Source organism: Lates calcarifer, linkage group LG20, assembly GCF_001640805.2.
Source record: "Lates calcarifer isolate ASB-BC8 linkage group LG20, TLL_Latcal_v3, whole genome shotgun sequence".
Classification (NCBI taxonomy): Eukaryota; Metazoa; Chordata; class Actinopteri; family Centropomidae; genus Lates; species Lates calcarifer.
The window spans coordinates 16,227,518-16,371,696 of record NC_066852.1 but is presented as its reverse complement, the minus strand read 5'-3'; the positions used below and the strand labels follow the sequence as shown (position 1 = coordinate 16,371,696).

At 39.6% G+C, this 144,179-nt stretch overlaps 5 protein-coding genes and 1 long non-coding RNA gene across 14 annotated transcripts; 3 read left to right on the top strand and 3 right to left on the bottom strand.

Moving 5' to 3' along the window:
* The first annotated feature begins 25,605 nt into the window (after positions 1-25,605).
* tcf7 (transcription factor 7) lies at positions 25,606-99,798 on the top strand. Of its 8 annotated transcripts, none has more exons than XM_018691900.2 (13): positions 25,606-26,065; positions 26,457-26,526; positions 28,236-28,342; positions 70,746-70,872; positions 81,237-81,324; positions 85,275-85,364; positions 87,428-87,547; positions 88,723-88,885; positions 89,322-89,429; positions 90,472-90,519; positions 93,017-93,065; positions 94,320-94,392; positions 97,278-99,798. In XM_018691900.2, the coding sequence occupies exons 1-13, from the start codon at positions 25,883-25,885 to the stop codon at positions 97,678-97,680; spliced, it is 1,629 nt and encodes a 542-aa protein (XP_018547416.1). In that variant the 5' UTR covers positions 25,606-25,882; the 3' UTR covers positions 97,681-99,798. The 8 variants fall into 8 exon arrangements, with proteins under 8 accessions (XP_018547416.1, XP_018547421.1, XP_018547418.1 ...); XM_018691905.2 differs by having other exon boundaries at positions 97,254-97,388; XM_018691902.2 differs by lacking the exon at positions 85,275-85,364.
* A 105-nt stretch (positions 99,799-99,903) lies between these two features.
* On the bottom strand, positions 99,904-105,018 carry skp1 (S-phase kinase-associated protein 1). Its single transcript, XM_018691909.2, has 6 exons — positions 104,851-105,018; positions 103,995-104,094; positions 103,768-103,841; positions 102,506-102,649; positions 100,856-100,996; positions 99,904-100,642 (listed from the first exon to the last, which is right to left on the bottom strand). Exons 2-6 carry the CDS (start codon positions 104,089-104,091, stop codon positions 100,607-100,609), a joined length of 492 nt encoding a protein of 163 aa, XP_018547425.1. The 5' UTR covers positions 104,092-104,094; positions 104,851-105,018; the 3' UTR covers positions 99,904-100,606.
* A 1,675-nt stretch (positions 105,019-106,693) lies between these two features.
* Positions 106,694-116,797, bottom strand: ppp2cab (protein phosphatase 2 catalytic subunit alpha b). The gene is made up of 7 exons (XM_018692377.2): positions 116,450-116,797; positions 109,166-109,375; positions 108,873-109,046; positions 108,590-108,679; positions 108,162-108,323; positions 107,730-107,848; positions 106,694-107,508 (listed from the first exon to the last, which is right to left on the bottom strand). The coding sequence occupies exons 1-7, from the start codon at positions 116,549-116,551 to the stop codon at positions 107,436-107,438; spliced, it is 930 nt and encodes a 309-aa protein (XP_018547893.1). The 5' UTR covers positions 116,552-116,797; the 3' UTR covers positions 106,694-107,435.
* Positions 116,798-122,596: 5,799 nt separating this feature from the next.
* LOC127143688 (uncharacterized) lies at positions 122,597-123,937 on the top strand. The gene is made up of 2 exons (XR_007815268.1): positions 122,597-122,775; positions 123,013-123,937. It is a non-coding gene; the product is annotated as an uncharacterized LOC127143688 (long non-coding RNA).
* Positions 123,938-129,199: 5,262 nt separating this feature from the next.
* On the top strand, positions 129,200-138,457 carry ube2b (ubiquitin-conjugating enzyme E2B (RAD6 homolog)). The gene is made up of 6 exons (XM_018691337.2): positions 129,200-129,385; positions 132,889-132,969; positions 133,829-133,854; positions 134,814-134,903; positions 135,655-135,743; positions 136,395-138,457. The coding sequence occupies exons 1-6, from the start codon at positions 129,342-129,344 to the stop codon at positions 136,521-136,523; spliced, it is 459 nt and encodes a 152-aa protein (XP_018546853.1). The 5' UTR covers positions 129,200-129,341; the 3' UTR covers positions 136,524-138,457.
* A 580-nt stretch (positions 138,458-139,037) lies between these two features.
* On the bottom strand, positions 139,038-140,579 carry cdkn2aipnl (CDKN2A interacting protein N-terminal like). 2 transcript variants are annotated; one of them, XM_051078472.1, is made up of 4 exons: positions 140,315-140,579; positions 139,541-139,646; positions 139,414-139,448; positions 139,038-139,382 (listed from the first exon to the last, which is right to left on the bottom strand). In XM_051078472.1, exons 1-3 carry the CDS (start codon positions 140,524-140,526, stop codon positions 139,440-139,442), a joined length of 327 nt encoding a protein of 108 aa, XP_050934429.1. In that variant the 5' UTR covers positions 140,527-140,579; the 3' UTR covers positions 139,038-139,382; positions 139,414-139,439. The 2 variants fall into 2 exon arrangements, with proteins under 2 accessions (XP_050934429.1, XP_018546854.1); XM_018691338.2 differs by having other exon boundaries at positions 139,038-139,448; positions 140,315-140,578.
* Between the last annotated feature and the right edge of the window lie 3,600 nt (positions 140,580-144,179).

Here is a 144,179-nt window from a genome sequence, read left to right as displayed (position 1 = left end):
GTGTTGGTCAGGACTCATAAAACATCGCAACAAAATCCCCAACAGTACCATCTTTGTGTGAGCACATTGATGAAAGAGATGTATCAGAATAATTGTTGTAATTTAATTTTTTGAAAATAAGTAAATACATGCTCGCAACTAATTTATTCAAGAATTAGAGTTGGAATAGTGAATGCTGAGTTGCCTATATAGCACGTCTGTCGGTTTATTGTATTCTTATTCATAAAATAAATTATATGGTCAGCCAGTTGACTGTGGCTGATAATAATGTGCTGATCCCTCTTCGCTCAGTCTAAACAACCAACCACAACTTGTTCTGGGACAAACCCAGTGATGTAATGTCTAGAAACACAAACAATGTGAACGTGTTTCGCTGAAGAATAAAGGTCTGTTTGTGTTCACTATTTCTTCTTCCTCACATTGTTGAGAGTGGTAACACTGCAGCTTTATTCTCCTGGGAAAATCTCAAGGCCTTCAGTTGGTGTCACAAGGTGAACTCCTTTGAAAACATGGAGTTGATGGGGGGAAAAGGTGGTTGCTCAATTACAAAAACTCCACCTCAAACTGGAAAACAATGTGGAAACAAGCAGTTTTGTTGTTTTTTTTTATTGTGGATTTCAATTAACACAACTCAAAAAATCTTTTTTTTTATTTTTTGTTGTTTTGATCTGCATCACTGTTTACAAGTGGTTGTCAAGATAGGAAAAGTGAGAGATACATCCTTCCTGTCTGAACTTTGGTAAATAGACTGGAGGCATGAGAAAATGTCAAGGCTCAACTGTGGTCAGAGTGCTGCAGTAGAGCAGTGACTCATTCTCACTTTGCATGTGTACGTGTGTGTGTGTGTGTGTGAGAGAGAGAGAGAGAGAGAGAGAGAGAGTGAGAGAGAGAGAGAAAGAGAAAGATGTAGTGTTTGTGTGTGGCATGTTGTACGCAGCAGATGTAGTGATCTTTATCTCTCATTCATGGCGTCCAAGGAAATGTAGCGTAAGCTGGTTAACAGTCATTTTCTCAGTATCTGCCTGGCAGAGATGTGCTGATAATCACTGCCATGTCGCTCATGCAGCCACCTGCTGCCTTGTTCTGTGGAAACTGAGGTGATGCTGTCGCATTGCCCAATAGCGCTCGTCTTGCCCACATGCTGCTCACTTCATTGATTGCCTTTTAAATGTTGCATAGTTGCTCTGTGCGAACATGTATTACTCAATAGGAATGCAATAGTGCAGCTTCATGTTTGGTGAAATAAGTTGCATTCACTTCAAATTATAGTTGGAATGAAAGGTACAAGCAATTACAATACAAATTGGTCTGTTTTAGAACACAGTGTAACACTATTATCAATCAAAATAAACTTTATATAAACTTTATTTCTTTTGTTTAGTATTTAATCTTCCTTTCCTGAAATGCAAACAAATGTTGATTTTAAAATGTGCACAGTCACCTAATTTAGTTCTTTTAAAACTAAATGTGGATTTAACATTTAACCGCTGTTTTAGAGCGAACTGTGACACTCTCAGATTAATTGTCAGCTTTGCTTTGCCTTTAAAGATGGCACCTTTAAAGGCATACCTCCAGTGATGACAGAGCTCTAGTGTAATGGGAGAGAGGGAGCTGGGCCACCACTGGTGGTAGTTTAGGACACTTTGAATAAAAGCGTTCACCAACTGACATACAATACTCCACATCAGTCCAAGTAAAGTCTATATTGTAGGCCACACTGATCAGGAAGAGCTCATATTCTGATTCACATCTGCCATTGGTAATCTCAATATGAAACCACAGGCTTGGCAGAGACAGAGGAGAGCTGTGGCCCCTGCCAGCACGTTTACCGCAAACTATCAAACTGCCACGCCGAGCCTCCCGCTATACACCGCACCCCTGCACCAATGTGTGTGTACTGAATGCAGGATCCTGTAATCAACAAATTCTCCATATTCTCCCCCTCAGGTGCCTTCGCCAACATCAAAGGAGGTAAAGGATGGTGTGGTATCTCTGTGTGCCTGTGCCTTCTACTGTATGAAACAGCCCCGAGACACAGGCGGGGAGCAGCCGAGGAAATTTAATTTCATGACTACCACGTTGCTACCTGGCAGGTAGGGCTGTGGTTCATGTGTTTTGTAGGGTTTGCCTGCAAGCTGATAGCACCAAATACCTCTTTAAAACTGCAGGATCAGATATGAAAATGCCTGTGCCAAAGATCCAAGTTTTTATGATTTTGTGCAGAGCAGAGGTGGTGGGGTGGGGAGTACCAAAAAGTCACTCAGCTTTACTGTTGTTTTGTGAAAATTTCAGAAATTAAGAGTGTAAATTACCTTTATCATGAAAAAGCTAAATTTAATGAAAGCAAAAATGACTGATTGTCCCTTTAAAAATCAAGCAGTACATCAACACAACCCCTAATTTAAGCAATACTATACTGATTATATGTTGAAGTGAATGAAATGAAACATTTACAGTCTTTCAAGTTCTTATGAACAAATTTAGAAAATTTCCCTTTGGTCAAACATACTTTGTTTAAAACAAAAACTGAGCTGTACAAGCACACAAAAACTTCTTATTTAGACATTCTTGAGTTTATGACTTATTGATTACTGCATGTTATTTCTCCTGAAATAGAAGTAATATGTGGTTTTTATATAGCTTTGGTTTCTCCCATTCTAGATACAAAAGTGTGACAATTGAAACAACTTTTCATTCATTCATACCAAAAAATATGTTGTCAGCAGCTGAGAATAAGTAGACCAAAATATAAAGATAATGATTTGGCACTTTACTAATTTGACTATTAACATCAAATAATTACATTTAAATTTTTTGAGATTTGTGTGAATTGCTTTGTTTCTCACCAGTGTGGTTTGCTGAATGACTTTGGCTGCTCTTTGACACTTTGGCCAAACATTAAAGTTACCAAGGTTAATTATGGGATCGAAGGCCCAGAGAGTGAGAGAGAGAGAGAGGGAGAAGCTGTGCACCCACTGACAATCCCTGGCACTGAACACCAAGCCCCAAAGCTACTAACCTCAGTGTGCTTTTTGATCCTGACTTGAATTTCACATCAGAAAAATCACCAAAACTGGCTTTTATCTTCTCCGAAGTACAGCCAGATAGTGAAAGGCAGATGAATGCTTTTATCACTGGCAGACTTGACCACTGTAATGCTTTCTCTTTTTTTTTTTTTTTTTTGGAAAACTCGAGATAAATTTCAAATGCAGGAGCAGATGTTTCAGTGGTTGCCCATTAGTTGCAGATTTTAAGGTTCTGTAATTGGTTTTCAAATCACTAAATTAATTAATGCCTACACTTGACCTGCTTTTAACAAATGTTCTCCCTAGATCCATTCCACTGATCTGATTCAAATTTTATTCAATTGTTTGTATTAGCAATCTAGTCTCTTTTATTCACTGCATTCATTTATTTTAATTTTACAGTATTATGACATCTCCACTGAGCTTTTGCAATGTTGCCCAAAAAGCACACTTGATTTGATTTGATGTAATTACATTAATAAATCAACAAGTCTTACAAGTGCATAAAAAAACACATGAATCAAAATTTAAAAACTGCCAAGAATAACAAATTTTCATTTCCAGGAGTCACATCCTTTGATTTTATGTCAATAATCATTCCACCTGAAACAGCAATGGATCCACAGCTTCCTTTTTGTTTCCTTGTTTTTTTAAGGATTATTTGACATTTGTAGTCTTTTTGCCTGACAACATGCACACACAGTACATGTTGCCTGCCTTGTCTAGATTTGGTGTCAATGTGAGTTTAAGCTTTATGTGATGATGTAAAGTCAATGAAAAGGAGGAGTTTAAGATTTTTTTTTGTTTCTGTGCATCTGTACAAGAAAATAAATGTATTCTGCTTTAAATGTTGCATTGTTCTTACAGTAACGCCTTGATGTTGCTGGGTTTTAGCATCAACATAAGATGCTTAGGCAGAATTATTTTTAAATCACTTGTGCAACTCGGAATGTTGAAAATTCACCTTAAACCTCAATCAGTTCCGTTCACAGAACACAGCCAACTGTGAAGGCGTCAAAGTGGTAAAAAGACATTTTCCATTGGGGTGTCTGATCAGCCCTGAGATCTTCCAGTGGTTGTGTAATTCTTTGTGTCCTTGAGAAACACGCTTCAGTGTCTTCAAAAAAAAAAAAGCATCTACTGTAGTTGTGTTTCAACTGAAAGAGATGTGAAGAAATCAAACAAAACTGTTGTCTGGGCGTAAACATGCTGTTTGTTGAGATGCTAACGGTTAAATCTAAATGCCAGGCCCACCTCAAGCTAACGTACAGACAACCACACACACACACACACACACACACCCACAGAGGCACGGACACATATAGACACAGATACCTATACACATATGCCTGCAAATGCACACTCTACATCTACAGTCACGCACACACACAAAGACAGACACAGAGTACTGTTTCTCTGACTGGGGATGAACTCTGTTAACCTCTTTCCATACCAGAAAGTTCTCCAGAAAGTAACACAAACATATTTTTTACAGATATCAGTCACTAAATAAATGATGAGAACACAGAATCCAAAATCATTCATCATGTCTACAGAGTGAGACAACACTGTAGATGTAGGAAATATCAAACAGTATTTCAGTAATTCCTGTGTTGCTCCCCTGAAGAGTCAAATTACTATTTGATGCTCACAAACCTGTCTGACAAAATAATCATAAATGATGCTCAGTGATGACACGTGTTGTGTGATCCACCAGATTATGGTAACATTCGAGGTGAGTGAGCACAGAGAAAGCTAGAGGCAACAAAAAGTTGCCCTCTTTTTATTTACCCACAGACACTACAGTGAGAACAAATACTCCTTTGCAGGAGCTGTTCACACACTCAAAACAGTTACACACATTCACACCTGGAAGCTGCCCAGTGCAACCACACTCTGGTCTGTCTGATGTGTCAGACACTGAGCCTTTACTGTCTTGGAAAGTCAGTTTTTGAGTGTAAAAATGTCATCACTCGCTGCAGTCAGAGGCCAAAACGAGAGAAAAAGATATGTTTTCGGATGTAGTCGATGTAATGTGGATGTGGTCTAGCAATCAATCAAATTTTTATTTGTCTAGCCCCTTTCATACATGTTTGTGTAATTCAAAGAGTTTTACAGATGACTGACAAGTTGAGAATAAGACAGTACAAAGACAAACAGCAAAACCACTGCAATATGCATGAAAAATAGGAATGATAAAAGTGAAATAATAAAAGCCAAAAAAATGGATAAAAGACAATGAAAAAAAATAAAGTAGAAAAATAAAGATAATAAGTATGTTTAAAACCAAGGGATGACAATTCAATATTAGCCAGTATAAAAATGGTATGCTCACTCACGAAAAGTTTTTGTCCTGCACTTTGGAGCTCTGTGCCAGATGACTGGAGGGCCTGTCCTGATTCATACATTTCCAAGCCTGTCACACAAAATAGGCTGATGCAAGACCAAGACCAAGCATTTTAAAAACAATACAAACGCTGACAGCTAAGGCCAATGTAAAGAATAAGTGTATTGTTATGTGAGTGTTTTGTAATGTGAACTTCTTGTCTTTAAACTGGCACGTAGAGGTTTCCTGTTTTTACACTTTTGGAGTTGTTTTCCTTAAAAAAAAAAAAAAAAAGACATGCAGATGCAGAATATAAAGATGATATTCCCAGTTCTGTTAAGACTCCATCATGTTTTGACAGTGCACCTGTGTCAAAGACTTGGGAGCTATAGTTGCTGAATGACAGGAGCCATCACCATGAGAGACATTTAAGTGGGAAACTCTGTACATGAATGCACAGTGCATATACAACACTGTTTTTACAATACTCACCATAGTTTACAGCAAGTGTTGGAGCCAACAGTCTGTCTGGGACTCATTAATGTTTTTGGTGTCTATATGTTCTTATCATTTCACAAGTAATTGGACCTACAAACCAAATCTAACCAAATAATTTAAGAAGTCTGGGCTTTGGGGCCTGTCTAAACTTTTCCATCCTATTTATCTTTGCTCACAAACATCCTAACTCCATCCAGAACCAGTCCTCTATATGGCAAATTTTAATTTGAAAAGGGGAAAAAAAAAAAAAAACTTCATTTAAAACGCATGTTGTTCAAAGAAGCTTTCTAAATGTCTCAAAAACAGCAAAATTAAATAAATGATAAAAAGAGTTTATAAAATGCAAACAGAGTTATATAAGAATATATTACTCCTTCTGATGTTTTCCCAGAGTAAAAACAAACCAGTTATTTATCTTTTTTTAATCATTATGGTTTCATATATCACAGTGAAATGTTACTTTAATTACATGTTATGACTGATGTAATTCATACGGTCAAAGTCACATCTCCATTGAGTCAGGCTTCGTTTAGCTGTGATGTAATACATTATTATCTTTCGGCTCACTCAGTGAGAAAAGGCCAGCTCCGCTTTTCCTTGATCCCACCCGACTTTATGTCTGATGATGCAACCTCAAACCTCAGTTACTCTTCCCAGACAAATACATTTTGTCAATCACAAAACCCCAAATAAAGGTTTTACACAAAAGTCTTAAAACCCTCAACAGCTATACATCACAACAACATTCAAATTAGTGCCATATCAGCCGAATCTCACCAGAAGCCACACATCAAGAAATGTTTCAGATTGTTTTCTCTATGTGTTTATAACAACCAAGAGACACAGCCAATATGGAGGTATGTGTGGTGACACATTTGTCGCCATTGAAGCAAGGACCCTATAATCTTCCCAATCAGGAAAACCAGAACAAATTAGGTTGTGCAGCGCTTCCAGTGTGCCATCACCATAAATCATCATCATGACCCTGAACATGTACAGAGTACATTATACAACAACAGGGCATGGGAGAATAATGTTTGTTCCCAAGATTGGTCCACAAGTATTACATGATATACTGTGAGAAGAGTGCCATTCACATGTACTTCTCATTGTATGGTAGACTGAAACTACAGTTTACAGGAACTGTAGGGTTTGGGCTTGGCCCTCATCCTTTTTCATTACAGGGTTTGTTGGCTGTGAACAAGCATCGGGCAAGTCAGTGTGATTGTTCAGTGTCACTGTGAGAAAGTGGAGAGTTACACAAAAAACAACAGTCCCAACAATGAAAATCATTTTTACAGCAAGTAATGATAGGCTTTTTTTGTCTATGAAACTATCTCAGAGACTAGCCAAGTCTAGAGCCATGCTAGCTAGCTAGCTGTGGCCTACTTAGGCACAGCACTGCTTTGAGCGTTCTATTGGCAGCACGGCAACATGCTTGCAATGACAATGCTAACATTCAAGTGTTTAGCAGGAATAATGTTTACCCTGTTCACCAATTTAGCCTGGCGTGTTAGCATGCTAACATTTGCTAATTAGCAAAGTCATTAGTTAACATGTTGTGTTTAAATAGCATATCACTGTCAAGAACATTTCACATGACACGTCTACGCATTTTAGGTTTCCTTGTATCATTTAATGCCGTACACTCCTGTGTTTTGGTTATGGTTAGGGGTTAGACAGTACAGAAATATGCCGTGAAATGTCACGTGAAAAGCTTAAATTGCATAGTCATAACACGCAAAAAGACTTAAGGAAATTGTCATGTTACTCATATGCCATTTGGTGAGACCAGTCTGCAGTAGTTTTACTGCTAGAGCAGGTAAACCAAAGTATTGGACAAACTGAATATTTGACCAAATGATGGCGCCACAGGAAAAGTTAAAGGAATTCCAGTGTTGTCATAATTAATCTTGAGGGGGACATTAATGTGTGTACCAAATGTTGCGGCAATCTATTAAATAGCTGTCAAGACATCTCGCTCAGAACTATAAAAGTGAACCTGCTGGTGGCGCTAAAGGGAAAGCAATAGGATCACTAACATCATTAGGATTAATCTTCTTGGCACTATGAATGTATGCACCCAACTACATGGCTGTTGAGATGTTAAACTCTGGTATCACAGTGATGTGCTGCTAAACAGACTGACACTGACGTTCACAGAACCAACTTCTCTTGTTGCCTCTTGCATGGCTTCTTTCGCAACAACTTTTGTTGTTATTAAGAACAGTTGTTTTAAAGTTGCAAATAAACAGACTAAAAAGCAAAAAGAATATGGGAAGCAATGGGGTTTAGGAAAATTTTCTGGGTAGTTTAGAACAAAGTTGTATTAATATACACCACTGTTAAGGGAAGATTTCAGAGATTAAGGAATTTCTTCTAAAATAAGAAGTCATCCTAGTATCAAGTCTGTTTTATATAAGTCAAATTGGAAAGTGCATTTTATTAAGGAACTGAATAGCAATGGAAAGAGAAATCAATTTCACTTAATAGATGCTGTATTCATTTGTATCTTCTACATGTTTTAAAAAGTAAAACTTTGAAAGAGAAACGTCAAAGAGAGAGGAAACAAGTGAGATAGACCTGAGAGAGAGGGAGAGAGAGAGAGATGAAAAGTGAAAGAGAAAAAGTCAAAAGGAAGTAGTAAACCAAAAAGAGAGAAAGCAAGGCACTGAGGAAGAGAGGAAAGAAAAATACTGCGAGGAAGACAGAGTCAGAGAGAGGGAGAGCCAGAAAGGACCAGTTCAGTTCCAGTTGGATATCCAATCTGTGTTCTCAGTCTCTGAGTCAAGTAAAAACCATCAAAGCTTGAGGTTTGGGGACTCAAAAGTCGGTTCAATCTCCAACCATTTCCCGCAGCCTTTCAAGGGCTGCCAAACGTTTATTTGTTTTGGATTAATGTAATTAACCCCCCCCTTTCCTGGTGTCACACACAAGAAGCGAGTCACAGTGAAAAGATTACAAGGCCTCCGCTTCTCATACATCCAGCCCGGCCCAGTGGCTCATAGATTTCATATCAGTGGATTATATTTTGCTTTAGTTTGACATGTAAATCGGCCTTTAACAGTTCTCACGAGCACATCAGCAGTCTGTGCGGTAAAAAGATAAAGTGCAGTATAGGAATGAGGAATGCTTCTGCAACATATGTGCTTCTGAGCCATTCTAGAGTTACTTAGACATGTACACAGTTACTTCCAGCGTTTTGTGTGTGATATTTTGTAGTCATATTTACTGGAGTATTATTCGTCCTGTCTTACAACTCACATGGCTTTATGGCAGCTGTTAAAGAAATAAAATTGAAGGGGAACTGTTTTTGTGCTTTCCCTTTAGTGCAAATAAAGTTTCAATAATAAAATAATAATGAAATGCTTTGATTGTTGTTTGATTTATCATCAGAGGTATTTTCTCCAGAGAGAAATTTCTTAAAAGACACACAACATGCAGTACCTGTGTACAATTATGTTGTGTTGAGCTTGCTATTTGCTACTTCATTTAACTACAATAAGCAAAGACTTGTGTGTGGCCTCTACATATCTCTCTCTGAGGGATTCATGTTGAGATAAAATCCCCCTGTAATTTAATGAAAACAAAAAAAAAGTTTCTCACTTGCAAATAAGATTTCCAGTCCTGTATTGCACCACAAACCAGTTCATCATGCAGTGTTGAGTCATATTAAACTCTTAAATCTCTAAATATTAGACTTCTCAAAAGCTGAGAAACCCCTGCTGACTTTTGTCATTGACCCTAATGCAAATCCTAAAATCATGCAGTGTGTTTTAAGTGGGTTTTAAAGGTCCTCGACTTTGGATCCTAAAACTTTCTCTATTATACTTCATTCAAAGTATAAACCAGGTTTTCACAAACCGACTCGTCTGCCTTTCCAAGCAGCCCGGAGCCATAACTCTTCTGGCGTCAATAATTTTTCATGTGACAGAAGTCACAGTAAAAATGATGTGTGAGTATGTAATACATTAGTGTTCCAGCCATACTAAAACGTCCCATAAATCCTGAGGGTTTTCTGTTTCATACGCTACGTCTCCCTTCATTCCAGAGGAAAGAAAAAAAAAAGAGAATTGAAAAGTATTGTGAAGATTTGGCAATCAATCCCAGATGGGACCAAATCATTTTTCAAAGTCTGGTACAATGAATAATGTGCTTTCTGATTTTGCATAAGTTGGAATAATGAGAGGTTTTCCTTCAGGCCGGGAGATGCAAGTTATGGTTTGACCATTTCAGCGATAATTCGCATGAGGGCAGTCCGAAAGAAAAAAAAATCTTCTGAAATTATAATTCAGTCTCATAAAAACTATCTCTGGATAAAACATACTTTACTAACTCATGAGTTGACAGCGAGTCACAGTCAGCGTATCAGCTTCTACAGTTTGATGTTGCTCTCATCTGTTTTATACATTTTAAAGAGTGGAGAGCTTTGCCAGCACAGACGATAAATAAAGTATTTTATTTTCCATATGGTACACTCCAGTGACAAAGCAACTTTAAACTAAACCGAGAATAAAATCTGAGCTGCTGCTGCTGCTTTTTCTTAAACCCAAACTACATAAACCTCCCTTCTTCCTTCTGCTGTAATGATGTGGTGGAGCTCACACCTTTTTACCAAGGGCCTTCACGCAGATTAATTCCCATTTTGTACCTCAAGAGGTCAGTCTAGCTCCCTGTGCCAGCACTGGCTGACCACCAGAGCTGAAGGCCAACAATGAACCTTACGAAAGAGGGTGTTTGTGTTTATCTGTCATTCAAACACTGTGCCTCTTCTTCACTAAATAATACAATATAATATGAGACTACTTACTGATCTCTTTTCCCTTGATTGCTGGGTCAGCTGCTGCTTTAGGACATATCAGCAGGTAAATTTCCATCCAAACAGGGGCCTGAACCATCATCCTTTAACAACTGCCAGATTTTTATCACTGGGATACCCTGGCACCAAAAACTGTTCATTAGGTCCAAACTCTTGCGCCCCAAAAGAATTAAGAATTAAAGTAAAAATCCTTAAATACTGTGACACAGATAAAAATACATATATATTTTTGGACCTCACATTGTTTAAGCAATTGTTGTGGTATCTGTACTCAGGCATTGTGCAATTTTGAGCTACTTTAGAATGCTTCTACTGGCTAAAAATACTGTATTTTTACTTGAGTAAGATTCTGTATCAATGCAGGACTTTACTTGTAATGAAGTATTTTTACACGGTTGTATTGGTACTTTTACTCTATATTTTATATTTACCAGGAGGCTTTAATTCGGTTTCATACCACAGTATTTTTCAACAGTTCAACATCAATGGTAGAAACAGATTTTGGAATCAACTCAGCATAATGAAAAAAGCATTTTTTTTATTTATTTTTTTTTCTCTCTGATGTCCAACAAATGTACGGGGAGAAATGCATCAAAGAGGAGACAAATAAGTTTCCACCCACAGCATCTCTGAAATACCTGAAAGCAATGCAGCCAAAAGACATCTGACAGTGCAGTTTGGGATAAAGCTGTTTTCTTGCTTTCTTTTCAAATCTAGAAATCTGCCATTCTTTTGCTCTAATTATGCTTTATTTCAACTTCAGGACCATTCCATACAGGCATTCTGGGAAATGTAGGAGATCATGAGTGTTAGCTGATCTGAGGGTGCAATTTTCCTTTCATTTAGTGACTTTCACCATTTCTAACCGCCTGCTACTGCTACCTCCATTACACCAATATGTGCTTAAACTTTTTAGAATGGAATGAGATAATTAAATGTGATTTACTACACTTAATGGAAATTCTTTGGCATGTTAGTGGTGATTGAAATTACTGCGGTCCTTTACTTAAGGATTTAAGTAAAAGCAACTCACAAGCTTGCTCACTTAAAAAGTCATTTTTAAAATGAGCCTTGAATTAAAAGAGACTCAGGAAATGAACTCTGCAGGCTTTAAGTGGTGTTTTTAAGGCAACCCTGTGCAGAAGTCCTCTGTTTCAGTCCTTTCCCTCCTGTTTCCATGGCTGCTGCCAGTTTGCTGGAGAAAAAAATTGCCAGGATGTTTTCTTTGTCCTGCACGACACTCCCTACATTTGACCTTGGCTTCTGATGAGGCTGTTTGGGCTCTCTGTGATGCTTAGGAAATTTAACAACATCACAAAGAGCCAGTGAATGAACTGTTCTTTTAACTATAATTATTCCCTGTGTACTATGACTTTTAGTGCTGTAACTCCTCTCTGATTTATTCTTACTCTCACAATTCCTATATTTATTTTCTTTATAACTTTTTTTTTTTTTAAATCAACATAGAGACATAATGTAGAAGGTTCTACTTAATCAGAAAACACACAGTATTTTGAAGCTTCATATAAACCTGAGTAGAAACAGCTTAAACAGTGGCAGCTCCAGCTCCTGGCTCTGATTGACGTAAGCAACATATTTTCCTTATTTCACTTTGGGCTTTCTCGTATTGCACGTTTTACAGGAGCAAGAGTGTCTTTCTGATCAGCGTGATCAACACTGTGATTGGTTTCTTTGTTCATATACACACCACACAGACCGTGTTCACTCTCTGGACAAAGCTTAGAATCATCACAGTCCTGCAGAATCCTTTGCAACTCCAAATGTCAGTTTCTCTGGGACAGGGACAAACATGTTGTTGTTCTCTTTTGAAACTCTCAGATTTTGACATTTTGCAATACTTCATTGATAGTCTGACTCATTAAATCTTTTCTGCATGTTGGAGACAGTGTGAGGTGTCAATCAACATAAAGAAAGATGCATTTTACGAGCCACCAGTTGTGTCTATGGAATGAACATTAAACCTAGCTTTTTTTGTTAGTGTTAGCCTGATCCACTTTTTCAGGAGAACAGCTTTTGAATGACTTTGAATAATATTGTGTGCTAATGATGTAACTGAATACAGCACATCAGTCAAACATGAACAGATAATACACATCTGAACTTTTACTGTAGTATTTGCTGTTTTCCCCTGTCATCTAACTGACACAGTTTGCCACATTACATCCCATCCTCTCTCAGTCATATTTATCCTCAATATTTATCCTTAATATTAAACATCCATAAATCCACTTAGAACCCATGTTAACAGGTGTGCTTATACCTTTAAGTTTGTCTCATAATCATCAGAATTAGACTTTTTTTAGTCAGTGTCAATTTCCACCAGATTTGTTTTGTACTGATGTGCTATGATCCAATTCTGAAGTCTGGCATCTTATGCAACGTGACAGTGGGTGGAAGATGAGAGGCTGAAGTTAGGATCTGTCTTTATGTGCATGCAAACAGACCAACAGAGCTTTTCAGACTTTTGTCGGTGGCTCTTTAAAAAATTATAAATAAAAATTACTCTTAAAACCAAATTTATTTTCATCTGGACCTCCCCCCATATCATGCACAACCTTTGTTTTTGTTTTTTATTGCTATTATTGTTATCATCTTTGCAACATGGCCTAGTGAGCCATTATGGCACAATTTTTGTCAACTGTGTTCTCATTTACTGTCATGGACACTTAAGATGATAAAAGTTAAATGAAAAGCATGGCTGCCCAAAATACCAGCTTCATGACATAAGAAAAACAGCCTTGTTTTGTTTTTGAGAAACTGTATTTTGTGCATGATTCAAGGGGTTTTCATGTGTTTATCAGCCTGCCTTAGATGCAGTAAATTTTTTTCTAAATCCATAAAGGAACATTTAATCTTTCAGTCTGTCTGTAAACTAAAAAAATAACAGATACAAGTCTATGTGGCTTTAACTGAATAGGACATAATGTCTGTTCTGTATAAATGAGTGCTTTGTGTTAAAACATAACAGCTTATACAAGGTGGTGTTTGGACTGAGGATTATACTTTTTCCACATTTTTTCCCACTAATTATCACTACATCTATGTATCTAAGTATGTGTGTGTGTGTGTGTGTGTGTGTGTGTGTGTGTGTGTGTAGTGTGCACACTAGTACATATGTTTGCTGCTTCCATGCAGATGTCTGTCTGCACACATGTATGCACGACACGCACTGTGGGGCCGACTCCGAATCCTTCATCTCTAACTGCATGGACTGGCATGGAAACACTCATGCATACAAACACACACACACACACACACACACACACTCACAGGCTCACACACCCACTCCCCAAACCTAAACAATGATCCATCATACGAATCCACATCCTCCTCTGGGCCACATCAATCCCTTTGCTGCGGAAAAACTGATCCCAGAATCGGCTGCTAACTGTCAACTGCAGGACTCTGAGCCGCCCACTCACCACTAGAAAGAGACCACTGTGGACGCACGCATTTAATAGGCCTGCCATCATAGTAAATGGAGGCTTAGTTTGTGAGCACTCTGATCTCTCTCTGGATTTGTGACGCTCCCCTTTTTCTAAAAACCCCAAGGGGAGCCAACACAATGGCGGATTTGTCGAGGCTGTAATTGTGATTTTAGTTTTAGTTTTGTTCCTTGTCATTGAAGGTGAATTGTCTGGCATGTCGTAGCTGTCATCTGGGTTTGTGTGCGGTGTGTGTGTGTTTGCAAGTGTGTGTGTGTGTGCTTGCATACATGTAGTAGGTCTCTGCTCTTTCTGCTGAATGAATGAAACATGCAGCAATTAGAACTGGCTGTTGGCAAACATCCAGTGACTTTTGATCCAAATGGAGATGCCACCATTTTAAAAATAAACCATCGCTGCTGGTTGACTGCACAAAATAAAAACATGTTAATGTTCAGTTTAAGTGATGAGAAAAAGCTCAAGACTTGATTTTATGAGATGATGGTGAATGTTCAAATGTTTTATTATTGTAAAATATTCCAATGTCATTTTGGAGGATCAGTCATGTTTATATGATGGATCCAGTGTGTGTGTGTGTGTGTGTGTATGTGTGTGTGTGGTCATCATCAGCCACCGTTATTACACCCTCAAGCTTGCCCACTGCTTCAGTATGGACGTGGCCACCCACACTTTGCCCTGCTCTACCATTTATATCAAAGTCCACATAATGGACCATCTGGGGACTCTGTATGGCTAACTCATTAGCATCACCACAAGTTCCTCTTTGTGCCAGTTGCAAAGTGATTTTTTATTTTTTTCATTTTCCAGCCTCTTGGCTGCTGAGTAGACCAATATGTAAAGGTGGACGCAGCTTAGATAAATGTTGAGATTTGGTTCAGTGACAATTTTAAACAACATGGTTTTCATGGGAGGCTGCGAACAGGAAAGGGTGAAGCCTGCTTGTGGGTTTATTCTAAAGGATTACAGATCTGTTCTAACAGCTCCTCTTAGGTGGTGAACTGTAAAAATATATAAATAAACTTATAAAAAGGATAAATATATGAAAGGAAATCAGCTGTTCTTGAAGGCTACTGCAGCTAAAAGTTACTGATTTTTACTGTAAAAATATGAATTTATTAAGCAAAGCAGGCAAATGTTTCCTTTTCAGTAAAGAAAGTTAAGCAAACAGTTGCTTTATATAACAGCTAAAGAGGATGAGCGAGTCAGAATCATATTCTAAACTATGCCATTGCCATCAAATGTTTTTAAAATTTTAATGTGGTCTTACCATTGAAAGCAGATGAGTGGGTGTTCTATTTCCTTTTTTCCTAAATTCATTAGAGTCCAAAGCAACAGGCCAAAATGCTGCAGAAGCAATGCAAGATACAACAAATAAATAGAAGAAAATAAAAAATGTCAAAAAAAAAAAAAAAAAAAAGAGCAGAGAAGAGAAGAACAAGACTTTGATTATTAACGTCCTGTTTCATGCAGTGTGTTGTGTCCTGCGACATGAAGCTCTGGGCAGAACCTTCATCAGAGACACAGTCAGGCCTCTCTGGCTGTGGTGAACACTCTAACCACTAATATCAGGTTGGTTCAGCAGAGGAGAACAACAGCACGGCCACACTAACCAGACAGCTGCAGCTTCCTGCATCACAATATGCTGGAGGAGGGATTAGCCACTCAGCTAGCATAATAACAACAGCAGCAACAATACTGATGACAATAGTACAAATAATTATCATAATTACACTAGCATAATGCTCCAACCACTATTAAAAAGAAAAGTATATAGACATACATCCTGTTCTATACTATATAGACATAGTCTTAAGTAGTTAACCACATTAGCAACAGAAATTTCAGTTTCACAGAGACACAATTAATACAAGTGGACAATGATAATGATTTATTTCTAATTTTTTTTTTTTTTTTTTCTTTAACGGGTCTTCCAGGTGAACTGGAAAAAAGTAGAGGAGAGTCTACAGCCATGGTGACATCAGCTTGCTAACACATTTACACTGACAATGCTAATGTGTTGTCTAGCTGTAAGAGACCACTGAGGTTTATGGGAATTCCAATGGGTTTGCCCATAAAGTATTTGACAAATTGAAATTTTGACCTGATGGTGGCGCTAGACACAAAATCAGGGCATCACTAAAGTCATAAAGTCTAGTCAGAATTTCAAGGAACCTTGAATATCTGTGGCAAATTTCACTGTAATTCATCCAAAAGTTGTCAAGATCCTTTACTCAAAATCAAAAATGTCAGTGTCAAAAGGATTCATCCTCTGAAGACCATGAATGTCCTCCAGCTTATAGTTGTTGAGTTATTTCAGTCTGGATAAAAGTGATAGATCAACCAATCAGCAGGCTAACACTGCCATTCCTAAAGCCACACCACTGGATACAATAAATGCATGATACAACAAAAATACGGGTGAAGACAAAATGCTGATCCTACTGTCACAACAGTTCCTGTTACTACTACAACTGGTTTCAGCACTATTTTTATGAGCACAGATACCAGTAATAGTGCATCTCTGTTATTGTTTCCCACAAACTAGCCTTTATTATAGGGAGGCATGTTTCTCATCACAGGGCTCACCTGGAATCACATCAACTCTATGATTTCCTTCTTATAATTTTAAATACCTAAAGCCCTACTGCTTTGAAACTGAATCAGTAGCCTAATGTATTAAATCACATAGAAACTAAACCACTGAAAGAAAACTGTATACATTTTTCTGGTCAGAAAATTGAATTTGAATAATGAAGAGTTTATTTTAGTAAGGTTTCGGATTAAAGATGAGTAAAACTGTTTTATGAATAAATCTGCTGTATAGGCTAGCGTGCATCTTGTGTGGCTCTTTCATATTTAGCAGTCATTTTTATGCTGAAGGAAATAAAATCAATCAAATGAAGTTAGTGGAGACAATTTGAAGTGGTGAGGATAATGTGAACATTTCTGAAGAATGATACACTGTATTTTCTTGAGAATTCTTTTTTGATTAATGTCTTTTGAACTTTGTGGAGGCCACTGGATCTCAAGGCCCACTGAATACTTACTTGTGGCTAATTTAGTGCCTTATGGGTTCCCTTTATTATGATGGATGGATGACGCTCAATGCACAGTACATCAGCTGTGTAATCACCAGTCCTTCATCAAACTCTTTTTTTCCTGAGTGACACTGAGTCTGATCTTAAGTTTAGTCATTTCCACACTGTGGACACAGGACAAAAGTTATTACTCCTGGTTACTCAATACCTACCATAATAACTGCCATAACTACACCTAATGTTACTAGCACTACTTATTCTAGTACTACAACTGCAACTAATATGATGTCTACTATACTACTGCCACCACTATTACAAACACAACTCTAAAAACTGCATCTGTTTACTGAAAGATAATGGCTACCACTGAACTATGAAATCCATGTAGTGGTGCATATTTCTGTTTACATGCATTATTTGTGTAAATATTTCATGTACTATACCTGGTAAATCATCTCTTTCTGATTAGTATTAGTAACCTACTGCTTCCATAGCTACTGCAGCTACAGCATTACAAACCATTCCATGACTTCTTGATTTTACGAGCTGGAATCACTTTAGCATTTTTATTCCTGAGCTAAAATGGCAACGGTGGGAACTGATATCACCACACAAGGGTGAAAATGTGCAATGAAAAAAAAGTTTGTTTCCATTGAGCCAAGCTGCAGCTTTGTGGTTCATCAGTGTGTGAGCGTGTTTAGTGTTGACTGATTCAAATCTAATGTATCAAGCCTTAAATAGCAGGCACGCTGCCTCAACTCAGGGAGATTACAGTCTTTTCAGCATTTTCTTTTTTTTTTTTTTTTTGCAACAGTGTGTGTTTGAGATGTTCTGTGGTAAAAGGCTGCATGTGCACATTTGTGTCTGTGTGCACATGTGCATGTTTCTCTCTTTCGGTGTGTGTGTGTGTGTGTGTGTGTGTGTGAGGAGTGAGGAGTGAATGGCTTGGCTCCACATCAAAGGCCCCTGCGAGTCTCTGCATTAACGAGGCCCTTTGTTTCCTGCCTCCCAGATTACAGCACGTCTCTCCCTGTGCTGAGTGTGAGTGCGTGTGTGCGTGTGTTTGTGCATGTGTCTATGTATGTGTCTGAATGTGTGGAGGGCACAGTAACCTGTAAACGAAAAGCCAAGGTCTGAACCTCCTCCTCCTCATCATCTTCATCTAATGTAACCAAAGCCAAGCTGATCCAAGGTCAGTTTCTCAGTCAACTTGATGAATTAGATTCATTTCTGTAGTTAAAGACTTAAATTGAAAACTGCTGTCTAGTCATGTTTTCATATATACTATACTGTATTATGCAATTCCCCCTAATTTATTCATGCTGGTTATTTGTGAATCATTGTTCATCTCCTAATTTTAGCTATATACACAAAGCTATGCAGTGTATAAGTAATGGTACATTAATTGTCTGTATCTGCTTCCATATCACAATAAAAAATGTGTGGTGGTGTGTGGTTCTTATACATGGAAAGTGAACTCAACTTTTACAGCATGAAAAGGTTTCTTTAAAAGAAGTAGTAGTAGATGCATGAAATAAAAACAGCAGGAAACAAACAGTGGTTACACATTTGTAAATGATCAACTTGGATGTTGTAGAAGACAGAGGATAAACAGGCAACAGTGTTTCACTGGGTTTGTTTTAGTCAAGAGATATTGCATTCAGTAACTGAAAACAATAGCTGCCATAGCTGGAGTGATCATCAGGCATATTGGGACAAATCCTGGTCACACCAGCAGGCCTGCAGACAGGTAAAAAAAAAATCTGTAACGTTTTTATCAGCCCTATCAGTCTCTTTATCAGCCCTCTCTGTGTGCTTGGCATTCGGGGTGTGAAAGACAGCCCACCCCCATGGGTTGGTCCTGCTGGATGAGTCCAGGGCTGAATTTCTTTACCAGTCCACCCCCAATAGCTGAAATCTGTTTGTAGATACATGTAAAAAAACAGGATTTATTTTATGTTTTCCGGATTACTAAGAGACATTTTGGAGAGGATGTACAAGTATCATCTTACATGCCCTAAAAATGGGAAATCTTTACGACTTAAAAGCAGCCTTCCTCTCTTGGCAACCGTTATTTCATTTTGGTCTTATATGATCATTCTATGGTTACGTGAATATTTTCAAGATAATCACTGGTTCGTCAGTGTCAACAAAGTCTCATACAGTGTATTTGTGAGTCTGTGAGGCAAACTTGAAACAGTCAACACATTTTAAGCAAGTTACCAGCAACCTGCTGTGGAATACATTTCAAAAATAATCTTCCAACCTCCAGACCTGCCTTCAAACCTGACGCTTCAACCTGCAAATCACCTTACCTCACCTCAATCAACTCGCACCGAGACAAACCTTTGTGGTGTGTGTGTGTGTGTGTGCATGTGTGTGCCTGGTGACAGTGCGTGATGCAGAAGCTTGTTTGCTGCTATTTCCAGTCACTATCAGACCTGCTTTTCATAAGCTGGGGCATGATTTGTTAATGCACGTCTTTAAAAAGTTCATGAACTGAAGCGGGCCTGAGCGAGGATGGAACTGTTCCAACCACAGTTCGCTTGTTCTTTCCCCTGAGCACACAAGGAGAAGAAGAGAAAAGGGCTGCGTGCAAGCATTTGAAGGTTTGTTGTTCCACGCAGAGATATAGACGATTCAAAATAAAATAAAAAAGGGGGGTATCTCCTCTTACACGGTGACAGATAGCAGAGAATGAAAAAAAAAACGACGGCACTTTAAAAGACGATCCTTGGAACAGACTCAGTGAAGCACAGCAATCAAGTCCTCAGTTGCCCAAAGAAAACAACTTTTATAGCTTGGATCCTTGGTATTTCATTTATTTATTTTCAATCTATGCTTTGAATTTGGAAAAATCTGCCATCAATTTAGATGAGCATGGCTCCTTAAAAAGATACTGTGGTATTTCTTCGTATGAAATGTATTGGAAACTGATCTTAAGCTTTCTATTTTTGTTATGTGATATAGATTAGTAACATTACCTTATCAAACTACTTCATTTATGTATTATTAAGTATAGTTGCAATGTTTCTGATGTAGCTGCTGAACTTATTGCAGCACATGTTGTAAGTTGCTCAGGATATGATAAAACGTACGTTAATTACATTTCAGATCTTGTGCTCGACTCAAAGTCACAAATAAAGTGCTTGCAACTTCGTCCACTGATCCTCCACTGAAGAAGACCAGCAAAGTGTTTTCAAAGCTCTTTTCCTCCACTGTTTATGTTTGTTGATTTCACCCCCAAAGCCCTCCACAGATCTGTGATATCAACTCATAAATGTTTGATAAGGAGCTAACGAAGAGGTAAAGGGACTGCATTCTGCTAAATCAAAGGAGACAGACACATTCAAATCAGCAAACACTCAGCAAACTAGAACTTGAACAAGCCTCATTATCTGGCACAAGATATCAAGTTCTCGCCCTTTTCTTGGGGGGCTTATTTTGCTGAGCCAGTATTTTCCTCTCTCACATTCACACAGCTACGTGAGAGGCTGAAACCAGTCTCGTGTCGTCGGACGGTGAGAGGTGCAGGTGCAAGTCGGGTGTCTTGCTCAGGGAAAGGACTAGACTTTTTTCTCCTCGTTCTCTCCTTCACTTTCAAACTGATCGGCTCCTAGTCTCAAGATGGTTTCTGTAACCTTTATTCTTGGTGGTAAAACTGTGTTACTGGTGCAACTCATGTTTTCCCCCCTTTGTGTACTACTTCTTAAATAAGTGTTTGAAATACTGAAATGATTCAAAGGTTTTTCAACCTCCTACAGATATCAAACCCACTCTCACAGGTGCAAGGTGGCATCCAAGTCAAATGGTTCCTAGAATGGTTCCTACATTTCAAATACAGACTGCCCCTAAAGACACATCATAGATAATAACTGATGAAAGACTTTAAGACAACCCATATTTTAACGCACACAACCTAAACACCATTGTCTTTAACCTATTAGTGTTTCCTGCCTGCAGATTGGTCCACTTAATATTCAGAAACAATCAGTCATACTTTTTAATCTCACTGAAACCACACTTTTGTTAATTATTTCATGTTTTAGATTTTTGCTCAATTAGTTCACTGTTTCAGAGCAGAACCTTATACACAAAATAAAACTGCTGAAAAGATTTGTTGAGATTCCACATTGCCGGCTGGATGCTGCCTTGAAGGACATGGTTTTGATTGTAGGAAAACTACCAATAAAAAGCACACAAGTGGTTCCAGTTAAGAGCTGTTCGCTTGGATGTGGCTTAACCCCAATGAAAGGACATGATTTAATTACTCTGCAGCTTTAATGCGTCTGATGTTTCTTTAGAAAGCACAGTATATAATCTTTTTTTGGACCGACTTATTCATCTTTGTAGGGAAAAAAAACATGTTTAAGAAAAAACGTTTCCCCCACTAATGATTAAGCAATGGAAAGGGACTCACTGAGATTATCTACACATATTAAGTGAGTTCTTTACTCACTAGGAGCAGAGTTAAACTGAGTTTGTGCTGAATCGCATTATTCTTTTTCACAGTTACTTTTTCTTTAAAAACATAGTTGGGTTCATGCAGGAGCACAAGATGTGATCCTGTTTACTTTTTTATTTTCTATTACCACTGTGTGTTGTCTAATACAGACCTCCCCAACTTTTTTTGGCTTGTGACCCCTAAAACTGAAGCAAAACCTACCTGGGACTCAACACATATGTCTACCAGTTGTGACCAGTTCAGCCAAAGAGTGTGCTATGCCCTGTTTTATCTCTCTTTAGAGGCTTGAAGAGGAAGAAATATGTGCAGTAGAAATTCATTTTTCTGTTGTCCTCTCCTATCTCGTGGACCCTTATGGGATCCTGACCCCAAGGTTGGTAACTGGTCTAATAGAATTCAACATCAGTATACCATTAATACTTTTCTAATTGAGATTTTATGCTTGCAATATGTGTAGTATGTTGTAGTATGTAGCATGTAAAATATCTTTAACTGGACAAGTATAAATACCAACAATACCTAATTTGTTTTCTGACATAAATACATCTTAAAATTTAGTATACTGCATATAGTCAGGTGTGTTGTGCTCTTCTAGTTTTCTATAAGCTTTTAATAACTACAAACGTAACATCTTTTCATCAAACGCGTTTCCGTTATCAGAGCAACCACAGCCTTTGTCATATTCAGATATAGAACTCGTGTCTGTGTGTGTGAATGTGAAAAGCTCGCCTCCTGGGGTCACAGCAGCGATGCATCTTTTTGTTTTCTGTGTGGGCTGCTTATCTCTTCTATCTGCTTCATGTTTCCTTATTTGGCCTTTCCTGCCAACAGATGATGTCTAATGTCATGACAGTCGTTAGAGCACAAGATAAAAAAGTTGATGAGAAAGGATGCACGAGGTTTGCGAGACTCACAAAAACTCTGGACTGGTGAGGCAGGGTGGTGTGAACTTAAAATGCAACTCTGATCTGACAAGAATAATCAAACCGCTCAGAGCAAGGAGAGAGAGACAGACAGAGAGAGAGAGAGAGAGATAAAGAGAGAGAGAGTGTTTGTAGGTCAGGGCGGCTCAAAGTATTTCAAGAAGAAAAAGCATGTATAAAGAGAGAGTTTGTTCATTTCTGGATTTGAGTTGTCTATATGTCTGTGAGAGAGACAGACAAGGCTGAATGCAGCATATAGCCTTAGGTGAACCTGTGAACCCATGTGATGAATGTGTGTAACTATCAGCACAGATCATGGGATCATGGGAAACTGTTAAGATCAGTGTGAGGCGAGCTCATGGAGCAGTGGCCTGCATAGGAGAGGTACTGTCTCTCTGGAAAAACAGCTGTCTATATTTAATCAAGGCGAATAAACAAGGAGTTTAAACAACTCATTTATAATTTAGATTTGCATACATTAAAACTGCTCATTTTAATCTTTTTATTAATATGCATCGACGATATTGTATAAATATGCAGTTTTATGCAAATACCAAGCCCATTTTCTGTTTGTATTTAATTCTGTTCCCCAGCTGTGGATCATCATTTTCATTCAAGGCAACCGACTCAGATTAAGTCAAATATTAAGTCACAGCATGGGAGTGTATAAATATTTCTCAATTAAAAACTCTGAAGAAAAGCTATGTTACTGTATCAGCATTAAAAATGCATTGGCATTGGGAGGAAAATAGGGGAAGGCGAGTTACGAGTTTGATAAGACATCAGAACTTTAAGTCTACATCTTTGAACTATGTTTTTTTTCCTTCTTCCCCTCCTCCAATCAAGTAGTTGCAATAGCTAGCACTTTTTGCTGTTTTGGAGACTGTTACAAAATCTGGGGGATGTAAGGACCAGCCAAAAACATGCTGTGCCTCCGTTATTGATGAGCATGCCATGCCTTCTGATGTTTTTCACAGAATGTCCTACATTTTGCTGTTTCTTGCCTGAGCTGCCACTTTTCTGTCGATGCAAATGAGGAGTTTTGTTCCAAAATGTGAAAACTACCAACTGAACAGTGTGAAAACAGGCACTACAAAAGGACTGCTGGGATAGAAGTAGACCCTACAATGCATAATTACCAAACTTATCAACTGACTTGATGATAATACATGACATTTTGAACAATAAAAATATGGCTACATTTTTCTTATTAGAGCTAAATGATTGTCAGGAATCCCTAAAAGTATGGACCCTAATGAGGATCAACCTTTAAGATGAGTAAGTCATGACGAGGTACATGTCTTATGTAAACCAGTCAGAAGAAAGAGAGGGCTGGGTTTCAGGTAAAAGAGGCAGCTGATAGGAAGTACACAAAAGTGAAAGTATAGTTTTTTTTATGTGTGTGTGTGTGTGTGTGTTTTGTGTCGTGAGTTCATTTCCATCCATTTTAATGAGAGCTCCAACTATTTCATTGTCAGTTCTTTTTTTGAATAAACTTCAAACTTTTGGTCTATAAAATATCATAAAACAGTTTTAAAAAATACAATTACCCATCGTTTGAGAAGGTGGAACCATTGAGTTTGGTTGATTAATGGATGATCAAAATAGCTGCAGATAGCTGTCTATATTTGATATTCAGTGTATGTGTATAGATAATATTCCACACCCAAAGTTTAAAAACTTTAGGATGAAGGATGTGAGGGTCAAACTAACTTTTCCTTTTTTGTTTTTTTATTTAAGCCAAAAGCTTATTTAATAAGGATAATCATAGACTGCATACAACAATATTTATGCATATTTTGCAATGTCTGTTGCTAGATGAGCTTCATCATGGAGCTGCATCTGATAAAAGCCTAATATTATTTGTGAATTTCATGATTCCACTCTTGATAATCTTGTGACTCTTAGTCTTATCATTTTTTTAGGAAAATACAGGGAAACCTTAAATAGACTGCCTTTGGAGAAACACGATAAAGAGCAACACGGAAAATAATGAACTGGCTCCAAAGAGAGAAAATAGACATGAAAATCCTTTTCCCTACATTTGAATGTTAAAATGAGTTTTAGCTCCTCAACATGGATCATAATCATTTGGAGAGAATTTGGTTTTAAATCAGTTGATGACAAGTAAAACAAAAAAATGTGCAGATTCTGTGCAAACTTTGATTTAGGATTATGGCTGAGCTCTAAACTAATGAGGTAGTGATTATCAATTCAATATTGTAAATAGAAAATAAAATGTGAATAAAATGAAATGAATGAAAAAATAACTTGAGCTGCAGCTACTTTGAGAAATAATCTGTATCATTTCCTTTAAGTAAAAGTACCAATATGACACTGTAAAATACTCAATTTTTCATTTTAAATGTTACTTAAAAGTATATAAGTATCATCAACACAATGTAGTTAAGTGTTAAATGTAGTGATACAATAATATATATATATTAACTATTACTGATGCTTTAATGTATGCATGGCATTTTACTGCTATTTTTAATTATTTTATATGTTGGGTAGTTTTAATCATTAATAATGCATCATATTTTACTATTTTAATTGAAACTCTTACTTTGTAAAGTAAATGTACCTGTAAAGTAAGTGTAGTGGAGTAGTAATGTAGCATAAAACAGAAATAGTCACGTAAAGTACCAGTGCCTCAAATGTTCAGTACTTAAGTAAATGTGCTGGAAATAATGAAGAAAAGGGTGCAGAAGCACGGCAAAAATGATCGTGTTTCCTGAAACCAGAGCACATAATCATCAATCTGACCACAATACTGAACAAAAGCATCATTTTGCCTACAGCCACATCAGTACTGCTGCCCGCAGAAGATATTTTGTTTGACTTCAGTGAAGTTTTGGTGGAAACATGCAGCAGCAGACACTTGCAGCCAGGGGACCGTGGATGGTGTGAACACGCCCCTGGAAGTCATGAATAATGCCCGTGCAGCTGAGCTCAGGGAGGTGATGTCTCTTTAAGAGGCTCAGCCCTCTGCCGAAACAATTGTACAACCCCCCAACAAGTCATCGGACCTGTCAATCATCCGGTCGGCGCCCTTTGATGTCGGGACTCTCGCCATGTCTTGGGCTCAAATGAGCTGTTTGCTGTTGTAGGGAAACATTAGTCCTCTACCAACCAACCAGCCGGGGGACGCCACATCTCAACTTTTTTTCTGTATGTGGTGGGGGTTTCTGCACTTTGGAGGCGCCCCAGACTGAGGAGATTTAACTGAAAAAGTACATTGGTTCTTTTTCTTTATTTATACTATCTTGTTATTATTTTTTAAAAGTGTGAAATATCCACGAAGGGGGGAAGTAGACATGCCTCAGCTCAGCAGCGGCGGCGGGGACGACCTGGGAGCGAATGATGAGATGATAGCGTTCAAAGACGAAGGAGAGCAAGAGGAGAAAATCCAAGAAAACGCGTTCACGGAGAGAGACCTGGCCGACCTCAAGTCCTCTCTGGTGAACGAGTCGGAAATAAATCAAAGTCCGAACGCAGCGGTAGGTGGCACGGAGTGTATGTGTAGTGGATATACACAGAGAGTGTGTGTGTGTGTGTGAGAGAGAGAGAGAGAGAGTTGTGTGTAAGCTTGTTTTATTTTACACGCTGCTGACAAGCGTTGAATGAAACCAAAACGCGCAATGAATTGCCTTCGGGGTTACAGTAGTAAGATTCCCAGGCTGCCAGAGGTTTACAACAAGACAGGGATGCCGTATCAGAGGTGAACAAAAACACACCATAAAGTATGATAAGGTCACTATAAAGTCACTCTTACTCTTTCTGACACTCTACGGCACATGTGTGGTCATGTTTCTTCGAGTTACATCGCCTTTCTCTGCACTCTTTTTGGGATTACCTGACCCCCGGTTATTTGTTGTCGGTCCCTTCCAGGCGGTCAGACGGGGACAGCAGGGCGAGCAGAGGGGCTTCGTGGAGAAACACCGGGAGCATCTCGACGGTGGTAAGAACAAGAAAACTTAAAAACAAAAAAACAACACACATTTACACCCTTCGCTCTCATCCGGTTTGAGTAGCCACCACTACTATCTCAGTAAAAACAGCTGAGAAGCGATGCAACACTCCTCCACCCCCCCTCTTTCTGTGTCTCTCTCACTGTGTCAAAGTAAAGGACTGTTATGGTCACGGGGACACGTGTTGCTGCATTAAAACCAACTTCAAAGAGTTGTTTTCAGGTGTACACTGTAAAAGACGTCCATCATGTCCTCAGCTCTCTTTCTCTCTCACACACTTTATCTCTCAAATCTATCACTTGGTGGTGAGATTTCCTCTTGTTTGTGTTTCAAATTAGCTCGGCTATAGAGAGACTCGAGTAGAAATAACCTGCTTTAAATACCTCATAAGAAGTTATTCATTGAAACATGGACTCTGGAAGCCTCTTGGCCTTAAAAAAAAGGCACTGAGATGAGATGATCACTCACTTCTGCAGTGCATACCAACTTGTATGAAACATTTTAAGATGTTGTCTTTATACTGTTGGTGTGATCATCCATACGCTCATGTATTTAAACACATTTTTAGATTCACAGGCATCTTTAGAGTCAACCTTTGGCCTTTTTTTTTTGCAGTGTAGCTTTCTGCCAGACTTTGCCGAAAGTGTGGGGTCAACCAGGGTCCTTGAGAGGTCTATTTTAACCTCTTCTTTCCTTTTTCTTTATGGTTGCCACCCAATAAGAACAGAGCAATTTCACTTTCTTTCTCTTTTGCAAATGTATACATGGCAGTTTTAATTATAGGTATCACTGTAGGTTGTAGTTCATTTCAGTCATTTCTAAAGGGAAAAAATGTTCTTGCATCATGTCCCTTTGAGCAAAATCCTCATTAAATGTGGGTTTGCGGTTACAAAATGTGCCTATTTGGGGGGTCTTCAAGAAAAAGCGAAACCCACAGAAAAAAAATTACCGCCCTGAATGATGCTGTTGCGTGATTGCGCTATTTCACATTCTGTCACCCTGGTTCCGGCCATGTTAAAAGTTTTTTGGCGCCTTTGGAAAAAGTTCAGCAGTGACAAGTGATTAGACTGCAACAGTAAAAAAAAAAAAAAAAAAAGTTCAGCGTTTCTCTGTGTGTTTTATACAGGTCAGGTATAACCCAGTTATAGCTGACCCACAGAGAGGCCTCTGATGCTTATTATGGGTGGTGGTGAGAGATAAATTAACACATAGGCTACAGGAGTTCACGCCTCTCAGACTAGGTGACGGTTGTAACGCTTTTGTCTCAAGTATTGTAGTCTGTGCTCATGCAAGGATATAACATGTAGTAACTAGAACACTTGTAAATAGTTGGCCTACTTTATATGCATGTTTATTTTGGATGTCAGGTTTTTCTCATTGTTCTGAGGCACACAGCAGAATCTTTTGACAACACTGTGGGAGTAAGTATCAGATTTTATTTGATTTTAATCCTTGTAGAGTACGCACAGTGTCTCATCCGTAGCTTCTGTTGTTCCCTAAGCAAGTTTTACTTTTATGTCAGCTGAAATCAAATTAAAAATGATCACACTGATATCTGCCCTCTCAGAGACCAAACCAAAAGAAATCTGGTTAGAAAAAACAACTTCTACAAACTGGCACTATAAATGGCCCCATTAAAACATTTTTGAGGTTTTTGAGTTTCTAACTCTTGTTTGTTGTTTTTCATGTCTGACCTCAGTGTCGAAGCAGCAAGATGGAGGCATGTACAAGACGCCGGCGTATCCTGGCTATCCATTCCTGATGCTGCCTGACCCCTACCTCCCCAACAGCTCAGTTTCTCCATCTGTAAGTGCGCTTCTGTTTGGATTTCTTCTGCTGGCTACAGTGAACTGGTCACTGTTTTATCTCCAAATGGTTTCTTGTGTTAGTAGCTGTGGGCAGTCTGAGGTCCTTATCTGTCACTGTGCATGTCCTACTTTGGACTCCAGTGCAAGTTTTTTTTTTTTTTTTGCACTTGAGCCACCACTTGTATTCTTTGGTATCAGTTCCAAACACTGAACACATGGTTTTGTGCTTCAGGAGGGAAACAGGTTTTATTTGATGAACTTTTTAATAATATTCAGTGTTGGTGGTGATGCTCTTGCCGCAGTAGCTCACCACAGCAGAGGACGTAAGAAGAAAGAAACATACACACAGGGATGGAAATATCTCAAGCTCGTGTGGCCGCTGGCTAGTATCTTTTTATTTCTGGCTGAAGCAAATACATCCTCTGTCACTGGAATTTACAGCATGAACGTGACAGACGATAAAGTGGTGGTGATTTTTATGGTCTTTTTGGATGAAGGCATAAACATTTCTTCTGGGCATTCCTGCCTTTTCCTCATAATTTATTATATTTTTGTGGATGTGCTGTTGCAAATTAGTAAAACTTGCAGTCACATCAGCCTAAAAATCAGCAAGGTCCTCCGTATTAGATGCATTTGGCGTACTGTGGTCTGTGACTGAAACTTCTCACAAAATAGCAGTTGAATCAATTTACGCAGTTTTTCTGATGGTTATTTTGTTGATAAATAAGATTTTCTGACTGTTGAAATAAAAGTAGATCTGTTACCTAACTAAAAACAGATCTTTTTTCCCAACATTTTAAAAATATTGATAGTAGTTAGGCTTTTTTTGCAGTTACGCTTCTTCTACTATAGTTACGTGATTGGGATCTGTAATGATTACATGACATACACTTCTGTTAAGCTCAAGAAACACCTCCCTCACCCAGCTACAGTCAATTTATATCAGTGCAGAAAATGGACAAGCCTGTAGTTTAAATACAGTGAAGGTTAATTTAGGTTCAAAAGAGGCTCTGTCAGTGTGAGATCACAGTCGCAGCACTCCAAATCAGTCACAAACTTTACATGTGTTCTAATTTGGCTTTGAACTGTGCTGTTTCCCCTCTAACTGCCTTATAAAATAAAGCGGTCTTTAAAACAGAGTGAAATGAAATCAAAGTGCCGCAGCCTCATGAGGGAAGGCAGAAAAAACGCTTGTTTTTGTTTATGCCTTTGCTGAAGTTGGAATATGATTGATGTCGTCATCGCAAACCGTTTCACATGACGTTTTCCATCTGTTTGTTGCCCGGGTGAATGACAAGAGGTTTGTTGCTGCCTAAATAGCTGTTCTAGGTGTTAAACCGCAAAAACAAACATCAGAAAGACTTGTGGAAGGATTTCAAGTATGCAGTATCACTCATCCTGCCAGACAGCCCTAAAAAATGAATCATAAAATCCCTTCAAGTCACCCATAAGAACCAATATCCATGGATAGGCTGACTAATTGCACCAAACATGAGCGGTTGTGCCTAATTCATTTTTCACGTGCTGTGTAATCCTGTTGCCTGAATTAACCCCCCACTCAAGTCGACAAGACATTGCTATACAGCAGAGAAGCCTGTTTGTGAGATCACATGTACTGTAGGCTGATCTAATACGAAGTACAGTGAATTAGGAATCTGTTTTATGGCTGGAAAATGTGATTTTCTAATGACACCTTGAAGTTTCTGAGAGTGCTCTGCATCACCGTCTCATCGTCTGGGTCAAGACCCAGCGGTTAGTCATGGGAGATTCTGAATGGGTCATTGAAGGGTCAAAAAAAAAAAAGCTGACTGTTGTTACAGACAATATCCCAGGAAAAATTATTCCTCTAAAAACACTTCATGCTAACTGCATTTTTTTAAAATATTTTTTTCAAGCTGTTGTCATTGGGAAAATAAACTTTCATTTATGAATTCATTCTTCCAGCACCGTTGAACAGTGAAAAGTTAAGAAATGTTCTGAAATAGAGCTTTAAAGTAAACATAGGGATCTCTGCCTCTTGTTTGTGTAGTTAAATGACATATTTGTACCCCCTCTAGTTTAATGTCAAGCAGCTTTATTTGAACTTAGAAAGGTTAAGTTTCCTTTTTTATGTTTTTTTTTTTTAATTGGAAAGAAAATCTGACACAAGCTCCATTTGTTCGGGCCTCAGTTTTACACCTACAAGAGTGAGAGAGGCACATACATACATCATTAATGTTAGCATCTCCCAGGAAATTACATTCTCCTAAAGTCTGTTATTCACAAACCTACACTGTGACTGAGAATATAATTGAATGAGCTGCTAGTACGAGAGAGTGTACTCGTATTTCCTTAAACATCTTTATACTTGTCGCTGCATAACGCAGTACATCCGGCATTGCGTTAGACAAACACGGTGAGCAAGCGTGATGGCATTTTGTCACTCATCAATTTGTCTCCACCTCTTTCATCTTTGTCTCACAGTCTTCTCTTCTCTTCTCCAACCCTGGAGTGCCAACCGCAAAGCCTCTCAGAGATTGTGTTTGTTGAGGGTGGGATATGGGGGGGTGGGGTGGGTGGGGGTTAGTGGTGGCAAAGATAAAGAGCACTTTCTTTCCCTGTGTTTCTTCGAGACTCCACACAATGCTCACTTGTTGCTGCTTCCCTTGTAATTAGCCTGCTGGATGTGAGGCGGCAGCGAGGCATCAGGCCCCCGTCTACCTGCCACTTGAAAGGGACTGAGAATAGTGGTTTAGGGGACTTTGGTGGGGGGTGGTGATGATTATGGATGGAAGAGATGGATCGGATGGAAACTATAGGTCTGGGAACCTGACAGAAAAAGAAGGGCTGTTTGGTGTTAATATGGGACAAGGTGACGCATGTCACATCTCTGCCTGTGTGTGTCCATGCCTGGCTTCCTGTCCTTCTGTCTTGGCATTATGACTTTGAAAAGTTTCGTTCTTTACTGCTAGTTTCTCATAGTGTTGGCGATTCTAGGAATGGAAGTCGCCTGTCTGTTATATTTTTGAGTAATCATTTAGTTTGTAAAATGTCAGATAATGGTGATAATTTCCCAGAGCCAAACATTTTGTAACCATGGCATAAAAAGCAGCAAATACTGACATTCAAGAAGATGATGCATGTTTATCAGAATTGTTCATGATTTTGCTTCACTTAATTAATTGACTAATTTTTTCCACACAAATAGTTTCAGTGGGCCTTTTCCATCAATTGAAATTGTTTGATGATAAGAACATAGACACTAAATCATCCGCCTGTCCCTGGCCATGATTTCCTCCTGTGCATCATGCTGATATCTTATCAATTAAATGTACTAAATGGGTTTTATTACATGTCCTGTAAGTTTAAAGAATTTAAAACAAGTAAATGTTATTATCTGCTATTTTTGCATCTAGTTTGATGAGAGGCAGTGATGATAATATGATGGTTATATAAGTCTATTGGAGACTGAATGTTGTCAGCATTTACCAGAGAAGTTGAACAAACAACAACAGTTTCTCAAAACCTTTGTGTGTTCCTGTAAACTGCTGTAAACTGAACTCATTGCGAGAACATCAGCTGAATGACTGAAAGCCAGATATTATTTGTAATATTTGCCTGTGTGTGTGTTTCCCACCTCTTTTCCTGGGTAAACCATGTGGGTGTATCTTTCATTGCACAAGTCTTGTCATTTCTTTTATATATATATAATATATATGTGTGTGTGTGTGTGTGTGTGTGTGGTTATTTATGACATTTGAATACATGTTATATAAGTGATGCTCTGGCCTTCCATCAAGAAGGTTTTAATGAGAATCTGTCTGAAGACCACGAATGTCGGAGGTCAGATTGCGTTTCATAGAACGGGAACAAAAAAATTTTTTCCAAGAGCTGTTGTTGTTCTGAAAAGATTAACATGTTATTTTCCTTGTTTACCCAAACCAGATTTACAGAAATGGACAAAACAGATGGATAAATCACACCCTTTATTTTTCTGCCATTATTGTTAACCTCTCATATAAAAAAGCTTCTAATCTCTGCTGAGAAGTAATTTTTACAAAGCGACTGCGCACTAGAGAGGCTCCCCGTCTCATTCAGCGATAGTACTCGTATTACAGCATTTCATGGGGCATTTCACTGTTGTAATATTAATGGAGATATCAGCCGTCCTTTCAGAGGAAGTGGCCAAAGAAGGAGATTTGTGGGATTCAGAGATATGACTAAACTCCCTCCGCTTGTTGTCTTTGGATAAAGCTTTATCCGGGAGTGTGTAAGTGTGCATATTGTGTTTGTGTGTGCGCGCGTGGTTGTTGTTTAAGTTCATTGTATGTATTGTAAGTAATTTGTATGTATCCAAGGTTTTGGCATGCTGTGTGTGTGTGTGTGTGTGTGTGTGTGTGTGTGTGTGTGTGTGTGTCTTCATCTGCATGTTTTCTCCTCAAGTTTGTTGCCTTAGGCTTGTGTTTGTATCCAGGGTTCATGGTGTGTTTTGTGTGCTAATGTTTTGTGTGTGTGTGTGTGTGTGTGTGTGTGTGTGTGTGTGTGTGTGTGTGTGTAGCCAAACTTTGTGGAAATTGCATGTGTGTCAGACCTTCACTGGCTGTGTGTATAATGCTGTGGATTACCAGAAGACAGTGTTTTTGAGGGGATCATCAGTCTTTGTCGTATCAAGGAGTCAAACCCCAGCAGAGGGGAGATTGTCAATAAAAATAACAGATTATTCAGCATCCATCTTTCTCCCAACTCCCTACACTGCTCGCCTTTTCCAACTATCCATCTCTTTTCTCGTCCACGCTGTTTTCATCATTTTTGCCTGATCCAAGCACTGCTTCCCTTCCATTCAGCTTGCTTTCTTCATTTTTTTTTCACTTACACAAAGCTCCAGAATCCGCATTAATCTTGAGTTACAGGAAGGCATAATAAGGATAGAAACTTCACATTTACCTTGAGGACCCGGTTATCGGAAAACATCCACCCTATTAACATGTTTTTTAGCAACTTTCTGAGTCTTTACCAGCTCAGGGAGAGCTGCGGTGTAGCTGAGCAGAAATGTATTTCACAATGCTGATCTGTAAGGTTATGATAGTGTCAGTAGCTGCTGTTGTTTGGTGCTTGATTGTGGTTTGTAAAGGATTTTTCATAGAAAGTGGACTGAGGATAAATAGACAGAAGAAGCAGAGAGGAGCTGGGAAAGGAGGGATGAAGAACAGAGATAACTCTGCATCATACAAGATTTTGGTCATGTGTTGAATTCTTTTTGCATTAATCTCAGTTTATTATTAATCTTATTACCATAGCTTTAAATATAGATGTTTGCTCTTACACAGATGACTAACAGCAGTGTTTCCCCTAAGACTTCTGATATTAGTGGGCAGTATTAGTTATTAATGGGGTGGAGAAAAAACAAATGTTTTTGGTTTATAACCAAACTTCACGCAACAGTGCACCTCCTCATTTATCCAGTCTAATATATTGAACTGATTGGTCTTAAAAAAAGTAGAGAGAAATGTTCACTTCTCACTATACACCGCTGTCAATCACAGTTGTCAGTTCACTTCCATAGCTAATGCTGCACATCCTGCAGCTGCTTCACAATAAAAGCTGATCAATGTTAGGCTAGTGGAGGGTTTTTAATGTGAAGAACCCCATCAATATCAGCTATGCTCCAGTGGGCTTGAGCTCTGATGGAAAAAATGACAGTAAATCAGAAAAACAGCAAGACTCATCTGTGTGAGAACAAAGTAAGAACAGAAATAAATTAGTAGAAGAAGTCTTGTTGCCTGTTGTTGGAGGTTGGTTGGTGTTTGGTTGAAATTAGTGGGTATCCCGCCCACTAAAACAAAAACATAGGCTGTACTTTTTTCTGAAGTGGCCAGTGACTCACACAGGAGTTAATGGTGGTTAGTGGTTATATTTTAATTAGATATTTTGACTAGATTTTAATCAATAACCTTTACTAATCAGCTTTTACATTTGTTGCGTCCATTGTTTTGTTTCAACTTGTTTCAATCAAAGCAGATTTTTGTGTCTGAACACCTAAAAAACAAAATTAACCTTCTAAATATATGATGAGGAATGATGAAGCTCTCAGAGGAGACCTTTCAACAGGTTATTGTCTGAAAATTGAGAAGCTATTAAATGACTGATATTTGACTGCATGCAGTTTTATTCATTGTCAGAGAGGCTGTGAAACTCCCTGTGATGTGGAAGCTGTGGTCACACGAAGACGTCAACAAGCTCAGAGGAAAACACACACACAGCTCAGAAACTCTTTACCGCTCACTGTACCTGGACACTGACTGTAGAAGGCTTACTGTATTAACCGGTTAATTTGGGAATACAGTAAAATGTTTATTTACAATGTTTTTTGACCTCATGTAAACTTAGTCACTGGAATTTACAAGTCAGCTTTTAACAGTTCAGTGTACAAAGAGCAGTATCATTGTCTCGTTTGGGGGAATTTCCTGCTCATTTGACATCTCATTTCACAGACTAAAATTGAAAATTGACAGGAAGACTGCTAAGAGACAGTTTACATGTTTGGGAAAGGTAGGGGTAAGATGTCATTTCTAAGACTCTAAAGGTTCAGCTGCAGTGTGTTTTTGAAAATTTTAAATATCTTAGCTGTCAAAGTGTCCCTTCATTGCTTTAAGTAAGCCAAACCTGTGTTGTCAGAATTTCCAAATCATACAAGGAAATAACATTTTAATTATGTTCTCCCTCTTCAGCTGATAGCTTGTATGCTTTTTCTTTTTTTTCATTACATAGGTGGAATTTAAAGCCTCCTGCTCTTAGTGCATAAACTTTTTCATATGACTTCATCTCTTCCTCTTGCATTCATTCAAAATCAGCTGTTCTCGCTAACAAGCTCCCCTCCCCATCCCCTTTTTCCACCTCCTTGTATCTCCCAAATAATACTAGGTCGATCCTCCAAGATCAAGGGAATGGCATGTGTGTGTGCAAGTCTCTAGGATCTTGCCACTTCCTTGTTTCCCATTGTATTGTGGTGTTGACAGGGGGGTTGTTCAGGCAGCCCCTAGTCCCTTGGTAAACAATGGCAGCAACACAGGCTGAGGCCTCCCTAATCCCCCCTTCATACAGACCTAGGGGCTGGGATGAGCAGCACTGGGGCCTCCCTGCCTCTGACTGGCTACGATAAGGACCCTGCCGCTTGGATTTAAGAGGCCTAAAAGAAAAGCGGCTTTCACTATAAGGCAGAAAAACTTGGGGTCGGATGGAAACCTTGCATCTCTGTGTGTTGTTTTAAGGACTATTCTTTAAAATATATACAGTAGCTGTACTGTATATCGAGGAAAGAAGTTTAACATAGCATCCGTTAGTTCCCATCCATATTATCCAAGTGAAAAAGTTTTTAAAAAGCTACTTATGTTGGAGTTTCCCATGTGTAAGAGAGCTGTGGGATGGAGGAACTGGCAGAGTCTTAACTTGCCATTGTTGCAGTGTATGTAAGTGCGAGATTATGGTTGTATAAAGTCTAAGATTATTGAGTCAAATGAGGTTGACGATTAGGCAGCAAATCTCCATTGTTGCTCACTGGCAAACTCACAAAAATCCATGTTCCTCTTGTTGAGATCATGAGTGCACAGGAGACGTTTCCTCGTTCACATCACATGTAATATGTTGTCTCATTATTTTGTATTTATTATACATGAATAGCAACATATTCAATAAGCCTTTAAACCTTGAAAAGAAGTATGAGCAAGGTTGATGCTGTAACATTATACACTGGTCTCATTATCCTGGAGTACTTTTCAAAAAAAAAAAGACATAAAATGTAATTGTAGTTTGAAAAAACAGGGTTTCTCATGCAGTGAGGAACATCACGGAAAGACGTTTTATTACTAAGTGTGTGTGAACTTGTTTGCCACTGGTTGGCATGTTCTCAGCTAGACTACTTCGAAGAGAGGCCGCAAATATGGGCAAAAGAGCAAAATAAATTTGGATGTAGACAGATAAATAAACTGTAAAGAGAGTTTAAAGGGGGAGGGCTAGATAGGTAAAGAGAGCATTATAGAGGGAGGGAAAAGGGAGGGGGAAAAGATTAAAATACAAATGACCATAGGAGCTTCTTCATCGCCCTGCCGGCTTTGAAGTACAGGGCTGTGAGGGCACCTAAGAAACTGTTCAGAAGATGATTTGAGGAGGCGGAAATGTTTAAAAGAATATCAGAAGAGGAAAAAAACCCTTTGGATGGCCCCGAGGTGTTTATACCTGTAATTATTCATTCCACTTATTTCTTTCCGGCACATAGGGAAGGTGGGACGGGGGAAACGGCAGAGCAGTAAAAGACAGGTGTTGGCAAAGGAAGTGTGGGTTTGTTTGATTGATGTTATTAACTCTTTTTTTCTCTTTTTGTACATTCAGACACGTCGATACAGACAAAATGTTCTGTGTTGACTCTTTCTGTTTACACAAACCATCTCTGGGCAGAACACCAAACTAACTGTAATACCTTGCTGCAGGTAGTATGAAGAAAAATAAAAGCCAGAAGTCGAGACGGTTGGTAACCTCATGTGGTGTTGTTAGTGCTAGTGTTTCTCTAAAGTAAGACCACATTTCCCATAATTCCTCCCACACTTCCTGTCGCTTAGAGGATGCTAGAGGTCAAACGTGTTGGAGGGTTTTTTTTCCATCTGCCTTTCACTTTTGCCACCGTCAGCCACTGAAACAAAATGTGAGAGCTTCAGCTTCATTTCGGTCACCATCTTCTGTTAAGTAATCTGCAGCTGTGCCGTAAAGCAGCATGTCGGACTAACTCTGACCCAGTTGTATAGAGCCTGCAGGTCAGACAAAATTCTGACAGTGAGTTTTAACAATCACTCCATCATTTAAGTCATTTATCAAGCAAAGATGCCACATATTCTCAGATTCCAGCATCTCAAATGTGAGGATTTGCCACTTTATGGCACAACGGGACATGATTAAAAATCCTCCAACATGTTTTGAGGTTGAGCTGTGCAATAGCCTCTGCTCCAGAAAGACTTACAGTTGAGTACACTCTCTTGAGTTCACTGATCCTCCCTCTTGATACTGAAAGGTGTGAGTACAAGTTATTTTCTGCTGGGATTTGAGGAGGGTGCACAGGGGTCAAGTGATGATTTGAGAATTGCGTTTGAGTCACCTTTTGTTTCATAATAAGTCTGTTTATTGTTGGAGAGAGTGCCAGAAGGGCATCGTTTTAAAGTTTCTAGAACACCAAACACTTTTAGTTAAACTGAGAAAGAGTGACCACATTTAAGTCAGACGGGCTTTGTTTACCGAGTGTTTAATAAGAGGAGGAAGTGAGAGATACAGACGGCAACAGAAGAAGACAAAAGGACGAGTTTCGAGAAGGAACTCTTTGTTTGGGCCACAGTATTTGTCAGTGAAGTCTTCAGTAGGTGCATGTGTGCGCACACGTGTGTGAGTTGCACCCAGGTGAGTCATTGGCCGGTGGAGCGAAACCATGCAGAGTTTCCCCTGTGTTGTTGTTTACAGAGTGAGCTGTCCAGGCCTCCCAGATGTGTGTTCTCAGCTTGTAGTTAATCAGTGACAGCATTGTCTCTCTCACACACCAGTAGATATCAAAGTATAGTCACATGTACTTCCTCATTGATGCCTCACACCTAGTTTGTTTGAAGTTTGTTGATAATTTAAAAGAAATTATGAAAACAACAATATCTTTATAATTTATAGCACAGTTAAAACACTCAAAGACCTTTTGGTTCTGGATTGGAATTTGTTTCCAATTCATGAGTCTTAAAAAGTATTGTTAAGATTATTTCATGCAAGTTTGCTAAAATGTGACAAAGCATTTCCTGCAGCATGGTATTAGACCACGATGCTCTTGATGTCCTCAATCATAGTTATGCTTCCCTATAATCTGCTAATGGTAGTTTGATTTCCTGTGTCAGTTCATAATAAATGATGATGAATGTCTGAATCTGCTTAAAAGAGAAGTTTTTTCTCTCAGCACATTTTGGTGTCTTTTATAAACAAAATAACGTGATAAGAATTTGAATCAATAATCAATAGCTGCTGTAAGCAATTAATAGGGATGACCTTGTGTGTAGCCTACTCTGTCATTGTTTTCACATTTGGATGTTCGGCTTCTCACCAGCGTGATCACAGCGCTGCTTTGTTTGGGTGGTCACTTAAAAAAAAGACCTGTGAACACAGACCGATATCACAGAGTTTGTAGGTCAGTGGGCTACACTCACAACCTGTAAAGATGTCGAAACCCTCCTCCCTCCTGTGTCCCTGGTCAGTAGAGAGGTTTCAAAGTACACTATCGAAGAAATCTCTGCCTGCATGTATCATGTAACATTTGAAGTGGAAATACTGGCTTTTGTTATGTGTACATATGTTTGAATAGACAATTAAGAAGCCTTAAGGAAACTAAATTCAGAAACGTGTACTAATATTGTAAAAACAAGGTACCAGTACCACATGAATTGGTCATTTGTCTTTGAACCTGAAGATATATTGATTTGACTTTTTTCTCATGGAAAAACATTGGTATTTAGACAATATCAAGCAGATGTAACTCCATGTATTGATAAATCTGTGATGAGCTTGTGCCTGCATCCACTTTGACTAAATCCATGCATCTTGGAAGATGATGAATAAATTACAAAATTTATATCAATTTAATCAAAATCAAACTCTGAAGCTGTATTTCTATCATTAGAAACTTTGACTGAAGCAAAACTTGGCATATAAAAACTTGCATATAAAACTTGCATATAAAATGTTAAATTTTGATTCAATGGGAAATCAAATTCCTGGCAAGTTTGCAGCTGTTTTTTGGGAAATCAAGTGATATTCAGGTGATTATACTCTGTGGGTTTCTGTGAGATTGAGAGAAGATTTTTTTTTTTTAAGAAATCACATGACCTGTGGGAATTAGAGTCTTGTTTCATTTCCTTTTCATTACTGTCAATAATGAGCCTGTTAAACAGTTTCACAAAGCAGTCACTACCTCTCTAGATTAGTAGAGGTTTACACTCCATATATAGCAACACGCTCACACATACATAATACATAATACTTTTCAAAAAAAGGAAACCATAAAAAACAGATTTTTTTTTCAAAGAAAAGACCAGAATAACCTTCTCCACATATTTATCTGCTAGAACAAAATGAGCACATATGAAATGCAGGTATTAGTCAGTAACCTCCACTCATGCTGACTTTTATATTTATAAACCAGTTAGTTTATAGTTTGCAGTTTTAGTCTGTTTGCCTGTGTGCTGGGGCTTCTACTGTTTGCAAACAGAGTCGGTGTGACGCCCATATTATTGTACATGACAGTTTGCCATGTGATCTGCCTGTTTCATCTATTGCTGTGAGGAAATTTACAACCTGTTTATTATCTCCTACTGAGAGATAGAGGTGTGTGTGTATTCTGTTTGTGTGTATTTTGAGTGTAGACCTGGAATAGTATGGTACTTTTTAATTCTCATAAGTGCCTGTGTGCATGTTTTGTTCACCTGGTGGGTATGTCTTGTTCTTGATTGTTAATTATTACTGTACCAACAGTAATTTCAAGATTGGACCATGTGATGCATTTCTACTCATTTTCTGACTGACAGTGCCTTATCTTTAGCAGTGTTGAGAGGAAATTGTAACTCTCTGTCCTCTTGTCTTTCTCACCGTGTGCTGCTTTTTATATCTAAGAATATAAATGTATCTATCCACTCCTGCTTGAGTTGTGAGTCCCTCAGTGCAAGTATTTTATAAGTACAACAGTAGAAATCCAACAACACAAATACTAAAAAAGAGCCTGTGATCTCTATGAATAAATCAGTTTTTATGAAGGGGCCATGAGAGTGTTTTGTTTATGCAGCAAATAATAATCAATTCATTGTTTGGTCCTTAAAATGTCATGAAATATTAAAAAAAGATGGCCATCGCAGTTTTCCAAAGCCCAAACTGACGCATTCAAATTGCCTGTTTTGTCTGGGAGTCCACAACCCTAAGATATATTTTTTAATGTCAAAGAGGAAAAAGAAACCAGCAAATACTCACATTCATTACAGGTGAATTTTTCGCATTTATACATAAACAATTATTGAATAATTAATTGATTAGCAGTATAATTGCCAATTCATTTTCTTTCAATGGACTACTTGACTGCAAAGCATACAGTGGAGTAGGGTTTGTCAGTCTTTGTGCAGCCTCTGTGCAGCCAGTGTTGTGGGACATTTCTGATGTTTTTATGTTTATTAATATTAAAGTACCCAAAATCACGTGGTAACAGTGAATGATATATTGAAGTTTTTTGAATCTGTGACATTTTATCTGCATTTATTCTTATGACAGCTTTCAACTGGTAAGCAGCTAGCTTGGCTCAGTTTGACATTTACAGCACCCACCTATAAACACTTTAAAGCTCACTTATGAACATGCTACATCTTGTTTGTTTAATCATGCAAAACCAAAGCATGAATACCTCAATGCACTGCTTTACAGAAGAGTATATGCTAAACATTTTCTTAGCCAGCCATTTCCCCCTGTTTCCAGTCTGTTTGAGGTGCTAAGCTAAGCTAACTGGCTGCTGGTGCTAGTCTTATATTTAACAGACAGATGCAAAAGTGGTATTGATCATCTCATCTAACTATCTGCCAGAAGATGAACAAGTTCAAACTATTCCTTTCATCCATACAAGCTATACAACTATAAACTAAACCAGCACCATGTACTGATTTGCTTCATGACATGAATATTAAAATGTAATGTGATTACAGATTTTAGGGTGTATTATCCAGCCCTTCCATGATAGTATATATGGTATACTTAAGGATCTTGTTGATTGATTCTTTAAAGTCTTATCTGACATCCTCCTTAGTCAATCAGGTGAATGCCATGGTAACTGTCTATGTGGTTTATCTGATCACTGACTCAGAAACAGACAAGAGGATTATCTGGCAGATAAATTTTCATCATGTGTTTTCCTGTGTGAAAAAAACATATTTGGTGTGTTGATGTTAGTAATTGATAATGTCCTATAATGACCTTTCCCTCATCCTCCTCCCATCTCACCCTCCAAACCTCAGCCTCCATGCCTGACCTTTATCATCATTTTAATATGCACTTTATTAAAATAGTGCTCATAAAAATAGTCGACTAAATGAAACTCAAACCCCGTCCTCCTCCTCCGCCCCTCTCCACCCCGTGCCCGTGGCTCTGCCCAGACCAGCTGGAGCCTCCACAGCCGCATGAAGCAGCCCAGCACACATGGCTGTGATCTCAAACACACACATGCACATGCACACACAGGAGCGTAAGTCTAATCCTGCCTCATATGATACTCATCTGCTGAGGGAAGGATGCAGTCTCCGCTCTCATGCACTATTCATATGTATGTATGTGTGTGTGTGTGTGTGTGTGTGTGTGTGTGTGTGTGTGTGTGTATATATATATATATATATATATATATATATATATATATATATATATGCAACACACTACTAATATTGAGTTTACACATGTATACTGAAATCACACGCACATTTACCACACAGAGAAAAACACATATGTACAGTCCCTCCTCACACACAAACATAGTAGTGTAAGCAGTACTGTACATCTTTACTTCCTTCCTTCTCTCATGCACCCTGACACACTAACATATATCATGCAGACACACAACAGTTTAACAACAAGACCCCTACCAGTCACTGACAAGAAATAATGTTTTATTCATCTTGTTTCCCTGCTATAGTTAGTAGTAACTGTTTAACTTGTGCACGTAGTGTTGCAAAATCCTTTTTGTCAATCATATTCTTGGTCTGATTTATGCAGGCCAGTGACAAATTAAAGACAAAAAATTCAGAATAAATGAGTGGAGACACAACTACTTACATACAGGCTATCATTGGTCAGTATGAAAATTATGTGAATCATAACACTGATACACATATGACTTCACAGTCACCGGATCAGAAGCATGGTGTTCATCCCTCCAGTAGAGTATGAGTTTATGATGTAACTACACCTACTGCTGCCCACTAAGATACTTCATGTTGCATTTTCCTTAAATGTGTTATCCTTTTGTGATGCAATCTGGAATTTTACAAATAAGGAAACTTATCAGGAAAAGAGATTGTTTACATTATTCAAGCCCACACATCAAATATTGTGTGTTTGATATGTGTGGAGATAGATAGCAATGCACTGTGTTTCGGTGTTTCCTGAACATCAACACCTACCGTAGCCCCACTGATTTCTCTCCTTCCAGCTCTCCAGAAGTCCAGTTTTCAGCTCTGAACAAACCCATCTGATTCCTTAATTTTGGTTAACCAAACAAATCTATCCGGCAAAGCTATCGTTCCTCACTAGGAACTAAGACAACACATGTAAAACGTGTAAATAAGACAACTTAGGTGTTACCAGAAGTTACATTTCTCCTTTTGGTAGAGATATTGGTTTTTTACTTCTCAGGTATGAGTGCCGTAAAAACTTGTCATAATTTAGACAGTTGTATTGAGTGGTGTAAGAAAGCTATTTTGTTGATGAGAGAGTTTTAGCTACACAAGAGCACATAAATGCACCACTCTATGTTGTATTCACATGTGCACTCTCATTGTCATCTTGAGCTGCTTAAACCAGCCTAACTTTTGCTACAGGTATGATCATCCAATCACAGTTTGACCAAAAAGTCATGTGACACATGCAGTTGGAAGACAGTAAAATTGGTGTAATGTGTAATATTAACAAAATTTGTTGTATTGCAGTTTCTGTCTCATTTTCAGAATCACTAAACCCAATGCTAGCTTGTGATATTGTTAGTTCTAGTGGTACCTAAAAATAAGATAAAATTTTCCATAAGCTCTGTGTGTCTTAAAACAAATACTAATACCTGTCCTGTTTCCAGTCATGGGTCTGGCATGGTATCTCTCAGAGCTTTGGCGACAGGACTAGTGCCCTCTTCCTGCTTTGTGCTGTAAAGCCGAAAGTTTGGTGATACTTAGCGTGTCAGCGACCAAGTTTGAAGTAGTTACATTAGCGATGTTAAAAGGACCGTATTGTGCCATTCGAGGACCGCACGGAAGAAGGAAAATGGGCCCCAGGTGAATGTGAAGCAGCCTACTGTTAGAGGTGTGTGTGCAATTTGATGTCTTCAGACTGCGTACGCTCATATGTTTTGGCACTGTAACCATGTGTTAATGTCATTTTTAAGCCAGAAAAGGGAGAGGGAGGAATTCCCTCTTCAACAGGTTTCCTAAAAGGAGCTCGACCATGCGTCAAATAGATTTCCTACCTTTGTTTCTCCCTGTTTTGTAGAGTAGGGAAAGACACCCATCCCCACATTTTGTGGTCATGGGAACATTTTCTGTAGGTCTACAGAGAGAAAACCCTCAGGCTTTCAAGAGATGTAACACTCAGGCACAAACACAGACAGGCACGCGATGAGAGCGTATTTTTCCCATCGGCCTTCATTCTATGATGGAGAGAGAAGACAAAAACATGGAGAAAATGTTGACCGTGCTTCTGATAATTGTGTCAGGAATGGGGTGGCCTTGAGGAAACAAGGAGGGGGTGGTGATGTCTTGAAAGAGGAAGGGAGGAGAACAAAAGGGAGCAGAAAGATGGGTGGAATGCTAAAAGGAAGACAGAAAAAAAGAAAAAAGAAAAAACAAGATGCTTAAGTGACAATGTTTGTTTAGTTTCAGGAAGTAATGGAGCTCATAAAGCATTTTTAATCAGTGTTTTGAGTGTGTGTGTAGGTGTGTGAGAAGGTGCTGTGGTAAATTGGCTTGTGTGAGCATTTTTCAGGGCCAAACAAAAACTAGAGCAACTGTGATGTGCTCTGCACTGTGGTTGCGACTGAGTGTGTGTGTGTGTGTGTGTGCGTGTGTGTGTGACAGTGTGTGGGCGTGCGTGACGGTGTAGGTGTTGCACATAGTACAGGACATGTATGTGGGAAACACTGTATGCACACAAGGACAGATGAAAGGGAAGAGGTGGGTGGGCAGGAAGTGAAGAACAAAAGAAACACATCATCTGATTTATCAGATGGGTACAGATTGGGTTGATCAGATGGAGGAAAAAGATGTTGGAGAAAGAGGAGAAAGTGGTTGCAAAAAGAGTCTTGAGAGAACTTGAAAGAGGCAGAAAGGTTGATAGGTAGAGAGAGAGAGAGAGAGAGAGATAGAGAGAGAGAGAGCGAGAGAACAATGAAGGAAGAGAAGATAACTGCAGTAGCGGAAGGGAGTTAGCAGTAAACAATGAGAAGCTGGTAACCGCGTTGTGCACCTGGTAAAACAAAACCACAGCCCCAGTTGAAACAGACTCTGACACCTTATGAACACCTTTAACCGTTTCACCACTGCACTCAAGGAAAAGGAACACAAATCCAGGGCTAATTCGAATCTCGAAAGTCAGTTTTTACTTTCAGCAATAGGAAGTGGATTTGTTTGAAGAAACCAAAGTGGGCAGCAGAGTTGACACAGCCAAAATGATCGAGGCTGAATTGTTTTCACTTTGTCTTTGATAGATCACGCCCACACACACACACACACACACCCACCCCCCCCCAGGCTGCACTGAGTGACAGGATGCCTCTCTTTTGTAGCTTCTGTTTTCTATTACACATATATAAAGCTTTTATTAAATATCAGATAGCAAACTGGGTCAACCACAGCTCATGAGGAGGATTTTCCCCCTCACGAATGCTGCACAAGAATCAGAGGGACATTTCATAGTCTTACCACATTTAAATCGTTCCAGTTTGAATTCATTCTTCACATGCAGATAGTAGTGAATCTTCACGAATTGAAATTTCTGATAAAATACCTGGCTTTTGCTACAGATACCAAACTTGGCCTCCCACGGCCTTATCACAATGCTGAAGGTCTCACTTGAAAGTAGAACTTTTCAAGCCCAAATTGGTTCTTACAGAGGAATACAATTTGAGCTTGAAACCTTGTAGTTGCAGTGTTTTGGATTTGGACCTGGACAAGAAAGTTGCACATTTTGCACGCTGAAACACGATAATAGCAAACCAAGATAATAGCAAACCAAGGCTAAGTTTGTGTATGTGTGTGTGTGTGTGTGTGTGTGTTTGGAGAGTGGGTTTTTAAGTTATTTTTACCACCATGTTCATGCAGAGGGAAAAATATCCCATTTAGGCAGGTTGGATATTGTCTATCTTGACTAATTTCATTTATATCAGAAATATCAGTAACAGTCATATTGATCAATCCTGTGTTTTGGTTTCTATGTAGAAGAAGAGTTATCTAGTTCACTTCAATGTCCCTCAGGGTTACTAGAAATTTGGGGAAAGTACAGTATGAAAACTAGATTTTTGTAGAGTTGAGCAGCTGCATTATTCTATAACGCCTCATATTACTCAACTGCATGTCACTATAAAGCTATCAGTACATCTCTGCAACATTGCTGAAAAGATTTCCATGTCATGCTCATTGTATTTGGCCAAATGAACTCTGATTCTGATTCTTGAAACCACCAAAAAGTGACAGAAAAGTTATTGATGAAGAAACCAACAATAAATATGATGCACAGATGAGAAGTTGTTTGTTTTGATCAAACTATGCATCCAGGCGCCATTGATTAGGCGACTTTCATTCACAGGGAATGGAAGAAGACGAGGCTCTTTTTCTGACAGACAGACATTCAGTCAGACAGACAGACTCCATCTATGACGTTTTTATGGTCCCCTTGCTGACTCTCCCCCCCCAGACAGAAGCAGATTTACAGCAGGCACAGGCACAGTCAGCCCATTGTCAGGACCCCAGAGGATTCATTCACTCCCCACCACCCCCCACGCCCCTGCTGCGCTGCAGAGCAAGGCGACCGTCACCCCTCCTTTTCGTTCGTTCTGTCTCGCAGTCGTTCTTTTGCCCCTCGTCTCTCTCTTTCACCTCATCTCTCGTTCTAATTTCCTTTCTGCTTTTCTTTAAAAGTGTGCCCGCGGTCTTAATACTGCCAATTAAAGGCAGCCATAACTCTGACACTGTCACAAACAAGCAGCGCAGCGTGAGTGCCATCCAGGCTCCAGTTGATCCCCCCGCAGAGTCACATTAATCCCAGGCCAATAGTGGGAATACTGGTTTCAATTAAGCATCCATTAGCCGAACATTAAGTCAGTGGTATGCTGTTTTGATTAGAGGAAGCTATGAAGAAGACTGTTGATTTATTTTTCTCTTTCTGTTTTTTTTTTGGTGAATTTCACCACAGAGGGAAAGAAAGTCCCCAAATGTCCCTGGAGACACCCTGCTGCCACTTAGTTTGTTTAGAAGAGTCTGATTCCAAGATGAGATGTCCTCATTCAGAAAAGGTAGATCTATAGTAACTAGGGATTATTAGCATGAGAAATACTGATGATTAATGAATAATTACAGTATGATTATTCCAAGTATATTAAAACAAGACTGGAGCATGTACAGGAGGATGGATTGAAATTAAAACTAAAGTTGCTCAAAAAAGACATGATTTTTATTATGATAAATAAGTGAAGCTAAAAAAATGAAAACAATAATGATAAATAACAGATGTGAGCATACATACACATACAACTGCAAACGTGTACATATATATGGTATATTCAACCGTTAAAAAAAAAAAAATTATAACATTGGTCGTATTAAAGTAAAATTTCCATCTTCCTTTTTCCCCACATCCAAAAACGCACTGCCCTCCCCCTCCTCACTCTAATCTTATCTACCAATACCCCCCTCGCTTGTTTGCCTCTAGCATCTAAGAAACACAGTTACACACTTAATCTATCAGATCCATTTAGAAAATAAAGGTTGTCAGCAAAGGTCTCAGGACTAATAAAGACTTCAATACAGGGACCAGTAAATGGTAATGTGCATTCTTTATTATAGTTTTTTCCCCTCAATAAATGCTTCTCTTGTTTTCCAGCATGATCTTTAGCTTTTTGTGACAAAACAGGCCAGATGAATGTGAGATGCTGTTATATGAATATAATCTGGATATTATAAATGTGACTATTGTTTTTGCCTACGGCAAAATACAGATTTTTACCAACTTCAGCAGAGCTAAAAAGAGAGCCTGCCATTTTCATATGCTAAAAAAATTTACTGAGGGTCTTTTCTGAGGTGCAGCTCTCTGTGTGTGTGTGTGTGCAAGTGCATCATGTCTTTGTGTGTGTGCGTGTGTGCCTGTGTTCGTTGTGTACAGTTGAGCGAGGTTAAGCCTGTTGTGGTTTACCATGGAAAATAAAGGCCTCGAGTCTTATTGTCACCTGAACAGCACACACACATACACAAACACACGCACACACACACTGCTCCTCCCTGTGTGCTGCTTTTGTATTGCTGGTGGAAAATTTTAAAGGTTCACTTGCTCAACTGCATCTCCTTTTTTTCCCTTTTGCTGCTTTAAATGAGGAGAGGTTACTGCCTGCAAAAGCATCTGACCTACAACGGAAAATCATTCATGACACCAACAGATGAAAAGAAAATATATATTAAATAAATCTAAAATACCATTGTAGAAAGTGACATTTTAAGATGTATGATGAGAGAAATTACAATTCCAGCTTGAATCTGCATTAAAAAGCTTTTTTTGATGGGAACCTCAAGTCAAAGCATTACTGATAATTACACCTGCAACAGTGTTTTTTAAGATTGTCATACGTGATTGAAATTTTAGTTTTAAGATAATGTTTGTGCATCTTGTGGATGCTTCAGACACTTTTCAGACTTATCAACCAGGCAAAGAGGGTGGAGGAAACCCGAGATGTTCCAAAATTAACACATTCATCGGCTGTCGTCATGGAGAGACGTCACATTTAGGGTCACATTTCCCAGGTGTTAAAGTGTTGCATCAAAAACCAGATAAGCAGAAGAGCAAAGCAGACGTCTTGGAAATTCAGAAACCTTGTTGCACGACATCAAATTATCTTATAACGCGCTGGCAGTGGATGAGGTGCATCGTCATGAACCAGTCATGGAAACATTGCAGAGTTTGATCAGTGAAGTAATGGGTTGAGAGCCTGTTCGTGCTTTACAGCGGCATCACATGCAGTAGCTAGAGGGAGGAAAGGAGGGAAGGAGTCCAGGATGGGAGCAGTGATCTCTGGTTTGGCCTCAGTTGAATTGCTTGGTTTTTTGGTTCCACACCATGTTTCTTTTGGACTGAGATTAAAGGAGTGAGGGAGTGAGGGAGAGAGAGATAGGAGAGGACTTTCAGACCAAGAAACAAATAAATACAGAGACATCATGAGAGTAAAAAAGATGAGATGCAGACAGAGCTTGTTTTTATTGGTCAGTTTGTAATGAATCAATAATGTCCAAAAAATGTGCTGTAGACCTGCTTGCCTAGTGTTACTTATTGCCAACTGATTATAAACAGTTAAGTCTTGCTTACTGCACCTCTGAGGAAACTCAGTGCCTCCATGAATCATCTCAAATGGCACCAAATTATGTCTCTATTGGTTGGCAAGACAATTTCATCTTAAGGTCTGTTTAGCCATAGCTGTTCTGGACCTTCTTGATCATGTCATGTGATTCTCATCTTTTAAATTTTCAGCCAACATTGATGAGGAGTCCTGGAAGAGCTCAGAAAAAACAGTTCCACAACAGATGGGCAAACTTTGTCCACTGATGAAGATCATGTGATATGATCAAAAGCTCCAGGGCTTTAGATGAGATTGTTTTGTCAACTGCTGTTTTTAAGGTCAAGAATGGACTCTGAAACTCGTCTTTGTAAGTTTTACAGCTGCATCACAAACCTAGTGACATTTGCCATCAACAGAAAACTAATCAACAACAATTTTATGATGAATTTATTGTTTTCGCAGTTGTTCAGAAGTAGTAAGCAAACTGAAGATGTCCCTTTGATCTTCAAGAGCTTGCAATGGTCATGTGTCCTTATTTTCTGATTATTTATAGACTAATTGAAAAAAGTTACTAAAAGTCTAATGTCTACAAGCCGTCGGCGAAAAAAAGCCAAAAGCCAAGGGCCTCCAATATGGCTGCTGAAGGCTGAGCTACATCACATGAAAGCTCTCTGGTTCATGAATGATTGAATCATGTAAAAATGGAACATGTATCTTTGTTTTCTAGTGTTGTCCATGCTGCGTGCTGAATGTTGTGCGGAGACTATCGTCTCCATCGTAGGGTGGTTGGAGCCTGGAGGCGAAGCGAGCCATAAGGGCTGCTGATGGTTAGCCGCTTGGCTCGGATGGACCGGTACTGAGAGAGTAGAGGCCCGGGAACAATTATGGCTTAGTAGGAGTAACGGAGCTGAGCCAGGCAGCTGCTGGTTGTCCTCTGAATATGCAATATGTGTGTGTGTGTGTGTGACTAAGTGTGCTTGTGTTTGTGTGTGTTCAGGGGGCGTCCAGAGGGAGCGGTGCTCTCATACGCAGCCACATATTTACATTACAAATCACGACTAAACAATTCAGCCGACCACAGACGCAAACATCAGACGTTTTTATAGACTGGAGGGATGGATAAGAATGATGGAGGGATGTGCAGAAGAATGCAGGGATGAGGGCATGAAAACGAAGAGAGATGGAGTTATGGATGGATGAGTGGCAAGAATAAAGTAGTAGTACCATTCCAAGTTTTTTCTGAAAAGTCTGAATGCAGGCTATATGTTTTTAGTTTGTTTGATGGGCAATTGACTGCCATTCATTGTTGAACAATGTAAAGATCAATTAGCAGACTCTTGAGTTTTTTAATCCATCGTCCTGAATGCACAGTTTGAAATCTTTCAGGGCTTCTTTCTATTTAAAAGAGGCTGTAACCACTGACATTTTATCATTTTTGCTTCATGATGACTTAAACTACTAAACAATTATCATTTATTTTCTGTCCTTCCTTTAACTAACTAATTCTTTTCGCTGTACAATTTTATTTACTTATTGTTGTTTTTCAGAAATGTTTGCACGCCATCAGTCCAAATGATGGATTGATTGATGGATTACATAAAGTTTCAAAAGACAGCTAATTGGTTTTTATGTGTATATGTGTATGGTCCTTTACCTTAAAAGACACAATGTCCCTTTTTTAACACTTAGCCTGCAACACTGAAGGCTTAAATCATCCAGGTTTAAAAAAAGTCTTTTTGACAGTCATAGGTTCCCTCATGCAGAGAAAAATCTTTTCCCACATAACATCATGGTTACTGATAGATTGGGCAGTCTCTGTGGAGACAATCATACGTACCAGTAAATTTTGCACACTTTACCCCACAACTGCTGCTGCTTTTGTTCCCACCACAGTTGTGGAAGGAAGCCTTACAAAAATGTAACCAGGTCCTGAGACGGAAAATTGCAGGAGTGTCTGACACAGAAAATCATCTACGGTCATGTTCCCACATGACGCCCACAGGGAAAATTGTCTGAGGATTTACACGTTAAGGTGCATAGAATGAACTCCTCTATGAGGAGCACAGAAGAACGAAGAACGGAGCAAAGGAGTGAACAGATGACAAAAGCTGATTTAAAACCAGAGGTCCTTCAGTAGAGCTGGCCACTTTATTTTGGGGTGATAATTACACATTGTGGGCAAGTCACCATGTTATTAGTACAGATGATCGATAGCAGAATATCAACCCCCTCTGTTAGCCAACCAAGCAACTTGGCAGTCGCTCTGTAAACCACAGGCCTGCCATGCTCTCTAGGGGACCCTAATCCACACACGCATGCAGACAAAAACACACTCAAACACAAGGCACACACACTGAATTTTCTTCCAGATCATGGATGCACACATTCCTAAATAGACTAAAGAACAGGTTTCACATATAGTCTCATATAACATGCACATACAGTACAAAAACATAAATACATTGTTACACATGTACACACAGTGTGACAGAGAGAACATTGCGCCCCAGAGATGGTGAGTGGTGACAGGCGGTCTCTCTGATGCTGCTGCACAGTGAGGCCCCCTGGGCCCGTGCATGCAGCTCTGCGGTGGAACACACCAGTGCTGGCTCTCGCAAGGTTTTGGACAAGCTCCACATGTGGTCAGCTGGATGGTAGCGCCCTCGCTTCGCTCTCCCAAAGTACACAGATGACTCCCGTGGAATTGTGCCATGCCGAAATCCTCAACACAGTTTATTGCCCCAAACTGAGAGCAAAGTCTTTTTTCTTTCTCCTCACAGTCTTCTCTCTGTTTACACTAGACTCAAATAGACAAATACTATAAGATGTAATTTCTTTATTCCTGCTCTTTTAAAATATATGTTTTTTTTTTCTAATGAACACAACAACCTATCAGACAGTACTTTCCCTGGGAATAGCATGACAGTAATCATGGTGCTGAAACATGTCTGTAGAAGCAATAATGCAAATCTGTGTTGCGTTCAGTCTATGAAAATGTGCAGACAATCATGTTGCTTTGATTTGATTTTGGGGATTTTACACTTGTGTAACATCAGTATCAGGTCATAACATTTGGGAATTTCTCAGATATAATACCATATTTAGACAGGCTGAATGATGCCACGGTGGTTTTGAGACATCATTAAATATAAAAAGAAGTAGAGATCATAGAGAGTGGTGCACTCACAAATGCATGACAGTTTGCATAAGTAAAAGGTAAGGATGGTTAAAAATATACATGAAAATTGCTTTTAATTACATTTCAGATTGCTATGTTTTTTTTCTTTTTTCATTTCGGGGCTGCAGAAAGTGTAAGTGTTCTTCAGACTTTTTAGATTGTTGTCCCATAACAAACAAAATGATGTCAACTTCTGGCCTTAATTTATACTAGATTAACTTTGGCAAATGGTACACTAGTTGTCCTCATAAGTCAATTTTTGCATTGTCACATTGGCTGATACACTAATTGTGACATTTCCAAAGCCAGTTAATCATCTCTTGACCCATCCAGAGGTCTCAGATCACCCTTAGGTTAAGACAGGCTGTCCTAAAGCGCAAAACAGAAGCTGCACGGTTAAAACTGGTGGGGAGTGCATCTCTTCTCTCCAACACCTCTTTGAGTTCCTGGAGATAAAAGCAGCTGGCGCAACATCAAATCGATAGGCCCATCAATGGGAACATCTCCTGAAGATTAAAGAGAAACTCGCTCAGAGACAGAGAGGGAAGGCAGGGTGCTAATATAGTACAAGACCTAGGCCAATGGAAAGGGATTTAATTGATGGGTAGAAGGGAGACGGATGAAAAGGTGAGGGCTGACGACATTGTAATGGGGTGGTGTGTGTTCGTGTGTGGAGGTTCCTTTTGTAATCAGTCAAAACTCTTTTCTTTTTATTTATCCATCAGTAAGAGGTCATTGTCTAAATATTTATCAGCTTTAACATTGCAGTTATTAATCCACATTTTCAAACATGCATTCACTATTATATTTACCTGTGCATGTGTTATCGTCTCCTCTGTCTTTCTAAATCTCAGTCTCCACAGCTTTCTTTTGTAGTTTTTGGTTTACACTCCCTCCACATCCGGTGGCCTCCCGGCTTTCATTAGCCTATTTTATCTGCTTTTCAAATTCAGTGTTTGATCCATTAAAAGGCATCAAGCACAAGACTGCTCAACAACATTACCTCCCTGCCAATGATAAGGAGACACACAAGGACATATGAGTCTGTGAATGCTTAACACAGAGTTATATACTGTGGAAAAGATTAAGATTCACGCCTAATTTTAATGGTTGCAGCTGTGTTTTTCCTGTTTGACAGGACAAAATGTGTTTGTACCAAATGTACTAACACAACATATTTTGTTTCTTTTGTAATGTCAGCTGCAATGAAAGCTCATTATCGAGTAGTCCCTTTTTAAGTGAAAATGGCAAAAACATTATCTGGTTCCAGTTTCTCCAGTCAGAAAATTTGATGCTTTTCTCAATCATTTATTGAGGTAAACTAAATATCCTGGACTGATGGTCAGCTGACCAGCTTGGGCTGAGGGAAAAATTCTAGCAGGTTTTTTCACTATTTTCTTACATTTTGTATTTTATTAGGAACACTATGCAGTTAACCAATCACGTGGCTGAAGTATAGTGTGTAAAATCATGCAGATGCAGGTCAGGAGCTTCAGTTAATGTTCACATCAAACATCATTATGGGGGGAAAAAAATGTGATCTCAGTGACTTTGATCATGTCATGATTGTTTGTGCCAGATGGGATGAGTATTTCTGAAACTGCTTATCTCCTGGGATTTTCATACACAGCAGTTTCTTGAGTTTACTCAGACTGGTGCTAAAAACAAAAAAATATATGTAATATGTATATTATATATGTTAGGGTGCTGCCCTCAGTCTTTTTGATATATGAAATGAAGTTGTCATTTCTTTATATAACCACAAGTTCTTCTTACTAGCTTTTCTCAAGTTTGGTTACTTCTTGAGTTGAGCTAACAGTCTGAAAAGAAAATGACTGCACCAATAACTTTATTCCTACCCTCAGGAAACAAAATTACAATCTGCCCACCACCCTCAGCTCTGACATTGATTAGTTATCCTTGGTTCCTCCCGACTCCTACCAGAACACACCAGAACCTTCTGTCCAAAAGTGAAAACCGATGAAATGCTGTGCGAAGACTTGTCACAACCACCAGCATATATTGCACCCATGCCTCCCCTCCCTCCATTCCCTCCCTCATAAAAAAAAAAAAAAAAAAAAAAACATCTAAATGAGAGCAGCATGTTGGGGGTGGGAGTGGGGGTGGGGAGGGGAATATAGTTAGGGAATGTACAAGGCATTCAAAAATATTCTGTCATAGCGAGGAGACCACAGGACGGGGCCTGCATTGAGCTGGTCTGTGTGGTTATGGGCCGGGGTTTGTATGCTCTCTATCTAAAGCCACATCAGAGCCCTGAGCCCTGTGTAATGTGATCTGGATGGGCAGAGGAGGGTTCCCCCTTGGATTCAGAAGAACCGCCGCTGAGTTGCAGCACAGGGACGGGCGGTCAATGATGTAAGGCAGCACTCGGTAACAAACAATTATGGCTGTGGGTACGGTGACTTTTTAACGGACTGTTTTCTGCCACCATGATGGCGATCACAGCAGCGTGTGTCGTTGTTTTATTTTTTTTCCCCCCTTAATTTTTAATTCTGTTTTCTTTTTTTATCTTTCTTAAGCTTTTCTTCTGTGGAGCTGCATTGGATCATCCTCAAAAACTTTATATTTCTACAGCGCACAAAAACGTAACTTTGATTTTTGTTTTGATCTGTTCAATGTCAAAACATCTCCCCAGTTGAGTCCTAGTACCATGAACATGTTCATGCTGCCCTGGGTGGCCTTGGTAGGATTCAAACTCCCAACCTTAACAGTGTTCCTGAAGATTTGCTTCTTTTCCTTTTTTGTTGCTGTGTTATTCTGCCCATCTTTCCCATTCCTCCTTAATCTGTCTCTGCATCTCCCTTTCTGCCTCTCTTTCTTTTTGTCTCCAGTGCAGTCACTCCCTTCTTCTCTTTCTTTCTTCTTCTTCCCCCTCTCTCTTTTATTCATCCTCCCCTTTGTCTCCCTTTGCACTCTCCATCCCATTCATCTCTCTCTCTCTCTCTCTCCCCTCTTGCGTTCCCTCTGCTTACTCAAAGTCACGAACAAACAAACAAGCAGCGGGGTGGCTCGCGTCGTCTATCTATAATTCAAGCCAGTCAAACTACAGCGAGGATGTTTGCTGAACACATGAAGTGCATCTCTCAGCATTGCACAGAGAGACAGAGAAAGAGAGAAAAAAGGGAATATGTTTCACCATCATGGCTTGGACTCAATTCACAGAGATTATCCCAGCATTGAACTCCGAGATTAAAATTATGTTTATGGCATTTCTGCTCTGTTTTGATTGAAAACACACCAGGGTAAAGCAGGGATGACAGAACAGGAAGGATATTATGTGATCAAATTTGTGAGCGCAAGTCAAAGCCACTGTGCTTTGAGGGTGAAAGGCACTGAAACTCTAAAACTGAACAGGTCTTCTTATAAAACATGAGACCTGCTTCTTTACAAATTGTATTGAATCAGTACAGTAATAGTACATAGTTACCATCTGTCAGTGCTTTACAATCATTTAGAGGACAACCTTAAGAAATTAAATCAAATTTTGTAAGAACTTTTTTTTTTTTTTTTTTTTTTTTTTTTAAAAGGAGGGTTTTTCACTTCAGGGCTTCTGGTTCTTGCTCAAGGACAATGGTGCAGCTGCATAACAGTAACTGACTGCAGGCGTTATCCATCACACAGAAAAGCATCATATTCCCCCTGAGACCAAGCCAAACCACTTGTGGTAACAACAACTTATAACGATAGATGAGAGTCAAGAGGAAAACCAAAGCTGTTTTTCCAGGTGTTTGGACGAAAATCCAGCATATAGTTTTCAAGTCCATTTGAGGTTCTCTGGCTGAAAACGTTCACTTCTAGTGAAAGGATTCCCATAACATTCAATTTATTATTTTTGTTTTTTAAAGGCATTTAAACACACAACCGTACACACTCTCAGAAGCAACAAAGTGTGTGTACTTCAAAATTCTTTGGGTTTAACTGTGTAAGTGGTTTATTTTGGTTGTGTAAACGCAGCGTAACATTCATGGACACGGTTTTGCGATCACAGTAGCACCTGTTTGGACAGGTCACCGTGGTTACAGATGATCAGGTAGTGTGTCAGTGCCCTCTGATCCAGTCACTTAGGATTGGATTGTGTTTGATTTTTTTTATCATTTGAGGTTGGATGCTTGGCTAAAATCTTACTTAAAAACCCCCTGAAGAGACTGGATATTACTGACATTCTGCTAATGCATAAAATGACCAGTGTAGCAGACAAAGGCTGCAACTAATTATTATTTTTATCATTGATTAAACTGTTGATTGTTTAATTTATTGAGACTTTGGTCTATGAAGCATCAGAAACCTTGAAAAATGCATGTGAATGCCAGTGAAAAAAATACTGCCTGAAACAATTCATTGATTGATTACTTTTAGTGCTGACAGATCAAATCCTTGTCACCCAAAACCAAAACTATCTCTATGGATTGAAGTGGAAGTGGAAGTGAAAAATATTTTCTCATAATTAATGGGTGAAGTGACCCTTTAATTCCTGAAATCTGCACCCATGTTGCTTTTTTCATTGTTTGTGTGTTCTATCTGCACAAATGAAATAAGTGGAGCAAAGCACATCTTAGATCAAGAGCTGGGACTTTTTGTGGCCCGCGGTTGTAGCAGTGTTCTGGTTGCCACGGTTACAGCATGCCTGCTCTGTTTCCTCACTGCTGCATGGCATGTAGAGAGGGGACCAGCCCAGCAGGTGGGCTGAGAGAGGTAGAGAGGGGTACGGTAGAAAGACGAAGAGTGAGAGAGAGAGAGAGAGAGAGCAGGGGCTTCTGGGAGGTGGGGCACACCGCACATCCAGAGGAATCACTCCAGCCGCTGGGGTAAAAGGAATTAATCAGACAGAATAAATTAGAACATGAAAGGGGAGAGAAGGAGACAGAGCACCTCTCCCTCTTCTTCTCTCCATCCATCTATCTGTCCATCACTCTGTCCTTTCCTCCACTCATTTATTTCCACATCCATTCATCCATCCATCTCCTCTTCTCTCCTGGTCTTCTCATTGTGTCTCTTTTTGTTCTTCAGTCCAGAGCTGAAATGATTAGTCAATCAATAGAAAATAATCACTTAATCGTTGCATTTCACTGGCTGAAGCTTTCATTCTGGTTTCAAACGTCAAACTATTTGCTGGTTCTCATAGTCTTCTAGGGTAGTAAATTGATTATCTTTTGGGGTTTGGACTGTTGACAAATCAAAACAAGCATTTTCTTTTTTTAAAGAAAGTCACAAAAGAGAAAGCGAAAAAAATAGATGAACTGCAATGTCAAAGCAATTTAAAAAAACTGAATTAAAACCAGAACAACACTGCAGTTGTTATGGAGAATTTTTGATCCTCAGCCAGTTAAAAGCCTGTAGGGGTCAAAGGTCACTTTGGGCTTTTCCTGCTGTGTCGTCCAAAATGAAGAATTGCATCAGCATGCATTAAGACTTCTGAGGGAACTATTAAAGTGTTTTGTGTCAGCCCTCAGTGCGGACACTGGTCATCAGTGCTGATAAATAACCAGTTCTCAGACCTTTTTTGCCGCAACAGCCGTAATCTTTGGTGAACGATGGTTCTTTAAACGGTCAGGAGTCGGACTGCTTGATCTCCTCTGAGAGACGATGAAAGGAATGAGCTGATTGGGCAGCGGCCTCGGGGCTCTGGTTAGTGCCTGATCTCATCTGATGACTCGCCTCTTCCAGACAGTGTGCGCGTCTGTTGGTTTGTGTGTTTTTTTGGCTGAGTCTGAGTTTCCTTGCTTTTTTTCTTCTTCTTTCCTCTATCCTTGTCTCGTAGTGTCTGTCAAATAAAACTGTAACTCAAGTCAAACTATCAGTTTAACTCAGGCGCCTTCATTTGAATGCTCTTTATGTTCTGCCTCTTCAAGTAGTGTCTCTTTGTGATATACAACAGTAAACTGAACATCTTTGGGTTTTGGACGAAGTAAAAAAGTTATCTAAATAGATCACCACTTGCTGTGTAGAATTTTAATGGCCGTTTTTCACTATCTTCTCACATGTTGTAGATACATCAATGAATTGGAAAAAGAATGGGCAGATTCATTAACAATGAACATAATCATTTGTCACTCAGTGGTAAAGAGCTGCCTCAGCCGTGTTACTGACACAAGTGAGGCAGGATAATCTAATGAAGATGATTTTCACAGTCCTTTGATGTCACAACTGTTAACTGCTGCCTCCATGGGTGTAAGTGTTGAGTAAGGAATAGACAGTGGCTTTGTTGTAGTTTCTTGACACAGCTGTATGACACACAGAGTGAGAGTTCAGCGTGCTGCATAAAGTTTACACATCAGCGGCACTTTCAAGTACCCTTGAAAACGGCATGGAAGTCGAGTGACCTTATGACCCACTTTAGTAAAAGGACTTTCAAGGTTTTTTTTTACCATTGTATGATCAACCAAAAAATTCTATTCTTGTGTTTCTTAAGAAGTGAAGAAAGAAAGAAAGAAATGTGAGAGAACAGTTACACTTATAGTTTGTATCAGTGTTTTAGTTATTATTTTTAGTTATTATTATTATTATTATTATTATTTATTTTGGGTTTTTTGTTTGTTTGTTCTTTAAAAGTGGCTTAATCTGTGAACTTAAATGCACATTTGTGCAAAAAACATCCCACTTTTCAAAAAGCATATGGCCTTTAATATTTCTTATAGCACCATAGACCTTATCGGTGTGTGTGTAAATTTAAAAAAAGGCATATCCAAAAAATATTCCTATTTGAATTCGGGGATGTTACGGCCATTCAACGCACTCTGCCCCCACCCCCCCCGGGTATTTCTTTTGCATGGCCTTCAATGCTCCTGTAACACACAAACACCCAGGGATGTGATTATTTTGATACAAACATCAAAGCAGCAGATCAGACAGAAAGCACCGTGCACAGGAGGTGAACCCGTGGCCCAGAGGGCAGAAAGCATGTAAGCTGATTGAGCTGTCTGCTTCCCCAAAAACTTGACTCAACAACAGTTGGCCTACGTGTAGAATCAGCCATGTACGACCACTTCGTCAACGCCCTGATAGTCACAAACACACACACACACAAGACACATCGGAGTCCTGTGCACTGGTAGAGTTACACATACACAGGGTAAAGTATATGTAAGAAGAAAACTGCATATGTACTCTTTAAAAATAAATGCACTGACAGAAAGGTGTCTGGATAGCAAATTGTGAATTTAGCTTTTATTTATAAGCTTTTTATGTTGATAAAGATATACAATCACTTAAAGTTATACACGCAGACATGAAAATAAAGATATAAATCTCTGAGATGTATTTTGGAGGCATGATTTCAATCTTTGAATTGTTGTTGCCTTCTTGCTAGTACACTGAATTTTGGAAATGTAACAAAGAGAAGGCGCAATGTTTTTCCAGCTTTATCTGTCCACTGTTTTTTTTATTAATAGATCAATTGTTAAACCTTAGAAAAGTTCACACAATGATGAAAAATGCCCAAACATGTGTTCAAAGCATCTTCAAGTGTCTCAAGTGTATCTTTGGGTATATAACTAAACCCAAAGATATTTGACATAACAAATAGCTGGAACAAGCAAACATTTGCTTTTTTACTTCCAAATAATATGGTTTAGATAAATGGGTTGACTGAGGGGTTTATTTATTTTAAAACCTGTTAGAGATCAGATTTTGTCATCATGTCATCCCCTAAATAAAACTTTCTTAAAACCTAACGGGAAGAAAAATTCCCATCTGTTGTTTCATTAAGTTATCTATGTATATCTTAATCTAAACAGAAAAAAAAAAACATTTTTGGCGCTTTAACTATGACTTGTCTTATTGTGGTATTTGGTAGCCATATTTTTGTAATAAATAGATACTGGCTCACAGGAAACTCGTCACTGCAGGGGTTTTTTAATGTGTGGCGGCATTTCCCATTTGGGCACATGGTCTGGTATTTAGGCTTAGCTGGTGAGTGAAAGCTGTCCTCTGCAGCCGTAGAGGAAAGGTTTCACAATGAGTGAGCGACAGACGCACTCAGTCATCTCAGCAGGGGGACGGGACCACATAACTTGCGGATGGGATCGCAATCACATTGGGGATCTTTGAGAAGAGAGAGAGAGAGAGAGAAAAAAAAAACCAAAGCTCTGAGGCCTGGTGTTTCCTTCCCTTATACAGTACAGTAGGTAGGAGGAGATTCACCAAAAGGTCACTCTTATTTTTTTTTCTTCATGATGATTGGGTAAAACTTTCATCCCAGACCACAGCCACCAGATAAATCAGGTCAGATAAACACAGTTGTGGAAGTTTGACATTTCACACTGAAAACAAGCCCTGTGAGAATAAATGCAAAACACAGACGCCTCTTCTGCCATGGCGAGCCCTTGGTGCCTTATTCGACAATGCCGTTATCAAACCACTAGATTTTTTGGCCTCTGCTAACTGGCTCCCACAAGACAGACAAATATGGATGTGGCCTGAAGTATCTATTGTTTGAATAAACCAAACCCTGGAGGAAGTGTATCTCAAAGAGGATTTATGTCGTCTGTGGTCGCCTCATTTCCTCTTGACTCCCTGTGTCAATATTTTTGTTGCAGATGATTGCCCAAATGTCACAAACAAGTTGTTAATTGTGGAGCGTCTGATAGAAATAAACAAGTACACCATTAATTAGCTCTCTTTAGGACCAATCATTAGAGGTCATTTTCTGCGGGGCAAAACCGTCACCGCAGCCTAGAGGAGAAAGTTGCCTGCTTGTCTGTCTCCGTCCACTCATTAAGAAAGTGATAACTCATTTCTAAATGCCACTGCACTGGTTGGATTTGATTTTGCACCCAGTCATATCCATGGCCCTGGAGCCAGCTGCAGCAGAGCCGTCTCTCTTAAAGAGCTCAGAGGTTTTCTCACCACATCGAGCCTGAGCTGTGATGTCAGATTAAGTGTGAAAAGTGAATCTCTTTGCACTCTTTCCTGTCTCTTTTCTCTTTTTCTCTCAAGTCTGGTCAGCACTACTGCTTCTATTACAACTACTACTTCTATTATCATCTCTACATCTGCTGCTGCTGCTGCAACTCTACTCATAGTGTTGGTAAATGGATATACATCATATACATACATAATATATATGCATTTAAAAAACAACCTGTGCAGCAGAGATGGGAGACTGCACAAAGATCTGTCTTGAAAAAATTACATGAATCTAACCTGAATGGCCATATTGGTAATTAGTCCCTACCCTCTCATACGATCCATAGGAAAGTTTTCTGAAATATCACCTCTACAGCAACAAGTGTATGGGACCTTTGTCATGGTTACAATAATAAACCTGCGGTTAAGCTTATGGAACAATCACAGTTTGGTTCGGTTTAGTCACAAAAACTACTTGGTTAGGTTTAGGAAAAGATCATGATTTGGATAAACATTTGTTGTCATGGTTACAGTAGTAACCATAGTAGTAGTAGGTTGTGGAACGGTTGTGTTTAAAGCAAACAATGATGACTATCAATCTCAATACTCCCCTGCGCTAATGTTGTGTTTGGTCGACTCATCAACCCCAAAGTCTTCCTGAAGTAGTCTTTGTCGTTCTTTATGCTACCTTATGCTTCTTCCTCTGCTCCCTTCGTAGTTATTACAGCAGTTAGAGGTCACCTAGCAATAAAATGCTACCATGGGTCGTAATAAGCTGCTGGCACAGATGACCTGTGGGCTAATTTTTTACACAAAGACGGTCTCTATTAATCTTACATCAGCAAGGATGAAAAAGTAATTACAGGTGAAAAATGGATGAATACAAAAAGGTTAAAGGTTGTACTCTTAGTGCATTTTGACCAAAAAAAGAGGAGCTCTCTGAGTATTACATTTCTATATGATATGCATAGTAATACATAGACACACACAAGCGTTTCTCTCTGTTGGTTATAAGTAGTGGTTACTGATTCATCATGGCCACGGCCCAGATGTTCCAGTGGTGTGTGGCAGCAGTGGACGATGGTTTGTGTTTGTGTGCATTTGCATGCACACCACTGGGCGTGTCCCCACATACATGAATTCATGCAGGCATATGAGCGTTTGTGTCTGTGTGTGTGTGTCTGTGTGTGTTTGTAATTGGGGAGTGGGCGGGCTTGTTGAGGGTGGGGGGGTGGGGGTGTTTGGCCCTTTTTTAAACATAGCTGCGTTGTTATGGTTGCCTGGGCTTTGATGTTGCCCAAACCTCCAACTAAGAGGCTCTCATTTTGGGCTCCTGACTCTGGAGAAGGCAATGACTTCCAGATTGGGAGACCTACTCACTACTAAAGACCGACTTCTGCGGTGGGACGGGCTGTGGGGGGTCATGACGGTCAAGGCAGGTCAACCTGGTGGTACTGGGGGCAACGCAAAGGGTGCAGCAGTTGTGGACGTACTGAATGCAAGTGTAGATGTACAAAGCACAGGATGTTGACACAAGAGACCTGGGTTTACATGTGATGTTTTTGTTCGGGCTTCTGAAACAGCTGGTTAGGAAAAGAAAATGTTTTTTGTTTAAATATAGAAAATGGCAACGTGCCAAGTCAGCATTGATTTTTCTATATTTTACCAAGACCACAATCTTTTCATGAACTTAACCAAATGCTCTGAGCTGCCTGAGCAGAACCATAAAAACTTTTCCATATGAATGTTTTTTATCGACGGTGAACACTTTGCAGATGCATACGTTTCCTTGGTTTTAAAATATGCTTTTCTTACAAAGCATATTTACTAATGCACGTTAGTTGTTTATGAACATAATGTTTAGAACATAGTGTTGTCCGTACAACTTCTGCTGAGGTTTTAGACAACTGTGACAGCAGAAATTATTGGGAGTCTCTGAGTTATATTGTGCTTTTTAAATTGAGCATTAAAGGAGCAGCAGCAGAGGAGTCTGTTTGAAGAGTTACAGTATGAAACTGATTGGATTTTAATGTGAATGTGCTGAAAGATTTGACAATAACTGAAAGTAAAATTGTGATTTATGAAATATGCTTCATTTTAATGGTATAATGCTGTTCAGACAAAGGCAAAATAGAAGGTTTTCTGTCAAGGGATAAAGGGGTGAATCCAGGTCAAATAAATTACTATCTTCCTCTATGTAGATATTCCTCATGTATATATTATTGTGGTTTCTCTAGACAAAACTGATGAAGTTTTCTAGCAAATAATCAGAATTTTAATCCACAGAAATCAAATGATTTCCTCTCAGCAAAGGCAGGAACCTTTTCTTTTCAGAATCTTATTTATGTTTTCTTAGTCATACAGGACAGTTTCAAAATTGGTGTACACAGTGTCACGCAGTTCAGGTATTTCACACAGCTGTGCCTTTTCTATGCATTAAACACCTTTCTGGGAGTCAATAAAGTAAGATCAGGTCAAATCTCATACCAATCAAATGTAATATCTGTCCGATCTGGGCCAGGAGTTTCCTTGGGTTCAGACGCTCTAAGATTCTCAGGTCTTTTTTGTGAGCCGCTGCCACCTCATACTCCCCTCTTACTCACATGTTTTCTTTCTCTTTCTGTGTTTCTTTATCTTTGTTTCTCTCACTCTCTCTTTTTGCAGTTTTGTCTCCGCATGCAGGTGTGGGGAATTTTACCGCGCTTTTATACTCAGAGGTTTTTTTCCCTCCCATTCACCCACAACACTTATGCATATGCTCTGTATGTATGTGAGTATGTGTGGTTATTCAGTACTCAAGAGGCTGACCGTACCCTCTGACCTCTCAGAGGAAGCGTGATTGTATTTAAAGCAATGTATTTGTGTCTTTTAAAGGACACAGAAGAGGTGCAAAAAAATTTCCATCTCCAGCTACCTTAACATTTGACATGCTCTACTTTGACAAAGAAAAAAACACCCACACTGAGTGAAATAACGATTGATGAAATAGATTTTCAGGACTGAATAGTTCCTGAAATCTATGTTTCACACTTGTCGAGTTATAGCACTCCAGACTGCATAAGTTGTCAGGCTTTGGACACTGCTAGAGCTTTCTGATTAATGTAAAGATACAGATAGCGGGTCCAATTTGTTCTTTCACGCAGAACATGTGACTTGATTATGCTATTAAGGTTTGAAAAGGAAGACTGAAATAAAATATTAGAAACAGCAGGTAAAGAAATTCGTCGAGGATACGCATTTATTTATTTTTCTTCGTGGAAGCTGCTTAATAGAAATCACAGTGGTAACTAACTTGAGGATTTAGAGTGAAAATACATGCAAATACATAATAGAGGTATGTATTTAGACTTTCCTTGAGCATTTGACCTGTCACATTTCACCTGTGATCTGTTAATGATTGATATGACTTGAAGTTTAGCTTTCGTGATCATTTTGAGTTAAGTGCCCAACAGTTGCAGAAAGTAGAAATGGCACTGAGAGCATAATATGAAGAAAGTGAATAACCTTAAATTTAAACAACTCAAAACAAGAGATAATTTCTTTCTCCAAATTGTTAAAATTTTAGATTGACTTATAGACTTATAAATTTCCGATGTTTTTTCTAAGCTGCACCATGGCCAAAGCAATTATTTCCTAAAAGTCGCCACCGGTTTCTCATTTCTCAAATGGCACATTTGTTGTAATAGTTAATTCACAGATCTGGTATGATTTCACAAACTAAAACATGATTTATAAATTGTTTTCATTTGTCTTTGAAGGACGGTTGATTAAGTGTAGTCTTAATTCATTTGATGACTAAACATGACGCCGTCACGCTCAGATCTCTTTGTGAAAAAGCTCTTTCCTGCAAAGCAGTTTGATTGCAGCCACTTAAAAGGATTGCAGAGAGCCAAGGTGAATGCACCATTAATTCCCAGCGACTGTTTGTATTATTTAATTTTTTCTGCCACACCAGGGCAAGGACGACTGAAAGAAAGAGAGTGAATGAGTGTTTTTAATGTGCTACCTCCGTGAAATGTGAGATTAAAGACATTAGACTCAAAAGCACTCGGGGGAGGGAAGGGTGGGGTGGTGTGGAGTGGGGTGGGGGGGCGACAAAAGAGAGGACGCTTTAATTTCCGCTTCAAATATGAAAAGAGACAGATCTACTTAGTGTGTCATCTAAAAACTAAAGAATACATTAGAGGTGTTTTATCGGCATAAGGTCTTCTAAATGAAGGTGTGTGTGTGTGCGCGCTCAAAAGCACGCAACTGCGTTTTTTTGCATGCATGTGTATGTGAAATGCATACATACGAGTGTGTGTGTGTGTCAGGGTCAAGGTGGAGGGCATCATTACAAACAAGTGATGTCTGGGATCCCATTAACTCTTTTATTCAGCAGTAGATTTCTGTTCAAATAGAGTGGAGATAAAAGGCAGCAACAATATGCTGATAAATCAAAGGCCTTTCAAGTGAAATGAGACTACAGAGAGACTGAGGGCTACATTTACGATTTCCTGACGCACTTAAAAAGGTGTTGATATCTAATTGGAATTTTTAAAGTAATCACATCTTTGAAGTAATTATATCTTTGATGTAATCAACAGACAGGAGATTTATTATTCAGTGCTGATGCAGTTGGCATTTGACAGTGGGCTTCTTCGTGTGTATGGCTGCTTAGATGATTAATGTATGTATGGTGATATAGAGTACACCATGAGTACCAACTACCAACACGCAATGATTTTTTTTTTTGGAAGACATTATGTAACTTAAGTTAAAGATGCCTTGTGCAGTTTTCTTGGAAACAAACATAGTTACATTTACATTCAGTGTTCAATGTACTGTGTGTGTCCTTCAGATCTGACAGACATGATGAATGCATTTCTTTTCTCATTAATCTTTTACAAACTTGTGTATTGTTTACATCTCCTTGTTCATTGTCTTTGTTTGCGTATTGTTTGTTTGTGCATTACTGCCACCAACTGTTGATCGCAGGAATAGCGTGAAACCGGTGGCCAGGATGTGTATTTCATGAAATGTGCCAACACAACAGGGTGATATTCCGGTTAATCGATTACACATCATCAAAAGCAGAAGTTACCTAACAAGATGTTATCCTAGTATTGACTTCTGTGATGGATCACTTTGAGCATTGGGCTTTGTGCGCACAATCAACAAAACATTTTGAAGAGAGAATTTAGAAACATTATTCCAGTCCAATACAACACCACCAAAAACTACCTTCAAAATAACCATTAAGTTGTGCGTTAAGGGCAGTAAACATGCATTTAAACACCACCAGCTACATCAAGATGTGTGTTGCTGCACCAAGGTATGTCTCTGTCTTATTTTACATTATCGATGCATATACGTAAGTGCTGCTTTTAGAGTCTCTACATTGTGTTCAGTATATGCTCTATGGGCATCAAATGACGCAGTGCTACACAACATGGCCAGCATGCGTGTGTGTGTTGCCCTTCAGAGTGGCGTTCATTCGTGTCGCAGTAATATCCTTGGTTGATCCAGATTTTCGCTGCGACTCAACCGTGAATACAGACGTGGCAGAAGCAGGATTATGAGGGACTGAAGAGAGAGAGGAATTTGTGGAATTTTCTCTGTCCATTTTCACGCCTGTGTTTACCTGGCCAGTCACTGCAGAGAGTGGGTGTGACTGCCTCATCGTTTGTTTCTGAAACGCACAAAGGTAGGGGTGGCGCAGACCTTCCATCTGAACGTTTTGCACCCTGTTCAGACCATCCTAACAACAGTTCTGAAAGAGCATGTGTTGGCCTTGAGTCAAAACCAGAGTTTCCTATTGGCAGATAGGTCCTCATGCATGTTATTTTCCTATTAAAAATAAATAAATCAAGGTTGAGTTGGTCATAGATAAAAACCCTGTATTTACTATTGATTTTGTACTATGAAGTTATTCCCTGACGATTTATGTCAGCCTCTAAGGGTGGGTAACTCTACTCCAGCAAATTAAAGGGTGAGTGAACACTTTTCCCTCATCTGAGTGTGTGTGTGCATGCGTGCGTGCGTGTGCGGGCACCTGAACATATGTGTAACTCCTCCAGTTTCTTTTGTACCAAGAGCATAGCTGCGTGTTTCCGATTCAAAGATGCCGTAAGTGTTATTCAATCTTTCACAAGTGTGTGTGTGTGTCCCACACGTGCATGTACACACTCGTCTGATCCAGCTAAGGTAATTATGTGTAAGTTTTGTGTGTGTGTGTGTGTGTGTGGTGGAGTGGGGTGGGGTGGGGGGGATTTTTTTTTTTTTTTTAAATACAGAGGGGTTGATAATTATGGGTTAAATGAGTGCTCTCAGTCAGCCTCCCTGAGTGTGTGTAAAAAAAGGAAGGCGCAGCGAAAGCCACTTCAAGGCCGGCTAATTACCCCGAGGAAGAGAGGAAACATAAATGGACGATTTTGCGGCTATAATGTTACAGCAAAATGGCTACATCAACCTCAGCACGTGAAACGGAGCCACAGCTACTTTTGAAGGTTCCTAGCAACACTGCACAGATGTGTGTGCGAGTGTATGTGTTTGCATCCATATGTGCAGAATCTGTCGAGAAGCAGAATAGGTGTGTGTGCATGTGTCTGTACATGCAGTATATGAAGAATGTGCTAAGAGAGTGTGATTTGTGTGCAATAATTCTCACTTGTGTGTATTCTATATGTGCATAGTGTTACATCTGCTCTATCAATACTGATTTTTTTGCAGATACATTCTTTTGTTCTTTTTTTGAATGACGTCAAAAGTAATTTAGATATTTCTTGACATTTGCGGCCATGAACATTCTTTAACTGTGGTTTTGCCTATCAGATTTTAATCTCACGTAACCTCTACACGCGTGCATTCTGATTCCACTCATTGCCGGTGCCAACTACCCAGTTTTGGGATTTTCCCAGCAAAATGTCATTGCTACAACTGAAAATGCAAAATCACACGATTTCTTCCTTCCAGGACAGAGCCGTGTGACTCCGAGTGTTAGCAGATATTCATAAAAAATCTTTGATTTGTGTTGTATGAAGTGGGGATAAACAGCAGCAAAAACTGAAAGTTGAAATGCTGAGACAAACAGAAGGGAAATGAGACAAACGGGGGAAACTGATGACAAAATCATGTCTATAAAATCATAGCGAGATGCACGTGTATCGTTAGAGTCAGGAGTCTTAAAGGAGTGCAGGTAGAAAAGTGGCAGTTTGGCTTGTTGCTCATTTGAGAGCAGAAGTTTTCCCCAGTAGGTGATTCACATTGCTATTTCATGATAACATATTACAGGACAATCAGCCCAGTCTTTAAAATATGGAAAAGTGAGAACTTGATGTGAAGTAGATGTCATTTTAGATTAAATTCTGACAATTGGTAAAATTAACTTGAAACACAACTTACACCACAGTTACATTAAGCCAAGTATTCACATAAAAGGCAGCAATCTAATGGCTGTGCAGCCATATTACATTTCAAACGCTAAACATGTTGTGCATCATTTCAAACTCATTTCCCTGACTTATTGTTCTGTCAGTGGAAATTTGGGATGTTTAATTTAGAATGATGGTTCTTCAAGACTGAGCAATTCTCACACTGCATCCATGTCTTGGTTACCTAATCACCAGTTTCAGACTTTTAAATACTCTCTGATGTCAACACCCAAACTCTTAATTTTTGTGACAGTGCCAAGTGGTAAAGAACAAACTTTCCCATTGTTAACTTTCATCCCAAATAAATAAACACAGTATTAGCCGCAAGATGTGTTTGTGATGATGATGAAGAGTTAGTGGTGTACCTGTTTACGTAGGTAAAGCAATGATCTGTCAACACTGCGATGATTTTGTTGCCTTTGTTCCCTTAACACGCCCAATGGACCACTCTGTCATGTTTTTGGTATATTCCTAAAACCATAAGGCTCCTCCGTCTCTGACTCTTCTTTCTCTGGTTATTATGAATGCAGACCACCTCATCTAAACCTCACCACCTCCTAAACCCTGCTCCTACCCCCCACCACCACCACCACCACCACAACCACCCTCACGCCTCCCACCCTTCGGCTCTCCGGTATGGAGGCAGTGCGTTTTGTTTTCATGTGTCTCGACATTAAAAGCGGTTTTAGCAGTTTGATCTTAGCTCCACAGCTAGCCGTGTAGCATACACATGAGAGTCTGTGTGTGTGTGTGTGTGTGTGAGAGAGAGAGTTTGGCCAGTGAGAGAGAGTTTAAGATGTTGATGGATAGGAAAGGAGATGTTGAAAGTGTGTGTCTGTGTGTGTGTCAATGTGGAGTGGAGTGTGTGGAAGCTCTGCCTTTAAGTGATAAGGTATTCACTTTGTAACTCAGCAGGAGGCCCAGCAAGTAGCACCAGATCTGCTCCTCTGTAGTGGTGATGTTACACACTTCACACACACACACAGACTCATGCAAACAGACCAACACACGCACAGAAACACACACACACACGGGATTGTCCATCTCAGTGTACAAAATAAAATAACTTATATTTGAATAACACTTTTATCAGAAATATTCATATACATGAAAATCAGCGTCTCAAGCTTTGGAAGACTTAATCCTGCATGCAGACACACGGATGTGCGCACACACTCACACGCACAAATATATCCATCCATACACATCTACCCACTCACAAACACACATTCACACTCACACAGAAAGACGCATATTTATACTTGCCTCCCACAGAAACAATTACAGTGCCCAGTCCACTCACTCACACACACACGCACCACACACACACACACACATACACACACGGCCTGTTCCAAACATATGCAGCGTAACTCCGTCCAAGGCTGCCTGGTTAGCTGCCTCCAACATTGCAAACCGCTGTGACATATCGTATGTCAGCCAGCATGCTGTGAGCATTAGCAATAACTAGATTTCACGTAAGTTATTGAAAGCCATTTGTAAACAGAAACATGAAAGCAAACAAGCCCGCACGCAGCCTCACTTGATCATCAAAGGCTTATCGATCAAATAGTCCTCCTCCTCCTCCTGCTCCTCCTGCTCCCCTTCTCCACTGAAAACCAATGGGAGCAAAGTACAGCCCATCTGTTTGCTCCAAACCATGCTTAAAATGTCCAGCTTTCTCTCTTTTTCTGTGTGTGTGTGTGTGTGTGTGTGTGTGCATATGTGTCCTCTGGGAATTTTATACCAGTGAGCAAATGCAAATGTCTCCACGAGTTTGGACAAATGCAGAAAATATTCAGAGACATGGGCATCTTCATGTGCATTTGTGTAATCTTGAATCTGCAGTGATTCAGTTAAGGAAAAAGATAGAGAACTGAAATGTTCATGTCTGGTTTTATGCATCTTCTAACATCTTCTTTACGCAAATCAAAGAAAGGAGAACTTGCATTATTGTCATGTTCTTTGATCATGTTCAGTGGTCTGATTGAACCTGATCTTAAAATCTTGAAATACAGTGCCAAATATCCTTCTGATGTTTTCCTCTGCTGAATTTGTGATCCTGCATGATTCTGACAAAAAATGGCAGTACAAATTATTCAGATAAATCTTGCATTCTGAATAGTCTTTTTACAAATTAATCAGCCAAAACTCTGAAAATACACAAGTTTTACACAAGTGTTTACACAAGTCCTGCATCCTTCAATATCTCAACCTGGGTCTTATTTTCATAATTTTACCCAGTATCTCTGTAACTTCTAATGTTCACACTTCAATAGCTTAGATATGGGAAATGAGTCCCTCTGAAGGTGAACATTAAAATTATTGCCCAAACAAGCTTGTGTAAACTTGAAGAGGTTTTAACAGTTTACAGATTTGACCCACCATTTTGATCGAAGTTGCTGCACTTGCAGGTGTACACAGCAATACAAGACTGTAATGAGTGGGTGTTAAAAAAAAAAAGGAAGGTGCAGTGAAACTCACTACATGTGTTTACATAAAGTTAAGTGTTTCCTGTGATATGGTTGAACCTGCAACCCATATCCCCATAATTCAGTCAGTGTGAAAAATGTAGGAAATTGTACAAAGTTGTTATTATTTAACTTAAGTGTGTGTTGTTCTCTCTTCTTAACAGTCCAACAAAGTGTCGGTGGTGCAGCAGTCTCATGGGATGCACCCCCTGACGTCCCTCCTGCCCTACAGCAACGACCACTTCAGCCCGAGTCCTCCACATCTGCCCACAGATATGAGCCAGAAAACAGGTAAGAACACACATACACACCTGCATACACACACACACACACACACAAAAGACAAAGGGTTACACAGTAACACACAGTACGTGCCTGTACTGTGGGTACAGACATGGAGACACAGAGGAATACACACACACACACAAAGTTGCACAAATACATGCACAAATAAACACAGACATACCCTAGACAGCTGCTGCGTTGTTGCTGAAATCCGTCTACATACACGCTGTGATCTGTTTGTGCTGTCGACACATCATTCATTCATCATTCATCACATCTACACAAATGCAGCACACACTTACTCACACACACACACACACACACACACACAAGCGTTGTCTCATTTTACCAGACACACAGTAGGGATGTAATATAACAAATGCAATATATTCATATTCCTGTTTTTTTTTCTCTCTCTCTCTATTTCTTAGCGCCCCCACCCCCACCCCACCCCCCATGCACACACATACACACACACACACACACACACACACACACAGTATTGTTGATCTCTCCTCCCCTTCACTCACACGTGGACACACACTCACACACACTGAGGCACGCACACAGTGTGTGAAGTGGCAGCACCGGCTCCGTCAGCCTGTGGCGGTCCCCACGGCTGCTCTGAAGTGGCCTGATCCTCTGAAGGGGCCGCCAGCCGCACACACACACACACACACACACACACACACATACACATAAAGATGGAAACAATTAGGGTGACAATCGCACAAGCCATCGCAGCAGCACACACAAGGTTCTCCTTAGCGAGCACTGTACATACAAACACACACAGTACTCTGTTTAGAAGTCACAAACAAACACACCCTGACATTTAAACACTCTAGGATTTTTGCCCTGCTGGAGGCAAGGCTAAAAGGGTGGCGGTGTTGTCTGGTCCGTCTGTCTGTCTCACACTTTGCCCCAGTGCAAGATATCTCCATACACAGATGTGTCTATGGAGATACTACTGGCCACTTACTGTTGAATTAATTGAATGTATTCATGATTCCCAGAGGATGATTCCCCATGAATCTAGTGACTTCATTGTGCTTTGACTGGAATCACATGCCAAAATCATTGACTGTCAAATCAAAATGTCAAAATCTAAGAGGCAGATTGTTGTGTAATTTTCTGAATGCATTCATAGTCCACAGATAACTAACTATATATGAAAATGTTTGACCTTTTCTTTAGTGTCCAACCATCTTTCTCTCATGAGCGGCTGTAGGACAGAAGGTAGAGCAGGTTAGTAGTCGGGTTGGTGGTGTTGCCCATGTCTTCTTTACAAAGATAGTGAACCTTAATTTGTCCCAGATGTTCGAGCCATTGCTTTGTACGGTGACTCCACAGCCTCCAATATGTGAATATGTTAATAGATAAATAAGAAGCAAATTGGTTGTTACCAAAATGCTATGTGAGCGCAGTTCATTTACCATTTGCTGATATACCTGTAGAACTATTGGCAAGACGCATCAAAGGGCAGACAAGGTCAGTTATTCACTTTGTACTGTAATTTTTTTAACTTTCCCAAAACCTAAAAATACATTGTTTGTTGTGTGACATCGTTGCAATGTACAGTCTTTGGTATGGACCAGTGGGTTCAGAAAAAGAGACGCTAGTGGGCATATGCTGTGGGCTGCACATGGAAGAAGCAAGGAGTAGGACTTTGAATGGGATGAATGGACACCATCTTGGAAAACTGGCTCCAGTTGTATTTATACATCCATCCTTTTTTTTTCTGGGACATTATGAGCTTTGCCATGAAATTTACGAAGCACATTCATGCTCCTATGAGGACAAACCCCAACTTGCAGTTTCTTTCAGGGATAGAAATGAATTCAGTGATACCAACGTCTAACTGTAATGAGAGAGAGAGAGAGCAAGAGAGAAGGGGAAAAAGAAAGAAAGAAGAGAGAAATTGAGAGAAATAGAAAGCACACACATGCGGGTAAGCAAGTGGTTAAAGGAGCATCTGTGTGGACTAACAGAGAAACGAAACTAAGAAGTAACTTTTATTTGGTGATTATTCGATGTAATTCTGTGGTTTATTAGTGAAGTGTATCAAATGTCTGACTGTTCAGACTTTAGTTTCTGACACAGTAAGAGCCAGAGTCCCATATGAATCGGTCCAGCACGTTATGCTCGCTTTCCCTTGTATGAAAGGGCTAACCCTATCTGTTTTTTTTAGCTGTTTTACCACCCAACATTAATTAATCTACTGATTTACATACAGTCATACTCCACAACACACAAATTTCAAAATGCTTTTGAATCAAAGGTTGCTTCTCAGAACTCACAGAACAGATAACACACAGATGATGCTAGACATAGAATACAACAGAACACAAAAATGAATAGGCAGATAAATCAGAAGAGTGCAGAGGTCGGCAGTATATAGTAACTCTGTAGTGCAAAATAACCCATGGTTTAATACCGCTGACAACCATGACATGATGAGGTGCTGTGCTAAAAACTCTCTCAAGTTTCTGACACTGAATGAGATAATCGAAGGATTTTTGACAGTGATGACGATGATGAAGGCAAGTACTTTTATTCAGAAGGAAGAAAAAAAGGGAGTAGAGACAGTTTGAGAGCGACATAATAGAGTGAAGAAAAACAGAAACAGGAGATGAACAAAAGTCTTTTCTCTGCTTTGATTAGATATTAGAGTCTGACCTGAGGCAGTCTCTCCTGCCTGCTCCGTCTGGAAATCCCCCTTTTCCTACAAACACACTCTCCTTGTCTGGTCTAGACTGTATGTGTGTGTGTGTGTGTGTGTGTGTGTGTCCATGGCTGACGCTAGCAAAGTGACTCAGCCCTTAATGACAGACTGAGCCACCTGCTTCTAACCCCTTACACGCACACACACACACACACACACTGCCAACACCTGGCTGCTGTGCATAACCATTCTCACACCAGCTCACCTGAATTCTGACTATGTTTCCATTCAGACACACACACACACACACCCTACCTCATTCTTCATATCATTCGTCAGCACATCACAGATAGGGGGTTACCTCATCAGTGATGTCATTTTTTGGCATAACTAGGTCCTCATAGATATCCTGCGTCACTGAGCCCAACACAGTGTGGACCAGTATTGTCTGTTATCTGCTGACAGAAATTCAGAGAATTAAAGTAAAGTTGAAGTATGGAGAGCAGATCCTAGTACTGGGTCTCTGCAGTTGGGAATCCTAATTTAGATGACACATTCAAAAGCCCGATTTGTGCTTTCTTTAAGGCAGGACCAATGATGACCTGAACGCAGGTATTGCATTTTAGACATTTAAGTTGCGCATTTTTGCTTTTTATGACAGAGACATTGGAGATGGACAGGAAAGGCAGGGGAGAGAGAGGGGATGACATGCAAAGTCCTGGCATCTACCTGCAGTTGTCAGGCCACTGGAAATGTAGAAAACTCCAAGATAACTGGACTTAGCTCTTCTCTCATCCAAAAAACTTTCACCACTTTTTGGATAAGGGAAGTCCTCCAAGAAATCTAAGCCCAGTTGTCTTTGATTTGCCACTTTTAACTTTTAGTCATTAGTTACCACATTCTTCTGAAAGAAACGACTTTTGTCCTTTACCTCACTGTAGATCTCATGACAGGAATGAGGTGTGTTTTACCTGACAAGAGCTTTGTTACCTCGTTTTCATCTCATCCTGTCTAACTGACCTCACGCTGTAATTGACATTTAAACAAGGCCATTCAGAATAGTTTTACTGGCATTGCAGACACATAACACATTATCATAGAAATGTAAAACTGGTAGATGTCACTATAAATGTCTCCCTTTGCTGAGGTTATACTTTTTTTGGGGGGGATTATCCACTGTTACAAAAATGCAGGTGTGATGTTTTTTAACAGATACAAATTATTTTGAACTGATACTTTGTTTGTTCATTGTCTGTGAACAATTGTCAAATTTATACTTACATGTTTGCTTAGGGCTGTGGGTATCCACCTTCATATATCTTTTATACTTATTCTGTCTCTTATATCTTATTATTCTGCCACTTCTTCGCTCACTCCCGGCCTATAATTATGTCTCTCATGTATCACTTATACATGAAAGTCGAAGGAAAATCAAGGGAAGGAAAAATGATTTCAGACCTTTTTTGCGGTCTTCTCCCCCTTTCTACTGCACCAGTGATGTGTGAAATACCAGGGTCGACCATCAGTGTGAAAGTTCGTCATTTAACTGCTGTTGCTATGCAGGCATAGCACCATGTTATCCTTCCTTCTCTGCATGTCGTCATGTTTGTGGCAGCCAGTAGGATGTTCCTGTGAACGCAGTTCAGCATTGATGACAGCCTCTTACTATAATAATTGCGCATTTTGTTCGTCGGGGGGGCAAGTTTTTGATTAGATTCCTGCTCAGAGCTAATACCACTCTTCCTTTAACCCACTTTATTTTATGTTGAGCTCACCACTCTAACTTAATTCTCAATGCTCACTTTACTTCCTTTGTTGTTTCCATCAGCGCCCACTCTCTGCTTTCACTGCTGCCTAAAAAAAGTTACTGGAGGACCGTTAGTAGTATTTCAGCTTCATAAACCCCCTAATTTTCCCTTAAATTCCACATCATAGTGAGAGCCAAAAAAAACCTGTTTGTACCACTGCTATATCTGTATATGATATGTCTGTTTATGCTATGTTGCACCTGATTTAGAAGACACATAAAAATCTCTTCTTTCTTCAACCTGTCCCAGCTCATGGTTTAACAGTTCCACCTTTTCAGGCATCAAAAGCAGCATAATAATCTGGCCCAGTGAAAAATTAAAGTATTTGCAGAAATTTTGTTCAAATAAAGATTTTCCTAATCCCAGTTCTAAATTTACCTGCAGCACAGTTACAAAACATGACAGTAGAGGTGCAGACTCTGTCACACCTAAGCCCCGCTTTACGTCATCACCTCACCCATACAGAAAGAGACTTAAAGTAAGAGACTTATAGTGACGATGACAGGGATGCTAGGATGCTAGTTTCCATGGAAACCAGGGAGCTTGTTTCCACTCCTACTTCTTTTCACTCCTGTTTTTGTGTTCTCATGCAGCCACAGTAGTTAGATCACAGCCAAGTTTAAAATTCACTCTACCACGTATATATCTGACAAGTGTAGAGAGTTGTAGAGATAATAGAGGGGTTCAAATCCCCATGTCACAAAGCGTCTGCTCTGCTGAAGTGTCACAGAGCACATACATATATATTTAGACATTTCCCAGTTTGATAAAATGGTGATCTATTATTAGGTCATCAAAACTTTTTTTGTATTTATGAAACACATTCTTCATTTGTTTTGACAATTATACAATCACAATTAAAATGCTGTGTGTAATTAAAATAGTCGCCATTTTTTTCACTAATTTATTTTGTGTGGTTGTTATTTGTTTTTGTTTAATTTGTTAGACATTAATCTAGTTTACATTTTCAATCAGTCAGTTGTAGTTTATTTATTTTTATTCATACACAAAACACAGCTCAAAATAAAAAAGAGAGAGCAGGCAATTTAGTTATCACTAAACTAAACTAAGGCTGCAAAACTGTAGAGGCAGGTTGTGTCTGATGTGCGACCCAGCTGGTCAGTCAGTTTAGTCATTTCACCTGTCAGCCATAACACCACATTCAACACTGATGATTCAAAAGTCGAACTGTTCCCAGTTGATTGAGCACCGCCACATTGCTTTGACTGTTTTTCAGATATGACTGTTGGCTCGGACAATAGAGCATAAACTACAGAGTGAAAAAGCAGAAGTGAAACATGTCTGCACGCTGTCACACTGTCGTGTGCAAGATTAACACTTACTGGGTAGTTTCACTGTGTAGTGAAAATAGAGAGTGCAAAGTAACTAGTTGCATATAGCATGCATCATTTAACTTAGCAGATTTTTTGATTGCCGCTGCATCATTTTTGATTATTTTTACAGTATTATTTTTCTTATTGTCAGCCGATCCCATGAAAAGACCAAAACCAACAATGAGTTGATTTTACAAACAATTATTCTCTGTGCATTCAGAGCCTGATATATCTCATTCCTTTGTACCATAGAGCTTTAATGTTCAAAAACTAGTAAAAACATACACCACTAATCCACACAGTTGCACTAGGTTACATATTTATTTAGTACTATCAACACAACAACTAAGGCATTCCCACATACAGTATTCTGCTGCTGTAAATAATTACCAAAAAAAAAAAAAACTAATTTGTATTATTCTGCAGCTGAAAATAGTTACCAAACAAATATATTATTTGCTCATGTTTGAGTAATGTTTACTAATAACTACACTATACTGATGTTTGCCTGGTTGGTGTTTTTTTTAGTTTTTTATATGAAACAATATATTTGTTAAAGTTTTGAACGTTTTATTTCTTCAGTATGGACTTTTTGTGTCCTTTCATGGTATTTCCTGCCTGGGAGTACTATACTGTGAGTAGTAAAACCTTTTTTGTAACTATATATAACTGTTTTTTACATGAGCTATATTTAAACCTTGGATCTCACCATTACAATTACTTTAAGTAAGTGCCTTCTGAGGGAAATTATTTCTTTCTAATTAATTTTTGCCTCTTTCTACAACTTTTATACCCTGTGTATACTTTTAAGATGATGTTGTCTATACTTATTTCATCTTTACATGAGTTATTATTTTCATCAATAAACTACTTTATTTGTCTCCAAAGGGCAAAGACAAAAAAGAAAATCACAAAACACAAAAAACAAAAGTCAAATGAACACAAAGTAAAAATGTGTGAAAAAAAATCTGAGTAAAAATCTGACATCATGAACTATTTTAAATGAGTTTGTGCATGACTAAATGTGCTTGAATAACCTTTTCCTTTTACATTTTTGAATTAATGAAGAGAGTATGAGTCACTCTGCTTTACAAACATGAGAAAAAGAGAAACGGTGTATTGGAAATGAAATGTGATGAATAATAAGGCAGGAATAAAGAGTCATATGAGATGTGGCTTTTAGAATCTGTAGTTTTACACTGTAAAAAAAAAAAACTGGACTTTTTCTATTACTGTTGACTTTTGATGTTTGCTCTTAACAAAAGTAACAGTTCCTGTACTTGAGTAAAATTTGTCAGCACTCATCACTGCCCTTACAGTAACAAAACACTACAAAGTTTCTTCTGGTCTTGGGCTCTTTTATGTACACCACACAGGCAGGTTGTCAAGTCATTTAAAGGCTCAGATGCTGCAGCGCTTTCACTCTCAGTGGTTATAACCACCACAACACATTATCAGTGCAGGAATACTATTTTCAGCTCCTCAACTCTCGGTTTAACATGCACACATTCTGATAGCAAGCTCATGCAGAGCTGGTTTGACTCAAATGGTTTCCCTTTGAAGTGTTTTCCCGAGACGCTAACATGGAGACCGTGAGATAGTTACTGCAGTTGTTATTAGACGGCTGCTTTAAAAGGGGCATTCCAAAGAAAACTGCCCCATTACTGCTGCTAATTTTCCCCTTCACGTTTCCCAACAACAAATGGGGCTGATAGTGTCAAAGCAGAAGCAAAAACGTGACTTACAGAAAACAACGTCATGTTTCCATCAGTTCAAAGTGTGACAGATCAACAGCTAAAGTAAAACCCTGTGCACATTGTGTTTAGGATTTGTGTTTTGATGTTAGCCGTGCAGTCATTACAGGGAACAAGGGTGATTTCAAAAAAGGATGTTAAGTTTACCATCACAATATCACAACATCTATTAACATTCATTGTTACTAATGCTCTTTTTCATTAGTATTCTAACATTTGATATACTGTATATCATGAATATTTTAATGGTGCAGTCTGTTTGTAGTTCATCAGATTCAATTCATAAATGTATCAGTTAACTTTTAACCTTAACCTTATAGAATGTTAATATAGATAGAAAATGCATACAAGCTTGAGGGCATAGTCAAGTAGCCCTTTAGCAAAACAAGGAAATATTACATGTTGGTGTGTTGGATGAGATGGTACAGGAAACTGTTGAAACAATTAAGTTCAGTTTAAAGGCTGATATAACCGGTCTTTAGATTTAATCTAAAATGAACTGTACAACTCTAACTAAATGCTACATGCTACAAGCTGATTACACAACACAGAGTTACATTTTTCCAAATCCTGTATTCCCATTTAAACATTTTCTTTAAACCAATATTCTCAAAACTAAACTTTCCTACTTAACAAAACAGTCTTGTTATGGCCACCAGCTATAATTATTAGTAGTTTCTGAGAAATCATCTTTTGTCTTTTAGTTTGGCATGGCTTAAAAATACAATACCCACAAGCCTCGGCCTCCATCGCTAGAGAGAGAAATACCTTTTCTAATAATACCATGGTTGCTGAGAGGTGCATGTAACAGCATTTTAAGCTCAGTGATTGGATGTTTCTTGCTGATATGCACCCTCAGAGTTTTTACGCACACCAAAAGTTAATTTTTTTTTCCTGTTGTTTTTCTGTGTTTTGTTAGTTTCATTGCTTCAGCATCATGCTGCATCATGGTGCTGGTGTTTTGTCTCACAGTGCTGTAGTCAGTGTGAGCCCTGTGTTTACAATAAGTGGAATTTACCCCTGATAAAGCCCACTATATGTTTAACCATGTTGTTTGCGTGACTGAGTTTGATACATGCTGCTGAGAAACTCCTCTGTGATGTACCTGTGACACATGCAGACCTCTGATGGGAAGATGTTACAGCAGGGATCAGACAGCCAAAAGTCCCTTGTGTCTTTTAGTACTTTCTTTTTAAACACATATATCACATGTCTGTAGAGTAGTGTTCTGGAGCTGTCAGCGGGTTATGTTTGTGTGATGAACATGCTTGTGGTGACTTTGGCTTAGAACAGATTTTAACTTTTTAAATACCAGTTAAGTCATTTGTAATCACAGACTGTATACAGTGTATGCTTGTAATGTCTGGTTGGCAAACAATTACTGTGTTGTCGTAAACAAATTTCAGCAATAACATTTTTGAAATTAATTGTTATGCTCCGCTAGCCTGCCACGTCATTGGGCATTTCAGTTTGGAAAAAAAACATTTCGAACTTGTGGTTCTTTGGTCCAACCACATAAATGCAAAAAATTATAGACTTGACTAATTCCTAATTGTTGATCCATAGCCTCTGGTGAGAAAAATCAGTCAAACAGACAAAAAAGAAAGAGTACAAATAGAGGAATAAGCCAGATGAAGTAGCGGAAAGGGCGAGAACGAATGAGGGAGAGACTGTAAAAGTAGGGGGATTGATACATTTTGGGAACAGATGAAAAGAAGGATGGGAAAGGAAAGGAAAGATCTGAGGTCTGTAATGATGGAGGGAGAACAGGAGAAGTACAGGATGAAGGGAAAATAGAGGTTAAAGGTAAGAGAGGGGTGAGAACAAGGACAAAAATGAAGAGTTTAGAGAGCCTGGATAGCGGAGGGGTGTAGGGCGAGAGAGAGGATGAGGGAGGAGAGGAGAAGGGAGGAAGGGCGTGGTGGGACAGACGGAGGGAGGGGAGGAAAGATCGGAGTGGTGAGACAGGTCGACTGACTCACTCGCATTCCTGTCGTCCAGATTTATGGAGGCGCGGGGTCCTGAAACAGGCCCGGAGCCGTGGCCAAATTACAGTCATCTACAGCATTCCTCTGCTGCAAACACAGGTTAGCAGCCAGGCCACGCTAAGTGCTAGGTGCTGCCTGTTGACAAATGACTTCCTTTGAAGGGCACAAAGAGAGAGACAGGGAGAGACGGGATATTTACTGTGTGAGGGCAGAGAGTCGAGCTGTCTGTGTTTCTTTTGTTGGAAAACATTTTTGCTAAAAGTAGAGATGAGGAATGTTTGTTTGTGTGCATGTTTGGGTGTGTGTCTCGTTGTATCTCTGTGTGTTTTTAAAATGTGGGTTTTACCATGGCCCCTAACTTGTGTAAAATAAACCAGTGAAACCCAACTGGCGACATCAGCTCCCAGTGGAGGGATCACACGCAGTATAACACACACACACACACACACTCAGACATGCAGGATGGGAATGGGAGTGTGTGACCTGTGTAAAGGGCATCTTTGTGTTTAATACTAGGTTCCCAGACTACTAATAGTGCTAATAGCCCAGTGGACTCGGGGCCAGAGCCAGGGGCCATTGACCCATCCTAATGTGTGTATGTGTACATGTGTGTGTGTGTTTAAAAGACAAAAAGGTAGAGAAGTTGCAACATTCATTAAGCTTGTGTCAACATTAATGTCGAGAATGTGAAAGAGAGACAAGAGAGAGATTACGTGGTGTTAATATGTGGTTGTGTGTCTGTTTGTGTGTGTGTGTGTGTGTGTGTGTGTGTGTGTGTGTGTGTGTGTGTGTGTGTGTGTGTGTGTGTGTGTGTCCTCCAGGCGTTCACAGGCATCAGTCCCAGGACCTCTCAGGGTACTACTCCCTCCCTCCAGGTGGTGTTGGACAGATCACTCCCTCCATGGGCTGGTGAGTCTCTCACACACACATACACACACACACATGCTGTGACTCACAATCTTTGTGCACTTGTGATGACCTTGTACTAACCCACATTCATTCCCTAACATTTAAGGAACACACAGAGTTTGTTGTAGGGCTGAAAGTACTGTCAATTAATCAGTTAGTCAACACAGAGAAAATGAATGCAACTATTTTGATAACTGATTAATCATTGGAATAAATGCTGTGTTTTTGCAACTAGTGCTCACTTAATACAAGCAATTTGAAGGTGTCACTTTGGGAAATGATGGACATGTTTAACCATTTTCTGACTATTAAGTCGATTGATCAAGAAAATAATCAGCAGCTAAATCGATAATGACAATAAGTGGTACTTGTTCAGTGTAAGGGAGTAACAGGAACAGCTTGATGTAGTAATTTAAAAACTCTATTAACTGATGATAACAGATAACAAAACGACTCACCTTTTCTTACTATGAAGACAGTACTGAAATGCTTTTTACCTCTGATGACATGAATTGCTGTGAATATTTGCTACTGTTCTTTGTTTTTGACAAGAGTAAACTGAATATCTTGGGGTTTTCTCACTCTGACCAAACAAGGAACTTGAATGTGCCAGTGGCACGTTGGGAAATTGTGGTGGGAATTTTGCCACTTTCATTCGCTGATACTAAACATGATTGGAAAAAATAATCAATATGAAGCCAATCATTAGTCTCAGCCCTACAAACATGCCTCTGCTGTAACAGGATCCTCAACTAACTAATGTGACCCCTTAACCCTCAAATATTCACTTTTCAAAGTGATTAATGATGCTGCAGTTTTCCCAAATAATCTACTAATCTTCCCATCAACAACATCATCATCACAGCATTACATAAACACACACACACACTCTGACCTAGATCAATGGTGCATACATCACTGTCTCACCTGGTGTCAGAGTGGCTAACCCAACGCCCTGCTGTCATAGTAACCACCTCCTTTGATCCTCTGTGTTTTGGACTCTTAATTCAGCCCATGGCCTCTGGTCTAAACAAAAGGAATGTGGACAACTGTGAAATTTCAATGAAAGATCACCCAAAATAGTCTTGAGTAAAAACTCACACAAACTAACACAAAGTCTGCTGCCACTATAACAGTGTTATAGACACTTGAAGATCTGTATCTGTCTGGGTACAAGAAAGTCCTCTGAGCACTTGTTTACACTGACTTAAATCTAATTATCAATAAAGAGGCTTAATGTGATTTAAAGCTGTATGCTGTTGCCAATAAATCATCTCACAGAGGCAAAAACAGTGAGCAGAAGTCATGCAATATCCCAGTCTTGCTTACAGAAATACCTTCACATCTAAACATCTAAACTTACTGTCTCCCTCAAGATGTGATGGATTCTTGGAAAAGTTGGCAGGCTCCAGGTATATTCTGGCCTTAAATAAACTCTGAGAAACCCCAAAACTATATATCAAAATGTGTGTTTTTGGCTTCAGCGTATGTCTTGACTTTCACAATAGTTTTTTTAAGGGGACAGAGCAGCAGCAGAGGCAGCAGCAGTGGTGTAGAGAACATATCTAAAACAGCCACATCTGCTCCACATTCAGTCCTTTCTTTTAGAGTTTCCATCATTTTTGGAGTCGATTGTGAGCTCGCGATGTCATGCTGGTTGATTGTGAACTTCGAATGTCAAGACTTCCATTGATTTATGGATCAACACAAATCCATTTATAACAACCTACAGTATCTGCGCCTGGACAAAATCCCCTGCAGGAACAGTTAAAGGCTTACATCAAATGTCATGGAGATTTGGAACGGGGGCTTAAAACTTTGCATGTGCATTCGCTAACATGTGCGTTTGTTTCTTTTTTTTGGTTACGTTTCTGTAGGACGAGCTGTCCGTCCCCAGACAATTCTCAAGTCTGCGATTTACAGACATTTTATCTTTTTCAGACAAGGACACTTCACTCTGGATTTTCAGTATTATTAACAGCTAATCTCCTTGAACCCAGATTATCAGCTTGTTTTCGGCCCCTTGTAGAGGAGGGGATAACATGAGAATGAGAATGAGTGGTTAAATGTCAAACCATTGTTTTCTGTTGTTTTTATGATTAGCCTGATCTCACATTCTGTCCCTCCACAGCCACCTCCTTGTGTCCCCCTAGCCTGTCAGCTGATCGGTTAGTTGTCTTGGACCAGGACGGTGTCAGGAATTATTTGAGACGGGTTGTATTGTATGTAAGGATGTTGCAGCAGCAGCTGCAGTGCTGGGAGTTTGAGACTCACAAACATGTTGCATTATTGAATACAGTGTGTAACAAGAGTTGAAGACGAATGTTATAAAGCCTCTTCAATTGAATCTGCTATTGTAGATAGCAGAGTGTTGGACTCTAAGGTGGGGAGAGAGAGGAGAGAGGAGGTGGTGTATTGTTTAAATATGGGGATTACACATTTTCACACAGTCTCTCCTGGAAAGCGTTCATAGTGTTGCACTCGGTTGTTCACATGAAAAGTGACAGAAGTACACACACAGCTTGCCAATCACGGCGTGACATCAGTGTGAATGCTGGATTGACGGCTTCTGTTACAGAAATTGCTCTCCCAGTGTCTTATTGGCTTTTTAGCATATAAGTTAACATTTTTAGCCTTAGTTGCTGTAATATCTTATTTGCTTATATCTCCATCCTCCATCGTTGAGCAGCTGAAATTGCAAGTATGTGGCAGGTTGAGGATTGGGTGTACTTAAAATGCCACTTAACGAATATTTTAATGCACTGACCAGGTATTTTTGAGGCCTGTTGTGTCAGTACAAATAGCTGCTGTCGGAAACAAGGCATGTAACTCACTGACATTTTCAAACTCATTACCCAGTTTGCAGGGATGTAATGACTTCATTGTCACTTGTGCAACAAAGAAAATGCGCAAGGTGCTGACCAGTGCAACAGAGCAGTTTTCTCAGCTTTTCATTTCATTCCCAGCATACCTGTGTCCAGCCATGATTTTCAAATGGGAGATATTTTTCCGCTGCCGTCTGCAAAGATAGGGTTATTGATTGATTTATTTATGGATTTTCCCGAGACCCTGTATGTTCAGCTTCCTGGCGAGAAGAAAAAGCAGACCGGCTGTTCAGTTTGAACTGCCTTTATCTGAACAACACTTGACCCGTGTTGTAGTGTGACCTCAGTTAAAACAGGACTACAGCCTGAATGGTCCTCCAAGAGGTGGTCCCAGCAGAGGGCCTCTGCTTCCGGGCACTGCCCCCTGGGGCTACAGAATGGATACAGTTGTATGTATATATGTCATGATGATAATTATGATCATAAGGGGTGGTTTAAATGTGAGATGTGGATCGGGTTGCGTGAGTGTGCATACGTTGAAACATAAGGATGAATCAGTAGAAGTGTGTGTGTGTGGGGGTGTATTGGCTCTCAGGAGGTAGAAGTGTGGTTTTCTACATATCAAAGGGTCTTGCTTACATCCCATCTCCACCCTCGACCCCCCATGGTGTGTGAATGTGTGTGTGCTTCTGCTCCCGGTAAGCCAAGTATTGACACACAGCTGTCAACAGTGCCGATCCAGACTCTCCATGGGGGATCACCGTGCATGACTGTAGAATAGAAGTGACAAAGAAAAAAAATGTTAAAACACAGGGTTTCATTTTATAGAAGAATTAGCAAACTTACTGATTCTGTTTATTTTTACTTACATGTTTGCACATAAAAATGTAGCAGATGTATGATACAAGATATATGCATAGAAATCTTTATCTTTATTTTACAGCGTATAGGCTCGCACAGAGGCTGTATTGCAGTAGTGTCATTTTTTAATTGTCTTTAAATTTACAGTAGAATTAAATTGACCTAAGGGGCTAAACATACCCTGCGGGGTTCAACAGACTTTTACCTGTAAAGCTAAAAAGGCACCAACTGTTGCCATCTCTCCCCTCTGCTGTGCTGTGGCAGGCAAAGCCAGCCAGTCTATCCTGCCCTGTCCCCCTGTGGATTCAGGCAACCCTACTCCTCCAACCTCCCCAGCGCCTCTTCCTACTCCAGGTACCGTAGCCGGCAGGTTGGACCGAGCCAAGAAAGAAAAAACAACAACAAAAAAAAGCAAGCAACTCTCTGCATAATCGACTCCTGTTTATAGCACATTTTAAATGCCTGAGCAGGAGTTTTCCATTCACTGTGGCAAACTGGTGTTCAGCTCCTGTGTCAGCTTTCATTGGGCAGCTGCTGTAAAAGTCCTATTAGAGCCAGTGTGCTGTAAACAGGACGAGGTCAATGTTGTGCCAGAACGAGCCGAGTCAAGGCAAACTGAGCTGAGCCAAGCTAACCGCTGCTGCAGAATACAAAAGGCTGACATGCACACACAAAGACACACAAACACACGCACTCTTCCACCTTGAGTATCATCAGAGCAACTGCTTTTTCTTTGCGATTGCTTCCTTTTCTGATTTTTGTTATTTGTTTATGTTCCTGACCTATGACAGTCTAATAAAACTAAATTTAAAACAGCAAATGCTCTGTCAGATTTTGCCATGTCGTCCAGTGCATTTCAAGGTCACGCTGAACATATTGTACAATTAGGTGTTTAGTTGTTTTCTGTATTTGCTTAAGCTGTGGATGTAATTCGACTCATTTGAACCTGAACCTCGGTGCTCGCAAAAAAGACAGATGCTTTGTCGCCACGGTGCTTTGCCAGTTTGTCAGGTTGTCTACTGGGTTTCAAACACAAGGCCTCAGACATGTGCAGTTCACCAGCCTTTCACATGGTTTGTTTTAGACCTGTACTTGTGCCACACGGGTGGGGAGTTTTAAACAGCGACTGTCTACGAGCTTAAAAAAAACTTCAAAGCCAATCTGAATTTATGAATCCAAAATGAGAAACTGGTTAATTAGCACAGGCCAAAAGTCAGCTCTTCATCCATTTAATTTTCTTTGGTGGGTGTGTGTGTAAATTTTGAGCACATCATCTGGATCTTTGATATCACACCTTTAACCTGAGCTCCGAGGGAAAATTCATCCTCTGCATTCACTGTCTCAGAGCACCTAACATACAAGTCTTTACTTATGCGTGTTGTTAGTTATCTATTTGCTAATACCTGAGTTTGTCAGGTGCAGTAGACCCCACCTATAAGCTACTACACTGCAGGTTAAAACAAACATGAATATTTCTTAATTATTTGACCTATTTGACGCTCACTCAGCCGCCGCAAGCTGCCAGCAGCTGCTGCTTATTGCTGCTTCCTTGTCAGTCACTCTGCTTTGCCCCCTCTTATCTACACAGACTTTTGAAGGTGCTGAAACAAACTTGTTTCTTAAAACTTATAAATCATCTCCTGTTCTTTAAATTGAGAAACTTTAGGAATATATACTTGGAAGTAAAATCCAAGTATATTGTGTCTTTTAGATTACATGAAGAGATTTGGATCATACTGTGGACAATGAAATGCTTATTGACAGTTAAAATGTTTATGAGTGCATTGACTGAAATCAGACTTCACAAGGCAGCATCTCAAGATGTGAGGGACTACTTTCCTCGTGCCCCAGCATCTCATATGGTAATGCTAGCACGCCCTCTAGTGGTGACAAATGTTTATATCTTTACTGAGTAAAGAACCAAATCACACACTTTAAGCTCCGTGTTCAACATGAACACCAGCTACCACATGCATATTTTTAGCTTTTCACAGAGCTTCTCTGTCAGTCAGTCAGTCTGTCTGTTCGCACAGACAGGAATCCTGTGCTCAGTGAGTCACATTGCCACTGGGAGTTTAGTTTTCAACCACTTTGGACACAACAGAACAACAGTTCACCCACTGTGACCCCTAGCAAAGCAAAAATCCCACCTCACACACCAGGCTGATGTAAAATCACTTTCAGCGCCGAGACGATAAACCAAGTGGCTTTTTGTGCTTTCAGGCTCTTTGCTTTTACCAAAACTCTCGCTCTTGCTTTGACGCTCACGTCCTCTCTGCCCCCGTCTCAGTGCATTTCCCTGAACTGACTAAGGTTTTTTTTTTTTTCCACACTCTGTCTCTTGTCTTATCTGTCTTCCTCCACCCTCCTATCTTCTATTTTTCTTTCTTTTTTTCTCTTCTTTTTTCCTCCACCAGGTTCCCTCACTCTCTGATGCTTGGCCCATCGGGCATGCATCCTACAGGGATCCCCCACCCAGCCATAGTGCCCCCTACAGGGAAACAGGAGCATGAACAGTATGACAGGGGCATGTATGTGTAAGTATTGTCCATTCTCATTCTCTTTGGTGTATTTTTTTTTACACTGTTCCCCATCTCTGTCACTCTTTTTCAACCTTTTTTCAGTCTATTGATTAATTCACTTAAATTAACTCAGTATAGACAAAAGAAAATATTTATCTATGGGATACATTAGCCTTTGACTGGAAATTAATTCACAAAAGGGCAACTAAGGAATGAAATTAAGAATAAAAAAGTATGTATATTTTAATTAACCCCAACCTCTTTTATTTCCACTGAAGTAGCTTAAAGGTTGGAAAAAATAATTTCATTCATGGTGTCGGTTGTTCCTTGGATGCTGTATTAGAGCCACTGTTTATGAGTATAAAGTTGTTAATAAAAAGTCATAATATTTCCAGGAAAAAAAAGTTTTGATATTTAGTGTTTGTTAGCTTTTACATGACAAAGGAGGGACATGAATGAATTGAACTTATAGGTTTCACCATTAAGCACCACATTATCCGAGGTTTTACAACACTGAAATGAAAGGAAAACAATTACTCGATTTATGAGTCACACATGTGTTTTGAGGCAGTGACTGCAGCACAGTGGGGGACTTGGTTTCCTCCAGATAGAGATCAAAATGAGTTTGCTTAAGGATTAAAGCACAGTGAGCTCTATTAGTATACAGAAACCCTGTGAAAGGTTGCCAGAATGAACTGTTGTAGTAGTTTTCTGCATATTGAGTGAAGAGCCCAAGCAGACTGACACAGTGACTGAAAAAAGGAACTGCACACCGTTTGGAAAAACTAAAAAAGTTCACATGTCTACCTAATTCAGTCATTCCATGTGATATTTGTGTTCTTGAAGAACGTTTTTGTCGAAATATTATAACTTTTTTTTTCTTGAAATCTCAGATTGTTTTTGTTGTGGCCCTAATACTATGTTGTGTGTTCCACATGTTCCCCTGAAGCTGATGGTGTTTTCACAGTATAAAATACTCCACCCTTTTTATAGATGGATGGATGATTTATGGTGTCTGTGTTGTCTTATGTTTAATGTAACCTACTGTATATGAGCAGCAAACCAGGTCTAATTCCTTGTGTACACAAATTGCAAAACAAAAAAAGAGAAAACTGATTCTGATTCTTTCTGATCCTTTACCCATCTTCACCCCCTCCTCTCGCCTTCTTTCTCCCCCCCAACCCCTTCAGGAAGCAGCAGGTGGAGCCTAAGCGGGAGAAGGAGCCCAAGAAGCCGGTCATCAAGAAACCCCTGAACGCCTTCATGCTCTACATGAAGGAAATGAGGGCGAAGGTCATCGCCGAGTGCACGTTAAAGGAGAGCGCCGCCATCAACCAGATTCTGGGGCGGAGGGTGAGCAGTGAACACACAGACACGCGCACACACACACACACACGCACACACACACACAAATCTGGACGGAGACAAATCCTGTTTCCAGGTCAGTCTGTAATTTCACACATGAGGAACATGAGAGGACTGTGGTAATGTGAACTCTGTTCCCCTTGCATACTGGTGCTACTGAGATTATACAAGCCGGACAGGTGGTACTGGGATCTGTGAGAATGATGTAGGTGATAAAATTTGTACAGTTCAGATGAAGATCATTTTGTATCGTACACATAGATCAACAGGAAAAGGTTTTTTTTTCAAAAATGACTTTTCATTTTTGAGGCTAATTCATGAAAACCACCAGAGACTGTAAAGATTAATGGACGGCAAAGACCTAAAGTATGATGATTAGATATAAATACTAAGATTTTCTGTGTTTCTGTGTGTGTGTCTCCAGTGGCATGCATTGACCCGGGAGGAACAGGCCAAGTACTACGAGTTGGCCAGGAAGGAGAGACAACTCCACATGCAGCTCTACCCGACCTGGTCTGCCAGGGACAACTACGTAAGAATTTCCTCTTCTTACTCCTCCTCTTTTCTCCTCTTCCTCCACACACTGAATGTCTCCATTTGCCATTAAAGCTTCTGGTACTACATCAGTGTTTTCCAGAAGAGGGAAAAAAAAACAGATCAGTTTTTCTGAGCTCATTATAAAAACAAAACCAGGAAGATGTAAAAGTTTCAGGTCAAGAAGGCACACTGATTTTTGTTCTTGCAAAACTGTTGAAAAGTCATGAATTTTGTACTTTGGTTGTCATGGGAACCATCTCTAGAGTAAAGAAGTCATTTGGTTGCTGTGGTTACAATGCTGAGCTTGTAGTTTACAAGTTCTCATTACACTGTCGACCCATATCAGGGTCTACATCTATATTTAAGGAGCACTGTTTTCCTTTTAAATTGATTAAACTCAGTCAGCTAAAAAATACTCAGAATAATAGAAAATACATTTTAAAAACAGACAATTAAAAAAATATATATTTTCTAATTCATTTAAGTTGAGAATGAGAAAGCAATGAGAAATAATTCTACCTTGATAGGATATTATATTATCCAAATTTTATTTACCACTTAGCCACCAGATGCTGAATTTGAAAAGAAATCATAATCACATGTCAAAAGCTCTGAAAAGAACTAAACATTTGATGAAACAAACACCAGGAACAGGAACCACTTGACTTTCCTCTCTGGTTTGATTCTCTGTAAATAAAAGCAAGATGAAAAAACAGCAGGATCAGTTCAATAAAGCAGAGCTGGGTTTGATAATATTTGTTGTTCTTACCTCAGAGCTGAAGAAATTACTTACTTCACCTGCTGGCTACTGCCTCAACAACCTGCATGATTATTGGCTCCCAGACCTGTCAGTCAAAAGTCATAAAACATAACCACACACTTTTATGGCATGGATTTATTAAAAATACGTTTCCCAGAGTACAGGGGTAAATCAAACCTGTGTGGTGCATGCATTTTAGTCTCATGTTTTGGGGGATGTGCTGTATCTGGGCTGCTGTGTGCCTCTCACTTGTCAGTTTGCTGTTGAACTCTTGCAGGAGGCGGGCCTTAGCGGGGTCGCAGGGGAAAAGAGTAAAGCTGATTGGGTAGGGACACGTCTTATGGTGGATTTATGCCTCTGTGGTGGAAAAAATGACTATGTGAAGAGCTGCATGAGAGGGGTTGTGGGTACTCCTGTGCAAAGTTTGCATGCGCCTTCCAAAAATCTTAATGACTCACACACATGAGCCTCACAAGCGACACAAGAGCTACAGCAACTGCAAGAAGAAAGTCTGATTGGTCAGTCATAGATAAATGAACACTGTGACTACTAGACAGTTAAACTGTTAAAAGACTGAATCACACAGAGGTATAAATCAACCCGTTTTGCTCAACTAACAGAGAGCAGGGCCGCATGGCTGGCCTCACTGCCTCACTGCCTTGGTTTTTCATTTATTTATTTTCTTGTTTTTGTAGGCATCCCTTTAAAAGACACAATAGCCAGACAACAATGACACATGATGTGATTATACAGAAACACAAGCTTTTGACACAGCACTTAGCAGTGATTTAGTAGACTTTATTTTCTAATAAATTCAGGTTTAAGTATGAAGATTTTATGTCAGAAAATGATGAAGAATGTGTTAATAATCAGGTGAATCAAGCATTGGATGTAACACAGGCTGCTTTTATAGTCACGTTAGATATCTGGCAGAGTGGTAATCTGTTTCCGCTTTTCTCTGCTGTACTGTCTTGTTTCTCTGTAGCTGACTTTAGCTGAACTCTGTACACAGGCAGGCATGGCACATGAGTTATGGTTACACTTTGCTCGGGCTGTGGTTTATAACACATTTGTAACATCTGAATGAGCGCATCATGTCACAAACACAGACTTCGATTCAGTTCTAATGTCACTCTTTATTTGTTTTTTCATCTCTCCTTTTTTGTATGCCATAGCTGATGAGAGCGGCGCAGTGGCAGTTTCTGAGCAGATATTTCAAAATAAAAGTCCTGTGGAGAGTTGTTTCTAAAGGCCATTGTTCAAAAACATCTTCACATTCTGCTCTGAATATGTTATAAACCAGAACTCTAGTAAACTGGGATCATAGGTGGAGGAGCTACTCCTGTATGCATGGAGCTTTGAGCGCAGCATAACACTGTTTGCTTAGTTCATGTGGGCAGATGTAGAAGTAGAAGTACTCCAAACATCATCCTCACTTGGTGGCTTACTGACAAGTACACTTTATTTAACTATAGGGGCATTGGGCAGGCAACTTTTACTGTGTGTCAAACCTTTTTCTTAAGGTAATGACAGGAATGCATTTCACTTTATGACCTGTGATCATTCTGCAATAGTTCAGCAGCAGCCAAAGTGAACTTATAGTCCCACCAATTATTCCTGAATGCAAAAAGAGTTTTTCTCTTTTTAGGTGCAGAGCACTGCTGGGCATGTTTGCATAGAAACAACATGTGATGGTGACATATGTATACACACAGATGCTTTAGCCTGTGCTTAAATATTGTCTGCTGTATTTCATGAAGCCTCCTTACTCCCCAATACCTCTTGAGGTTAAAAAAAAAAAGAAAAACAGAACAGTCACTGGTCCTACCAGCAAAACAGGAAGCGAAGTTCCACATATCGCCCCCGCAGCTGTGGAGGGTCTCTCCTCCGACTCACTATAAAAAAATTTTTTAAAAACCCTACATATAGTATACACGCACACTCACGGACACACACACACACATACAAGTACGCCCACAGACACGAAGCCTCAGAAATGTGCAGTTGCAAGAGGAGTTGTTGTAACCACATAGACACAATGCTGACAGCAAGCTGAGGAGGGCAGACATTGGTGCGTAGGCGGTAGATTTCTATACCCACATCCTTCATCTCACCCAAATATGAGGCCTCACTTCACCATCAGTGGATCTGCGTGAACAGCTCTGATGTTTATCTCAACACTTACACAGTACAATCAGCCTGGTAACACTGAAATATGAATGCAAATATGAAAACAAGGTGACCCAAAAATCTTTAAAAGCCTTTTAAAACTGATTTTTGGATCTGTTTTGACCACAAGTTTTTGCATGAGTTGTGTTTACAGTGATCTTAGTCATGCAAAGTGTTTTCTTGAGTTTGTTTGTTTGTTTTTAATCTTTCTTGCTTTTTTTCTTGCTTTTCTAAAGCACTGAAGATGGTTGCTTGTTTTCTGCTCTTAAATTTGCACTTTTGTATTTACAGTAATTTTACATGTCACATAAGAAACCTCAGCTTTTCACGCAAGGCAGATTTCTGTTACAAAAAAATAGAGTTTGGAACCAGATTTCATCATGAAACAAACATGTCAGGCTAACAAGGAAAGTAAGGAGAAAAGAGAGAACAGCTGCACACCCACACAATCCCATTAAATTTACAAATGACTGGCTGATACCTAAGCAAAGTACGTTATCCTGCTTGAGACAAACCAGAGGAACTGGATATATCAACCACAGTCCAAAATCTGCTAATAATTTCCAGCCCTGATGGTGAATTTATAACAACATAGTTATTTCAGCAGCTGAGCCAAACTCATGTCTGTGGGATGTTTTTTCTTTCTTCAACAGGGCAAGAAGAAGAGGAGAAAAAGGGAGAAGCAGCAGGACTCCAACACAGGTAAACACCCAATGCCAAAATATCTCATCTCTCCCTTCTCGGATACCATGACACTGTGTTTCAGTACAAGGATAACAAATAGCCAGTGTCAACTCTACAGTATTAGAGAGAATTCAGTTAAGTGTCAGCATGCGTTGGCGCACAACATTCTTGGTGTCTTTGAGGCAGGATGTGTCTCTAACGTCAAACCACCCACCCACTCTCCTTTCCACGTAACCTGAATTACAAACATTTTTATCCCCAGTACACAAAACTTCATGTCCTTATCTACCTTGAGTTTAAAATGTCAGTCGGATGTCAAGACAGTTTTCTCTTTTCCTTCATCAAAAATATTTTCTCGTTATGTTGTTATCATAAACCAATGAAGTGAAGAAAACACACACATTGAGGTCCCCCACATGTCCTCATTAGATCTGTGTATCATGATTACACTGTAGCAGTAACTAGAATTAGCATGAAGCACCCAGTGAGAAAATAAAAACTTACAGTTCCAAAGCTAAATAATGCAAATCTTAAAAGGCACAAAGGCCAACTCTGGTGAGTAGATGTTGGTGGTTGTTAGTAGTCAGCCGGTAGCTAAGCAGCTGACGAATGAGCCCCTGATAGTGAAGCATGAACAACGCAGCTAATGCCAATCAGCTGATGCAAGTATTGTGCCTGAACTAACACTATGCTCCAATTAAAAACTACTGTGCAGCAGATTAAAAATCCTTAAAAAACAAATGCAAAAAATTATTACATTTTCAACTATAAGTCTGATGTGAATCCTATATTTACGTTAAGCAGAGACATGGGATAATGTATCTCTGGATGTCAGACTTTTCTGTGTCCAGTGATTGAAAACCTTATAAAATCCTGTACTAACAGAGTGTAACAGCATGGCTGCCCTCTCTAAGTCTATCTGTATCTTTCTGTATGCCTTAACAGCCTGTTTCCAGGATGACTGGTGTATTTGTTTAACTATGTTGTGTCTGCGTTGGATGGTTATTCTGGCGGTTGTTGATGTTTTGCTGTGCTGTAACCAGCTACTAACAATTTGACTTGATTGCTCTCTCTGAACGGACATGCCCTGTCGGTGCTTCTCCCTGCCCTGACGAGCTCTTGTGTCTCTTTCTGCCTTTATCTTCCTCTTCTGTCTTCATCCTCTCTTCTCTCTGTCCCCGCCCTCTAACCTTTTTTATTCTTCTTCTTCTGCTCCTTTCTCTATTTGTTTTTCCTCCTTCTTGTTCTGTGCATGCTGTGTATTGTGCTCAGACCCGGGCTCTCCTAAGAAATGCCGGGCTCGCTTCGGCCTCAACCAACAAACGGACTGGTGCGGTCCTTGCAGGTGTGTACCAAACATCCACGCCCATCCACTCCATAGCACCGCACTGCTGCCGTCTAACAAACTCCTCATTTCTCGTCCCATCTAACCATCTGTTCATCAGTGCATCATGTCTGTCTGATGCAGTCTTAGTTATTAAAACGTCTCTGAGAGGCGGAGCTGCTCTGGAGGTAACAATAATGTCCTCAATTTGATCACATTCACAAGCTGTTACAATATTACCTCTTCTCTTACCCTACAGCCTTCTCATTAGTCTTACATTAATTACAAGCTCCACCCATCAAGCCAATAAGATTATGTGTGCCTCAAGACCAGCTCCATCTCCAAAAAATGTTTGAAAACCCAGCCTGAGCTCTGCATGCCTGATTGTGACTAACTTGTTGCTCTTCAAAAAGAACCAACCTGTATAATAGTAGAATAAATACAATTTAAACATGTTTTCACAGCTGATAACAGTATCAAAACATCCCTAAAAAACAAGTAATAAGGCTTCACATAAAACGCTTACTGTTCGGGTTACTGCTCCGGGATCAGTAATTTTGTCAGATCCACTTTCCCTCTGACTTTGGGCGAGGAACAGCAGGTGAAGAAAAACTGTTGACCCAGATTTATGATGTTACGGGCGAGAAAAATAAATTCTCCCATTTCATCTCGTCAAAGGTCAAAGGTGGTTTGGATTCTGCAGCGCTGTTAAAATGCATCACTGAGGCCCCGTAAAGTTAATGTGGTTAAAGGGGAATACCACTCAATACAAAAGCTGGCAGAAAGTGTTTGCAGAGTGGTTACCTGACACATACCTAGGTACATATCAAACAGAGACATTCAAATATATCCTCTCCCACACTGACATTTTTTATTACACAAGTGAAATTAACACTGCACAAAAATGAGGCCTTTTATTTTGTTTCGGGCTGTTCTGCATTTTTTGACGAATTTATGAATTTTCATGAGTGTGCATTTAAAAATGCCCAAAAGTCAGACATTGCTAGATGGAAAAACACTCAAACTGTTATTGCAACTTGTAAACTCAGGCCAAAACACCCGATATAAAGCCATTACAACCATGGAACGCACAACTTGTTGGGTAGTGTCCCTTATATAGTCATCAGCAATTAATATCAATTTGCAACCCGTCGTGTAAAAGGTCAAACTTGCACTAAATATTTCAATTCTGATGTTTTTTACAGTACGGTTACTGTCATCGAATCTCCAACTGAGTAGCAAATGTTGAGTTGAATAAATTACATCATGCTATGAGCCATGTTTCTCTGTTGTTTGTAATTGTGACCTAAAGCTGGGAATTTCCCAGTTTTCCCTCTGTAAGCACAGGGTTAGTCTGAGGCAAGAGGAAAAATATTTTTAAATACTCAGTTATTAAAGGAAACAGGAAGTATGGTTTACAGAGCTTAGTGACAATTCAGTGATCAAGTATCCCAGCAGCACCAGGAGATTTATTTATCCGGAGCTGTGCATCCAAACTTACCAAAGCCTTACTTACTGCAGGAGCTATAACACAGATCCAAGTGTTTTTTTCCCTGACCTCCTCTCAAAATTGCAACAGTCTCAGCTCCCTTCCTCTGTAATAAAGCAGAAACATGGTAACAGTTCAGTATTAATCATCAGGAGCGGGCCTGTCACCACCTCACGCTGCTCTGTTTTAGTCACAGCAGGATTTACAGTAGACAGCAGTCGACAGCTTCGCTGCAGGAGTCAGGAATCTGTGTGGTTCTGCAGAAAAAGCTTCTACCACAACAGCAGTGTAGCAACCCTGTCGTCTTCCCCACCATCACGTCATGGAAATCTGAGTGTGTGTGTGTGTGTGTGTGTGTGTGTGTGTGCGTGTGCGTGCGTGCGTGCGTGTGTGTGTGGGTGTGTGTGTGTTTTTCGGTTTGAAAGAACAAAGGGGGGTGAATGTGGTTAGAGCAAATCCTTATCACCACAGCTCAACGCACATACACACTCCCTGCAGCTTTGCATTTTGACAGCGTTCTCATGCCCATCTGCTTTCAACTTTCCCCATTCATGCGATGTGGTAACGGGCGCCTTTTGATGGTGAACTCTAACATTTAGAAATCACTTTCTATTGCACTCTTTTCTCCCTCTCTCCCTCTCTCTCTCTAAATATGGCCTAGCGCCTTTCCTTGCGGTTAAACCTGGTGACTCATATCATATTCTGGTAATGATCATGGGATCCTGTTAACTGCTTTGATGCTGCGCTCAGTGGTACACAAGTCTGCTTTTAAGTATAACACCTCACATAGCACAGCACTGCTGTTTGCATATTAGACAGATGCAATATGTTTGCTGCAGACCAGGAGGATAGTGCACATGAGATGGACAAAAAAAACCTCTCTGTGATGGATAAATGCACTATGTCAACCTCATGAGGCTTGTATAGTTTATTAATTAAATTAATTATGAAGTTGAGTGGTAGTCCCTGTTCTTAAATAATAAACTATTTATCAATAATTGCATAAACAAACACAAATATAAATGTATTTCTATCAGTGGAAGATTTCAACATTTCTTTGAGAGTTTAATGAAAGGATCAGTAGCGTTCTTAGTCTCTGCTTGGAGGCGATTAGCTTAGCTTAGCATAAAGCAGAAAATTGGCCACAATAGCAGTTTGGGTTTTTTTATAGCAACAAAATAATCAGCCAGAATTTAAGAAAGTTCCCAGAATTGATTTGTGGTGTTTTGCACATTCTCATTCATATACAGCATGTATGTACATAGATGGACACTAATACTTGTCTGTTGTTCATTGTGACCATGCAATGTGTCTCCGTGTCCACTGACCTCAGTGTGAGTGATGCATCTTCACTGAAGCCTGCTGACGTTTACCATCCACACTTTATTCACAGATAACTCTCTCTGACTGTTCCTAGGAGGAAAAAGAAGTGCATTCGCTACCTTCAAGGAGGAGGCTGCCCCAGCCCAACTTCTTCAGATTTAAGTGCTATAGACTCTCCCCCATCCTCCTCCCCAGCCCGCCACCCTCTCTACCAGCACCAGCGCCAGCAGCGCCCCCCCTCCCCAGGATGCTCCCCACCGCCCACCTCTCCGTCGACGCGCCTTCCCTTGTCTCCGCCAGCGCACACACGCTCGCACACTCGCTTACCCCTGGACCAGTCTGCAGGCAAACGCGGCGACCTCCGGCCGCCCCCGACCAAACACGCCCACACACACCTGGAACTGTCCAGCAAGCAGACGACACACAGCTCGACGACGGCACTGTCTGCTGCCAAGGCCGCAGGACTTTCTCTCAAAGTGCTAACAGAGACTCAATGATCATCCCACTCCTGCTCACATCCCCAACCCCGTTCACCTCAGCTTCCTCCAGAGCCATGAAGATCACCTTCCTCACCTGATTTCACTCTCACATTTATCATTATAGATTTAGCATCTATCAGCTGTGTCTCAGTTCAGAGGCTGGTTTCTGCAAAGTCTGTGTTTCTAGGCCAACTACATTATTAACAGGTCAACAAGGCTTAGTCTTCCTCAAAGCCTCCTTCACATGGTCAGTTCTTTAATGAACCATTCAGGAAATCCTGAAAGACTGGAAATACCACATAACCACATCAGATTGACCAGATACATGTGATTCACCAGTCACTGGGAAATCTAACACATGATCTAAACCAATGAAAAGCCACAGCAGGAGGTAAACTGGACATGTAGTTAACCAGATTTATTACATGTGCAAAAAGAAATATATATATATATACAACTGTTAACCAGTGGTCCATCATTTATTCATCACAGTTCTTTGGACAAGGAGGAAAAGACTTAGTTCTGGAGGGTCCAGCCTCTGAACTGTTGACTGAAAACCCCCATCAACTCTAGACCACACAGTTCCAGTTGTACGGAGGCAGACCTGCACTGAAGGCAGAATTCATCTGGAGCTTAAGTGATTAGTTTTACCTTGAGGACAGCTCTGCCTCTGAGAAATAATTTCACAAATAACTCATCAGCCCCTTGGCGCTTTTTTCCTTTTCTTTTCTTTTCTTTTTTTCTTTTTTTTTTTGTTGTTTTTTGTTTGTTTTACAGCTGCCCCTGTGTTTTACCCTCCACGACAATCATAAAATGTTTTGTAAAATGCTCTTAATCAAATGAACTACATCAACACATGCAGACAGAATTTGAGCAGTAACAGCTAATTCAGCGACAGCGCGAGAGGCTTGTTGCGCAAGACTTACAGTGTTGTTACATACATGGTTTATCCTCCATAGCAACAAAGGAGATGCCATCGTTTTTTTTTTTTTTTTTAACATATCACCATCACAGCTATCAGTCTGACAAATTACCCACCATCCACCACAGTTACTGAGACCAAACTATTAATCCACGAGAGGGGAGCAGAGACCAACAACCAGCCAGCCTGACCAGCAGAACCTCAGCTCTGGAGAGGGACAGATTCACTTTTGTAGCTGCCATTTTCTTAACTGTTGACTTCAGTTTCATTACATTTCCAAACATTTTTATAAATACCTGTGTAGCTCCTTTGACTAACTCTCTCTTTGACTAAAAAAAGAAAATTATTTACAGCAGGTAAAAACAAGTTTCAGCAAGAATTCCATCTGTAAGTTACATTATGTCTTCTAGGCACTTTCAGGCTCTGTCAGTCTCTTGCTTTATCAACTCTTACCTTGTTGTTCTGTTTTCTCCTTATTTGGGGTATTTCTGTATAAATCTCATAATATTTTGTTTTGTTTTGTTAAGGTCAGATGTTTTTGCTGGTGGGGAAACCCTCGCAGAGAGACAAGAGGGTTTTTTTTTTTTTTTTTCTTTTGGCTGTTTGACTGAATATTTTGCAGCTCCGTAAACTAATCTGAGACCAAATGGGTACTATTATATTGCATTGTGTTGTAAAGTTTTATAAATGTTGAATTCCCTATTATAATTAAACTTTTATATGTTTTTATGTAAAAAAAGAAAAAAAACTGAAATAAGTAAAAAAAAAACAATCTTTTAGTTTCCACAATTTCTTAAAGCAATACATTTTGTGTTTGTCCTTTTGTGCAGAATTTTACTTTTTGGTCAAGTGTTACTGCAGCAGCGTTCAAATGATATTTTTTTGTTCTCAATCTGTGCATGTTCCAACTTTAATGTAACAAGAAGACGTTTTGACTTTAAAAAAGGCTTTAATTTACTGTTCTGCTTGCATCTTCAGACTCAGCTTACAAATCTGTGGAACAATTGTAGGCTGAGCTTTGTACAGCAAAACCGTTTTTCTCCAGCAGAGAGAGCTCTTGTGCTAGAAATAGCTTGTTTTAATTTGAGAGCGTTTATGTCAGTAGTGGGAACGCCTTGAACATGTCTTTTGTATTTTTTATGCCTCAAACGCCTCTGATGTATTACTTTTGTTTTTTGTTTTTGTTTGATGTATTAAAAGTGTTTTGAATATCACACCCATGTCTACATTGAGTAAAACACAAGGATATTTAAAGGTGTGATCAAACTAAGATGCAAGTTTAAGGCCATGGTACCTTCAAAACAAAAATGACAAACATCAACCGTTTTATATGTTTTATTTACTCCTTCAGTATATATTCGACCATCCCAAAATCCAGCATCAGAGCTTAGTTTCCTATTCAATACAACATGAATTAGGAATGAGTTATACCCAATGCTGTGTGACAACACACAAGTACTTCCGAGTCCAAAGGACATAATACAATCCAAAAAAAAAAAAAAAAATCTTTCCACCCCAAACCTGTTTTCCTTTAAAGCAGCCCATCCTATCTTAACATGGTTTCACAAAACAAATGCATTTACAGAGCAAAAATAATATTCACCCTTTCATCTCCATTGTCAAAAAAAACCATTTTATTTAATCAATTAATCTAAAAGAAAACAAACGTCCAGTAAAAAAGACAACCATAGCAATTAATCATAGGGGAAATATGAAAGGACTGTCTTCTAATCTTTAAGGGTACAAAGCCATGGAAACAGGACTATTTATTTATTTTATGTGAATACACAACATGAGTGTGTGGAAACAGAAAAGAGCTTCTTTTACTTAAATTAATAACATCACACAAGCAAGTTAAAATGGTCATGCTATGTGTATACAGAAATTGAGGAAAGGGGATGATGGGGGCATGTGACTCTCAATATACTAAATGTAAATATTAACAAGTATGAACAACGCCAGTGCAACCAGTTAGCAGGGACAATCCATTTCAGTGTGGTAGTGTTGACAGGATCTTCCCTGTTACTTCTCTTCACACCACTGGTTCTCTTTGCGTACCTGTGGACGAGATGAGCAACAAACAGGCTGAGTTTCCACAAGTGTGCATAAGAAAGGTCAACTGTCAAAGCTCTGATTCCTCACACAGGTTAAAAAGTTTTCATCTTAATTCTTTACATTTATCTTGAGTACCATTCAAAAGCGATTCATTTCTCCTGACTTATGTAAGACCTTTTTGTTTTCTGACAGACAGATGATGGATGGAATAACTACCTGGGCTTCCTCTTCCTCTGTGAAATCATTTTTGATGTTGAAAGTCTTCCTGATCTCCTCAGGGGTTTTGCCTTTGATCATGTTGGCCACCGTCTTGCAAGTGACATCTAACAGGCCTTTGATGTCCAAATAGTTGGCGGCCTAAACAGAAGAGACAACGGTGAGATGAAGAGGAGCGGAGAGGAGGAAGGGGAAGGAGAGAGAGGCTAGAAAGGACTGACAAGACACCTTTGCATTTTGGGGAAAATACAAACACCTACAGTAGCTACAAGTAGTAGCAGTAAGTGAAATGAATGACATCGTCCATGGCATTGCTTCCCTTCACTGGGTCGGACCATGTTTCACCAGAAATCATCATTAAGTTTAAGTATCCAGATCACATATTAAAACCAAGACTGAATGGGGCCTTATCACGTGCTGAGTTTATAACACAACAACTTGAGAAAGTTAGCATAATGACAGTCATTTTATTCTTCATGAACAACCACCACAAGGGAAACAGTAAAAATAAGGTGTTCATGTTACAAAGTAATCTCCCAGAAATGTAGACTTGCATGCAGAACACCCAGTCTCTTCAGTGCACGTAAACACATTCGAACACGTCAGGGGGTGCGTGCGGGTCAAATCAACTCATGTGACGGACACTGCTTCTTGCGTTTCACTTCCTGGAAGCCCACAGATTCATCAACACCTATTTCCCAATCTCCGCTCAGGTTACCTTTCTCATGCTCTGCCTGGTTTACCTTCACACGTTACCCACAGAAAATTCCACTTAAGTCCAAGATCACTTCCTGTTCTTTTTTCCCCCACCTTAAAACCAGTCTTTTTAAATGCCTGCCTCTTCTACAGCAGTCACCCCAAACCACCCATTTTCCAGCTGTTGCTAAGCAACTTTTATATCTCTGTTCACAACATGAAAACTCTGAGTACCCTGCCACATCAGTGAATGAAATAAAGTGACTACAGGATGTGAGGGTCACAAAAGAAATGCGCACATTCACAAGTAGATGTCAAAAAAGAGCCACTAAAGCAGAAGAGAATATCACAGTGAAGTGCATCACAGTAAATGTATTCACAGTCAATTAATTATTTGACTTGAGATCCGCACTCCAAAGAGCGAGATCAGGTGAGTCAAACCTTTTTTGTTTCGGCTTATTAACTAACTAACTAACTAACTAATTCTAATACAGCCACTCTGGATAAGCATTTTTGAAAAGTTCAGCCCCAAGCTGGAGTAGTAAAGGAAGATAGAAAACAGCAACATCCTCAAAATGAACAAATTAGTCTCTTAGTCTTTTTTCATTATAATGGCACAACCTGAGATTTAATTAATATTACTTTATTCACTGTAGATTTGTTCTAATTGTGTTCTACACAGCAATAGACCTTGTTCATTAAAATTTAAATGGAATTAAACTTTAAATACGTACATGTGCACTGGTTTTGGGGACAAAAATTTGTTAAAGAATCAACACTTTGAAGATTCTGGGGAAAAACCAGTCTGGACAAATGTTAAGAACTAAATTAAATTGTTTTGTTTTTGGCATTAGTTCAGGTGAGGGTTGAGATTTGGCATGTAAAGGTTGTGGTTAAGGTTAGTGTCAGCCTCTTGGGAATGAATGTAGGTCAATGGAATGTGAATGTATTTACCAGAATGAGTTCAAACAAGGTGCCTTGGTCGACTTTGAGGAACTCCTGGTCCCAAACAGGAATGTCATCTGTCCTCTTCTCCTTGTTCTCATCATCCTCAGGAGGAGGAGGGTCATCTTTGTGATGAGTGCACCACTGAATCACCTGAAGGAAACACAGACACATGTAATTTAGATAAATATGTATGGCATCCACCAACTCTGCATTTAAAACTGGACACAAAGGTTTAAATACCACACTAGAATTGTTGCTCTTCTCTTCTAGCGTCACATGTTAACTTCATGCAAATTATGATCAATTAACACAGGTTCAAGGTCTCTAATTGGGTTTAACCACTCTTATTTAAATATCTCCACGTCTGGAGTACAAACGCAAACTCGTAGATGAGATGTAGACAAAGAGGCCCTCATATCCTTCTGCTCCCACTCATGATTAGTCAGTGTACTGGCAGAAATGATTGGACAAGGGCAAAAGGAAACAGACTGTGTTTCAGTATCTTATAGCTTAACAATGAAAATTGAACTTAACAGAATGTGACAAAGACATACCACGTATACACCTAGCTTTAAGTTTAATACCGCAGCCTTTCAATAACTACTGCCTTTGAGAAGGATTTAATGTTCATTTTTTTTGCTGAAACTGAGATGTGTTTCTGATATTTTAGCCTATTTATCCTGATGAGTGCAGACCAATAGAGACGCAGGTAAACCCTCTCAGGATAACAGACTAATTACAGGCTGTTGAATCAATACCTTTCTAAAAACAGCTTCAACAAAAACTGATTAAAGAAACACTAACAAACCTGACCTAACCTGAGTGAACAGTACATATACACAATTTTTAATGAGTGTTCATGGTGCATTTAACTTAAAACAGCTTCAAATGTACAAAACAGATTAAAAACTCTTATGGGAACTCATGCTTCTTAGTATAAGCAACAAAAAAAAAACCTAACATCAGAACTACAACTGAAAGACTTATGGTGGACCAAGACCAAGTTTTTTCATTTGAATATGTCACTGTTGTATGTGAATCATTTTGCCATTATCAGCAACAGCCAAAAAAAACAATTAAACCATTCAATGACCAGAAATCCTGTCTAAACCTACACATATTTGTGTATTCAATTTGCTATTTAATAGAATTAAAGTTTGACTGTCACAACACTTCAACAAACAAATCTGCCATACACCATTTGTCATCATGGGTATATGTGGGTACATGTGTGGTATGATGCATTTGTGTGTATGTGTGTTCTGTACCTTCTTGAGGATGGCAGCGTTCACATTAGGGAGAGGAACTGGGTCATCATCCCCTTCATCATCCATTCCCAAATCTGTCAGAGAATCAATGAATGTCAAACATCAGTCTGCACTGTATCTACCAGAAGGTGCATTTGTTTTAGTAAAATTTAGTGCCTATCCTGCTGCAAAGGAAAATTTAAATCAGGCGATGGACTTGAAAGTTTGTGTTGATTTGAAAGTTATACCTTCTAACATGGTCTTGATAGTGACAGACTGCTTGGCTATCTCAACATCCACCTCGAAGATTTCCCCATCAGAGCTCTGTAGTTTTATTGTGGGCATTATCTGTAGAACAGAACAGTCAGAATATTACAACACATTAAACGGTTGCTAGAGTAATACATATGTACTCACTTTGATTTAGTAAACAAAATGAACTCACATCTTCATGATTCCATTTCTACGTCTAGTTGTCGCTAACGCTGCAACTAGCTAATATTGATGTGATAGCTTGTTAGCAACTTATTTGTTACGTCCGCCAGACAGATCACATCATTAATAATTAAGTAGCCACAACTGTAGCGATACACTTGGTACAAATGTTGATACATTTTAACATTAGCAAAGTGGGCGATGTTATTAGCAAGATCCACTCAATCGACAAGTGGTTAACGTTAAAGCGCTAACGTTTCCTCCGAGCTAACCAACGTTACATTTATTAACACAGGCTAACCGGGGGTAATGCTAACCACGTAGCTAGCTTGATGGTAAATACCTTTCATAGCTGACAAACATTGTAGCACGTTAATACATAAAACACCTGCGACAATGTCAACGTCATGTGTTTTTACAACCAAAAACAACCCTAAATGTTGACTGAATGGTGAGCTAACCGGGCAGCTAGCATTACCATGCACAATGCTAGCGTCTTAGCTTAACGTTACGCTTGCGCCTTGCAATGTCAGTGAGGCCTCTTAGCAACCACATCCAGGCTCGTCAAATTAAAGATGCAAACAAAATATAAAAACAATCGATTTGACCTCAGTTTCCGTGGGTGAACAAAATACAAAACAAGAGGTTCGGGTTTACGAAGCCACGTACCGTAAATGTTTTAAGTCAGATCCAGAGGTGAAAACTCCTCTGTAGTCAACAGTAGGGCCTGACAGACGCGAAGGCACCGAACAGTGGCTGGAAGTCTCTGGATCAACCTAGTGAGCCTGCCGCCCGGAGGCTGTCGAGCGCTTTGTCAGATGCAGGAGGGGAAAAAACGGGGGGTGGCCGCACGAAGGCTGCTGTTCCTGTTTATCTAACCCCGCTTTTATGTTGTTGTTGTTGTTGTTGTTGTTGTTGTTTTTTTTTTTTTTTTTTTTTTTTTTTTTTTTTGCTTGTTTGTTTGTTTTTATCAGATGCACAAGTGTGTGCAGATATTTGAGTTTTCTTAAACAATTTAAAGCTTAATAGCCATTTTGTTATTTTTTTGTTTGTTTTTTTGCATGACACTCTGGTACTCTAATAACATTTGAAATGTTTGTATGGAGGGGTGCTTATTACTATATATATATATATATAAAGGGGAATTAATTTGGAATTAATTTGTTTGTTGCGAAATGTGTCTACTATAATGGATTATAAGGGATTAGTGCAATTCATATTAAATGGGCCATTTGGGCAGTGGTGGAAAAAAAAGGTGTACTGCAATGTGAAAATACTTACGTTTAGTACAAACGTACAAACGCATCATTAAGCATCCTTTTACTGATGTAGCTCCTAGAGGTGGACCTAGTTTAAATTAAATGGAAAAGGAAAGAAGAAAAAACATAGTTCTGATGCTCAAATCTGTTTTCAGTTTTTGGAAACCTTTTGTATAATCTTCGCAATGTGCTGTGTTTTATAAACTTACTAAATGTGTAAATATAAGACTCCTCTTGTCCAGTTACTTCTACAGTAATAGAATTAAGCTACCATCGAGTGGCGCTTTTTCCTTACTACGCAACCTTTCGAGTTGATTCCATGATGCTTTCAAGTGCTCCTGGAAAGGTTACATTCCCATGTTTCGAGTGTAAATCATCATTTCACCTATTTCCACGCGTTACATTGTTACTGCTTTTTCCTAAATAATATACCAAAATGGTAAGTGTTTTATTTTAACCTACCATGGCAATTATTTTGTTTTAGATGTAAAGCAGCATAGCACTTCAGCTGCTGCAATGGACAAATGAAAGAGAGCAAGCACACTAGACATAATGTATTTTATATACTGTATATGTATGACAACATACAGCAAGAAAACTGTAAAATTATTCCTGGCCAAAATAAAATGTCAATCATACTAATTCTACCACAAGTTGCCTTTGTGCTCACCCAGTCACACATCTCTAACTCCTAAATTCTGCCTTTTGAGGGTTTCACTCATATTCACAATATTTCTGGTAGTATTCAAAAGCAACTGTTTTAAGGGAATGACTACAGAATCTTATAATGTGGATGTAATAGTAAAAGGGATCAAAAATACTACTAATTTGGTGTCAAAGCTTTTCATTGTGTTCACACTGACAATCCCACATTACTGGCAAAACACAAGCTGGTGCTAAATGTTGGAACTGGTTTGCAAGAGACATCAAAATGTTAACCTTTTCTTGATTAAAGAACCTCTCGCAGCTGTCCAGTTGGGACACAGTTCAGTTACCATCACAGTGACATGCTCCAAGAGGAAGGCAGCCAACAGCGTACAACCTCTCCAAAACACACATCCTGAACTAATTCCTTAAATGTAGCACTGCCAGCTAAACTGCAGGCCAGATGGCTGACCTACTCACCTGTTGGTGAACTGGCAGACTTCCAGTTGGTTAAATTCTGAATTAATTACAGGTCACAGGGACCAGTTGTCATGTCATTCAGGTTCAAAGTTTTTCAGCATCATACAAAAGAAAACAGCACATTCACGTCAAGGAGCCACCTTTGTCTTTATTATTCAAATGGTTTGGTTAATACAGACTCTGTAGATCAGAGGGAGTCAGTGAGTTGATGTGGATGAACACTCCATCATCTGTCAGTCATATACACCAAGCTGGGTAACTGCATAAGAAGGGTTTTGCTTAAAAGTTACACAGGACAAAGAAACCTTGTGTAAAACTTGCCTGATGGGGGCTTTATTTGTAATTTTTAAAAAATCAAAAAGGAAAAAAAACATCTGTAGTGTGAAATCTTTTTTATCTTTTGACATATGTTACATTTCTTTAGATTTACAAAAGTGCAAACAGATCATGTTCAGATCTCCTAAATATAATAAGCCATGGCAAGTGGGATTCAAACAGCCGCATCTGAAGTAGCAAATTTTTGTCTTGGACCTCGGTGCCGTCAGTCAGCTACACAGGTACAGGATGAGGAATTTAAACATCACTGTTGTTTTTGACATAGTGGGAGAGATTTTCAATACAAGTCCTCAGCAATGAATATTGTAATGATTATGGCACACACCTTTTGGTCCATCCATAGACACACAGACATTGTTTTTGCTAAATGCTTAAATAGGTCTTTGTGTGGATATACAATGTGCACTGCTGTGTAGCCCCCACCCCCACCCTAGTCTCCCACCCTCCCCATCCTCATTCATGTTGTTATCGATTTGAAGGTCGTATATCATGGCAATACTGGACTTGACTGTACAAGGGGTCGAAGGTCGGAGTTTACAGGAAGTAGTCTGGGGTGCGACGGGTGACGTGAGGCTCCCCTCTGCGAGGCGCAGGATCAAACTGCAAGCTGGGTAAAGGAAGAAATAAAAATCAGTAAAAAAAACTAATTAGATGTGCTGACCAAATTCAAGTAATACATGTATCCATTTATATTAATATATTGCACATAATTTGAATTTTGAAAAAGCCTGTAGCCCTATCTCATGGAAAAAATACTCTCCCAGTCATGCAGAGCATTAACTTTTATAAGTCTATAGAATTATTTTACATTTTTTTAAATATACTTACAATGAGTATTTGAGAGTGTCATCTAGTTCCATGATAGCCGCTTGGTTGCCACAGCGGTAGCAGTAGTTGGGAGCGCTAAATATTGTCACCACATTCCTCTCATGGCACCAGTTGTAACCCTGGGGGAAGCAGATGCAATCCATTATTCACTGCAGATGTATAATTCAGGAAAAAGTGCCACAATAATGCAAATCTAAACTGCACAGCATGTTCTTGAACTTGGTACAAGGGAGCTGGCTGGTGGTGTTATAACTCTCCTTTTGTTTTCTGTAGTGGTGGTTTTTGACCATAGCTGAGTAGTCTATAAACTGTAACAGCCACTTAGTCACATAACCAACGATTATTCAGCTCAGCCACTGTGGCCAGTTGATATAAATCTACTTTACTGTACTGGACTCACAAAAAAAAAACACAATCTTAACAGACACACACCTCCATAACCAGCTGGTGGGCACGGGACACCAGTGTGAGGCGGTTGGCGTGGTTGAAAGTCTCTGAGATGTCCTGACCGAAAGTGTAGCCGGCTCCTCGAGGAGAGATGCCCCAGCCGCCACGGTCGTCGGGGTCTGACCACAGCAGGTCACACATGGGACCCTGTGGAGGACAAATAGGAGGAGGAGGAGAATGTTAGTGATGGGACTCAGAAGCAGATCTGCTGTTGCTTACCTAAACAGCCGCCCTCATGTTTTAACTGCAAATATACTGAATTAAGGAGAAATGAGAATATCAACACATTACTTCCTTTGTGCTTTCTAGTTATTGGTCATGATCAACTTGATTTTATTGATGGCTATTATTTTACAACCAAATCCTGTTGTTTTCTGTTCAGTTCTTTGTTGTCTTGTACGTATTATCTTTACCTCATGTGGCACTTCCTGTAAACGGTCCAGTGCTCTAATGTGATCCAATGTGTCTATGGACGGTGACAGGCCTCCATGAAGGCAGAAAATCTGGAAGGAAAAGAAGAAACTTTCAGTACTTCACTCATGACCATCAGCCTCTGAATCCACTGCATGCTCTTACCATCTAATCAACACTTCCTCAACTAATAATGCTGTATGTGCTGTTCCACATTTTCAATCCTGCTCAGTCTCTGCACAAGCCATATTTATAGCTGTGAAACTAACCAACGTGTTTTCTCACCTGAGAGTCTACCAAGGCAGTGAGGGGGAGGTAATCGAACAGGTCTGTGAAGTACTTCCACACATTGGCGTTACCATATTTCCTGAGGCACTCGTCATAGAAGCCGTACACTTGTGTGATCTGTCTGCTCTCGTGGTTCCCCCTGAGGATTGTGATGCGCTCCCGGAAGCGTACCTGAAACATGATATGAGAGAGCAAAGCTGTGTCTTAATTTTTTTTTCCTAAAAAGCCCTATCAAATTTCAGTTTTGGAGCGAGCAAAGTGTGTGAGGACTTTTTAAAATTATTACTCACCTTAAGTGCTACTAGTAAAGTGACGGTTTCTACTGAGTAGTACCCTCTGTCCACGTAATCTCCCATAAACAAATAGTTTGTGTCTGGTGATTTCCCGCCGATCTTGAACAGCTCCATGAGGTCATGGAACTGGCCATGCACGTCACCGCACACTGTCACCGGACATCTCACCTCCTGGACGTTTGACTCCTTGGTCAGGATCTCTTTTGCCTGGAGAAAAAAAATACACACACATTTAACGGTGGTTCATGGATTGAAAAATGAAAAAACATCAGGTTAAGTGAGAAATACAAAAAGTGAAGGTCACACAAACAAACCCAAAGGAGCTCAAAACATCAGATAATTAGGTTATCAATAACTTGACATTTTACTTCCCCCCCAGTTTATGTAATGTGTACTGCTTCACTGTGTTATGCTCGTTCAAATGCCGGGAAAATCCATGTGATCCTGCTCCATAATCACATGCTCCACACACTGTAATTTTCTATCTCATTCTTTGTTCTCCATCTTTATTTTAGGAACGCACAATTTCCTGCCCACCTCTCTGCACAATTTCCACATCAGCCTCCAGTGGGGGCCTAACATTAAGATGCAACACAGCGATTACAACATAACCCCCAACATCGCTACCATAATCTCTCCAAGGAAATAAGCCCCTACCCTATATGAGTGTGTAAGCTCCATGTGTGTGTGTGCGCGCGTCACTAGTTTCCTGTAAGCCTGCCTTGCAGCACTTGGAAAGACAGCTCTGGTTGCACTGCAACATTTCCTAAAAATCAATTAGTCTGGTGTTCCAAAAGCCGAAGACAGAGTGGAGAACAGTGGCTGGCGTTTAATTTATTTATTTCTTTTGATAAAATGCTTGGTTTACTCTGATTATTACTTCAAGAGGACTCAGCTATATCTAGGAGGGCTGTGACTGCATAGTCAGCCACTACACCAAAAAGTAAATCTGAACATTAAAAAAAAAAAAAAAAAAAAGGCACTGTATGACTCAGTATGTGGCCTACAGCTAAACACTTGGTTACTGTTGTCTGCTGATTCAGTGCAAATGAGAGACAGTCACACACTGATGAAACACTCAAAATAAAACATGCAGAAGATTTTCTTGTGTTGGTCAGCTGACCTGATGCAGGACAAAAAAAGTTACTAGGCAGTATTTGGTTTCAATTGTTTGAGTAGTGACAGATTCCTCTTATTTTACGTACAGAGTTGTAAGCTTATGGGACTTTTAACTATATGGCTCCATTTCAAAAAGCGTGCAATTATAATTTATATATTCATAATCTCTAATAAGCAGGTGCCTAATGATAACGCACCCTCCTCCCAGTGCAGAACTAAAACAAAACTAAAAATAGGGGAAAGCTTTAAAAAGTACTAATACTAAATCTGGAGACCCACAAGAAGTCCTATTCCTGGAATCAGCCTTGCTTGGCAGGCTGGTCTGACTAAGGGGGTCGGTCAGCTGGATGAGCTCTTTTAAGAAGCTTGGGAACAGACAAAGCTCAGGCAAAGAGAGAGAAATGCCCTGAGCTGAATGACCACTAGACGTGCTGAGCTGCATGCGAGCAAAAAACAGCAACAAAGTGAGACAGGGAAATGGGGACAACGGGAGGAGGGGGGGTCAAGAATCACACCGACTTTTTTTGCTCCAGCCATTTTCAAGTGTTTACTGAGATGCGATTCTGCTGAAAAGGTCACTGTCCATCCGCAGTAGGCTTGAAAGCGGGGGTTGTTGTGTTCTGTGCGTTTCATAAGATTATTATCACATGATAAGACTCTCTGAAAGCAGCTGGTGATTTAGTTTGGGCGAGCGCATGCTTCCTTCCATCTAAATGCCAGCTGTTTTAATTGGTGGAATATCCCCCATCGTTTCCCACTGATCCCTTAGGAAAAAAATGTAACCAGGGTGAGAGAAAGAGAGAAATCACATTGACATGAGCGCTGAAGTTGGCCCGTCACATCAGCAGATGGGACAAAGAGAGAGACAGGCCCACAGGACAGGACTGCAGTGCTGCACAATGCTGACCTATATTACACACACACACACACACCCTCCACGTGCCCATACTACCATGTGGCAGGAGGCCTTTCAGCGACTGGCCTCCCGATGACAGATTGACCACAGCTTCGAACTCTAAAGAAATTGAGTCGCTAAGCCAGAAAGAATATTCTACATGCCTGCGTTAAAGTGGAACAGCAATATATTTTTCATCCGCCCCCCTCCTCCCTTCCTGACTACTTTGAGTGAGATGAGGGGAAATAAACAAATATGCATTTTAAGCGGGCCAGGTCAGTCTGTCTGTGATCCGTAAAATTCACTGTTCTAAACCTTCAACTTCCCACAATGAGTATAATTTAGGGAGAACTAAAATAAGCATCAACAGGCAAATACATGTGGCAAATAGAAAGAAAGGTTAAAAAAGAGCAAGATTTTTGTCAGCATCTTGCTGTTTTTGCTGCCATGAACACTATCATTGATCAAGCCAATCCTCCTGTTTCAAACAAATCTATATTACTTTAAGCAGAAACATAAAGACTCCTCTATATCTATTTTAAATTCATATCAGTGACCTCCCTGGAAAAACATACCAGACACTGGGTTTAAACAAAGGCAGAGCTACCCGATGAAAGACAATATACTTAAGTGCTATGTCTCCACCCCTTATTCATTAGGACACCCTCTAAAAGTTGCTTTGCCAGCTAATGACGAAGTATATGGCCTACAGCCCCGTAACCTTACACTGTATGAGTAATATGCTTCAATGACGCATCAGTGATCACCTCTGTGTCCATAACTGGCTCAACTGATAAATAACCTGTTTAATGTGCACTTTGGCCAGCACACTGACAACACATCCAGGTTTTTCTCGCCATATGCTGCACTTAGCTGATGATTTTATTTCTATCCAGTTTTTATTCTTTTATTTCCCTGCCTACTCGAGAGACTTGTCATCTTTTGTAGTTGACATAGTTGTAAATAAACCTTGTTGTTGTTGTAGTCAGTGGTCCCAGATCACCTGCACTTTATTTTGGAAAAAAAATCACATAAATAGCCTTTACGCAATTTCATTTTATGATCATGTCATGTCAAAACAATCCCACTGAAAACTAAACATAAATCGGGATTAAGCACTTTCAGATCAAAAATTTAATACAACTGGAGGCAATTGAGACTAATGCAATGTGACCTGCTACTTCTGGCATCAGTGAAACTTCTTCATAACTAACAACTTAAGCCTGGATTTAGCGCTAACTTCAAAACCCTAGTGTGCGGGGCAGGTCATGGCTCATACCGTGGATGCCAGTCCAGCAGTGAATGAAAAAGATGACGGCGGAGGTTACGTAAGCGCCTCGCCCCAATGTACTCTGTAGCAGGGGAGGGAACCTCGGCCCAGATTACAGCTATGCCCAAAACATCAGACGCCGCCACAGTCAACAAACTGCTTAGTCGAGTGCTGAGAACTGAAGTCAGCATTTTCCCCCAGCTGCCGCAATATAATCCCATTAAAGTGAGTTAAACGCGGCCAAAGGTTCTCCCGGAGACAACTTAGGGGCGAATTAAGCCTGTCGACTAGGCAAAACCTACGACCACAAAGGATGACCTCACTCCAAGATGTTTATGGTAGTTAAACGTTAAGCATCTTCCTGACAACAGCACTATAATCAGTGTGGAGATCAGCACCACAAGCAGCTAAAGGATGGCAGATTGTGAGTGTGTTGTCAGCTTTTCTACTATGGGTTTGTGAATTTTGCTGAGATGCCTTTAACAACCTTCCATCAGCATCAGACATTTTGACTCACGTGTGCTCATGAGGGTCACTGTATTACTACATGCTTTTTTTGACGACCATTTTTGCTGAATTCATGATATTACTATTACTATCCTGGGCTTTCTGTGTTTTCAGTATATCAGCTGTTGCAGGAAAACAAACCGCCCTTCTGACGTTTGAAGTTTTATTTGGCATCCTGACAAGCTGCATTAAACTTCTCTGAGCATAGATAAAGGTCATACTAAAAACCTCAGCATCACTATCTCCACATGATCAAATAATTACATCATTCTGTCATACTTCAGAACAGATATTTATGTTTGAGGATGACCTGAAGATGCTTTGACTAACATGAGACAAGAATGAATGAATTAGATCTATCTTGAATGGTTAGTAAACAGTGCCTGAAAAGGGTATCACATGAGCAGAGATAGAAACAACACAGCATTTGACCCTTAAAAGACAGAAACCGTGTGTGAATAGTTATGTAACTCTCAAAAGGTTTATTTTTGAATAGAGGAAGAGGGGAAAAAAAAGACAACAGGTCACGAGAAGGATATGTCTCTCTCTGAAGCACATGTTACGCATTTAATTAGATTTACTCTGTGTAACTGGCAAGGACATAAAACCGATTTCCAGTGAACAGAGCACTGTCTGCAGTCACTTCATCTCAACCTGTCAACTCGATTAAACGCTATTACCTGATCAAACAATGACATCACTATACGCAAACAAACAATATTTGCAAAACACGTCCACAGCATTGAGGGGGGTACTGCAGTGCTGAAAACTGGAAAAAAAAAAAAAATCTGCACCGATTCTAATAAACAGGATAAAGCTCATAGGTTTTCCCTTGTTCATGTGCTCTAGACACCAGACAGAAACTCTGGCATGTTCTGCCTTTACTGAGATAACTGGAAAGCAGAAATGAAAAGGCTGTGGACAAGACTGCACAGCACATCTCATTCCTCCACACCCCCATACATCCCAAAACAGAGACAGCCGCTCTCTGAGTCACAATGAACAGTGTTATCCTGAGTCACACACTCTGATCCCCTTAGCAACAAAGGCTTTGATAGTGTTAGTGATGCAACTCACAATCAATCATATCCCCTGCTATTTTTAAATCAGGGAGGATGTTGTGTAGGTACATTTGCCCAAATGTTATTAACAACATTCACAGGGGGACGGATGGAGAAACGCAGGTAAGACGGTGGTTTGGAGCAGCTGGGCTCATATGAGCTGTGATATAATGATATAGCCTGGGGGTGCAGCTTTCCTTTTTCCTCTCAGCTACTTTTATGGCATCTCTGCTGCATTATGGAGGAAGCAGCAGAGAGCAAGAGAAAAAAGAAGCACAACATCATTTGTGTAGCTTGTTGATTGTGCTCATTATTCATCATAGTAATAACTAATTACTGCTCACAGGGCCCACTGGTCAATCTCCTTTCCTTAATTGTCTAAGACAGATGCATGTAGAGCCAAATACACAACCACAGCTTTGCTAGTTTAACTTTTTGAGCAGACACAAGATTGCCAAAACACTGACCACCCTGCCCCATGGAGAGGGTCCATGTCCCATTTTGGGATCTTTAACAGCAGTTTAAAAAAAAAAACAGGCCTAAACAATGCATTTAAAACCACTAACACTGACAGCATCAGAACTGAGAGGAAAAAAGAAAACAAATGCTGGGATTAACGAGCCGCTTGAGAATAGCATGCCCTTAACCTTCAGTGAAAAGCACTCCAAACATGGTAGTGGGTCTAGTTTTTGTGTCCTTTTGAGAGCTGGGAGGGATATAGCTGCACTATAGAGCGAAAAGCCGATCTGGCAAATGCCGATTATAAAAAGAAACATCTGTCCAAATTCAGCCTGTTATCAGAGGTCAAACTTAACAGCAAATGTGATTAAGAAAGCCAGGATACCAGCGAACCACTATAAGACTGATGATGGTTTTGTTGTTAGTCAGGACTTCTAACCCTGACATCCAACAATCAGACAGACAGAGGTGTCAGTTTCTCCAGCAGTGGAGAAATAGCCCATGACACAAGGCAGCAACAATGTATAGTGCACTTTCGGAACGGGGTGTCAGACATTCTAGAAAACATAAATCTTCATTAGATAAAATGATTGGATCATCATCTATAGCTTGAAGTCAGCAAGTGGTCTGAGCAGAAAGGATTTCCAGAAAGACTGGGGTTAAGCTGCAGCTCAGACCAGAGAAGTCTGCATTATCAGTTGGCCACTTTCCAGCCAAAGGAGGAGCAGAGGAAAAAATACCATGTTTACTGAAAATACTGTACATGTTTTGCATTAGGTTTGTATTTTTCATGAATTGCAGTAAGTGTGACAATTAGAGAAGATGAAGTTCCACCATTCAGGCCACAATGTGCTAAAAACAACCCTGTGCCCACACTAATAATTGTGTCAGAGGGAAAGTCCATCAAATAAGTTGCACTGAATGACCATTCAGTGGTCTTCTTTGCTTTCGGTCTCAAAGTAATTTGCTCGCATTTGTCTCAGTGTTTTCCAGATTAAGTGACATGAGAAACAATGAACAAATGTCCTGAGATATGGGGAAGTGAACAGAAATAAGAGCACAAGTTTGATAAGGGCTCAGAAGTGTGACCACTTGTTGTGTTACCACTCACATGATGTATCTTTGACCAATGATGTCATGTTTAAGTTTGAAAATTGACTACTTTATTGCCTGTAAACAGGTCAGCATCACTGCTTATTGGCTTCAGGGGTAAATGAGAAGCTAGATGAAGGGCAAGGGTCAGAGGTTAACTGCAACTTTCTTGACTACCTGTGAGAAATGCAGAGTTATCATACATAACATACATGAATGGTGATAAGCCAGCTTTATCTCAGTTCACCCATTTTTTTAACTGTACAGTAAAAGTTTACCCGCCTTTCCATGGCTTCAATTTGTTTCACATTACATAAGGACATAATCTCTTAGAACAAAACATTACTTTTGTAAGAATATTTTCCTGCAAGTGTTTCTTTGATGGCAGCATCCACCTACCTTTTTCTTTTTCTATCACAGTACCTGCTTATAAAAAGACATGAGACATAATGTACAGTAATAAGTAAGCAGTCAGTTACACTACACTTATAGCACAGTTTCAGTGCTACATCTAGCTGAAAGAGATGCTACAGGTCACAGTGACAGTCTGAATGAGGAGGGCTGTTAATGTGGTATGTGACTTGAATTCTCAGTATGGCTGACCCTGTCTGCCTGGTAAGCCCTCTGTAACCGACAACATGTGCCTGTAATTCAGAATTTCCAGACATTTCTGTCGGACAACGGTTCAAACGTCCTATTAAAAGAAGAAGCTAACCGCTCATAATGATTGTCAAATATACGCAGAGCGCAGTGAAATGTACACTATAGACGCCATTTTAAGAATGTCTGGAAGGCGGCGGTAAGGAGAGAGAAGACGTTGACAGTTACTTGGGGTTGGGGAGGGGGGGGGGTGAATTTTAAAAATATGTATATCTCACCTTTTCACAAAGTGTTTTCACTTGTCCCTCCGACAGCTGCTTGCACTCGTTGAGCTGCTCGATCCACTGATCAAGTTCTTTCGTAAACGCCTTTTCGTCCATTTCTGTGTGTTTTCGGGGTCGCTGCAGTTTTCTCTGCCCAAACGTTGGCGAACTTCGGTTAGGAGACGACTCCCTCGCAGGTTTTTGTCTTTTCCGGAGCTCACAAAACGGCCGCAAAAGGTGCTGATTGCTCTCTTGTTAGAAGACGCATGTACCTCTGGCTGCCAGATCACTATGATTTGACTGAATTGAAACTGAAGAGAGGGAGGGAAAGACGTCAGTTGGGTGATCCACCCTGGGATTGAGCCTGCCTTGAACTACTCCGCAATAAAACACCGCACTTCCGGTTCTGACCTTCTAAATAAAATACTTCTACTGACCAACACCTGCCAAGTGTGACTCAAGGCCCAAAACTAATGGCCATGTTCGAAGATACATTAAATATTCTGCTTTGAATTGACTGATACTTTGTGTCTGATATCGGTTGTTATCTTTTCAGATACTGAACTTTGCCTTTAGGCGATGTTCAGGCAATGCTGCACTATCTATCAAGAATATGTTTTCTCTTAGCTTTCCTATCAATTCTAACTGGTTTATTTAAACACCTAAATTCTTAGACTTAAACAGACTTTATTGATCCCTTTGGGATGACTCCCTCGGGGAAATTACGTAATTCTTGCGATATAAGATGCCTTTTGGACCAGGATCTGCTTCCAAACTACTAAAATTTCTAAAATTATGCTCAAACTCAGAAGCACAAGATAATCATTATCTTGTCTACTGATCACATTATTTATAAACCTGAAACTAACACATGGTTGCTTTAACACATACAACCCCTTAAATACCTTGGGTATGACATCAGTTTCCTCAGAGGTTCTGGTCTATCAAGGAGTACAGGCTTGAGAAATTGGAGACATTTGCTTGTTTTTTCTCTTTCTTTTTAGCCTAAAAATATTTGTGTATGCCTGATTGTTGATCATTTAGATGACCTTGGATGTTTTAGATTTTTAAAACATTTGCAAAATAATTTTCTCAGTGTATGAAATGAGAAAATAACCTATATAACCTACACTGAAATAATACACATCAGTCTTCACTGTCTGTTTAAAGGGCAAGTAAAAAAAACTGTTGTACACCTGAAACAGACTTTTCATGCAGCCAAAGTAGATTAGGAGTTTTTGTGACATAGTTTACCGCCCTCACATCCGGTTTCACTCTGGTTGATTGTGTCCAGCTTGACAAAGCAGCACAGCGCCGCCCGACACAAATGGCAACGGGAAACAGATGACGGCAACTTTGTCATTGGTTCATTCTGCTGCTTCCTCTGCAGTTTTATTGGCTCATCGTTTAATAGAGAAGTTACCAATACAAGCCAGAGAGAATACATCATCGCTCCCTGGAAGCATGTTGTGAATTTTATGGTGTGGCCATGATGTCACTGTTTTACATGAAGCCCACAGTAAGTAAACAAAACCTGATACCCTGCGTACATAGGGTTCACTTTATTATTATTATACATATACGTTATTCTATCGCTACCCAACATAGTTTTATTTAGATTTCAGTGTTATTTCTTGAATGGTATTTTTCATAATGATTTAATTAATTATTAATTGGCCCCTTTCAGATAGCCTATAGTCCCAAAGCCCAGTGATATTTACTCCTCGGTCAATAGAAATCATAGTTAAAACTCAGTAAAAAGGCCAAAATCAGCTGTTGATCTTACTAACAAGTGTTGTCTGTTTATACAAAGCCTGACACAGTCTTTTCCTCTGTGCTACAGACTTCCATTGATGTCCAAAAAACTATTTAAAACACTTCAGGGAGCCACATCATTGCACAGGGTGGCATGTTTCTTTATTATGATCAACGTGAGCACTGAGTACACTCTCCCTGCAGCTGTAAATATTCACTTGCACACAAAATCCTCAGAATCCTTTCTGAAAAGACCAAACAAACTGAAAGTATCAAACAGTCCCTGAGGGCTGACAGCAACAGACAGGCTGGGGAATTATCGAGAGTCGTGCTGTTGGGTTTGGTCTTTTTGTGGTATTTGTGGAAACAAAAATATAGAGTCACACCAGCCTCATCTTTTAACCTCGATAAATCATCTCTGCATTACATCAAAGCTTTTTGGTTTGAAATGTCTGAATGTAGCAGCAAACTTTCAGAGCTATTTTTACACATCTGCAAATGTCTCATTTGATTTCCTTTTTTGACAATGATCCCTCATCAGCCAAAAGCAGACTCATTTTGACCATTTGTTGGAGGACAGTCAGTGTATGGATCGTTATCAGATATTAAACAGAGCTTTGGATAAGATGTAAAACTCCCTTTTCTCAGCAGTTTGTCTTCATGTTTCCAGTGTAAGAGATTAATTCCAGCCTCAGACTGTGAACGATACTGGTACAATCATTTCCTTTTGTCTCAGCTTCTTCATGCCAACATGTCTGAAGCTGCAAAGGGAGTAACACAGGTACAGTGTGTTCTCTGAAGAGGATGTTTTGCTCCTTACCTCAGCACGCTGTGGTCTAAATATGCCTGTGCCCTGCCCCTACAAGTTTCCATTACATTTAATTGGGAATGATTCTCAAGTGAATAACTTGCACTGAGTATTACTGCAGGATAGCACAAGTTTAATTAATATGTATGAACATTAATAACTATCCTCATAACCCACAAAATCACAGAACAGGGACGCAAATCTGTAACATAATCCAAAACTGTAGTCAATTTCCTTTGCAAAATTTACTGCAATTTACAGATGAAAGATTGCTGCCATTGTGAAGACTTTCCAAACATACTGTAGATTATATGTAGCATGTTCCTCTTTTAAAGGAATAGTTTGACATTTTGGGAAATATGCTGATCAGCTTTAATATGTTAATATGTGGAATCAAATGAGAAGACTGAGGCCAACAGCTGGTTTGCATTATAGCTGGAAACAGGTGTAATCAGCTAGCCTAGCCGAGGACAGCGACTTCAAGACCCCAGGAAATCACTGCACCTGGCCAAGAAATAACTCCTCATAAAACCACAAACTGCCTTTTTATTTACTCTTTGTTTTTAGCATTAAACTAACGAGATATAACATGTTAATCAGTGAGCTTCTGTTATTTCCACTCTTTTGCTGTAGCTTTGTATTCAACAGACATGAGAGTGGTATTGATCTTTGCATCTGATTCTTGGCAAGAAGATAAACAAGCATTGTTCCCAAAATCTCAAACATCACTTTGGTGATTTCCCTCAAAAAATCCATCAGCATCTGCTGTAATGCAAAAACCTGTTCACATTTTCACAATCTCAAGCCAAACATCTTTTATTTTTATAATAGAGCTGCGGGACTTCTGCTCTGACAGGCCACTCTTAATACAGCTTAACCTGACTCTTTGTGTTAGTAACAGCCATAACTCAATGGGAGGTGCCAGTGCCAGAGACTTGTCAGGGATGCTGTAGGTAAGAAGAGGCTGACAGACGCCATAGGTGTCGCTTTAAATTGAATAACAATACGCCACCTGGGAAAGTTAAGAATACATCAGTGTGACTTTGGTTTCTTCACTGTATGTGTGCTTCTGTGTGACCCTGTGTATGTGTGTGTGAGAGGCTGACACAAACCCAGCTACAGTACATTTCCAGGTCCATTTATCCCACTGTTTAAAATGCAAGCCTCAGTCTCCACCGCCACCAAAAAAAACCCCAAAAAAACCTGATACCGTGCATCAAACAAAAGCAGCGATCAAAGCCTGAACCTGCTCTTCCTTTCAGGCCGCTGTTGCTGATGCACAGAGGCACGCACAAGTATCACGTTAATTAATAATCATCGTATCTTAAATTAAAACTGTTAGCTCCCTTTGTAAACATGATGAAACGCGAGGCAAGATGAAAGAGGGTGACAAATGGCGGAGGCAGTGCTCAGTATGCTCAAATTAAACCAGGAGGTGGAGAGGTCCTTTTGTTATCATGTTCCACTACTGGAGCACAACCTAAGACAGACAGGTTACTTTTAAAGTGTAGAGAATCCTGTTTCCTTACAGAAATGTGCTCTTATCATCATTTACAGCCATCAAGCATTAGGTCGAAAATGGGGTGTTATGCCTCTGAAATCAAAGTGAAAGCATTGTTCATTTTAGAATCATTCTTTTTTTTCTTCCTGCAGGATGTCTCAGAGGGGACATGTGCATGTATGCTATAATGACGCATCTGTCAATAAGTTCTTTATTAAAAAACAGATTGAAATGCACTGGGTAGAACCACATGTTGCTGCTGCTGCTGCTCTACTGTGGCTTTTGTTTTTGTGTTCCTGATTGAGCCTCTTCTGCAACAACAAACCATCTAATCATCCACATTTTCGAGAGCACTCTCCTCATGATTGAAAATTTCTGTTTGCGGGTTCACAGTGAAAACAGGCAACCATTTTCTGCTTTGCACAGACTTGAAACAAAAGGGATCAGCTACAACCTTGAAATAATAATTTTAAAAAAATCCTAACCAGTATCTTCCTCTGGATCATGATAAGTAGTTTCAGACTTAAATTTCATTTCATTCTGTTGAGTATCTGCGTCTTTAGTCATGTTTGTGTTCTTTTTTATTTTCATCTGAACCATGCTGTTTTCCACATTACGCTCTGCAACCTTCTGACTCATGATAAGCCTCTACTTCATCAAGTTTCAAGTCTGTTAAACCGTGATCCTGTAGCCTATTTTAGATCATGATAAGCATTCTCTGGATCGTAGTTTTCCACATTAACATTTCATCGATCACTTTGGAAACAAACAGGGCTGTCTGATTGTTGTAGCCCTGGCTTCCCCCGGCCAGAGGACTGGGCACTCGTCCAACCTGGCACACCCCAGCAGTTCATTCACCCTACTCATGTGACCACCCTGCCTTTAGTTTATCTCTTTGTAAAGTTTTCAGCCAAAACCCTGTTATATATCTGCATATTTATCTTACCTTGTATTGTAGTTTACTCATTTAAAACCCTAGTTATGTGTCTTTTTTTTTTTTTTTTACTTTGCTTCATGTTTCTTTTATATCCTGTCTTGATGCCTTTTGTGTCTTATGCACAACACTTTGAGATGTTGTTGAAAGAAACTATAGAATGCCTTGCAGGGAAAGTAGTAATAAAATAAGGTGCTGCAAACTTTCTCCTGAGAGAAAATTTCTTTTGTCTCTCTGGAATCTGAATTTGATTTGAAGATGCACTGGGAATTTTTTTTAATATTATTCCCTATGTATAATAAAAGTGTATGTGATACTTTTTTCCTTTCTTTTCCTTTACTTCTCATTTGTGCCCCAGGTTATGCAGAACTGTGCCTGTGATATCATTAATTTAAGCCTACACAACAAAATGACATCTATCACTTTGCAAAACATGAACAAAACTGAATCATAGGAAAAGCTTTCATCCAACCGCATGAATGTCTCCAGTGATGACAGAGTGTCCCACAAGGCTGTCTCTAGATATAGAAGTGATGACACGTTGACCATCAGTGCATAAAGAGGTAATAGACAAAGGCAGGAAAAACAATATAATAGCTTAATCCAAAGTAACACAACTCTCAGCTGTGCTGTGGCAGAACGGAGCCACCGTGAGCTCCAGCACGCCATCCAGGATACACCAGGATATATGATTCTTTTATCCACACCAATCAAATGGCTCCAATTTATCAGCAGGCCTTAGTCTCTGTTGTTGTGCCTGTTCGGTTGTAAAAGCTATTCGGGTACCTGCTGCTGCTGATCAACATCTAAATTTAAATTCTCTGTGTGTGCCAAGGAGGTTTGGATAAAAGCCCTTTTAATTCCAAGCGAACAGATGCAGACTGCATGTTTGATGCCGATGCCAAGCTATCGGGATAAAATGGCTGGAGCCTCATGTAAACAACACTATCAGAGATATGGTTTTGCCTGTGATGCGGCAGAGGAAAAAGAACATGATAAATGGGTTGTTTTGGAAAGTTGGATGATGACACTGTTTGTGATATCAGGGGAGGTACTCAAAAGCTTGTGCCCCCCCCCCCACCCCCCCCCAAAAAAGTGGCTGTCTAACAATAGGTTATCAGTTACACATAACATTACATCAGCGGTGCATTAAGTCATGTGATGACTACCCTCTGCATAACCTTCAGAAGCTCCAAATAAAGAAAAGGAGACAGACTGACTGACTGCAAGAGACAGACACTGAACACATTAACAGAGAAGAAGTTGATTGCTGATGCAGCCACATGAAAAACATAAACCAACACAGAGAAGGCACAAGAAATAGTATGAGACAAAGAAACGAGGTACGTAATAAACCTTTTTATTATTTTGGAATCTTATTTTCACTCTGTTTAGTTTCCTTGTTATTACAGATGTTTGCTTTTTCAGTTTTCATCAATCTGTCTTGCTTTGTTTGTCTTTTGGTAGGGATCTTTTTAGTATTTCAGACTAAATATAGTGGTATGGATATTTGAAAAAAAGAAAGAAAGAAAAAGCAGATGAAGCAACAACCTCTACCTCTTTCTCTTTCCACCAATTAGCATCCAGTATTGTGTCTCCAGGATACCTGAAACCATGACAACAGCAGGTTACCCTTCCCAGATGAGATCTGGAGCTCCATCTGCTGCTGACAAAGAGGAAGTCCAGGCTGTTTATTCTCTGTCATGCTGAGAACAGACTTTGGAAAATGAAAGCAAGAACCCTTTTGTTAACCAGGCAGTTATACGCCATTACAGTCCAGAAAACATGAGTAGTAGCAGAAAGCTTGGATGCCTTTATTCAATGAAAGAAAAATAAAAGATTTGACTGAAGTATTACAGTATGCAAACTTTAGTGACTCTTGGTCCTCTTATTGGCTTTTCTGGAGCTTTCAACAGGATCTCGTTGTCTTCATCAACACATGGAGCTTGTTATAGCTGGTTCAGTCGTCATATGACCAAAGTATTGAACATTAAGTGACAATAGGTGACTGTATATTTGGTCAAGATCATACACAATCCCTGTCTCTTTTAAAGAAGATGAAGACCATTACATGCTGTTGAAAGTTCTGGGAAAAGGTAGTGAATTGACCTTGATTATTTTGTTAAACTACCATTTCTACAGTCGAGAACAAACTCTCATGCTCAGGAGCTGGCTAGTTAGAATTTGTAGTCAATTTTGAATCAGATCTAAAACCCCGGCCACTGAGTTAAATTTGTGAAAGCACAAATTCAGTATATTAATTAAAAGAAGAAGAAGAAGAAGAAGACAGATGCCCCTGAGCTAAGTGCTCTCTCTCAGCCTGTATCAACATTAAATGAGTTTTGAATAATTTCTGCTTAAGAAGTGCTGGGTTCAAAATATATTGCCTGATGTAATGTTTGCATATATTGCATATTTCAGCTACCTTTGTCTTCTGGCCTTTGTGTGCTTTTGGAGATTTCAGCACATCAGAAACTGTAATAAATATTTTCTGTTTTGCACAAACGGTGCTTTCAACATTTTTTTTTTCATTTTTTTTTTCATGAAGATTATGTATCTTCAAAATTGTCTCATTCTGTCCTGTTTTCTCCAGCTTTGTTTTGTTTTGTGTTGTTTTATTAGTCCCACTTCATAACCGAATGGTCTGTGCCATTTGACAAGAAAATGAAAGTCTGACAAACAAACCTGAGACCAGTAATCTAAATGTTGTAAGATGAGGAGAACCCAAAGCCTATATGGCCAGTGTGACTCTGGACACTGACAGAGGGCAATAAAGGAGTAACCTGCATAGTTTGTATTTGTGGTTTGGTGCCAAGACAACGTACATTATGTACTTGTTTATGGGTGTATTAACATGTAGTAATAGATCTGTCACCACCCAGGGTTGGGTTCAACTCCATTGTTATTCATGCCTCACATACATACCATATAAACGTATTGCTACAAAATGCCCGGTTGTTGCGTCAGTAATGAATAATGAATTGCAACTCTTAGTAATGGTAGATTTCTATTAGGTTTTGTGCCTCTTCAAAGTTTCACAGTTCCCCTAACTGTAGAGACTGTGAGAGGCTTTCATAACAGCATTGATATGAGCAGTAATATTATAAATTTTGTTTCAGTTATCATTCTGCACTACATTTGTATTTGTTCTACTCGAGACCATATATATATGTATAGAAATAGGACATTGTGTCCAGAAAATGCTATTGCACAAACAAAATGGGAGATTTTGGAGGGATATTTTATAGTACTCCTCTTCATAGTGCTGCCCTCTTATCCATCAAGTCCTCAAAGGACAAGCTAACCAAAGTCATGAGAGTTTTGTTTTTGTTTTTTTCATTATTATTATTATTTTTTAAAATCTTATTCTGGTTGAAAATAGTTGCATGAAAAATGTTGATGATTACGTTCTTTATCTCAATCTCATTGTGGTGCTTGAGGAAAGGTCAGGTGATCACTAAAGTCAGTGATCAGTGAAACGCAGGTGCCCTTCACAGATCCTAAAATCTGACTGAGGTGCTCCAACAGGCCGCAGGCTCAACCGACTGCCCCATCATTTGTCCAGTCAGCTGTGTCATTTAATTACCGGCATCGACCATGTAGATGTAATGAGACATCACCTGTCTCTAATGAGACAATTAGCTTGTACCGTCTTAAAACTTCGCTCCTCATCAGTGCTGATGGCAGCTGCACACGTTGATGTCTCCTGCCCCGCCCCAGCACTCAGGCTGGAGTCTTCAAGCCGCCGCCAGCAGGTTTCTGTGGACACTAATGGGTCATTAGAGTGAGACTGATGAGAGAGGTAAAAAGGCCTGAGTGACCTCCGCATCCACAGCCAATATGAATGCTGAAAGAAATGTTAATATTTCTAGACTGAAGACTGCATCTGTTGAGTTTCTGACTAAATTAGTTTAATTTTTAGTTGAAAGTTACTCACCATTAAACAGTGTATTCATAAGGTCTCTAAAGCAGCTCTTTGGCCAAATAAAGATAATTTACACAGTTATACCTTGTAATAACCTTCCTCCAAATACATATATCATTTCATACATGGTATTAATATGATGAGAGGGAGAGATAAAAAGAAACACCACAGTCTCTCTCTCAGTATCTCAGTGATTTCTCTGCCCTTTCTATTAAAAGCACCTGAGCTCAGCAGTGATACTCTCCTCCTGCCTATTTTAGCTGGATCCAGGCCTTTGTCCAGCCTCTGACAGACGGACATGGGGTCACATTTTTCTGCAGCCAGGCAGAGAATTGCAAAACAAACTATGATCACCTCAAGAATAGTAAGCCTTAAAATGATGATTAAAACCCTGATGGATTAAAATCAACTTCTCAGTCCTCACCAGTCATCCCAAATAAACATCTTTTCACTTTTTTTTTAAACTAGTGGTAAAATTCCATAGCATACCCAGATACCAACACATGGGGTACAGTAAATGTGTTTTGCATTACATAAAGAAACGAAATGCTTTTCATTCCTCACTCTTGGGGGAGCTAGAAAAGACTCATGCTCCAGCCAGGCCCTTTTGTCTATGTGTGACCTACATTCACACAGTACTGAAATGCTAACAGGGTTGTGTGTCTATTGATAGCTGCATTCTGCACTCGCTCTGGGAAATGGTCAAGAGAATGATTAAGCTGTATAGATTAGATTGCGAGTTACATTTGCTGGAGCTTTGGGTGGAATTTCACTAAAGCCCTGCAGTGAGACTGACGCTCTATTGATCTGTGCCATGTGTTCTTGATCTTTAGCCATTTCTGTAACAATTTCTACTATTTTAAAAGTCTGACAAAGAAGTTAATAAAGTTATGTAACTTTACCGGATACTTTACATGCCTATTGCAGTGTGATTACTGCCAATGAGCCCATAAAACAGTGCATAATCAAGCATCATTCCATAAAGTTACACTCCACCTTTTCTCTGCTTTGGGTTATATCCTATTCATAGTAATGTAAGTGCCAAAATCATGACAGAACACATTAATCAATTGTCAAAATAGCTTGTGATTATTTGTTCTGAAGATCAATTAATCAGCTCTAGAACACGTTTATTATGCATGCATAACTTAACATAATCTGCAAATGTACTAAGACCTCCAATATTGCCAGTAAAATTAGAATATGCGGTGTGTGATAACTGATTTATGAAAGTGAATTTAACCCAAAAGCCATAATAAATAACAAGGGATGAGAAAAGCTGTTGACGGGAAATTAAGTATAAAAAAAAAAGGAAGAAAATGGTCAAACAGGAAAGAAAATAATTACAGGAAGATGTCATAGGAAGGGTCGATAGAAACACATCACACAAAACCATCTAATAATTCTGATGCAACAACAACAAAAACAAGAACACCACCAAGCAATTAAAATAAGACAGCATTGGCAGGCAAATATTTTTCCTTTGTTTTTCCCTGACTGCAGGAATAATTGCACTAACAGAGTGTTGTGTTTACACAATTGGTGCCTGTTGAATTTGCAAGTATTGTTCTAATCATAGAGAACTGTGCGAGCATGAAAGCAAGCGTTAGTGTTATCTCATGTTGTTGGTAATTTTCATGGGCCACTGCTCTACACACACACACAAACATATCTGCAAGTATAATAGAGAGAAAGGCATGAAAACATTTGACTCTCAGAACGCTTCAAGAGTAGTATTCTCTTTTATGTTTTGCATAATGTGATTAACTGTTATAATAAATTCCACTGAGTATTTGTATTTTATTCTTTTCTATTCAAACATCCACTCTCTCTCTCTATCTCTCTCTCGCTCTCTCTCTCTCACACACACACAAAAGTTATATCAATCTGACACTTTATTTTGGAATTTCACTTCTCTACAAACTTCCCTGTCTTTGTCTTTTGCTGTATTAACCTCCAGAGAGCTTGATGCATTTAGCTGTAGGCTATGTGTGCAAATAGAAAGAGCAGTGCAGTGACAGGAGTGAGAGATTTTCAAGCAGAAAAAAACTTCAAATCTGCCACTTTACCATTTTAGTTAGTCAAGCTTGTAAAACACTGTATAATCAGATCTTAAAATTTGCAGTGCAACATCAACCGGTGAAGCCACAGTACCTGATTTAAAAATCAGTCCATATTTTCTCTGACTTGATGGTAATCACTTTATAGGCAGGACCACACAGGAAGAGTGCATTAGCTACAGATGGATTATGTAGATTTAAGGTAAGCCACTTACTGCTGAGTAGATTATTAGACTGATGCACATTAATTTTTTTTTCACTTGTCATCTGCCCAGAAGTCTTAGTGGGGTGATTGTATTAGGTGGATGACAAGCTGCATCCTCTTTAACAGATAGACTTTTGTCTACCCACATCATAAGATGGATGATATGAATCATATTGTTAGGCTGTCTAATTAAAACATATTGCACAACTCCTCTTGTCTACACCATGCTTTTTTCACCTCACCAAATGTCTGCAGCCATCTTCCTTTCATCTGGGCATGTTAGCAGAAAACAGAAGGCAAAACAGGGCACAAAGGCAGGATTCTGTGAGGTGAATCAAGCATGGTGTGGTTTTAATCTTGTTGGACTTGCACTGAAGCTAATACTGGCCTGCGCCTCACTGTGTGTGCATTCTTGAAATCAGAAAATGAATTATACTGTTGCCATGACAACAGACAAAGTTGAAAATTGTTATATACAGTATGTATATGCTATAAATAAATTTATATGTATGATAAATGCAATCTACAGTAAGTCATGGGGGTCCACAGACACCTTTGATAAGCGATTACAACAGACATGAAAATTATGCTGGTCTTTATAAACTCTATCTAGTATCACAGGCACTCTAGATGTCACCATAGAAATTATATGGGTGGTACCACAGGCATGGATGTAAGGGCATATGGGCCACAATTGGTCAGGGGGGCCAAATGGTCAGGTGGCCCCTAAAGCCAGAGCCTTGGATTGAAATGACTGCTGCAGTGTTTGTCTCTGGAAAAATCAAAGGAGTCAGGCAAAAGCAGGAATGTCCTGATCACATTTTTTTTTGCCCCTGACCCTGTTCTAAGTCTGTCATTATTGAGTTTATATGATTTAGCACTTGCATGGAAGCTCTGCAGTAAGTTATATAACCTGCATCACTGGTTTTCTTTGATAGTTTCCTATAATATTTAGTATAATGTCCCATAATATATAGACTTGCCGTGGCAGGAAGCTCTTGGGAAGGGTTTAGACTCGAGCCTCTAGCACCATCTCCAGCATGAACAAAATACTTGGTCTAAGTGCAAGTGTGATTTTCAACAAGCAGCAGAGGCCATGGGCACCTTTGTCTTAAAATCGTTCCATGGCTGTAGAAGATGCAAAAATGTACCATTAAAGCATCATGAGATTACAGATACACTGCAGGGATTTTACAGTAATACTTCCTGCATGATATTAAAAAGAAAAATACTTTGATACAAGTATCACAGAAACGATATGGACTTGTGTGTTTATTCTAGGATATTACATAATGTGTTTAGAGGTAAAAAATATTATTATGACTGGAACATGTTTAAAATACCTGCATTGGATGATGACAGACTGCTGATTACCTTGGGTGACAGCATGTGAAAACAGTATAATTTCAGATATTGTCCTGGATAAACCACGTCAGATGTCTTTCAGATCTTATAAAGCCAGAAAAATATTTGGCTTTCATTTAGGAGGCGTTATAATCAACATTTTTACATCAGCATCGTTTCTGACATAGAAGGGGTTGTACCTCTGCTGGCCAGCACTGTAAGCAACCGACGTCACCATAAATAGCTAGCTAGCCAGTTGTTTTGAGAGAAGAAGAAAAGGGCTACAAGCGGAAGAAACACCGTATTTGGTTTCGGATAGCATTCGGTTTATGATCCTGGGTTTCTTTTTTTTTTATTTTAAACACATTTTGAATAATGTCGACCCCGGCGAGGAGACGGCTTATGAGAGATTTTAAAAGGTACCGCAACGTTTTTGGCAGTCATCCCTTGTGTTTGAGTGAAGCTAACAGCGTTAGCCGATGGAGCTGTCGGCAACTAGCTTAGCTTAGCGTTAGCTGTTGGTTTGCAAAGAATATTGTATATAAAGCTAGACTGGGGCCAATGTGGCATTAACTTGTTAATTTACACGGTTTGTCTCGGCATCTGGTGTGTGTATGATTGACAAAGTCACTGTTGGATATTTACGGTGTTATATGACCATATCCGAAGAAGGCAGTTTGGCTTCATGCGGTGTTTTATACCCAGGGGACAACGTTAGTCTTGTTATCTTTTTTAATTTACCTAATCAGTTTGTCTTCTCTGTTGAGGCAGCTTCGGCTCGCTGAGGTTACCTGAGGTGGACGAAACGTGGCTATACAAAGACGTGAACAATTCAGCAAGCCCTTTGTCTTGGCTTAACTGGCTCTGATCAGAATTTAAATAAAAAGGATTTGCCTTAAATGCTCAGCGCAGTCTGCAAAGCTATACGTTTTGGTTTTTCTGGTTTAAAGGCAGCAACATTCAACCAGCCAGATAACATTTTGGTTTCAGTCAACCCCTAGGCAACAACGTGGCTTGCAGGTGTTGCACAACTCGTAGTGTGTAGTCTTGGGGAGCTGCATCTCATTAAGTACGGCTAGATGTGTGCCTGCCATCTCTTCCCATTATTTTTCAAGTAAGTACTAGTGTAGATAAACAGGTTATGCATTACCCTCATGTAAATGATCTCATCAAACTCCTGCTGTGAAGACAAGAAGAATATGTTTTGGTTTCCTGGGAGAACCACACCTGGCAAGGGGCTGCTTGTAGTACCTGCTATCCCCAATCTGTTTCCTTGCTCCATATGGCACCCCACAGTAGGTGTGTGTGTGTGTGTGTGTGTGTGTGTGTGCGCGCGTGTGTAATTCACACACACCTGTCAATGGAAAAAAGATGCTAAGCTATTCTTCTAAGAACAGCCGTTGAACCAGGGTGGATAAGGTGTCACTGTAACTCTACTCTGCTGTGGCAGTCCCCAGGTGGTAAACTGTAACACACTGAGGCAAGGAAAACACAATGGCACATTCCTGGATCAGGCTGTGTGTCCACCCCAAGGCTGACTGATTGAACTCAGCCCTGTGTGATATTGCCTAACATGTCTTGTTTGATCTGTATGTCATCTGTATGTGTCTCGAAACTGATCTGTGTCATTGAACTGCGACACTTGTATGATGTTGTGGCTCAGTACTTTGGATAAAATGACACTTTGGTGTTGAAACCTTTCTTTTCCAGCTCATTTGTATGAACAATACTAAAACTATTGTCCGTTTTTGGTAAAGAATTTTCACAGATTATACTTAGTAAAGCATGACTTTCATTTCTCCAAATGTATTTTTAGAAATACTTTGATGTTGTGAAACCAGTAACCATCACCTTTCACTTTACTACCTTCACTTTCTTTTTATTCAGCCTGTGAGGATTCAGCTTTATAATAGTTTGCAGTAGTCTGTGAGCTAGTCTGGCTGTGGTTTATAATGAGAAATTAGAGCAACATTCTCTTAATCTTAGACCTGCCGTAGCACAGTTGAAGGATGAGTGTTTCTCTGTAATCTGTAATCACAGTTGTTTGATCTTTTCTTCAGTAATTAATTGTTCAGTCTATAGAACATCAGGAATTTGAGAAAAAAATGTCTATCCCAGTTTCCAGAGTCCAAGGTGATGTCTTCAAATATCTGCTTTTGTCTGACTAACTGTCCAAAACCCAAAGAGATTAATTTCACAAGGATATAAAATGGAGAAACACAGCAAAGCCTTGCATGTCAGAAGTTGCATCCAGGGAATGGCTGGTGTTTGTTTTATATATATATATATATATATATATATATCAGGTTTACATGATAATCAAATATCAAAATACTTGCCAATTTATTTTCTATTTATCAATACAAAACCATCACACAGTCTCTCCCCTGAACCTCAAGACTGCTGCTCACTACTTCCCCTAATCTGCTAACTGCAGACTGGTCAGTAATCCTTAGTACCAAAGTAAAATACAGTAACTATCAGTCTGTGTAGTAGGGAAGTTGAGTGGAGCATCAGTCCACCAGCAGAGAGCTCAGGCAGATTACAGTAAACGAGGTTAATTGCAGTGGGTCTGTCTGCAGCAAGGGACTTGGACATGGATCTGCACTCACACACACAGACACACAAATCAGCCTACCTTGTTTTATAGCTGTAAGCTCTTATTAAACCAGCTTTTATACTGGGCATCGGATTGCAGGCCTAAATAGTCTGCGGTGATTCCGGTCTTGGCCTACACACATTGGTGATCTGGAGTGAGACTTGTGACACAATAATGTAGTTTGAGTTTCAGCAAAGGACCTGACAAATTAATTTATGCCTACTACTCGCTGCCTTTTATTTGTTGTGTGGGCTCAATCCACCAGGAACCTCTTTTATAGCCTACACTGATCAGTAGTTAACAAACCACTGGCTGTTGTCTGAAACTTAATTTAAAATGTTGACCTGAGACATCGGTGTGTGTGATTTGTTGACTTCTTTGTTGCTAGGCAGTTGTTGCTGTGGCAGTTTTTGCACTGTGCTTTACAGAGATCTCTTGTCAGTCAAACAGCTCTGGGCGGGTTTCTTTGTGGAGTTGGAGATAATGATTATTTACATTGCTGACTATTTTGGGGTATGTGATGAATCATTTGGACCGCAGAACGTCAAAAAAAAAAAAAAAACACAAAGACAAATACCCATGCCATATGTCTAAATTGGAAATTTGAAAAAATCATGCTGAAATGTGAGCTTTTGCTGAAATTTTTTTCTATTAACTGCTGAAAATGTAAAGGTTTTGGGCTGTTGGTCATCCAAACAGGTAATCTGGAGACTTCACCTTATCATCATTAGCAACAAACCAAACTTCTATTGATAGAAAAACATCAGAGTGACTTTTTAAATCTGTAGTTTATCTAGATATGCTGCTCGGGACGACCTCGATCAGAAGTTATTTCAGGTGAAGGTCGACTCTGTGGCTAAAGGGCTTAGCACCACCAGGGCTTTGATGCTTTATGGTACATTAGTGCTTCAGATGAGTGTTAATGGTATAGCTTATGTTAACTGACGTGACAGAGAGATGGACACTGTGCTCTTGATCCTGCAAGCCTGACTCGACTGAAGTCATGTTGATACAGCAGTTCGTGTTTTGACTGATAATTATCCTGCAGTCAAGGTGTTAATTAAAACCCTCACGCTCTCTCCCATCCATGTCTCTCTCCTCCCATCCCTCTTCTTTTTCCTCTTCTTCCCACATCTATTTTTTTAAGTCCCTTTGTCTCCTTTGCTCTCTATTTTTCCTTTTTGTGTTTTTTCTTTTTTCTTGATTCCTCCCTGTTGTCGTCCCTGTCTCTCTCTGCTGCCCCTTTCTCTGTGCTTTTCTTGCTGTGTGTCTTCCCATGCTTTCTTTCTCTAACCATGTTTCTTTCTCTCTGTCTTACCCTAGACTTCAAGAAGATCCTCCCACCGGTGTGAGCGGAGCACCATCAGAGAACAACATCATGCTTTGGAACGCTGTTATTTTTGGGTGAGTCATGCTCTAAATCCAACTCCGCCCCGCTGTCTTTACTGTGCCACTGTGATTGTGATGCACAGATCCCCCACCACCACCAACAACAAGCCCACCCCGTTGCATTCTCATTCTCCACCTTCTCCTGCATTTTAAAAACATTTCTGATTGCTGCCCCAAGCACTCTGGAAAATCATCATGTAGAGACTCGGTGGGTGTCTGATGAAGAACGGGCTGGGAGACACTGTTGAGGCTAGAGTTAATGGGAAAAGGAAGGAAGGAAGGAAGAAAGAATAGATAAGACTAGACCAAAAGAGTGACTTTTTGCATTCATGTCTATGGGCAAAGTGCACATGAAAGGAGAATGAATCATGAAAACGCAAGAAGGAACAGGATTTTAAACTTTAAACTTAGTACGGTACTGGTAGTATCAAATTAAGAAATCAGTGCTAGAGGTAATAAAACATTAAGAACTCAACAATGAGCAAGAAGGTGTAACAAAAACAAACCAGGGAATAACACATTGGTTTAAAATATAAATAGACCTGCTAATAGTTCCTCACCTAATTCAGAGTCAAAGTGGAAATGTAAAACGTGAAGGCAGCTGTTTTAATTGGCTCCTTTACACAGTCTGTGTAAATGTGAGTAGCTGAGTAAATAAAGACTCAGGCGTCTGTGTAGAGCATGTCCTCAAAGTATAAATGGTAATGGTTCTGTTTTCTACCAGCCAATGCCTTATTGGTAGCAGTGGGGATTTCTGGAATTTGGAAATAATTTTATTTCTCTCTCTCTCTCTCTCTCTCTCTCTCTCTCTCTCTCTCTCTCTCTCTCTCTCTCTCTCTCTCTCTCTCTCTCTCTCTCTCTCTCCCTTCCACAGGCCTGTGGGAACACCATTTGAAGATGGTAAGTTTCTCCTCTGTAAAGTGCACACTCAGTTTATTCAAACTCTGGATTTGATTTAATTTTCTCCTGCACTGTTATTATTGTAGAGTTGCATTATTCGATCCATCTATTAGAGCCTTCAGGGCAGCTTGTTGTAAAAGCATGGAAGCCAAAGGTCTGAGGGTGATGGTGGTTATGCACGCATGCAAGCAAGCAATCGATATGATGGAGCACAAAATCACACACCCAGAAAAATGCCTGCACCTGTAACTAGAAATTTTCAGAAAAGTACTATATTGATTAGGATTTTAAATAATTGAAGTTTTTCCACTGTGTTATACCAAGTTGGCTTGCACTAAAATTACTTACAGTGTGGTTTACAAGTATGTGGACTGACATGTTTTCTGAGATTATGGCCGAACACAAACACATTGAATATGTATTGATGAAACAATGACACTTTTTAAACCGATGACACCAGTTTAAAGAATCTGTCTGTCAGCTTTAATGCTGTTTTAAAGCTGTTGTCTGTTATTTGAATGTGTTTAGGTAGCAGTCGGCCTTGTGTGTGTTGCTTCAGTTCACTAACCAAGACATGAAATGCAAGGAGTAACACACACGTATCTGAGCACATGAACGCACTTTTTCTGCTTGTAATTATGACTTGAGGTCAGGCATAAGAAGTGCTGTCTCAGTGTTTATAGTTTTCTCTTGTTAGTCCTCTCCCTCCTTTTATTCTCCTCTTTAGCCTGCAGTCGACATCTGCACCACAGTGAAGGATTAGGTTCTCTTTCTAGTCGAGCCGGTGGTATTTTTAGTAACATAATTGTTTCTCTCGCTTTGTTTGACCTCCTCCATCCTTCATACCTGTATTCTCCTCACAAAATCACTTGCGTTCACCCCTCAACACACTCTCTCCCTCTTAATGTTGTTCTCTCTGCCTCCTGCCTTCTTCCTCTCCCCCTTCTGTGTCACTGCAGGAACATTTAAGCTTCTGATAGAGTTTTCGGAGGAGTACCCAAACAAGCCTCCCACAGTTCGGTTTGTGTCCAGAATGTTTCACCCAAATGGTAAGTGGTACAGCTGCCCAGACATGCTCATTCTCACACATTCATTGATTTTAACCATGCGTTTGAAGGTAGAACAAAGTATCAGCACTCACTTTACTTAAAACCAACATCCACAGTTTACATTTATTTGTGTATGACGTACAAGATGCATGGACTTGGGATGTAGGTAGCAGTTTGTGCCTCCATTATCTCAAAGTTACTCCTTTCCTTTTCATTCAAGCAGTTTCCTCCCATTCATCTCTATTCCCAGTCCATATTGTACTTAGTAGGTTACATCAGACTGGCTGTAAATGAATAAGATCTTGTGTGTGTGTGTTTTCATACAGGTAACATGATTGATTTACAACCAAAAAGAAGTGCCTTTAGCTTTGATTGTAGTTCTGCTTTTATACAAGTCCTTTGGGCTGCGTGTTCTATCATATTGATTTTCTGTGTTTGCTGATGCCACCAGATCATAAGCTCCTTTTATTTACTCAGGACTTGAAGTGTTTTTTTTTTCCACAGCGTTGTAGTCATCTGCAATGTGAGAACACTGCTTATTCCTATATCATTTGGAGTATACTCCTAGCTGGATAAATTATAATAGCCTGCTGGATTCATCATCACCATCTGTTTGTTGATGTGCTGAGTCTTCACTAAATGTAAAGAGACTGATCTCAGTGACACTGGTACAGAGACCTAATAAGTTGTGTTGTGATGTTGATCTCTGCAGTCTGAAGCTTGAATGTGTTGTCTTGCTGTTTTTTTCCAGTTTACGCAGATGGCAGTATATGTTTAGACATCCTTCAGAATCGCTGGAGTCCCACATATGATGTGTCGTCCATACTAACCTCCATCCAGGTTGGTTGGTTTGACCGCCTTTACACAAAGTGCACTAACATGGTGCACTCTGGGATCTGTAACTGTTATAGGATTTTTAAAAATGTTTTATTCGCATTATGTTTGCCTCAGTTAATATAGTATATATGAATACGTTGGACTTACTGAAATATATTAGGTATTGTCTGTTATTTAAGGCATCTCACACTTACATAAACACAATTTAAAAGTCTTTTCCAGCAATTCACAGCTGCTGATAGAACCTAACATATTGCACAAATACATCCTCCAGATATGTAGCATAAAATGTGATGTCAGATATAAAACAAGTAGTTGGTAGATGAGACGCCTGCATTTGGATGTGTACATTTCAGATGGTATCATTTTTATTGTACTTAAGATATCTTAACTTACTTTGGTGGATGTTCAATTATTAAATCAATTTTTTTTTTTGTTAATTATTCTGTTTTATGTGTAAATTCATATGCAATCCAACCTGCGTTTTCATTCCAAAGGGAGTGGAAACAATAAGAATGAGCGATCAGAATAAATGCTAAGTAATATGTCCAAGTAGTAATGTTTCAGCCCATATCAGACAGTCTGCCCTGTTTTAATGGTAACAAGTTCACAGGACAGGTGGACATTTTCCTCACACATCTTTATTTTCCACAGTCGTTGCTGGACGAACCAAACCCCAACAGTCCGGCCAACAGCCAGGCCGCACAGCTCTATCAGGAAAACAAGCGGGAGTACGAGAAGAGGGTGACGGCCATCGTGGAGCAGAGCTGGGTGGACGTCTGAGCTTCTCTCACTCTTTGCCCCTTCCTCTCCATCACCCCTCTCTTCATTATCCCAGTACTCCAGTCTCTCATTTTTTACCTCATCAAAAAAAAGGAAAAAAAACAGCAACTATCAGAAGAACTCAAGTGCCACCCTGAAAAAAGGAAGAATTCAAAAAACATCCAGAGAACAACCAAACCAGAATGGACATTAACTTGCTTGCCAATACATTTGAGGAAAATGAGGGAGGGAAATCAATCTTGTATTTGTGTTTCTTGTCCTTAATTTTACTTTTTTTTTATTGCATGATGTGAAATAAGTTATTGCTAACAGAATTGTAATATATCTTTGTCATTTGGTTGGATTTGGTTTGACTGTTTTGAGTTTTACTATTTTTTTTTTTCCTTTTGCAATTTCTTTTATTCTGTTCTTTCTTTTTTTTTGTTTGTTTTTTTTTGTTTTGTTTTGTTATGTCTGCTGGTGTGCGCAACTTGACTGTTTGGAAAGGAGAGGTCGATGACCAAATCAGCATATTTTTGAAAGTCACGTAAGAGCCCAGGAAATGCCTTTTCAGAGTCGGAATCGTGGTTATTCTCCAAGTTAGTCACAGACGCAGCTGATGCAAGAACAATACCTGATCTTTTCCAGCATATCTCCTGTTATTTTAAGACACTGTAGGTTCGGGCTCACAGACGTCACGGGCTGCAACCGCGCCAAGTCTCCCTTGCGCTGATGAATCATGACTCCCCGGCTCGCCAGCTCTCAGTTTTTATTTTAATCACTTCTTCTCCAAGGTAGAAGATGATAGATGTTAGAGAGGGAGTGTTACAAGAGAGTAAATATTAACACTAGGATGAGACAGGATAGGTTCGGATCCCGAAGTGGAGCGGAGGTCGGGGTCAGCTGAAAAGGCTGAACCAAGGAAATTCTGTATTCATTTTCATTTTCCTTAAGTCAGCTAATCAAGTCAGTCTTGCTGTCATTCTGAAGAGTTTTTATAATATATGGAGAACATATAAGCCTGTGAAATAAGGAATTCAGCAGTTCTTGTACTTATGATTACAGTTCATTCATTGCTAACAGGGCTTGAATGACTGAGATCTCAAGTAGAAATCTGTGAAGCTGACTAGAATCAGCATGAAGTTGCTAAAAGTACTGAACATGTTGGGTGTACTTCTACATCGTGTTCTCGTCTCTTCTATTCTGCTCATTTTCTATAATGCACCTTTTAGTTATCATTGTTCATATTTTAAGAAAATTGAAGGTAAAAGTAGGACTAAAAACTGGAGTTTGAACTGTTCTCCACTCCCTCTTCTGACAGCTCATCTCATGCTCGCGCCCACATGGTTTTCTAATTTCACCCGCCACACAGAGTAAATTACTTTCGAAAGCTTTGTTGCCGGTGATGCGTGTCCCCCTGAATGAAGTGTCAGTGCATTTGATCCTTCTCTTAAAGTGACACAGCTGACATATAAATTAACAAACAAGCAGAGGATAAAAGCAGTGCTGTCCAGTTGTGTATACTTCCTTTGCTCTATATGAGCTAATTAGAGGACTGACAGAGCAAACTGCTGCAGAGACAACCGCACTCGCATGCAGTTAAAACCCAGTTTCAACAGCGTGACATCAGCTGTTTTCCCCAAGTTGTTTTCATGCCTGCATTTGTCTCCTGTTTTATTTGTATGTGACACCCAATTAAAAGACCACTTAAGTATAAATTCACGACTGAACCCTGTCCAACTCCAGCTAAATAATCCATGGAAGAGAGTCATCACAAAACAGAGTTCCTCTTTTCTGAGACAGTAAAGGTCATATTGTGGTTAGTGACTTATTTCACCTAATAAGCAGAAGGGATATGATATAAAAAATTTTGTGAATTAAACAAAAAATGTATACTTACTTACTTATAACAATATGCTGTATAAACATAATAAAACACATTTTTCAGACTTTGAGACAGGTTTTGCTCATAAATTATTTTTGCTCTATTTTGGTTCTACTACTAATGAATACATGTGCTACATACATCCTTAGTAACATTCACCAGCTCCAATAGTACACACAATAGTCTGTTTTACTGTGTGAAACAATAAGACCTGAAGCAAACATTCAGCCTGTCAACATTAGCAGTGGACTGTTCAGATCCACATGTACTTCAATGTTAAAACTAACTTTTCCTGCTTTTAGGGGGTTGCACTCATCATATTATTGTTCCTTCGTGCTAAGGGTCACAAAATCCCTTTGACTTTCAAACACCAGAGCAGAGAGTAAATCCAATCTTCTGCTTTGTTCACGATTAAAATTTGATTGGACATTGTGTTGTGATATACAGCCCCAAGATAATGCAACTTCACTTTTAAAATTCTAACTCTTCTGAAGCCAGTACCTTACTTTTTGCCCCACAGTCTTTTTGTTTTAGTTACTATTTGCTTGAAATGTGTGAGGTGAAGAGAAAAGTCACGCTCTAAATCATTTATGAACTCACAATCCATCTTCACATCATTCTTAAGGAAAAAAGACAAAATACAGGTCCCATGAGAATAAAACACAAGTCCTTTATTCTGCTCCAGACAGAGACATGAAGACAGGATCCAGTGTCATCTTGCATCTGAACCGATATAAAAACAGCACTAGAAACAATGAATACACTTTAAAAAAATGTGAAACAATTGTGTAGATTGCTGAGCAGTGACACTACCACACTGCCAAAACATCTTAATGACTATACAGTTAAAATGCTACAAACCCAGTCTGTGTTCCATAAAAAAAGAGTTAATGTTCATCCTCTTATCACATCCATAATAAACAGTGTAGGATGGTTAAAAAACCACAAAAATGCAGTCTGACATGTTACAAGCACAGCCTGTATGTACGTAACAGCTCAGTCCCATCAGTTTCAATCCGATACAACCAGAAGAGACAATACAACTGAGCTGGTCATCGACCCTGTGATAGAAGAGAGAAATACATGAGGATTTTTTGTCTGTCATCTACATGTGTATGTGTGTGTGAGTGAGTGCGTAGGTCTGCAGACGTACCTGCTGCTTCTTCATAATCTCATCTCTTGTCTTAAAAACCGGTGCATCCTCCACCACAATGCCTTCAGCCATTTCCTTCACCTTCTCCAGGAGCTCTGTGCTGTACCTGCCATCAATGCATAATGACCCACAATTATTCAGCATCCTCAATCAATCTCTGTGCTTCATATCATTTCTAAGTAATGTAATGTAGTAAACTGAGTGAGTTATTTGTTGCTGATTCTCTTTGTCTTGGTTCATATCATAATACTGTTTTTGTCCCACACCGCCTTGATTTTAAATTTTTCGTCTTTCTGATTTATGAAGTAAAACACTACATGCGACTACAGTCTCCATGGAGCCCGTTAGTTGTTAGTCGTTAAACGGACACAGGGGGCAGCAGTGAGCCCGTCATGTGTTGAGAGCATGAGACGAAGAAGAGTCTGCACTCGAAAACATTTTGGAACAAACCACACACAGGGCAAGTTTTGTGATTTATCAGAAGTAATACTAAACAAGCTGTTCAACCTTTACAGGGGAAGTGACTTCGACTGTGAGACAAAACTGACAAGTCTGATAAATATGTGTAAATAAAACTTAAACGGCACCACTAAAGTCCAGTGCTAAGCTGCTAGCCTGAGCTGTTCAGTAGTGGTAAGGCTGCTGAAATGAGGAGCTTTAATGGCTGTGGGGTGGTTGTACATCCGCCAGCCCAGGAAGAAATTCAACACAAAGAACAGTCCGATAAAGGGCGCATCTGTATTAAAGTCATGAAAACAGACTGTGTCCACGCACCGGCAGCCGAGGAAGACGTTGTTGGCCCAGACCATGGACAGAGAGAGCAGGTGGTCCAGCTGCTCTTGGTCATACTCGCTTATATTCCGCAGAATGAACTCCCTCCTGGCCTGCCAGTGTTTCTCACTCTCCCAGTAACCTCGAAACGTTTCCACCTGGTCGGCCACAGCTCGGTTCTGTTGAATAAAGTCCTCCACGTCCAGGGCAGACATCTTGCTCTCCTTCGACCGAGTCGTGAAAGCGCCTTCCTGACTTCCAAGAGAGTCCCGGAAGTTGCTTTTCTGCTCAGGGTGTTTTCAACAGCGCCACTTAGTGGTGAAGGTGAGAGCTGCGACTGTACTGAAAGACCCTTTGCACAGAGCCTTACTGCCAGTGTTGGGAATAAAAATAGCAATACCGAATTACCACAATACTTCATTACAAGTAAAAGTACTGCATTCAACAGCTTAATTAAGTAAAATTACAAGTATACTGTCAGCTAAATGCAATGAAAGTATCAAAAGTACTGATCATGAAGAAAAAAAGGCTCCTTTAATGATGCTATATTATACATACATAATTATTATATGATTATTATTATTGGTGTTTTATGTGTGTATACTTTAAGGACCCAAGTGTATCCGGATAATATGTTGAGGTGGTTGTGCCATAGTTACTTAGAAGAAAAAAATGTATGTGTCAGCATCATTTTAGACAGTAGACATTTTTCAAAGAAGACATTTTAACTTATCAATGCAGGAAAAGCACAGGTGGAACTAATACTTTGAACTATAGCTCCCTGTTCCATTTATGTGTCCTGGTAATCCATGACAGTAGGTGAGCATGCACAATACCAGGACCCAGAGACTGACACACATAATAGAGTCATCAACTGTGTGCTTTTCTTACTATGACATATCAAAATGTCTTGCATGAAAAGGTAAATTAAAGCAGTAGCCCTTCACTGCCTTTAATGGCCGCCAGCGAGCAACACTGGCTAACTGTAGACACAGCTCCAGGCTTCTTGGGCTTTTGCATCATCCTCCTGCTTGGTGTGTCTATCTGTGCTTCTTGCTTTGCCAGGGGATATAAAATTCACACATACACACACACACACACACACACACACACACACACACACACACACACACACACACACTTGCTTTCATTTTTCTGCCTTCTTCCCACTTGAGCAACATCTCTCTCTCTCCCTCTCTCTGTCGGCACTTGGCCAGCCTGCCAGGAATATGATCAGAGAGAAACACTGGACTTTTAACCTCCTGTCTATGTAAAGAGGCTTATGGACAGTTATTCAGGCTGACAGATATAACACGCACACAAACACACACATACACACAGTCTCCTTTTCTGTGCACACATAGATATGTGCATAAACCCCTGCAAGATTCTTTTTTTTCTGTCTAGCTTTCTTTCACTCTCACAAACACACACACACACACACACACACACACACACACACACTAACACACACACACATACACAGCAGAGTGGAAGATTTGGGGCTTGTTTTGACATGAAGTCATTGATATGCAAAGGGATTCCAGAGGAAGGCAAGCCAACATGAAGTCAGAGGGACAGACAGACCAGCTCACTGCTCTGTCACTGGTTTTGTTTCCACAGTGCAGTAAAAACAAATTTAACTGTAAATCACTGTCAAAATGTCTGAAGACTGACATTATAGCAGCCACAGGAGGAACAGAATAAAGGGCTTGGTTTTAATAATTTGTTGTGAACTCAAAATGAATTCACTTCCCTTTAAATGGAAAGAATTTAATATCAACCAAAAAAAGCTTTGTATTCTGAATGGAAATAAATAATCAGAGTCTGTCAGAGACTAGTTTTTAATGGCAAAATGGAAATTTAAATTACTACAAAGAAAAATTTGGAAGATTGTCATTTTTTAAAAAAAAGTGAAAATGACACATTGTCATCCATTACTATAAATGGCTATATGTATATTGTATATAATAGGCACAAATCACACACACTCACACACAAAAACCAAACACTTGCAAGCTGTGCATCTTTTTTATATGTCAGTTTTCCAAACACCTGAAATTAGTCTCATAGCAGATGTAAAGGAGCAGTGGAGACAGAGCCAAAGACAGATTGAGCAGGTTGAAACAATAGTCAGACATGCAAGGATGAAATAATGTCTGTGCAGATCCAGACAAGGGTTTTTTTTATGTTAAACCTGGGGTTCAGTGAAAGTTGGGAACATCGATGAGAACTGATAAAAGCACCGCCTTACCTTTAGAAACATACTGCAAGAAACACAACATATGGACACCAAACTCCAGGCTCCAGGCTTAGTGTTGAGGTGCAGGTATAAATTTTTGTGCAAACATAAAACCTGCTGAAAAACTCCAGCATGCTAGATCAGTTAACTTATACATGCAGCCCGGAGGCCTAGATAATTAAACAGCTGTCCAGGTTTGTTTTGAACATTTATGACCTTCTCGCTGTGGGTTGAAGCATGAAATTTTCACCTGCTTTTAACTCTGCTTTTCTCAAACACAAAAGACAGAATTTCAGCTTAGTCAGGTTTCTGTACAGGTTTACAACAAATACTGATTTTTGTATCTGAGCAACCCCAAAAGAAAAGAAGGGGTGGGTGGGTGGTTGGGGTGGGGTAGGTGGGGTGGGGTGGGGAGGACTTATAAACATCTGACAGATGTTTCAGCTTCATCTTGTTTTCCATGGAGATCTGAACATTGTAATTCTATCTCCGCACAGTGTCAGTTTACTGTAAGTGGTTACAAAGCTTCTTCCCAACAGGCCATGCTCTCCTGATGCTCACCACAGAAAAGTGAGACATGAACAAACTCACTACATTTGTATGCATGCACACACTAGCAAGACAATATTTCTCTTAGACATATGCATCTGTATATATAACTGAACACACACTTTAACCTTTTAACTCTTAACTAAGTGCCAACCCTTAGGCAGTTTCTGCAAGAACTGTGGCACCCAAAATGTTCTTGGCTCAGACATTTTTTCTCATGAGTCAGTCCTAGAAAGACAAGGAAACACACAAGTAAGCACTCATTAAAAACACACACACACACACACACACACACACACACACACACACACACACACACACACACACACACACACACACACACACAATTTCAACTCCTCTCAAATTCCTCTAGAAAAACCACCAGCGGCTCTCCTGAGTATGTTATATTTTGGTCAGCTTCCAAGTCATACAAGTCGCTGCTTTATTGAGTGAACTAACCTATTAAGTTTATGGCCTCGCTCTCCCCCTCTCACTCAGCCTGAAATATACACTGATGCTGAAATAATACACTGAGTTCCAGCCAGCTCTGGCAGACAGCCGTTCTTGATGAGTCACCTAATGTATGCTTACTCAGGAGAAAACTATAATTGGGAAACACGGAGACAACAGGTAGCCCTTTCAAGCAGAGTCCAGGGGGACTGTCAATGAGAAAGGATTTAAGGCGCCACCCTGTAAAGTGTCTCTGGGTATCAAGGTTACTGTGAGGAGATTCTCATTTGCTATGTCTTTTTTTTTTTTTTTTTTTTTTTAATGCTGTGTGCAGCCGAGCTTCCAGAGAAAAACAACAGCGTCCAAAATGTCCAAATGCAACACATGTTTACGTTCATGTTGCAAAGTGCTCTAGCAGCTGTAGGGATTATAACTTTTGTCCATCAGGAGTAAATGAGGACGAAAGTTGTTAAAGAGCCACAAAGTCCCCAGAGGGAGGTCAGGGTGGTTGGATGGGTCAACAAAATGTCAGACTTTGACACATGAGGCCATTCATCTCCCACTTCCTACTGACAGTCAATGTTGATTTCTTTTAACCATGAACATTATCTTGACTTGTTTGCTCTA

Bases quoted from the DNA above. Each gene is read 5' to 3' on its own strand.
- cdkn2aipnl (XM_051078472.1), bottom strand. From the start codon at position 140,526: ATGTCTGCCCTGGACGTGGAGGACTTTATTCAACAGAACCGAGCTGTG. The intron at 139,647-140,314 runs GTGCGTGGACAC...CATTGATGGCAG, and splicing joins AACGTCTTCCTCGGCTGCCG to GTACAGCACAGAGCTCCTGG.
- tcf7 (XM_018691900.2), top strand. From the start codon at position 25,883: ATGCCTCAGCTCAGCAGCGGCGGCGGGGACGACCTGGGAGCGAATGAT. The intron at 26,066-26,456 runs GTAGGTGGCACG...GGTCCCTTCCAG, and splicing joins ATCAAAGTCCGAACGCAGCG to GCGGTCAGACGGGGACAGCA. The intron at 70,873-81,236 runs GTAAGAACACAC...TGTGTCCTCCAG, and splicing joins AGATATGAGCCAGAAAACAG to GCGTTCACAGGCATCAGTCC.
- skp1 (XM_018691909.2), bottom strand. From the start codon at position 104,091: ATGCCCACAATAAAACTACAGAGCTCTGATGGGGAAATCTTCGAGGTG. The intron at 102,650-103,767 runs GTACAGAACACA...TGTTTCCTTCAG, and splicing joins ACGCTGCCATCCTCAAGAAG to GTGATTCAGTGGTGCACTCA. The intron at 100,997-102,505 runs GTAAATACATTC...TCTTCTGTTTAG, and splicing joins CCTTGTTTGAACTCATTCTG to GCCGCCAACTATTTGGACAT.
- ube2b (XM_018691337.2), top strand. From the start codon at position 129,342: ATGTCGACCCCGGCGAGGAGACGGCTTATGAGAGATTTTAAAAG. The intron at 129,386-132,888 runs GTACCGCAACGT...GTCTTACCCTAG, and splicing joins CTTATGAGAGATTTTAAAAG to ACTTCAAGAAGATCCTCCCA. The intron at 132,970-133,828 runs GTGAGTCATGCT...TCCCTTCCACAG, and splicing joins TGGAACGCTGTTATTTTTGG to GCCTGTGGGAACACCATTTG.
- ppp2cab (XM_018692377.2), bottom strand. From the start codon at position 116,551: ATGGACGAAAAGGCGTTTACGAAAGAACTTGATCAGTGGATCGAGCAG. The intron at 109,376-116,449 runs GTGAGATATACA...TTTTTTCTCCAG, and splicing joins TGAAAACACTTTGTGAAAAG to GCAAAAGAGATCCTGACCAA. The intron at 107,509-107,729 runs GTAAGTATATTT...TCCTTTACCCAG, and splicing joins GACACTCTCAAATACTCATT to CTTGCAGTTTGATCCTGCGC.